The sequence below is a fragment of the Passer domesticus genome, chromosome 12 (genome assembly GCF_036417665.1).
Source record: "Passer domesticus isolate bPasDom1 chromosome 12, bPasDom1.hap1, whole genome shotgun sequence".
NCBI lineage: Eukaryota > Metazoa > Chordata > Aves > Passeriformes > Passeridae > Passer > Passer domesticus.
The window spans coordinates 1,396,482-1,530,621 of record NC_087485.1 but is presented as its reverse complement, the minus strand read 5'-3'; the positions used below and the strand labels follow the sequence as shown (position 1 = coordinate 1,530,621).

General features: G+C 58.9%; 7 protein-coding genes across 25 annotated transcripts in view; 2 read left to right on the top strand and 5 right to left on the bottom strand.

Moving 5' to 3' along the window:
• The window catches only part of PIEZO1 (piezo type mechanosensitive ion channel component 1 (Er blood group)), a 24,091-nt gene extending 3,422 nt beyond the window's left edge, over positions 1 to 20,669 (bottom strand). Inside the window, exons 1-39 of the mRNA XM_064386401.1 lie at positions 20,508 to 20,669; positions 14,818 to 14,913; positions 13,521 to 13,643; positions 13,237 to 13,279; positions 12,999 to 13,149; positions 11,473 to 11,611; positions 10,479 to 10,692; positions 10,174 to 10,339; positions 9,924 to 10,016; positions 9,772 to 9,844; positions 9,339 to 9,430; positions 8,530 to 8,790; positions 8,348 to 8,459; positions 8,071 to 8,249; positions 7,849 to 7,997; positions 7,472 to 7,651; positions 7,311 to 7,399; positions 6,665 to 6,822; positions 6,418 to 6,594; positions 6,200 to 6,325; positions 5,916 to 6,116; positions 5,638 to 5,842; positions 5,425 to 5,529; positions 4,720 to 4,873; positions 3,892 to 4,135; positions 3,708 to 3,804; positions 3,463 to 3,631; positions 3,299 to 3,388; positions 3,104 to 3,183; positions 2,842 to 2,913; positions 2,342 to 2,439; positions 2,165 to 2,261; positions 1,694 to 1,866; positions 1,494 to 1,622; positions 1,277 to 1,374; positions 938 to 1,196; positions 672 to 860; positions 227 to 497; positions 1 to 99 (exon numbers count right to left, since the gene is read on the bottom strand). The exon at positions 1 to 99 is cut by the window's left edge and continues 4 nt beyond it. Coding sequence (XP_064242471.1) covers positions 1 to 99; positions 227 to 497; positions 672 to 860; positions 938 to 1,196; positions 1,277 to 1,374; positions 1,494 to 1,622; positions 1,694 to 1,866; positions 2,165 to 2,261; positions 2,342 to 2,439; positions 2,842 to 2,913; positions 3,104 to 3,183; positions 3,299 to 3,388; positions 3,463 to 3,631; positions 3,708 to 3,804; positions 3,892 to 4,135; positions 4,720 to 4,873; positions 5,425 to 5,529; positions 5,638 to 5,842; positions 5,916 to 6,116; positions 6,200 to 6,325; positions 6,418 to 6,594; positions 6,665 to 6,822; positions 7,311 to 7,399; positions 7,472 to 7,651; positions 7,849 to 7,997; positions 8,071 to 8,249; positions 8,348 to 8,459; positions 8,530 to 8,790; positions 9,339 to 9,430; positions 9,772 to 9,844; positions 9,924 to 10,016; positions 10,174 to 10,339; positions 10,479 to 10,692; positions 11,473 to 11,611; positions 12,999 to 13,149; positions 13,237 to 13,279; positions 13,521 to 13,643; positions 14,818 to 14,913; positions 20,508 to 20,571 — 5,515 coding nt within the window. The 5' untranslated portion in view covers positions 20,572 to 20,669. The remainder of the gene's footprint in view (positions 100 to 226; positions 498 to 671; positions 861 to 937; positions 1,197 to 1,276; positions 1,375 to 1,493; positions 1,623 to 1,693; positions 1,867 to 2,164; positions 2,262 to 2,341; positions 2,440 to 2,841; positions 2,914 to 3,103; positions 3,184 to 3,298; positions 3,389 to 3,462; positions 3,632 to 3,707; positions 3,805 to 3,891; positions 4,136 to 4,719; positions 4,874 to 5,424; positions 5,530 to 5,637; positions 5,843 to 5,915; positions 6,117 to 6,199; positions 6,326 to 6,417; positions 6,595 to 6,664; positions 6,823 to 7,310; positions 7,400 to 7,471; positions 7,652 to 7,848; positions 7,998 to 8,070; positions 8,250 to 8,347; positions 8,460 to 8,529; positions 8,791 to 9,338; positions 9,431 to 9,771; positions 9,845 to 9,923; positions 10,017 to 10,173; positions 10,340 to 10,478; positions 10,693 to 11,472; positions 11,612 to 12,998; positions 13,150 to 13,236; positions 13,280 to 13,520; positions 13,644 to 14,817; positions 14,914 to 20,507) is intronic.
• Positions 20,670 to 22,868: 2,199 nt separating this feature from the next.
• On the top strand, positions 22,869 to 27,306 carry CDT1 (chromatin licensing and DNA replication factor 1). The gene is made up of 10 exons (XM_064387054.1): positions 22,869 to 23,328; positions 23,681 to 23,839; positions 23,921 to 24,120; positions 24,478 to 24,672; positions 24,763 to 24,911; positions 25,173 to 25,276; positions 25,464 to 25,652; positions 26,099 to 26,233; positions 26,329 to 26,530; positions 26,611 to 27,306. Exons 1-10 carry the CDS (start codon positions 22,978 to 22,980, stop codon positions 26,772 to 26,774), a joined length of 1,848 nt encoding a protein of 615 aa, XP_064243124.1. The 5' UTR covers positions 22,869 to 22,977; the 3' UTR covers positions 26,775 to 27,306.
• A 1,798-nt stretch (positions 27,307 to 29,104) lies between these two features.
• Positions 29,105 to 33,319, bottom strand: APRT (adenine phosphoribosyltransferase). Of its 2 annotated transcripts, XR_010346686.1 has the most exons (6): positions 32,999 to 33,319; positions 32,321 to 32,424; positions 31,216 to 31,349; positions 30,955 to 30,998; positions 30,358 to 30,436; positions 30,044 to 30,105 (listed from the first exon to the last, which is right to left on the bottom strand). XR_010346686.1 is itself a non-coding variant. In XM_064386858.1 (5 exons), exons 1-5 carry the CDS (start codon positions 33,076 to 33,078, stop codon positions 29,963 to 29,965), a joined length of 540 nt encoding a protein of 179 aa, XP_064242928.1. In that variant the 5' UTR covers positions 33,079 to 33,151; the 3' UTR covers positions 29,105 to 29,962. The 2 variants fall into 2 exon arrangements, 1 of the variants encoding a protein (XP_064242928.1); XM_064386858.1 differs by lacking the exon at positions 30,955 to 30,998 and having other exon boundaries at positions 29,105 to 30,105; positions 32,999 to 33,151.
• Positions 33,320 to 40,391: 7,072 nt separating this feature from the next.
• GALNS (galactosamine (N-acetyl)-6-sulfatase) lies at positions 40,392 to 81,847 on the bottom strand. Of its 10 annotated transcripts, none has more exons than XR_010346683.1 (16): positions 81,691 to 81,847; positions 79,012 to 79,135; positions 77,755 to 77,829; positions 76,673 to 76,775; positions 74,405 to 74,548; positions 73,449 to 73,515; positions 73,216 to 73,343; positions 72,371 to 72,510; positions 71,098 to 71,201; positions 65,118 to 65,254; positions 62,510 to 62,612; positions 54,415 to 54,536; positions 49,994 to 50,138; positions 49,065 to 49,333; positions 47,570 to 47,767; positions 45,606 to 45,692 (listed from the first exon to the last, which is right to left on the bottom strand). XR_010346683.1 is itself a non-coding variant. In XM_064386851.1 (14 exons), exons 1-14 carry the CDS (start codon positions 81,796 to 81,798, stop codon positions 42,285 to 42,287), a joined length of 1,560 nt encoding a protein of 519 aa, XP_064242921.1. In that variant the 5' UTR covers positions 81,799 to 81,847; the 3' UTR covers positions 40,392 to 42,284. The 10 variants fall into 10 exon arrangements, 6 of the variants coding, with proteins under 6 accessions (XP_064242921.1, XP_064242924.1, XP_064242925.1 ...); XR_010346682.1 differs by lacking the exon at positions 45,606 to 45,692 and adding an exon at positions 46,146 to 46,204; XR_010346684.1 differs by lacking the exons at positions 45,606 to 45,692; positions 49,065 to 49,333 and adding an exon at positions 46,173 to 46,204.
• Positions 81,762 to 84,861, top strand: TRAPPC2L (trafficking protein particle complex subunit 2L). Its single transcript, XM_064386861.1, has 5 exons — positions 81,762 to 81,908; positions 82,860 to 83,032; positions 83,705 to 83,792; positions 83,892 to 83,971; positions 84,694 to 84,861. The coding sequence occupies exons 1-5, from the start codon at positions 81,876 to 81,878 to the stop codon at positions 84,737 to 84,739; spliced, it is 420 nt and encodes a 139-aa protein (XP_064242931.1). The 5' UTR covers positions 81,762 to 81,875; the 3' UTR covers positions 84,740 to 84,861.
• A 614-nt stretch (positions 84,862 to 85,475) lies between these two features.
• On the bottom strand, positions 85,476 to 90,736 carry PABPN1L (PABPN1 like, cytoplasmic). Its single transcript, XM_064386859.1, has 8 exons — positions 90,654 to 90,736; positions 89,614 to 89,788; positions 89,381 to 89,489; positions 88,890 to 88,954; positions 87,985 to 88,091; positions 87,821 to 87,908; positions 87,573 to 87,715; positions 85,476 to 87,288 (listed from the first exon to the last, which is right to left on the bottom strand). Exons 1-8 carry the CDS (start codon positions 90,671 to 90,673, stop codon positions 87,249 to 87,251), a joined length of 747 nt encoding a protein of 248 aa, XP_064242929.1. The 5' UTR covers positions 90,674 to 90,736; the 3' UTR covers positions 85,476 to 87,248.
• Positions 90,737 to 91,196: 460 nt separating this feature from the next.
• On the bottom strand, positions 91,197 to 121,004 carry CBFA2T3 (CBFA2/RUNX1 partner transcriptional co-repressor 3). 9 transcript variants are annotated; one of them, XR_010346680.1, is made up of 13 exons: positions 112,666 to 113,088; positions 103,298 to 103,431; positions 101,692 to 101,769; positions 100,179 to 100,420; positions 99,751 to 99,840; positions 98,200 to 98,381; positions 97,838 to 98,094; positions 97,664 to 97,749; positions 97,089 to 97,287; positions 96,879 to 96,947; positions 96,534 to 96,724; positions 93,357 to 95,416; positions 91,197 to 93,317 (listed from the first exon to the last, which is right to left on the bottom strand). XR_010346680.1 is itself a non-coding variant. In XM_064386847.1 (12 exons), exons 2-12 carry the CDS (start codon positions 103,410 to 103,412, stop codon positions 95,141 to 95,143), a joined length of 1,785 nt encoding a protein of 594 aa, XP_064242917.1. In that variant the 5' UTR covers positions 103,413 to 103,431; positions 120,866 to 121,004; the 3' UTR covers positions 91,197 to 95,140. The 9 variants fall into 9 exon arrangements, 7 of the variants coding, with proteins under 7 accessions (XP_064242917.1, XP_064242918.1, XP_064242914.1 ...); XR_010346681.1 differs by having other exon boundaries at positions 91,197 to 93,484; positions 93,526 to 95,416; XM_064386847.1 differs by lacking the exon at positions 112,666 to 113,088 and adding an exon at positions 120,866 to 121,004 and having other exon boundaries at positions 91,197 to 95,416.
• Positions 121,005 to 134,140: the final 13,136 nt, after the last annotated feature.

Genomic DNA, 134,140 nt, shown 5'->3' with positions numbered 1-134,140 from the left:
TGAGGAAGAAGCCCTTGACCCGCAAGCCAAACGCCTTCAGCTTCCTGTGAGCGTGGCTCTCTTCAGACTCCTCCTCCTCCTCTTCCTCCTCCTCGCCCCCTTGAAGTGAGGCACAGCGTGGGTGACAGCCAGGGTCCTGCAGGGCCACGTCCTGCCCGGCCCCAGCACCCTGGGGGTGCCAGCCTTGCTCCTCAGCAGGGCACGAGGGCTGGGAGCTGGTGCTCACCTTCCACTGAAACCATCTCCGTTGTCTTCCTGCCCTGCTTCCTCCTGAAGCGGAGCTGCGTGGCCTCGGTCCCCTCGTCCTGCTCCACAGACTCGCCCTCCAGCTCCAGCCCTGAGGCTGCTTCTTCCAGTGCTCCTGGCTGGGCTGGAGCCTCCAGCCCTTCCTCAGCCACCTCTGGCGGTGGGGACACGGCTTCCTCCGGCTTCTCCTCCTCTTCCTTGCTCTCGTGCTTCTCATCCATCGTCTTCTCCCGGTCCCACAGCCCATAGGACTGCAGATGGACGTGGTTAGGGGCCCCCCAGCCCCACACACCTCACTCCCCACCCTGCAGCATCAACTCCCACCAGCACTGGTGGGGAACCACGGCAGAGCCACCCAGCACCTGCAGAGCCCCCAGGAGCAGCTCCAGCTCCCCCCAAAGGCCCACCCACGGCCCAGGGCTCACCAGCAGCAGGGAGCGATGGAAGAAGAGGGCCAGCAGCTGCAGGAGGTCATACTTGATGTAGTGGATGGACTTCTCAAAGCCCAGGATGCGTGGTGGGAAGAAGGGCTTGCCCTCGTTGCGCAGCAGGGTGATGTAGCCATTCCAGGGGAAGAAGCCAAACTGGAAGAGGTATTTCACCACCACCATCATCTGTGGGGACGCTGGGGTCAGCGGGTGCCAGCGGGGGCCAGGTGGCATCGTCCCTTCTCTGGCCACCCCCTGCCCACCTCGGTGAAGACGATGGCGGTCACCCAGAAGCGCTTGGTGGGCCGGGGGCTGCAAAGCATGGCCCAGAGGAAGACGAGGATGGGCAGGAAGAGGGAGATGAGGGAGCCGGTGACCATGTTGTTGAGGATGATGGTGAAGTAGCAGAGCAGCTCGGAGTGGCCGGTCCCGAAGCGGTACCCGGCCAGCAGCAGCTTCAGGAAGCGGTTGTGGGATCGGTGGAACTGTTCCGACTGCTCCAGCTCCGAGACACACAACCTCCTGCAGGATGCAGGGCTGGGGTGAGCCCCCCTGCCACCCGCCATCCTGCTGTCCCCATGTCCCCCCGTCCCTCTGTGCACCTGCTCTTGAGGAGCTCACTGGCAGTGCGCCTGCGCTGCTGGGGAACAGCCAGGAACTGCTGAGCATCAGCCACGTCCTCCACGTTTATCACCTGCTCCTGGCTGCTGGAAGGAGGGGCAGCTCTTAGGCACCTGCTGGGGGTGACAGAGGGACAGGGGCAAGCCCCCTGCCCCACCTGTGGCACTGCCAGCTGCCCCCTCGGGGCTGTCTATGCACCTGCCTGGAAGTGCTGCTTTGAGAGTCTGCAGCCAAGGAGCCGGGCGAGCTCAGCTGCTGCAGGAGCTCCACTGGTGGCAGCTCTCTCTCGTAGAGCTCATCTGGGAACTCCTGGTTTATCTGCTCTCCCTGTGGCAGGCAGGACGTCAGTGCCACCGTGTGCTGCCACCCCCCGCGCCCCGCTGTCCCCCCGGGCTCACCCTGGCCAGCCGCTCTGCCATGACAAATCTCTCGAGGCACAGGACCTGCGACATGTCCGTGTGCTCCCGGGTTTGGTTGTCCAGCCACTGGGTCAGCCCGTCCACCAGGGCCTGGCACAGCAGCCACAGGAACCTCAGCATGTTCAGCACCCGCTGCAAGACGTTGCGTCTCTCTGCCAGGGCAAGAAGGGGCCTGGAGGGTCACTCGTGCCCACCCAGGCCTCCCCAGCATCCCCCAAGGAAGGATGAACATCATTTTTGGGGCTCTATCATCCACCACCCCCTCCCCTGTCCCCCCACAACCACCTCAACAACCAGGGTGGGCACCAAAGAAGCTGCACAGCTTGTGCCAAACCCCACTGTAACCACCAGAGAGTCCTCACACACGCTGGGAGCGCCCTGCCAGGGCACAGGGTGGGCGCCAGGCAGGGCTGTGTCCCCCCCAGCCCCATTTTGGGGTGTCACACCCACCTGCAGCGCTGTCGGTGCTGGGGGGCCGCGGCTGCTCGGGCTGCTCCTGCTGCCGCAGCACCGTCCTGGTGTTGGTCACCCAGGCCTGGTAGGCCAGCTGGAGGGGGACAGGGGCCATCAGCACCCTGGGGACACTGCCAGCCCTCTGGCTGCTCTGCAGTCCCCAGCCCTGCTCACCTGGAAGGCGCTGGGCCTCCCCGGCCGTGGCTCCTCCTGCACCTCCTCCTCCTCCTCGCTGTCCGACTCGAAGAGGAAATATTCCCCGGAATGCAGCACTGCCAGGGGGGACACAGGGTGTCATGGCACAGCCGGGGCCACGGCAGGGGTGTCACACCCCAGGCTGTCCCCGCTGCCATCTCCCAGGGCGCTGCCTGGCACCGGGGACACCCATGGGGACATCAAAGCCAACGACTCAACTGCCACGTCCCCAAAGCGGCGCCAGCGTTCGGAGGTGACCGACGTCAGCGACCCCAAACCCAGCCTGGCACCCCCAGTCCAACACCCCGTTAGTGCTGGGGGGCAGAGAAGCCATGGTTAGTGCTCTGCGGCCGAGCCTGGGGACAGGGGACATGCAGGGTGTCACCCTGGCCAAGCAGTGCCACCAGTGTCCCTGTGGGTGTTAGCGGTGCCGGCGGAGGGACCTCCCCGAGGGGCTGAGCCCCGTGCCAGGGCTGTACCTGTGGCGTGGTCCAACCATGGCCTCCACCACCGCTGCCTCTGCCGGGATGGGTCTGTGGGGCCACCAGGAGCTGTGGGATGGCACACAGGGCTGAGCAGGGCCCTGCCCAGGGCACCCACCCCGCCTCGGGGGGCTGGGGGCACCAGGGGTCACCACAGTGCTCCACGGGGCTCCACCAGGATGGGTGTTGGCAAAAGGTCACAGTGACACCTGTGTGCGCCGAGGGGTTGGGGACACGGGAGGGACCCCCTGGCTCTCACCTGCTGTGGCTCCTTCCTGCCCCGTGCTGGTGGCCTGCTCCTGGTGGTACTTCTGCTGCTTGGCTCGGATCCGCTCCATCCTGGAGGCAGGGGATGCTGCAGAGCCCGCTCCCCCAGGCCCCCGGGGCACCCCGTACACAGGGGTGTCCCCAGCTGCAGGGAGAGGTGTCCCAGTGCCCCCCAAAACCCACTCACTGCCGCTTCAGCTGGTCCAGCGACTTCCTCTCGGCTTGCTGGTGCGAGCGCAGGCTCTTCAGGATGCTGGCCTTGAACAGGGCCACACCCCTGGGGCACAGGGACAGTGGAGGGTCAGGGGAGCCCCCGGCACCCACGGGGACCCTCCAGGACCCCAACCCCACCTGGAAGCCTGCAGGGCAGAGGCTCGGAGGTTCCACATGACGTGCAAGTAGTAGGAGCTGAGGAAGATGCGGCGCTGGAGCAGGAGGAAGAAGAAGCAGATGCTGTCCCAAATGATGCCGGCCTCCTCCACGGGCAGCGTGCAGTCGTGGTCCTTGGGCATCGCCTTGGCTGGCAGGCAGAGGTGCAGGCAGGTCAGGCAGCAGCCCAAACCTGCAGCCCCAAGCCCCCCAGCCCAGCAACTCACGGTTGTAGTAGCCCTTGACGGTGCAGACGAGGCTGAAGAGCTGGATCACCCAACAGAACCTGCTCTGCATCTGCTGCACGAACACGCAGGACAGGAGCTGCGGGCAGAGAGGGCACGCACGGCTCTGTCACACCCCGGGGACACCCACGGTGACCCGAGGAGAAGCCCGTGGGCCACAACGCACCGAGAGCATGTTTTTGGAGATGATGACGGCGATGTTGTAGAGGATGAGGCAGTCCCAGAGCACGAGGCGGGCGCGGGCCGGCTTGCGCAGCATGGCGGTGCCCGAGAGCAGCAGGTAGAAGCAGGCCAGCACGTAGCCCAGCCCAAAGAGGCTGATGCGGTTGGTGCCGGTGATGAAGACCACCACCAGGACGACCCAGAAGAAGTAGTGGAACACCACCACCTTCGCCATGTCCAGGTAGGACCTGCGGGTGGGGTGGTCACAGCAGGGCCTTGTCCCTCCCCAGCACGGTCCCAGTCCCCCCACCAGCCCTGTCATAGGGGACAAAGGGTTTTGTCCCAGTTTATGGCACAAAGCCTGTGAGGGTCCAGCACCATCACCAGGGGTGGCCTGGACCACCTCATGTCCTTCCAGAAGAGCCTCAGGGTGTCCCTGCTTCATCAGGGGAGTCATGTCCAAAGGGACCCTGGCCCAAAGGGGTTCCAGTCCCACTCTAGAGGATCCCAGCCCAGCAGCCCCCACTGCCTGAAGGTCCCATCCCACCCACACCTCACGGGGTCCCCTCCCAGCTTTGCCATCCAAAGGTGGGATCTCATCTTGTCTCTACCCCAAAGGGTTCCACCCCAGGGAGGGAGCCCATCCTGCCCACACCCCAAAGTTTGGCATCCCAAGGGTGGGATTCCATTGTGTCCACACCCCAAGGGGTCTCATCCCAGCTGGGTCCCACCCCGCCCATACCCCCAGGGATGCCATCCCAGAGGGGCGCCCCATTCTCTGCCCACAGGGAAGGCCCAGCCCCGGCGGGGGTGCTGTGCTGGGGGCACCCACTTGCAGTAGATGAAGTTTGGGGTGGGGTTGTGGTGCTCCTGCTCCAGGTCCAGCCGGTCGGAGTTGTCCCCGGCCGCCTGCAGCCACGGCTCCGAGCGCTCGGCCTCGAAGACGCGCCACTGCTGGGCCGCGCACAGCAGCAGCAGGAAATCGTCTGGGGGAACAGGGCTCAGCCCGGGCCACAGCCTTCCCCAAAACGCTGCTGCCCCCCAAACCCTGCCCCCAGGCTGGGGCACCCCCATGCTGCCCAGGATGGGGAGCTCACTGATTCCCTCCAGGCTTTCCCCGGCCCCTCCTCCTCTCTAACCCACTGTGGATCTCTCCAGGCCCCTCCTTTTCCCAAAAAGGGGTGGGACAACAATTAAATCTCCCCAAAACAAGGTGGGGTTTGCCATGACTCCTTCTCCAATGGGGTGTGTGTGGTTTAAGCTCTACCTCCAAAGGAGTGGGGCTCTTAAAGCTCCTCCACCCCTCCTGCCTGTCCTTCCCCCCTCCTGGAGGCAGGATGGACCCAAACGATGGCTGGGGAGGTCCCAGAGGTCAGGGGGGCTGGAGGAGGGTGACAGGGCACCCCATGGGCACAGAGGTGCCAGGGGCTGGAGTAGGGGGGCCAGGGGGTGTCATGGGCTGTGTCACCCCAAAAGCAGGGGATGCCAGGGGCTGGAGTAGGGGGACAGGACACCACATGGGCAGGGGGCTACTCACTGATGAGGTTGCTGGATTTGGGAGCCTCGAAGAAGTCGGGCAGGTAGAGCCACTTGACGAGGGCCGAGTTGAGGGGAATGGTGCTGCTCCAGCGCCACGGATAGTCTGGGGAGCAGGGGGCACCATCAGCGCCAGGCCTCCCCCCCAGCCCCTTCCCAGGGCAGGCCAGCGGCGCCCCACAGAAAGGCGGGGTGCCCCCCGTGCCCCCCTTACCCATGCAGAGGGCGGGCGGTATCCCCAGGCACAGCAGGTACTGGTAGAGGAAGAAGATGACGAGGAAGAGGCAGTACTTGGGCCAGAGGCGGGCGATGGCCGCGCGCCGCCGCCGCGTCAGCATCACCACGAGCCAGCAGCCGTGCAGGATCACCAGGAAGTTCATCCGCTGCCCGATCACGTTCACCATCATCAGGAAGCAGATCTGGGGGAGCAGGGGGGCTCAGCACCGGCATGCCGTGAGCGCTGGGCCCCCCCAACAACGCCCCCGCTCCCACCTCCAAGCCAAACTTGTAGTAGAAGTAGTTGACGAAGTATTTGGCGCAGCTGACGAGGCCGAGGTCCAGGTGCTCGCGGGAGATGTCCTCGAAGACGGTCTCGGTGACGGGGGCCACCAGCTGGTGCTGCTTGCGGTGGTACTGCTGGCGCCGGTACACCACGGCCTCGAACACCAGCAGCAGCAGCACCAGCAGGTGGTTCTGGGGGAGCAGGGCACGCTCAGCACCACGCCGTGGAGCCGGGAGCCCCCTCCGGGTGGTGCCCACGGCCTCCCCGTGCCCACCTTGACGTATCCCCAGTTGGGGAAGCCCTTGCGGATGCCGAACCAGTTGGCAGGGTCCACGGGCCCGCGGTACAGCGTGGAGTTGCCCAGCTCCTCAGGGGTCAGGTTGGTGCTGTTGGGTAGGGGCTGCAGAGGGGAGCACCGGGGGATGGGTCAGCGCCCCCCAGGCTCCCCCCCCAGCCAGGGAGCCCCCCAAAAACCAGCCCCGCTGGGCACACCTGGGTGCAGTTGCTGAAGTACTCGTGGGGGTCCACGACCTCGAGCTGGTAGAGCATCTTGCAGACGATGATGATGCAGGTCCAGACGGTGGAGAGGCACGAGGCCATGTGGCGGAAGCGGCAGTAGGGCACGGCCAAGGTCCACAGCAGCACCAGCAGGAAGTTCATCACCGAGACCTGGGGCAGAGGCCGTGTCAGCACCTGGGGGGGCCCAGCTGAGCCCCCCAGCCCCACGCCCCCGGGGTACCTCCTCCAGGGCCACCCAGACAGTGTAGAGAGCCACCATCTTGACGACGTGGAGCTCCAGCAGGCGCCTCATGAAGACCTCCCCGCGCGTCACCATGTCCGAGAAGGTGCGGCCCAGCACGACCAGGCGCTCCAGCACCAGCCCCCATTTGTTGGATGCTGTGGGACATGGACACCCCTGCAGCCTCGCTGGCTCTGAGGACACCCCAACCCATCCCCTGTGTCCTCCCCAGTCCATTCCCACAGCTCCCCAACACCTGGACAACAACCCAATCCAGCCCTGCAACCTCCAGCTTCTTCCTGGCTCAGAGGGCACCCCAATCCATCCCTGCATCCTTCCAGACTCGGAGGAGACCCCAATAAATCCCTGCACTACGCTGGTCCCACCCCGGCTTTCAGGACACCCCAGTCCACCCCCATCCCCTCCCAGCCCGTTCCTGGCTCAGAGAACATCCCAGTCCATCCCCACACCCTCCCAGACTTGAAGGACACCCCAATCCATCCCCTGAAAGTCTCTTCCAGGCTTGGAGGATGCCCCAATCCATCTCCACACCCTCCCACACTCAGATACCAACCCAAGCCCATCTCCCTACCCTCCCAGGCCCCTCCTGGCCTGCAGGACACCCCCTCCCAGCCCTGCCCTGTACCCAGGGACGCCGTGTCCGAGTCTCGGGACCGGGCGCTCTCGGCCGAGGCCACGTCCCGCAGCAGGCGGCTCCCGTGCAGCTCCTCACACCTGTGGGAAGGGGGCTCAGAGCAGGCACGGGGGGCTCGGGCTGCAGGGGGGTCACCCAGCACCCGCTCCCACCTGGGGATGTGGTCGGGGGCCGGAGAGGGGGGGCGGATGTGCTGCAGGTCAGTCATGAGCATGAAGGGCTCGTGGAAGTAGTGGAGCTGGAGGATGCAGGCCAGGAGGAAGAAACCCATCATGAGGATGCTGGAGAAGAGCTTGGAGACGCTGAACTGCTGCAGGCCCATGTCGCTCAGCCTGGATGGGGACAGGAGGGTCAGCACGGGGTCTCACCCATCCCACCCCAAGCAGGCACTGAGCCCCCACACCAGGGCTCAACCCCAACCTGCTCCGTGCCTCGGTTTCCCCAGGTGCAACCCAGCCCTTGGCCATGCCCGGGTGCCACCTCAGGGCTGGTGCCAGCAGGGACCCCACAGCGGGTAGGGGACACTCACTGGTCATTATTGAGGCCCGTAATGTTCCTCCAGTACATGGGGAAGTCCTCAAACTGGTAGGTGTAGGTGGCGATGAGCACCAGCATGGTGTAGGCCACCACCAGCCACCAAAAACCCTTGAGCACCTTGCGCCACAGGCTGTAGTACACCTGCGGGGACAGGGACATCAGCAGGGCCACCCTGGGGGTGGCGCAGGTCCCCGGGGGTCCCCAGCCCCTGCACCTGGAAGAGCATGAGGCAGAGGAGCAGGAGGAGCATGTAGACGATCTTGTAGAGCACGAGGCGGCCGGCGAAGGTCACCACGATGAACTTGGCGGCGCAGACACAGATCCAGAACTTGGGGAAGAAGTTCCTCACCACGTCCCCCAGCCTGTGCAGCACGTCCCGCATCTGGCTGGTTTCTGTGGGGCACGGAGGGGCTGCAGGAGCTGGGCGGGGACACCGGGGTGCCCCCCACAGCTGCGGGGTGCCCGGCGTGGGTGACACCAGGAGCCCTCACCTGTCTCTGTGACAGACACCTCCAGCAGCGGCATGGCCGGGGCCCTCCTCGTTAGCACCTTCTCGGTAACGAACCTCCGCAGCAGCATCCAGAAGGTGAGGGTGAGCAGGAGCTGCGGGGACAGGCGGTGAGCGGGGCCAGCGGGGTGCCATCCCACAGGGGTGTGACAGTGCCACGCTCACCTTCGCCCCCAGGGCCATGCAGGGGTAGCTGCGGTGCACCAGCCCCAGCGGCTGCAGCTGCATGAAGCTGATGTGGGTGGGCAGCTCAGCCACCACGTCCATGGCCCACACGTAGTGCAGGCAGCACAGGGCGATGGCGTAGAGCACCAGGAAGGGCGAGCACAGCATGGCGAAGTGCCGGCGGCTCCGCACCGTCCAGATCAGGCACGCCCAGAGCAGCAGCACGAAGGTCAGCCAGCTGTGGTACATGATGCTCCACACCTGCGGCCAGGGAGCGTGAGGGCTCGGCCCACGAGGTGTCCCCACCACGGCTGTGTCCCCTCCCCAGGGCCGTGTCCCCTGCCCAGGGCCCTGTCCCCTCTCCATGGCTGTGTGCCCTCCCCATGGCTGTGTGCCCTCCCCATGGCCGTGTGCCCTGCCCAGGTCTGTGTCCCCTGCCCAGGGTCCTGTCCCCTCTCCATGGCCGTGTGCCCTCCCCACGGCTGGGTCCCCTGCTCAGGGCTGTGTCCCCTCCCCACGGCCATGTGCCCTCCCATGGCTGTGTCCCCTCCCCATGGCCGTGTCCCCTGCCCATGGCCGTGTGCCCTCCCCATGGCCATGTGCCCTCCCATGGCTGTGTCCCCTCCCCATGGCCGTGTCCCCTGCCCATGGCCGTGTGCCCTCCCCATGGCCATGTGCCCTCCCATGGCTGTGTCCCCTGCCCAGGGCCGTGTGCCCCCTGCCCACTGCTGTGTCCCCTCCCCATGGCCGTGTCCCCTGCCCAGGGCCCTGTCCCCTGCCCAGGGCCCTGTCCCCCACCAGCTCTTTACCATCATGGCGATGAGGGCAGACACATAGCTCTGCTTCATGAGGATGTGGCCCAGGCTGCGCAGGGGCAGCCACGCCGACGGATGCCTCCTGCCTGGCAGGGGGAGAGGGAGTGTGAGGGACCCCAGGATCCAGGCAGGGTTCGGGGAGAGGGAGCACAAGGCACCCCCAGGATCCAGGCAGGGTTTGGGCAGCAGAAGGCACCCCCAGGAGCCGGGCAGGGTTTGGGGAGCACAGACACCCCCAGGAGTCAGGCAGGGTTTGGGGAGCAGAAGGCATCCCCAGGAGCCGGGCAGGGTTTGGGGAGCACAGACACCCCCAGGAGTCAGGCAGGGTTTGGGGAGCAGAAGGCACCCCCAGGATCCAGGCAGGGTTTGGGGAGCAGAAGGCACCCCCAGGAGCCGGGCAGGGTTTGGGGAGCGGGGCCAGCCTTACGTGTGTTCAGGTTGTGCACGGTGCAGTTCTCGGTGCTGACGCTCGGTTTCCCAGTGCTGGGGGACAGCATGGGCTGAGGGCAGAGAGGGCTCAGAGTCCATCCTGGCACCCCCATCCCGCACCCATTCCCCGCACAGCCCCCCCAAACCCACCTTGGTGTCCTCGGCCACGTGGTGGGTGTCCTGGGGCCAGCTCTCCAGCTCCACCAGGTCCCTGGGGCGCGGCCGTGCCGGTGCCACGGTTCTCTGCGAGGGGCAGGAGCCAGCTCAGGGCACCCACTGCCACCACAGGGGAGCAGGACCCTGCCCCAGCCCCCTGCCAAGGCACCCCACACCCCCGGCACATTGTCACCATGTCACCGCTGTCACCACGGGGGTCTGGCTCAGTGCTGCAGCCCCTCACCTTGGCATCCCGCCAGCGCAGCTTCACCAGCGTGGCCACGGTGTAGTAGAGCAGGAACAGGATGCCAGGGTTGGCGTAGACGGGCCAGGGGTGGCTCTTGTTGAGGTTCAGGGTGTTGGGCTGCGAGCAGTTGTAGTACAGGATGATGTCCTTGAAGCCAAACACCCTGCAGGGGACAGAGGAGCTGGCATCAACCCCAGCCAGGACCAGCAGCCAGGCTCCCCATCCCAGAGGGATGCTCTGGATGCCCTCCCCAGGCTGGGATGGGGCAGCTCAGCCGGGCACAGCCCCTCCCTGGGACTCACCGTGCCCAGATGGTGGGGGGTGGGAACACCCCCTGGACGAAGGGGGTCTGGTAGGCATAGAGGCACAGCAGGTGGCAGGCGCTGTAGATGCCAACCAGGACGCAGAGGACGCTGAAGGCCTGGTGGCTGAAGGGGAGGTGACAGGCCCACCACGTGCACAGCCCCATGAAGAGCAGGAAGTAGACGCTGGAGGAGGCGGAGGGCAGGGTGATCCCTGGGGAGCAGAGCCCCACGGGCGGTCAGTGCACAGCCTGGCATCCCCCTGGACCGAGCAGCACCCCCCTGGGCTGAGCAGCATCCCCCTGGGCTGAGCAGCATCCCCCTGGGCTGAGCAGCACCCCCCTGGGCAGAGCAGCACCCCCCTGGGCTGAGCAGCACCCCCCTGGGCAGAGCAGCACCCCCCTGGGCAGAGCAGCATCCCCCTGGGCTGAGCAGCACCCCCCTGGGCTGAGCAGCACCCCCCTGGGCAGAGCAGCATCCCCCTGGACCCAGCATTCCTCCTCAGAGCAAGCATCCCTTCCCCTTGGACCAAGTTTTCCACCTTGGATCAAGCATCTCCTTCCTCTTGGTCCAAGCTTTTCCCCTTTGGACTCTAAGTCCGTCCTCAGACCACACATCACTCCTGCCTGGAATGTGCTCATTCCCCTCCCTCCTTGGAGTGAGCATCCCCTCCCTCTCCAGGCCAGGCATCTCTTCCTCCACAGAGCAAGCATTTGGAGTGAGCAGCTCTCCCCTGGACTGAGATTTCTCTCCTGGATTGAACATTCTCCCCCCTTGGGCCAATCACCCCCTCTCCTTGCAGAGTTTTCCCCTCTGGACCGAGCATCCCTCCCTGCCCTGAGCTTTCCCCCTGGATGCAAACCCTCCCCTGGTGCACCAGCCACGCTTTCCCTCCGACCGAGCCCCACAGCCACCCCGCACCGAGCATCCCCGCTTTGCACCAAGCCCCCTCGCCAGCAGCTCGCCCCCCGCGTGCCCCCCGGGCCGTGCCCACCTGCCAGGGCCAGCAGCAGGATGGCCAGGCCCTTGCCAGCCTCCCAGAGCAGGGAGTGGGCCTTGCTGCGCAGCCGGCTCCGCAGCCGCGAGTCCCTGTGCGCCGCGCGCCGCTGCCTCGCCGCGTCCTTCTCTTCCCTCTGCCGGGGACAACCGCGGTGCCCTGAGCTCAGCACCCGGCCCCGGCAGCGCCCGGCCGTGCCTCAGTTTCCCCGCTCTGAGAGGGCAGGGCTGCCCGGCCGGGCGGGCTCAGTGCCCGGCACCTGGCCGTGTTTATCTGCTGTCCTTGGCTCCCGCGGCCGGCTTCCCAGCACTGAGCTTTATTCCAGGCTCACGGCAAAGGCAACCCTGCCAGCCGCTGCTCCGGGCTGCTGGGGGAGCCCCAGAGCGGGGCTGGGGCTGTGTCTGCCACCAGCAGTGTCCCCGTCACTGCTGGCACTGCCAGGTGGGGCTGGCACGGCACAGCACCCAGCCCTGCAGCAGCGAGCTCGAGCTGGGGCCTGCACCCCAAAAACACCCACCCCATAAACACCCACCCCATAACTGCCCACCCCACAAACACCCACCCCCCATAAACACCCACCCCATAAACACCCACCCCACAACTGCCCACCCCATAAACACCCACCCCACAAACAGTCACCCCATAACTGCCCACCCCATAAACACCCACCCCATAACTGCCCACCCCATAACTGCCCACCCCCCATAAACACCCACCCCATAACTGCCTACCCCCTATAAACACCCACCCCCCATAAACACCCACCCCAAAAACACCCACCCCACAACTGCCCACCCCACAAACACCCACCCCATAAACACGCACCCCACAACTGCCCACCCCATAACTGCCTACCCCCTATAAACACCCACCCCCCATAAACACCCACAGCATAACTGTCCACCCCACAACTGCCCACCCCATAAACACCCACCCCACAAACAGTCACCCCATAACTGCCCACCCCATAAACACCCACCCCATAACTGCCCACCCCATAACTGCCCACCCCCCATAAACACCCACCCCATAACTGCCTACCCCCTATAAACACCCACCCCCCATAAACACCCACCCCAAAAACACCCACCCCACAACTGCCCACCCCACAAACACCCACCCCATAAACACGCACCCCACAACTGCCCACCCCATAACTGCCTACCCCCTATAAACACCCACCCCCCATAAACACCCACAGCATAACTGTCCACCCCACAACTGCCCACCCCACAAACACCCACCCCACTGTCCCACTGTTTGTCACTCCCTGCAGCAATGCCAGCACAAACACAGGCACTCCTCCATGGCTGAGTCACCCTGAGCTCTGTGACAATGACCAACCCTCCAACCTGGCCAAAACTGCCCCCAGCTGGGTCTCCAACCACCGGGGATGCCCCCATGTCCAGCCCAGCCCCAGGCCGTGCCCAGGGAAGGGACAGGGGCCAGCCAAGGACAGGCTGGCGGGGACCCGGTGGCATGCGGGTGGTGGGATGTCCCCATGGCAGGGGGGTGGCTCTCACCCACTCCGAGGACTCCAGGGCCTCGGGGTTGCCTCTGGAGGTGGCAGGGCTGAGGCGGCGGCACAGGCACAAGGACAGGGACGAGACCAGCAGGATGCCAACGTCGGGTGCCACCAGCCGCACCGAGTTCAGGATGTCACTCAAGTCCAGCCTGGGGGGACAGCGGGGCAGGGGAGGGCTCAGGGGTGACCCCCCGGGCACTGCCAGCCCCCAGCCCCACAGGTGAGCGTGCCCTTACCTGGTGACCCCAATGTGCCGAGCCAGGACCTCCCAGGAGCTGCCTGTGGGGAGCAGGGGGGCACTGAGTGGGGGGCAGACCCCCGTGGGCAGGCACTGAGCACCCCCAGCACGGGAGAACACCCCCAGCCATGGCAGGGCAGCAGGGGCTCTGTGCCCAGTGCTACGGGCACCCTGGCATGGCACGGCGTGTCCCCAGAGGTGGCACGTGGCTGGGACCCTGCAGAGCACGGGGAGCAGGGCTGGGTGGGTGGGTGAGGGTGGGCACGGGCACCCCCTACTCACAGCTGGGCCCCAGCAGCTGGTCCAGGACGGGCAGAGTGTACAGGCATATCTGGAAAACCAGGTGGGCGAGGAGGAAGAGGAGGCTGATGCCCAGCAGAGCCTTGAGGATGCGGCTGCTGTGACCTGTGACACGGGCAAGGCTGTCACCCAGCAGCCAGGGACACAGCACCCCCAGCAGGGACCCTCGGGAGGAGCTGGGGAGGGAGCAGCGTGCCAGGGATTGCAGGGCTCTGCCCCGGGGTGGGGAAACCAGCAGGGCTCTGCCCTCACCCAGCCCAGGACCACCCTCCATGGCCCTGCTGGCCTGGGACCACCCCGGGGTGCAGTCAGCATCCCCATTCCTGCTGGAACACCCTGGGCAGGGGTCCCCAGCCCTGCTGGAACACCCTGGGAGGGCTCCAGGGGTCCCCAGCCCTGCTGGAACACCCTGGGAGGGCTCCAGGGGTCCCCAGCCCTGCTGGAACACCCTGGGCAGGGCTCCAGGGGTCCCCAGCCCTGCTGGAACACCCTGGGCAGGGCTCCAGGGATCCCCATCCCAGGGAGGGCTCCAGAGGTCCCCATTCCTGCTGAAACACCCTGGGCAGGGCTCCAGGGGTCCCCATTCCTGCTGGACATCCCAGGGAGGGCTCCAGAGGTCCCCATTCCTGCTGGACATCCCATGGGAAGGCTCCAGGGGTCCCTCCCACTCCAAACCTTGTCAGCCCTTCCACCAGCTGCAGCCGTGCCCCCATCCCAGCTGGCTCTCCCCCATCCCAGCCGGCTCTCCGGGCCCTGTGCCCGTTCTCCTGGCCAGGGGGTGGTGTTGGGCAGCGAGCCCACCGCAGCTGTGAGCTGCCCTGGGGGCGGCCCCGGGCCAGCAGCTCTCCCTCCTCTTGTTTTTTCCTGTAAATCCAGGCAAAGGCTCTCGGCGGTGCCGGGATGCGGGGCCGTGCGAGCCCATGAAATATTCAGAGGGTGAAGCTTTCAGCTGTGGCCGTGCCAGGCGCTGGGGGTGGGCTCAGAGCCGGGCACAGGGGGGCTGCGGGCACCTGCCCCAGGCTGGGTGACCCCCGAGGCCACCAGGGCGCCCTGGGCTGCTCGTGGTGTGCCCACACAGCCCAGCCCCGAGGTTTTTGGTTAACACGGCTCCAACCCGGCCCTGCTGGAGCAGCAGGGCTATTAATAGCCCCTCTGGGCTATAATTAACAGAGAGAGGCTCCACAGGAGCCACGCTGCCCAGCCGGGGTGAAACCGCAGCGAAGGTGCCCGCGGCAGGGGGGGCAGCTCCCGGTGCCCACCCCCCCGTGGCACCCCTTACCTGTGGTGAAGCGTGAGGAGGGCCCCGGGAACCAGGGCAGGAGCAGCAGGAAGAGCAGGTACACCAGGGACAGCACGTTGTAGCGGAAAAGGCAGGCTGGGGACAGAGGGACAGCGTTAGTGACACAGGCAGGGCTCACAGCTGCACCCCCCACACCGTGGGGACCCCCAAAAGAGGGGCAGCCCGAAATGCCAGGCGGTGCTGGGTGATGCCAGGTAGGACAAGGGGGTCAAGCCCCCCAAAAAAATGCCATCAGAGAGACACAGGCTGTGCCACTCCTGGGAGCCACATGGGTGACAAGGAGAGGGGACACCAGAGGTCCCACACACACAGGGGGACAGGGGAAGGAGCCATGAGACAAATCTGTTTTCACATCATTCCCACCAAAGCAGCCGAGCACTGCAGGGACCCCCAGCCGTGACCCCTGCAGGGTGGCACAGCACTGTCCCCTGCCCTGCTCTGGGTGTGCCACCAGCTCAGCACCTTCCCCCTCACCTATTTTTAGACCTAAATTACAGCTTGTCTGCAGGCACGAAACTGCCGGGGCAGCGGGGCCGAGGCAGCGCCCTGCGGGGACAGGGACGGGGATGGGGACAGGGATGGGGATGGGGACAGGGATGGGGATGGGGACAGGGATGGGGACAGGGACGTGGCAGGGCACCTGCCACCCCGGCTAGGCACTCAGCGTTCCTGTCACCACAGTGACAGACAGCAGCACATGCAGGGAATGGGAGCAGCCCCGAGGGCGCGGGGATGGGCAGGAGCAGGATGTCCCGGGACACCCACCGGGATCAGTGTCCAGCTGGGGAGGGGGACATGAGCTTTGTCACCGTGCCCTGCTCCGGGCAGCCCCAGGACAGCCCCCATCCCCTCTGCCGCCCACCAGGGACAGCGCAGGGAGGGGACAGCCACAGGGCAGTGTGCTGGTGACCCTGGCTGTGCACGGGCAGGGTGACACGGGGAGGTGACACAGGGGGGTGACACGGTGGGAGTGACACGGGGGGGCTCAGCCCTGACCCGTGGGACCGGGGGGGGTGAGGGGGGCCCGGCCGGGCGCCAGGGACACGCTCAGCCCCGCAGGCCGGCACAGCCCTTCCTGTGTTTACCGGGTTTCAATGCGACAACACATCCTGGGGAGAGGGACAGCGCGGCCGGGGGGACACGGCACGGCCCGGGGGACAGCGCGGCACCCTCGGCGACAGCCCCGTCCCACGCTGGGGTCAGAGCCAGCTGTCCCCGCGTGTCCCCAAGGCTGCGAAGCACAGCCTGGCCCCGAGCGGGGCCGGGGGACACCGGGACGGCCACCAGCCGCCACCTCCCCGCGGTGACCCCGGGGCGCGTCCCCTCCCGCCGCCGCTGCCGAGGGCTCCTGGCTGTTTCGGCAAACCATGACCTCATGGAGCAAATATTCCAGCCGAGAGGAGCCTTCCCGGCACGGGGGCGAGCCGTGCTCCGGCTTCCGTGGGAGCCGGGCAGGGCCCCCCGGCCGTGGCACCTTGGCCAGTGCCACCCAGCCAGTGCCACCCGGGGTGACACAGCCCCACCCTGAGCCCCCGGCCCGGCTGGTGGCACCGAGGGCACGTGGTGGCAGGGCTGGGATGCAGTGAGATCGCGGATTACCGCCGGGCACAGGGGGTACCCGCCTGCTGACCCCATTATTTGGTGCCAGCAGCACCCCCAGCACCCTCCGGCTGCTGGCTCGCCCTGCACCCCTCGGGCACCCCCGGGAAACCTCCCAGAAGCGCTCGGTGGCTCCGGCCAGGATGGAAAAGGAGGGGAAGGAGGTGGGGACAGGTGACAGCTGGCTCTGGGGGCACCCCCGGAGCCCGGGCTGGCACCCCCAGCTGCAGCGGGCGTGCCGTGCCCGGTGCGTGGGTGCCCCGTCCTGCACAGTCGGAGGGAACCGGTTCCCCGCAGTGCTGACAGCGGGGAAAGCTCAGCCACAGGGAGAAAAACCAGTTTGGCGTGTGGGGAGAGCGGAGCACACCCGCCCTCCCGCAGCCGGCTGGGGTGGGTGCAGCGCCGGGGCACCCGCGGCCCCCTCCCCACGCAGGCAGGGCCCACGACAGCCTGGCTGCCTCTCTGAGCACCTGTCCCCAGAGCCAGGCATCCCGGACTGGCACCCCAAACCCTGCCTGTGACCCCGAGCAGCCCCCAGGCCGCCGGGAGCTCCCCGGCACCGGCAGCACGTGAAATATTAACGACATTAATGAGCCGGGAGGAGGATAAATTACAGATAAATTACAGCACTGGCGAGCTGGGCGGGATGTGCCGGGGTTCCTCCACGCCAGCCTTAATTGAATTTTCCCCGTGGGAGGGGATTGGGGTCACTGGGCACCCCTGGCAATGGGGGGGCAGCCAGGAGGAGCGGGCAGCAGCCCTGGGAAGAGGGCTGGGCTCTGGCACAGCCCCAGCACCGCACACCCAGCCAGCCTCCAGCAGGGATCCATCCAGCTGCACGGGGAAAGGGGGCTCCCAGAGCCCCCCGAGCTGGGGGAGCCCCCCAGAGCAGCCCTGCAGCATCACTCTGCACCCACACCACGCTCAGCACTGCCGGCACCTGCGGCCGCTCAGGATTAATTAGCAGAGCTCCTTAATTCCCTGCCCTGCTCCCTCACACGGCCCGTTACCTGCTGCTGGGGCCGGGCAGCTCTGCCAGGTCACAGCCCCAGGGACCCCGACAGGGTCCCCAAGGTGTCACTTTGCTCCCAGGACTCGACTCTGCAGTGGCTGGCTGCAAAGCAGGGGCGGGGTGAGGAACCCAGAGGCCTCATCCCAAAATCCCAGCAGTGTCGTTATCCCTGTCCCAAAATCCCAGCAGTGTCGTTATCCCTGTCCCAAAATCCCAGCAGTGTCGTTATCCCTGTCCCAAAATCCTGTCACTGTGGCTCCCCCATCCCAAAATCCCAGCAGTGTCGTTATCCCTGTCCCAAAATCCCGTCGCTGTGGCTCCCCCTGTCCCAAAATCCCTCTCCCTGTCCCAAAACCCCAGCAGCCCCAAAGCAAGCAGCACGTTCCCAGCCTCAGCCCCTCTCTCCAGGAAGGAGCAGCCCCGCCGGCTCACCCACCATATCCTGTTTTTGTGGAAAGTCCATCCCGGCTGCCGACCCCGCTCCTGGGAATGCTGCAGGGATGCCCCAGGAGGGCTCCGGGCCAGGTGCCAGCCTGGCAAATCCCAGCGTCTGCCAGGGGCTCGTGCCAGGGGACAGGGAGCTCAGGGGACAAGTGTCAGGGACACCCCCGTGCCTGGCACACGCCAGGAGGGCACAGCCCGTGCCACAGGGCTCCCGGAGGACACATGAGGACACACATTCCCAGGGCCACCAACGTTCCCAGTGGGGCCGTGACCGTGGCTGCCATGTGGCAGTGCCAAGCGGTGCCCAAACCCTGCTGTCCTCACCCAAAGGGGACCCGCTGCACCCCTGGGGAGCCCCCACGGTGTCCCCCACCTCACTGGGCTGTGGGGGCTCAGTCCTGGGCACCCGGGCCCTGCATCTCCATCCCATCCTGTCCTGCCATCCCGTCCCATCCTGCCATCTCCTCCCCCCGTGCCCGGGAGGAAGCAGCAGTTATTGCTCTTGGAGACAGCGGTGGCTTGGCTTTTTTTTTTTTATTTTTTTAAAATAGGCTTTTTTTTTTCCTCCTCTGTTTTATTTCCCTGGGTTTTATAAAAAGCACCTGACCGCAGGAGGCAGCTGCTGCAGCCCACGCTGGCACACCCAGCTGGGCTCCAGCCCCGTGGCACCCGGGACCCCCAGGGACCCCCCAGCACCCTGGCCGGGCAGGGGGGGCTGTGTCCCCACACCAGGGGGGTCGGGGGGCTCCGGAGCCCCAGGGGAAGGGGGTGCCACCCTCACCCATCACCTCTGCCCACGGAGCCACGGATCAGCGTGGCCGTGACTGGCACCCGGGGTGCCCTGTCCCCCCTGGTGGGGGTGTGCTGTGCCCCCACAGCGGCTCCAGCACCCCGGAATCCCAGCAGGAAGGACGGAGCCGGGGTGGGGGCACAGCCCGGGCACGGCTGGGACCCCCAGAGCTGTGCCAGCCGGGGGAAGCCGGGGGGCTGCCCCGAGCCCCGGGCCCAGCCCTGCGCCTGCACTCGCCCCGAGCTGGCCGGGAGCCGCGAGCAAACATCCTCCGGACGTGCGGGGAGAGCCGCACTGCCAGGGAAGGAAGGGCCGCAGGCGGGTCGGGCTGCGGGGCAAACCCTCCCAACCCAGGTGCAGCGGGGCGAGCCACACCCCCCCACCCGTGCCTCAGTTTCCCCCGGCTGCTCCTGCGAGACCCCCGGGCGCTGCTGAGTCACCCCCTCTCGTCAATCAGCTGGAGCAGGACGGAGTCCCCGCCCAAGCGGGGCCCCAAATTTAAACAAGCCACCCTACAAGCTCAGATCAGAGGTGGGGCGGGGGGGGACAGCAAGGCCACCAGTGTCCCCAGCTGCGGGGGACCAGCGCTCCCCGTGCCGGAGCAGGGGGGCAGAGCCAAGCACGGCCGGCAGGATTTGGGGCCAAACCAGCGTTCTTTGGAGCAGAGGGGCCCCGCGGGAGGCTGGCCCCGAGGCCACGTGTCGCCCCGGGCACCCATGGGATGCACCCGGCAGCTCCCGCGCCCCGGCCCCGCGGCCAGCCCCGCTCGGGGCCGGGCTCCGGGAGCCTCCTGACATCCTGCGCGATGCTCTGACTCACTGCCCCAGCAAACCCCAGCAAAAGCAGCTTTTTTTTTTTTTTTTTTCTCAAGAGTCACCGACTTCCTCCGCCACAGCGAGGCTGTGCCAGCGCCCCGAAACCCAGCCCCGCTCCCCAAAGCGCAGCCGGGCACGGCGCTGCTCGCCTGGGCGCCCTTCCCTCGGCCGGCCGCGTGTCCCTCTCACTCCAAGTGACACTGTCCCAAAAGTCCTTCTAGGGCCACCCCAAAAGCCACGGCAGTGCTTCCCGGGGCTCAGCCCCCATCGGGACTGTGTCGGTGGCAAAGAGCCCCGGCACAAGGAGCCCCTTGAACAATCCTCGCTGTAAAGAGGTTTTTCCTCCGCGTCTACGCAAACGCGGCGTCCCCGAAGAGGCTCCGGAGCAGGCGGGCTTCAAAGAGCCGATTCTTGTCCTGCGCGTCCCGGGACACGGGGATTTTCCAGGCCGGTGGCCAGCCGGGTGCCTCGGTGGGTGGCACATCTGCCATCAAAGGCCGACAGTGCTGCGAACGGGCTGGGGGCAGCCTGGGGACCGCAGAGCCGCAGGGGCTGGGCTGGGCACTCCGCCTGCCGGGACCCCCCCGGGCACCGGGACAGGGTGGGCACCGCAGCCCCCCGGGCATCGCCCGCCCCGCCGGAACGAGCCCCGCACCCAGCGTGCCACCCCGCGCGGCCACCGCGGCGACACGGCTGGGTCACCTGCGCCCCGGACAGCCCCGGGGACGGGGACACGCACACAGCGCCCGCCCCGAGCGGGCTCGGTCACGGCGGGAGCGCGGCTCCCCGCGGGGGACGGCACCGACCGCCCGAGGCACCGGCGGCTCCGGGATCCCCGCTCCGGGATCCCAGCCCCGCTTCCTGCGCGCAGGGATTCGCTCGCCCCCGGCTTCCCGGAGCTCCCGCACCCCTCGCCCCACGTGCCGGGAGAGCCCCGGTTCGCCCCCCGAGCCCCCTCCCCAGGGCGGGGGTCGCAGCGCGGCCAGCTCCGGGCGATGCCCGCACTCACCGGCGAGCAGGGCGAGCGGCAGCAGCAGCCAGTAGAGCCCCTGGCAGAGCCCCCGCCGGTTCATGCCGCCCGCGGCGGGGGGGGCCCGGCCCGAGCCGCTCCGAGCCGTTCCGCCCCGCCGGGGCTGGGCTGGGCTGGGCAGGCCCCGGTGCCGACGCCGCTGCCCGGTCCCGCGGCGCTCCGAGCGCTGCCCCCGCCCCGCGCCCGCCGCTTTATAAAGCGGCACCGCCCGCCCCCCGCCCGGGGGCCGGCGCGGCCCCAGCGCCGCCCGCCGGCACCGAGACCGGCTCCAGCACCGCCACCGGCACCGACAGCGACACCGGCACCGGCCCCGACACCGGCACCGGCTGTCCCGGCTCGGCACCGGCCCCGCAGCCCCCCGGGTTCCGCTTTTTGCGGCTGGGGGAAAAAAAATAGCGACGGGAAAAAAAAAAGGGGGGAAAAAAAGAAAAGAAAGATAAGCAGATGTGTTTCTTGTTTATTAAGCTGGAAAAGAAAGAAGTCGGAACTTGTTCTTGTTGAGTGTTTGTTGTTGATACCAGGGTTGAGCTGTGCATGGAGCGGGGAGCTCGGGAGGGCTCCCCCGGGAGCTGATGTGCAGTCCTGGAGCTGGGGAATTGTCCTGTGTCCCTGGAGCTGGCTCCATGATCCCTGGCATTGGGGAATTGTCCTGTGTCCCTGGCACTGGGGAATCATCCCATGTTCCTGGAGCTGGCTCCATGATTCCTGGCACCAAGGAATCATCCCGTGTTCCTGGAGCTGGGTGCTGTGACCCTGGCACCAAGGAATCATTCCGTGTCCCTGGAGCTGGCTCCATGATCCCTGGACCCACAGTCCCACATTCCCAGAGCTCGGTGCCCACGGCAGAGCCAGATGCAGACCCACACCCCCCAGAACTGGCAGCCCAGGTGTGGGGAGCTGGGGTCACATCTGGAGCTGGGCTGGCTCAGTCCCGAATCCCAAATCCCGGTGGGAAGGTGCCAGGCACAGCTGGTGGCACGGCAGCGTGGCCGGTGCCACCTGGCAGTGCTGGTCACCACCAGCCTCCATCCAGCAGGAACCACCGGCCCGTGGAATTCTCCACATTCCTTGGCTTCCCCGCGCTTGCTTTCCCAACACGGCTCACCAACTGGCATCCAGCTGGCACGCTGCTCCCCACTCTCCTCTGGGCTCCCCCCAGAGCTCCAGGGCCTCCTCCTCCTCACCCCAAATGTGCCCCAGCCACGCAGGCCCCCCTGCCCACCCGTAACCCCCAGAGCAGGAGGGGCCTGGTGGCTCCCCAAAGTGTGGATCCAGGGGGTCAGTGGGCACAGCCCCCCCGGGAGCATCCTTGTCATGGGGACTCAGCCCTGGGATCCGGAGGGAGCTGCTCTTGTTTACAAGACACTCGTCACCACAATGAGAAGTTCAGCACTAACACCATGTCTGGATGTGGGAATTGCCCCTGCCCACACCCCCAGGCCAGCAGGGATCCAGGAAAGGGCGGTGCAGGCGGGGAATGGAGGCTGTGGAGGCGAACGGGCACCGGGAATGGCAGCCCAGAGCCCTGCCCTGCCCGGCTGGATGCGGCCCTGCTGCTCTGCCAGGGATGGGGCAGAGCCGTGAGGCTCCGTGAAGTGCTGCGGGCACGGCCTGGTGCCTGGTCTGGCAGCGATGGGCCAGAGGCTTCTCCCAGCTCCGGGCACTGCCAGCAGCACAGCGGCAGGGAATGGAGGGCAGGGAATGGAATGGTGGGCAGGGGATGGAATGGTGGGCAGGGAATGGAGGGCAGGGAATGGCATGGCGGGCAAGGAATGGAGGGCAGGGAATGGAGGGCAGGGAATGGAGGGCAGGGAATGGCGGGCAGGGGATGGAGGGCAGGGAATGGAGGGCAGGGAATGGCATGGCGGGCAGGGGATGGAATGGTGGGCAGGGGATGGAGGGCAGGGAATGGAATGGCGGGCAGGGGATGGAATGGCGGGCAGGGAATGGCATGGCGGGCAGGGGCACAATGCCCCCGCAGCCCCTCGTCCCCACGCCACCACGGAGCTCCCGGTGCAAGCCAGTCAGGGCACCGGGAGGAGCAGCTGAGGGATCACCTCCAGCACCATTCCAATGGAAATTCCCGGCTTTTGCCCCACCAGCCCCAGCCAGAGTGGGCAACCTCCATCCCTGCCCACGGCGCATCACTGCTCCCTGACCCGGCAGGACCTCACCCCCCGTGCCCCGGAGCTGTCCCGGTCCCCTCGGAGCCATCCCGGCCCCCCCGGGCCCCCACGTGCAGCACCGCTCCGGGGGGGTGCGGCCCCTTTAAGAGCCCGGTGGCGCCAAACCCGCCTCACGTGACCGCTGCCCGCCCCCCGGTGGGCGGGGCCTCGGCGCGCGGGCTCCCGCCAAGCGAGAAGCGCGCGGGACCGGCCGCACGTGCTCCCGGGAGCGGGACCGGCACCGGCACCGGGAACCGAACCGGGACCGGCACCGGGCCGCGGCCATGGCCCAGCTCCGCCTCACCGACTTCTTCAGCCAGACAAAAGCGACCCCCGGAGCCCCGGCCAAGCGCGGCGGCGGCCGCCCGCTCAAGGCCGCCCTCGCCGCCCGCCCGGTGCACCGGGAGGGGCAGGATGGTGTCCCGGCGGCGCTCGGCCCCTCGCTGCCCGCCTCGCCGCGCACCCCGGCCCGCGGGGGCTCGCCGGCGCTGCGGGGCCTGGCGGGCAGGAAGCGGAGCCGCCGGGAGATGGAAGCGGGGTCGCCGCTCGGGGCCCGGCTCGGGGAACCCAGCGGGAAGTCGGCGCGGAAGAGGCTGGAGCTGCCCCGGGATGCGGAGCCGGGGTCTCCGGCAGCGGTAGGGGGATGGTGGCGTGGGGGATGCGGCCCTGAGACGGGCTGGGGGAGGATGAGGGCGCGGGGAGTGAATGGGAACCGCAAAACAACAGCCCCGCAAGCGTTCGACCCCTTTTCCCCGTGCAGGACCCCCCGATCTCGCCTCCCCTTCTCCTGATTCACAATCCCCCCCTCTCCCGGACTTATCCCTGCCCTAAATGCACGAGCCCCAAAACTCGCCCCCTTCAGCCCCCCTGCCCCTATTGCAGACCCTCCGTGGCTCCCTCTGCCCGTGCAGACTTTGGGGGGCACAGGGGCAGGGACGCGGGCAGGTGGGCTCCCCGGACAGCCCCTAACTCTCCTCTCTCTTGCAGACCACCAGCTCCTCGCCTCTGGCCGCTCCTCGATCCCCGACACCGCTCTCACGGGACCCGGCCGTGTCCCCCCCGGGCAGCACCGGCTCGGGCCGTGGGCAGGACACGGGCACAGAGCCCGGCCCGGCAGCCCCGGGGCCGGCCCGGCGCCTGCAGCGGGTACGGGCTGACCCGGCTCCGCTCCCGGGCGGGTTTGGTGCCGCGCGTCCCGCCCTGACCCCGCGTCCCCTCCCTGCCCAGGAGGACGTGGCCGAGCTGCAGGGCCGCCTGCAGAGGATGAAGGTGCTGGGCCAGGTGCCCCGTGTGCCCAGCGGGACTGGCACTGAGCTGCGGAGCCGCCTGGAGCGCGTGCGGCAGCTGGAGCAGCGCGCCCGGCAGAGGAGAGCGGACACCGGGGACAAAGGGGACACCGGGGAGGCAGCTCCTGGGGCAGAGACCGGGTGAGGAGCAGCTGCAGCGGGATCTGAGGGGGCTGCCACAGCCCTGAAGTGGTTTTGTGGGGGTCTGAGGGCTGTGGGGGCAGCAGGAGCAGCGCGCCCGGCAGAGAAGAGCGGCCACTGGGGACAGCAGGGACACTGGGGTGGCAGCTCCTGGGGCAGAGACCGGGTGAGGAGCAGCTGCAGGGGGATTTGAGGGGGCTGCCACAGCCCTGAACTGGCTTTGTGAGGGCTGTGGGGGCTCTGAGCGTTGTGACACCGATGTCCCCAGGTGATGTGACCCCAATACCTGCCCCAAGAAGGGGTTTGGGGCAGGCACTGTGCCAGCAGCAGCGCCCTGACCCCGTCCTGCCCTCACAGCCAGAAGCCCCCGGCGTACCAGCGGTTCCACACCCTGGCCCAGGAGCTGCCCCCGGGGCTGACGCTGCCCTACAAGTTCCGGGTGCTGGCAGAGATGTTCCGCAGCGTGGACACCATCACCGGCATGCTCTTCAACCGCGCCGAGACCGTCACCTTCGCCAAGGTCAAGCAGGGCGTGCAGGACATGATGCGCAGGTCAGTTGGCCCCTTTCGGGGTCCCAGCAGCCCCTCTTGGGGTCCCAGCTGAAGCTCTGGGCGTCCCCAACCTCCGTGGTGCTGTCACAGGCAGTTTGAAGAGCAGCACCTGGGGCAGATCAAGGCTGTGTATCCCAGCTCGTACCAGCTGCGCCAGGAGAAGAACGTCCCCACCTTTGGCAGCAATGGGAAGAAGAAGTCTGAGTATCAGCTCACGCTGGAGCCAGTCCTGGGGGAAGGTATGGATGGTTTGGGGTGCCTGAGAGCTGGGGTATGCTCAGTCCTGGCTGATCCCTGGATCCATAGGGATGCTCTCTGCTTGGTCCATTAATCGGAGCCTCTGAGTGTGTTGGAAATGAGAAACAGGTTTGGGACAGGAGGGAGAATGTCCAGGCAGCGACTCAGCTGCATGGCAGGGCTCTGGTGCTGTCCTTCCCAAGGCTGCCGTGGTTTGTGCCCCGCTGGGGTGCTGTGGGTGACACTCGTGTCCCTCCTGGCAGAGGAGAAGGTGGATGGGCGCCCGCACCTGTCGGCGTCGCGGCTGCTGGAGCGCCGGAGGGAATTCCACCGCAACCTGGTGAACATCGTCAGGGAGCACCACAAGGTGAGGGGCACCTGGCACCCCCTGCCCTGGGGCTATCACTGGTGCCATCCCGGCTGAAGGACACCGAGGTTCCTCTCAGAACTGGGCTCTGAATTCGCTCCCTGTGTCACCGAGCTGTGCTGGGAGCGCAGAGCAGCGGCTGCCTCTCCCTTCCTGGTGCCATGACACAGCTCTCGCCCTTCTCCAGGCGTTCCTGGCTGCCCTCAGCCCCCCCATGGTGGTGCCAGAGGAGAAGCTGACCCGGTGGCATCCCCGCTTCAACGTGGATGAGGTGCCAGACATCAGCCCCGCGGAGCTGCCGCGGCCGCCGCAGGAGGACAGGCTGAGCACGGCCCAGGAGGTGCTGAGCACGGCCCGGGGGATGCTGAGCCCCAAGGTGAGGCAGGGCATGGGGCTGGCTCTGTCTGTGCCACCTCTGGGAAGGTGTGAGTGGCTCCCCACTGCCAGAGAGCAGGGTTGGATGGGATACTGGGACAGAATTCCTCCCTGGGAGGGTGCTCAGAGAAGCTGTGGCTGCCCCTGCATCCTTGGAAGCACTCAAGGGTAGGCTGGACAGGGCTGGGAGCAACCTGGGCTAGTGGAAGGTGTCCCTGCCATGGCAGGGGGCTGCAAATGAGAAGAGCTTCCAGGTCCTTTCCCACCCAGACCATCCCATGATTCCATGAAGCAGCCCACACTCCTCTGTGCAGGCAGGATGGCTCAGGATCACTGGGCTGGGATCTCTGGGCTGCCGGGTGACGGCGGGGGCGGCAGAGGGGAAAACTTCTCCTTCCTCCAGCCTGAACTGTAACCCAACTCCTCCTCCCTCTTCCACATGAGCAGATGGAAAAAGCTCTTGCCAACCTGGCCCTCAGAACGGCCGAAGCCAGTGCGGGGGAAGCGGCGCCTTCCCCAGCCCCGGCCCCTGCCAGCGTCCCCAGCGCGCTCAGAGGGGTGTCCCAGGGGCTGCTGGAGCGGGTGAGTCACCCCGTGCCGTGCCACGCGCGGGGCTGGGGGCTCTCCCTGTGCCCCCCCTGGGTGCTGGGTGCCCGTGCTCAGCCTGGTTCCCGCAGGTGCGGGCGAAGGAGGCGCGGCGGCTGGCGGCGCTGCTGACGCGGGACGCGCGGCAGGAGCAGCGGGCGGCGCGGCTGGCGCGGCTGCCGGCCATGGCGCGCCTCCTGCGCGGCGTCTTCGTGGCCGAGAAGAAGCCGGCGCTCGGCATGGAGCTGCTCTGCGCCCGCCTGGCCGACAGCTGCCCCGAGCTGGTGGCGCCAGGTAGGAATTGCAGGGGGGTTTCTGCCCTGAGGAGGGGGCTGCGGGGAGCCCCGCGCTGACCCCGCTGCTCCCGGCCGCAGGCGAGATGGAGAAACACGTGCGGCTCTTCGCGGAGCTGCTGCCCGACTGGGTGGGCATCCACGCCCTCAAGACGGACACCTACGTCAAGCTGGACAAAGAGAAGGACCTGGGCCTCGTCACCGAGAGGCTCAACAGGGCGGCCAAGGAGGCCGGAGCCCTCTGAGCCCCCTCAGGGTTGGGTTTTTCCTGTGCAATCTCCTCGAAATGTAGCAAATCCCGACAGCGCTCTGGGTTCTGGGGTGGGCTGGAGGGAGGCTCGTCCTCGGGTGGCTGAGGAAGGGCAAAATGCCTTAATTTAACTAATTCCTGTGGTGGGAGCCGTGAGGGTTGTAGGTCCCCTAGTCCTGGAGTGATCCTGTGTCCTGGGGTGGTGATGAAAGCGACCACAACCTGAGGAACCTTTTCTTCTCCCTTTCCTGTTTCTCCTGAAGGTTCAATGCATGAGGGGTCTCCTGAAGGTCCAATTTCAGAGGTTTCTTCCATTAACTGGGTCCTGGTGGGCTAGAACAGGCTGAGAGGGTGGCAGGCAGGGAGGGGTGAGAGAAAAAGTCACAAATTGATGTTTCTGGAGCTTCGGGCCTCGTTCTGTTTTTAAGGGAGGGAAAACTCATCTTCCAGTCCTTGCTGGAAACAACTGCAGGACTTGTCAAAACACATTTGTATTAAATGTTTTAAATATAGTTGACTTGTGTTAACCCAGTGCTCTTCCTCGCTGCCTGTCTCGTGGTTCTCCATGGCAATTGGCGCCGGGAAGGGCTGGGTCCTCATCCAGCTCCTGGAGAAAAACTCACTGGAAAAAGTGAGCGTGGGTTTGCAGGGAGCTGAATGCAGCTTTTGTAAATGGGGCTGGGGGAGCAGCTGCTGCAGGGACCGGGGCACGCAGGGCTGAGAGGGATCCAGGTTTTTTTTTTTCCCCAGGGGAAATCCCAGGCCACTCGGCTGAAGTGGCTTGGGAAGAGGGACAAAGAGGGTGAGGATGGCTGCAGAGGTGCAGGCTGGCACTGTGCCCAGCTCAGGGCAGTGTGGGCGCAGGGAGGGGTGGGAGCTGCCCAGGGCCACGTCACACACACCCCACACTGCTCCCTGGAGCTGGGGACAGCAGGGACCTGCTGGGGACACACACCCCACACTGCTCCCTGGAGCTGGGGACACCAAGGACCTGTTGGGGACACACACCCCACACTGCTCCCTGGAGCTGGGGACACCAGGGACCTGCTGGGGACACACACCCCACACTGCTCCCTGGAGCTGGGGACACCAAGGACCTGTTGGGGACACACACCCCACACTGCTCCCTGGAGCTGGGGACACCAGGGACCTGCTGGGGACACACACCCCACACTGCTCCCTGGAGCTGGGGACACCAAGGACCTGTTGGGGACACACACCCCACACTGCTCCCTGGAGCTGGGGACACCAGGGACCTGCTGGGGACACACACCCCACACTGCTCCCTGAGCCAGGGACCTGCAGGAAAAGGGGACTCCCTCATCCTTTCATCCCACGCTGCTCCTGGGCACATTCCCCACCTTTAAGTGCTGGGCTGGAGTCTGGCAGCGTCTGAGATCCCACAGCACTTCCTGAGGGAGCAAAGGCCTTCCTCCTCCTCCTCCTCCTCCAGGCCCGTGCAGCCCAGCTGGCCGGCACTGCTGGCAGGAGTGTGCCCAGTTTCCAGGGAGGAGAAGAAGGGATTAAACCCCCCCAAGGGCTGGGTGTGAGGCTGGGGGCTCCTGGGGCAGGCTGGGCTCTCAGCCATGCTCAGGGACCCCACCGTGGTGGGAAGGAGCAGGACTGAAAGGAGCTGGAATGAGTCTGGCAGCCACGCTCGCATCCCAGGAGAGCTCCAGCAAGCTCCTGTTCTGCTCCTCGGGATAAAACCCTTCTCCCACCTGGAAGCTGCTCCTGCCCGGCCTGGTCTCTCCAAGCAATGACATCAGGGGCTGCTGGCAGCCCAGGCAGGGCCCAGGCACCGTCCCCACGTTCCCTGATGTCACCTGCTGGCACTGGCAGGGCTGACGCCGCTTCCCCGGCACGCAGCTGCTTTCCACGGCTCTCTGGGGTGGAATTGATTTTCCTTCTCCTCTGGAGCAGGGACCCTCTCCTGCTGCCAAGCCCGTGAGGTGCTGCCTGCCCCGGGCCCGATCCCCAGGGAATTGTGCTCCTCAGTGTGAACTGAGCAGCACTGAAGGGGCTTTGCAGGAAATGGGGATGGGAATAGCTGGAATGGTCCTTCCGAGTGGGAGGGCTGGCTGGGAGCTGGCCCCAGGTGCTGGATGGGGAAGGGGAGCTGAGCTGACCAAGCCTCTCCAGCCAGAGGTTGGTGCAAAGTGAAGAAAAGGTACCTGAATGCTCCCTGGAAAACAATTCCAAGCGTTTGGGGATAAGGGAGAGCTCACACCACAGCCCCGCCCCACTGACCACCTGGGGCTGCAGGGAGACCCTGCCAAGGGTCATTCACAGCTTCAGCCACTGCAAGAACAGCTCTGAGACACCTTAGGAAATATAAAAATACATCAACATTTATTTTACCTGTGAGTCCAGTCCCTGCTGGGCCAGGGACACAGTCCCTGATGGTTTCAGGCTTGTGGAAGTTTTGGCACACGGGGATTTAGCTGTGCTGGAGGAAGCACCTGAGACCACTGCAACATCCCTCCCGTGGCACCAAGCTCCCACCAGGGGCAGGCTCTGAGCTGGCAGCAGCCTGGGGGCCCAGAGCAGCCCAACAGGAGGGATGTGGTGCAGGAGATGGGGAATTCCTGCTGAACAAAAGGTGCCTGTGGTCTCCAGGGAAGGGAAACCCTGGCTGGGCTCATCCCACAGCACCACCATCCTGATTTAAGGATACAGCCATTCTCCTGAACAAGCACAGCCCTGGTGTAAGAGCAATTTGTTCTGATGTGAGTGACAGCACAGAGCAGCCAGCCCCTCCTGAGGTCAGATACAGCAGGATTTGTCCCTTAGAGAAAGAATTGCTTTTTGCCCCATCCCCTGTGTTTCTTTGGGAATTTTTTAGCAGGTTCCTTGGAGGCTGACAGCCCAACCCAGGGAATACTGGTGCCCTGTCAGAGCTCTCCTGCCTCAGCAGCAATATTGTCACTTTGGTCTCCTAAAACCACAGATTCAGAGAAGCTGCATCTTGGTCTCCATCCCCCCCAGTCAATCCGTTCCTTCTTCCTAAAAGGATGAACTCCAAAAGGGATCATTACACTCAACACAGTGAAATTTAGGATTGAAGAGCATCTGGCCATGCTCAAAACCTGTGTTTAACCCCCTTCCCCACCCCCCTGTGACATCCAGTCACTACCCAAAGCCCCAGATTTGTTCCCAGTGCTCCCTCCTCCCTGCTGCTCCTCAGTCATACTGCAGCAGGGAGTGGAAAGGGATGGAATTCAGCTTTTCCGACCCTTTCAGGCCTTTTAACTCTATGATCACCAGGCACTCCAGGATTTCAGCCTTCAGCCTCTTCAGCAGCTCGCAGGCAGCACCCATGGTACCTGTGGAGGGGAGCAGAAACATCCTCACTCCAGGGGCAGCTCCAGCCCACAGCCACCCCTGCTGCTGCCAGCTGAGGTACCACAGAGGTGTGGGTACCCCTGGCAGTGCCCAAGGCCAGGCTGGATGGGCTTGGAGCAACCTGGGCTAGTGGGAGGTGTCCCTGCCATGGCAGGGGTGGGACTGGAAGGGATTTATCCAACCCAGCCACTCCATGATTCCATGCACACAGGACCACAACGTGCTTCCCTCACCTCCAGTTGCCAGCAGGTCATCCACAATCACCACTTTCTGCCCTGGTTCCAGAGCATCGCTCTGGATTTCCAGCTCAGCCTGCAGGGAGCAAAGAGCAGCTTTGTTTTAGTCTGGCCTTGGAGAGAAGCCCCTCACGAGCTGCTGGTTCATGCTGGAACACAGACAAGTCCTCAGCGACATCAGCCTAAACACGCAGCACCTAAAATCCCAAAAACCCCACAAACTCCAGCTACAGGGGAGCGCCACAGAAACACAGAGCAGGGAGGGGATTGCTGGGCCAGCCCTCTGGCACACCAAGATCCTGAAAATTTCATGGTGTGAGTTATGGTGGAATCTTATCCCAGAGCAGCTCTGCAGTGAGGAAAATCTGTCACGCACTGGGGGGCTCTGCCTAGAGCCAGATCCAAACTGGCACCTGTTTGGATGTGCCACGTGAGCTCGGCTGGCCCAAACAACCCCCATGGCTTAGGCCTGGCTTAGGGGGTTCTGCTGCTGTTAGTTGCTGGTGGGAGCAGCACAGGCAGAGGCCCAGCCCCGGAGCAGCCGCGGGGGACGGGGCGGGACGGGGGAAGCCATGCGGGACAGCTCTGACTTACAGCACTTACTGCCAGAGTGGGGGACACTCTCCGTGGTCATGCCCCTGAATTCAAGCCAAAGAAAGCAGTTTAGCACCGGGTCTGAGCACCAACCCCCCGAGAAGAACCAGGGCACAGCACCAAACATCACCCGCGGGCACGAACGGAGCGACCGCGGCTCGGGGCCGCTCCCGGGGCTTGTGCCGGATTATCCACACACCAGAACCCACCCCGGGACCCCCTCCCCATGGGTTTACCCCCCCTGGGTCCCCCAGGCCTTGCCTTGCCGTATTCCAGGCTGTAGGAGATGGACTGGGTGGCTCCGGGCAGTTTTCCCTTCTTCCTCACGGGCACGAAGCCGATGCCCAGCCGCTGCGCCAGCGGGGTCCCGATCAGGAACCCCCGCGAGTCCAGCCCTGGGGCACAGCAGAACCAGGCACTCAGGGAATCATTCACCTTGGACAAGGCCTCCAGACCATCAAGTCCAACCATCTGCAGCACTGAGCCATGTCCCCAAGTGCCACATCCACACAATTTTTGGAATGGTGACTCCACTACTGCCCTGTCCCAACAGCTGATCGCCCTCTCAGTGAATTGATTTTCCCTCATATCCAACCTAAACCCCCCCAGGTGCAACTTGAGGCCTTTTCCTCTTGTCCCATCACTCAGATCGGAGCCATTTCACTGGGGGAGGGTCTTGGCACAACGCCCCTGTTTTATCCTCCCATTCTAAAAGCAATTTGCTCTTCAAGTCACTTCTGAGGGTTGAAAGCAGAGCCCCCACTGCTGTTCTCACCCCCATGTGCTGCTGCTGGCCCCAAGAGCCCACTCCCCTCCCCTCTGACCCTTTTCCTTGGAGATAAAGCCAGCAGGGCCCTGGTATCAGTCCAGCCACAGAGCAGAACTCTGCACCTCTGGGCAGCCTTCACTGATCTCACCTGGGCCAGGTTTGGTCTGTGCCCCCCTGGCTGTGGCCCAGCCCAAGCTCTGCCCTCCTCACACTTTGCCAGGTGAGCTGAGGTGCCCTGGCCACCAAGGCCGTTTGTGCTGGCCTGGCAAGGCTCCCTGAGGAAAACCAGCTGGGGCAGGGTCTGCCTGCCCTGGGGACAGCGTGGGGACACTGCGGGCACAGCAGGTTTTGTGTGCCCCCTCCTTTTTAACACAGAATTATGCAACTGGCACGGAAGTGTTAGAGGGCACCTGCCACATCCCACAGCAGCATTTCAGGAAATCACAGCAGGAGGCAAAGGGTGGAATCTGTCCTGGTGTTACCATGTCACAGAGGCCAATGTTCAGGTGATTTTTGTGTCCAAGGGCCACCCCACACTTCCCACCCGGGACACACTGCTCTGCCCTGGCCTCTGGGGTTTGTCCAACCAACACTCACCCACAATGAAGTCGATTTTCGGGAAAGACGCCCTCACATGATCCTCCAGAAGATCGATCAAAGTCCTGAAGGCCACAGGATCCTTCAGCAAGGGGCTGATATCGCTGCAGTGAGGGAGGGCAGGGGGTGAGGGGCTGCTCTGGAAACGCTGAGCTCCTGAGCCTTGGAAGGCTCCTGAGCCTGGGAAAGGCTCCTGGGCCCAGGGAAGGCTCTTGAACCTTGGAAGGTTCCTGGGCCCAGGGAAAGCTCCTGAGCCTTGGAAGGTTCCTGGGCCCAGGGAAAGCTCCTGAGCCTTGGAAAGGCTCCCTAGCCCGGGAAATGCTCCTGAGCCCAGGGAAGGCTCCTGAGCCTTGGAAGGTTCCTGGGCCCAGGGAAGGCTCCAGGGCCCAGGGAAGGCTCCAGGGCCCGGGGAAGGCTCCTGCCCGGTGCTGCCAGGGCCAGGGATGGGCAGTAGGGAAAGGAGCTGGCAGGGAGTCCCCGGCCCGGCTCTAGCCCTGGTCCCCTCCCCAGTTCCAGCCCTGCTCCATCCCGGCCCCATTCCCATCCCCTGTCCCGGTTCCAACCCCTGTTTCGGCTCCAAGCTCGGCCCTGGTTCCCTCCCCGACCCCCATCCCCGTCCCCACCTCCATCCCGCTCCCGCCCATGCCCGTTCCCGCCCATGCCCGTGCCCGTGCCCACCGGAACAGCACGCCGGGCTCCGGGAAGTCCGGGAAGGGCCGCACGCGGTCGCGCACCGTCCGCAGCCGCTCGTCGCTCATGGCGGCCCCGCCGCGCAGCCGCCGCAGCTCCGGGCGGGACGGGCGGGACGGGCCGGGGGCGGCTCCGCCCGCCCGGGGCGGCACCGGGGCACGGGGCGTGGGGTACCGCGGGGCGCGGAGCATCCGGCCGCCCCGGTTTGGGGCTCCGGTACCCCGGGGCACTGAGCCCCAGGCCCCCCGGTATTTGGAGCTCGGGTATCCCGGAACATTGAGCTTCCATCCCCCCGGTATTTGGAATTCCGGTATCCCGGGACATTGAGCTTCCATCCCCCCGGTATTTGGAGTTCCGGTATCCCGGGACATTGAGCTTCCATCCCCCCGGTATTTGGAGTTCCAGTATCCCAGGGCATTGAAGCCCCAGTCCCCCCCCGGTATTTGGAGTTCTGGTACTCCGGAGTGTGGAGCTCTGCTATCCTGGAGCATTGAGTATCCATCCCCCCCGGTATTTGGGGCTCTGGTACCCCCGGGGTGTGGAGCTCCAATATCCCGGGAAACTGAGCCCCAGGCCCCCCAGTATTTGGAGTTCCAGTACTCCGGAGTGTGGAGCTCTGCTACCCTGGAGCATTGAGTATCCATCCCCCTGGTATTTGGGGTCTGGTACCCCAGGGCACCGAGCCCCAGTCCCCCCGGTATTCAGAGCTCTGGTATGCTGGAGCATGGAGCATCAACCCCCAGGCACACAGAGCTCTGGTATCCCTGTGCACAGAGCCCCAAATTCCCAGTGCATGGAAGTCTGATACTCCAGACATGGAGCCATCCCAGAGCCCCCAGCCCCCCAGGAAGGTCTGATACCCCAGGACACAAGGCAGCGATACCCCCGGTGTGTGGAGCTCTGACACTCCCTGCACAGAGCCCAAATCCCCCCGTGCATGGAGCCCTGGCTCCTTGGCACATGGAGCTGCAATTCCAGGGACATGGAGCTCTGATAACCCTGGTGCATGGAGCTGCAATTCCCAGGGACATGGAGCCCTGGCTCCTTGGCACATGGAGCTGCAATTCCCAGGGGCATGGAGCCCTGGCACATGGAGCTGCAGTTCCCAGGGGCATGGAGCCCTGGCACAGCAGTGGATGGAGCCCCAGGCTCCCCTCTGAAGAGCTCCCAGGTACCTGCTCCATGTGGAGCTGGATTTCCCTGTCTGGCCCCAGCCTCAGAACGGAGCTCCCTGCCTGGGGGCTCCATTTGCACCCCCTCGCCCTGCCCAGCCTTCCACAGACAGCAAACTCCTCAGGACTTCACTGTTTCCTGCTTTTCCATCCCTCATCACCTCGTGTGAACTCCTGGAGTCGTTCTGTGTTTGTTAAACCTGTTGGTTGGGATGAGGGACAGTAACACAGCCCCAGGTCCTGGCCCAACAGCTCCTGGTGTCACTGAGCCCTGGGCAGGGAGCTCCCACAGCTCCCATCTCCCATCTCCTGGTGGTGAATGTTGTTTGGCCATGCAAAATCCACCAAATGGGTTCAGATCTCCTCTTCCATTAGCAAATACACCTTGGATCTGCTCCAGAGCTGTCCGGGCACGGCTCGCTGTGGAAAGCAGAAGCAGTTGGAGCCTGTAACACCCCTGGCTGAGCTCAGTGTTTGCTGCCCAGAGCTGTGACTGGGAAAACTTCACCCACACCCTCTGGAGAGCCCCTGCCATGGCAGGGACACCTTCCACTAGCCCAGGCTGCACCTGGCCTTGGACACTGCCAGGGATCCAGGGCCTGACCACCCTTACAGGGTGGAATTTCTCCCTAATATCCCATGTAACCCTGCCCTCTGGAAAAGCCATTCCCCCTTACCCTGGCCCTTGTCCCCAGTCCCTCTCCAGCTCTCTGAGAACCCCTCCAGGCACTGGAAAGAGCCCTCGGGTCCCCCTGGATCCTGCTCTTCCCCAGGCTGCACAATCCCAACTCCTGTTAAGGTTAACTCCCTCTGCTGCCAGAGACAGCCCGTGCTCCCTTCACAACCATTCCCCCACAAACTAAGATTTTCCCTGAGCTCAGATTATCTCTTTGGCACCAGAAGAATCCCCCCTGGCAGCTGTTGCAGGGCAGCAGAGGGGGGAAGGCCAGGGTCTGCCAGGGGAACCAGGGCTCGCAGGGCTCACACTCCCTGCCAGGAGCTGGACGGGTTCCTCTGGTGACCTTACAAGCACAGCACTGGACAATGAGCTGTTCCAGCAACTCCTCTTCTTCCTGGCAGATGGAATTGCTGATGGAATTTATCTGCCTACTCGTGGAAATAAATAAGCAGGAGCTTATTTCCTGGGAAAAGGGATCTTTTCAGCCTGCCAGGCAGCTCTGGCTAACGGAGGGGCCAGAACGAGGGGTCTGTGTCACCCCTGTCCTGTTTGTGACCCCCCACGATCCCACCCTCACTGCAGGAGACTCCACCACATTTTCCTGGAGGCTGAGTGAGGTTCCCAGGCCCCTCAATCCAACCAAACCCTGGCAAAGATTCAGCAGGATGGGCTGCTGCGTGCCCCCACTGCTCCACCCCACAGCCAGGGATCTCTGCTCCTCCTCCTCCTCCTCCTCGGGTGTGGGATCAGTCTGTCCCCATCAGTTCTGCCGGGAAGGGCACAAAGGTTGCACCAAACTGGACTTGCAGTGACTCAGCTGCCAGAAATCATGGTTAAAAGACAACATTCCTGAGATTCCTGCCTGAACTCCTCGTTTATCCCCCTTCTCCAAGGATTCCAACTGCACCCACCAGCACAGACTGGACTGGAACACCCCAAGGAAATCAGTTTTCCCTGTGATCGTTCCACCTTTCAAACAACACCGCTGCCTCCTACTGCAATTTCCATCTGCAAAGAACTTTCCTAGGACCCCTTTCCAAATGTGATGTCAAAGGGCTCTGGAATATCAGCCGGGAGGTGACTCCACATCCGCCCGTGGCTCAGGGCTGCCTGGCAGAGGAATCACCACCTGGAATCTGCATTCCCCCACGGAACTCTGGGTTTGCTCTTTTCTGGACACCGAGGCCATCAGTGATTTAAAAGTGCTTTGAGGTCCTGATGGGAGAGGTGTTATTAGCCAGGGAGCACAGGAACTGGGAATACAAAAGCTTGGGAACTAACTTTAATCAGCTTAACCAGGCAATTAAAGAGCTGCGCTGAGCCTGGAAGTTCCTGTTCTGTTCAGGATTTTAACACTTCAGTGTGAAGTGGAACAAAATGCCCCAAATTTCAACATCCCCCTTCCACGAGGGAAAACGAGCAGAAAAATTTCCCTGCAAATCCACTGGAATGTTTCAATCTCAGCTGAGGAAACTCATGCACTTTAAACCCCTTAAAAAAAAAAAAAAAAAACAAAAAAAAAACCAACACAAATTTAAAATATCTTATTTCAACACCAGAAGAATGCAGCTCCCCAGCCAGATCCCTGGGCTCGGGATGGAAGCCTCAGACCTGGTTTTGTCCCCCTAAAAGAGGGAAAAACGTGGTGATCCAGCTCTGGCTCCCCGGGAGCCCAAGGCAGCACTCCTGCCTGCTGCAGCAGGTTGGATCAGGCCCTTGGAGAAGACACAAAACTCCTCTCTCTGCCCTGGCCAGCCTGGGTTTTGTGTCTGATCCAGAACTAATGGATTTGGCTCGCATTCCTCGCTGCTGGCTTTTATCTGCTCTCCCTTTCAGCTGGGAATTGTGCTACCAACCTCCTGTCACCCAGAGGATGTTAAGTGACTCCAAGAGGGACAAAGGCCTGCAGAGCTGCCAGACTGCCTCTCTGCAGAAGCTGGAAGGCAGAGGTTTTTTCTCCCTCCTAAAAGACCGCAAGCTTCTGGCTACGGATCCACCTTTATTTAGGATTTATATAATCCCAACTAGGCTTCAAGCAACAACAAAACTTTAAACGGTGGAAGAGGATATAAAGGAGACAGGCAAATGGAGCCTTGGTGTTTAAAATAGCCATTTTCCACAGGAGAAAAGAACCCAAAATGGGATTTCAGTTCTTCCCTTACAGCTGTTCTTAATACCTGACAGTTTAATTCAAGGGGCACCACAGTGTCGCCTCCTGATAACACAGAAAAACATCCAGTGCTACCAGAAAACAAAAGGAAAAGTCGATTTCCAAGTATTCTCACTGCTAGGAGAGATGGAAAACAGGCCATTCAAACTGCAGAACAGTTATTTGGAAGCTGAACAAGCAAAGGAACTCTTAGGAGAATAAAAGTGTGTTTAGTTTGTAAAGTTTCCCAGTGCTGAGGAGCAGGGCAGGATCCCCGGGGAGGGATTTCTCTGCTGGCTGTGCTCCAGAGGCTGCTGGGGACTCTGCAGCCAAAAATCACCTCCCAGCACCCCACACCTTCCTCCCTTCAATTCTCACCTTCCATGGGTCCTGCCTCAGCTGCTGGAATTCTTTCCTGGGGTTATTTCAAAGCTGTTGTCACTGGGCAAAATAAGAGTGTCCAACCTTGAGGAGATCCCTGATGTGAAACAGGTATTTTGGGACGCTGTCCATGATGTCTGGGAAGGGCTGGAGGTGACAGGGATGGGAGCTGCCACTGCCACCACTGTCCCAGGTCCCACAGCCTCCTTCTTGGAGACATCAGTTCCACTTCTTTTAGTCAAATCCCACTGTGGCTGCCCCAGAACAGCCCCCAGGTTTTACCAGCAAATCCATGGATCTCACTTCCCTTGCTCCAGAGTTCTCCATCTTCCCTTGGCCACGTTCCTGAGGCCCCCTTGGCCAGGCAGGGCCCTGTTCTGCTCACTGCTGCACTCAGGGCAGTTTGCAGGGCATTAACCTTGCCTCTAAGTGTTGGGAATTGATCTGCTGCTTCCCAGTTCCAGCATTCAGCTCCCCAAATTGCTGGTCCCCAGGGACTAATTTGCCACAGAAATAATCCATTTGTCGCTGCAGGATTTGAAATCAAGGCTCCAGTGCTGCAGCCCGAGGCTGGAAGTGCAGCCCCAGCTCCTCCACGATTATTAGTTCCATCCATTTCAGAAGCTTCTCTGCACCGAGGGTGGGATGATAACACAGCCTCAGGGGCAGAGCTGGGAGGCTTGAGAGGCTCAGCTAATTGGAAATTAAAGGCAAGAAAGAAATTCTTTGGACTCTTAGGGCAGGAAGAGATTGAGCTTTTAGCGTTCAGCATAATAAACATAAAGAAAGGAACATGTCAGCCCCAAACTGCAGCACTCCTCTGGCATTTCTGTCTCATAGCTCCAGAGCAGGAGCCACCACCAGAGCAGTTGGGCTGCTGCAGGTGCCTGAGTGGGCAGCAAATCCCTCCTGCCCCAGTTCCAAACTGGGAAGGTTCAGGGCAGCAGCTCAGGGTGGTTTTTAGGGGCAGATGTGGCCACTTTGTGCCCCAGCTGGGCAGTGAGGGCTGCAGGCACCATCCCCACCCTGTGCTGGCCCTGGGTCCCCCCAGCCTCTGAACTGCACTGTCTGGGCTGGGAGATTGATCTGGGTAAAAATAATCCCAGGAAAACAAACCAAGTTATTTTTTTCTCCCCAGTCAGTCCCATGATCCAGGAGGTGAATGTGGGAGAGTGCCCCAAAGCAAGGTGTTACTGCCTTGGCTCACAGGTGAAATCACAGACTGCATTGCTGATAAATTAGTTTATTTTTCCTCATGAGTTCTTCACCTCACAACTTTTAAATCTGTGCAATTTTAGGAAAGGCATTCAATTAAAATTCCTCCTATTATCCAGCTGTAAAACAACTATTCCTATTTAAATTTAAAGCAGAAGCTTTGTCACATTAAACCCTGATAATTTATTATCTGCTTCGTGTCCTTTTACTCTAAACAGACACGTCATGGCTTCACTTACTTGCTTTCAAGTGCAACATTTCCCTCCAGGATCTGTGTCCTGAGATTACTCCAGGAATGAGGGATTGCTGTGCTGGGAGGGGGACAAACCCCGTGGCTGCTCAGAGCAACTTCCAGGGGCAAAGCAGGATCTTCCAAAGTGCAGCTGGGAAAGAGCAAAGGAAAAAGCAGCAGGCAGGGCACAGGGAGGAGGTGCCCAGAGCAAACTCTGGGCACTGAGGAGCGTGGCCAGGCCAGGGCCCAGCTCTGATCCTGGGGAGCTCTTCCTGAGCAGCACAAAACCCCAGCAGGTGCTGTTGCCTCCCCGGGATCTGAGGGCTGGCAGGATGGCCAGGGAGCTGCAGCCATGGACTCCCTCCTCTGGTGGAGATTCACAGGGAATGCAGGGCTCTGGCAGTGCCAGGGACAGAACTGTGCAAGCAAAGCCACCGGGGCTGGAAAAGACCCCGGAGATCACCGAGCCCTCAGCCCAGCACCACGGCCACCCCAGTGCCACAGCCACGTGGCTTTCAGCACTTCAGGGCTGGGGGTGTCACCACTGCCCTGTGCCAATGCTCGTCACCCTTTCCAGGAAAAATCCCTGATATTCAACCTGACTGTCCCCTGGCACAACTCTGCTCCTGTCCCTGTTTTCTGGGACCTGTCCCCTCCTGGCAGGAGCTGTGCAGAGCCACAAGGGCTCCCCTGAGCTCCTTTTCTCCAGGCTGAGCCCCTTCCCAGCTCCCTCAGGATTCCCCAGCCCCATTCCCAGCTCCCTCAGGACTCTCCAGCCCCATTTCCAGCTCCCTCAGGACTCTCCAGCCCCATTTCCAGCTCCCTCAGGATTCCCCAGCCCCTTCCCAGCTCCCTCAGGATCCTCCATCCCCTTCCCAGCTCCCTCAGGATTCCCCAGCCCCTTCCCAGCTCCCTCAGGATTCCCCAGCCCCATTCCCAGCCCCCTCAGGATTCCCCAGCCCCTTCCCAGCTCCCTCAGGATTCCCCAGCCCCTTCCCAGCTCCCTCAGGATTCCCCAGCCCCTTCCCAGCTCCCTCAGGATTCCCCAGCCCCTTCCCAGCTCCCTCAGGATTCCCCAGCCCCTTCCCAGCTCCCTCAGGATTCCCCAGCTCCTTCAGGACTCTCCATTCCCTTCCCAGCTCCCTCAGGATTCCCCAGCCCCATTCCCAGCCCCCTCAGGATTCCCCAGCCCCATTCCCAGCTCCATTCCCTTCTCTGGACATGGAGAAGCCCTAAGGCAGAGGTGGAGCAGCCCCAGCACATGGGGAGCTCCTGGTTTTTGCTGGTCTCCTGTGCTGACAGACCCACAACCACTCCCAGCCCTGGGCTCCCCTCCGAGGGAGCTGCTGGCCACATCTCCCAAGCCTTGAGCTGTGTCTAAACAAGGAGGAATGTTATGGATGAGCTGGAATGCTGTGATACACTTGAAGGACAATTAGGAACATCCTAAGAAATGTGGGCTATAAACAAATGCCACTTGCAGATGTGCAGGGATCCCTGAAATGCTGGCTGGGATTTCTGAGAGGTGCAACAGCAAGAGCTGACCCAAGGGCTGTTCTCATTCCAGTTTAATGGGATTTTCCAGCTTCAGGAGACACACAGCAGGAGTTACTGTGGAGGGGATCACAGGTACATAAAGCATGGGAGGGGGGAATGGGAATATTTGGGATTACAGGAGGGTAGGAACCAGCAGCTGGGAGCCTGGAGCTGGTGGGAGCACCACAGCTGGCACAGGAGCAGAGCTCTCAAGCAGCTCCAAGCTTAGCTGGGGAGGAATTTGAGCTGTTTCCAGGCACAGAGCACCTGGATTTTCCTAAGGCAGCACAACATCACACAGACAGGGCACCTGTGCTTGGAAAACACTGGAGGGGTGGAAGGAGAGCTGTGGGTGGGACAAATGGAGAATCATGGAATGGTTTGGGTGGGAAGGGATCTAAAAGCTCACCCTGCTCCACCCCACACCTTCCACTAGCCCAGGCTGCTCCAAGCTTCTCTGGGCACCCTGTGCCAGGGCCTCCCCACCCTCACAGGGAGCAATCCCTTCCTTGTATCCAACCCAAACTTCCCCTGTTTCAGTCTGAACCCAGACATGCTCAGGCTCCCTCCAGCTGCTGCCCTGGAGGCCAGAGCAGGCTGGTTTTGCTCCAGACAGGTTTATTGCAGACAGGCAAGGGTGTGGAACGGGCTCCAAGGCAGAGCAGGGATCTGCCCTGCAGGATTGAGCAAAGGCTCCAGCTCCCCAGGAACTCTGGCTAAAGGAGAGCTGCAGCCAGGCTGGGCAAGGTTTGCACAAGGAGAATTCCTGGGACAGCATGTGCTGGAAACAGGGTCAGGAGTCAAGGGCTGGTGCCAAAGGGCATTTCTGAGGCCAGAGCTCGAGATGGGAAGCGTGGCTTGGACCAGCTCTAGACCCAGATTTTTGGAAATGAAGGGAAGCCCCAAAATGCACACCTGAGCCCCAGCTCCCCACAAATGTCCTGCACCAAAAACTGGCAACAGAATCCTGGAATGGTCTGGGTTGGAAAAGACCTGAAAGCTCACCCAGTGCAACCCCACTTCCACTGTCCCAGGCTGCTCCAAGCCCTGTCCAGCCTGGCCTTGGGCACTGCCAGGGATCCAGGGGCAGCCACAGCTGCTCTGGGCACCTGTGCCAGGGCCTCACCACTCTTAAAAGGAAGAATTCCTAATTCCCAATCTCCCATCCATCCCTGCCCTCTGGCAGTGGGAGCCATTCCCTGTGTCCTGTCCCCCCAGACCCTTTCCCAAAGTCCCTCTCCAGCTCTCCTGGAGCCCCTTCAGGCTGGCAGGGGCTGGAACCCCAATGCAACACTCACCTGAACACAGTCCCACCTTTCCTAAACCACGGCCTAGGGAATGTTTGCAGCTATACATGGAAGGAACTGAGGGCATTCTCCCTGGATCCAAACCCCTCAGTGAGCAGGAGGGATCCCTGGTTTGCACCCAGAACTCACAAATTTGGGGAGAAAGGAAAAACAAGTTGATGTCCAGAGTTCACAATGGAAAGCAAATGTTAAAACAACAAGCCACAGGCAAACAAAACATGGGCAGTTTGGGCAGGGCTCTCTGGCAGATCCGAGTTTCCTGACCTGCCCTGTGGCTCCTGTTGGGGCAGCCCAGTGAGCAAGGCTGGGTGGAAGGAGCAGGAGTGATCCATGGGGCTGATGGCAGGGTTGTGGCTGTCCAGAGAGCTTTTACAGCTGACCCAATCCTCACTGGAGTTACCATTTAGGGAAAGAACTGGGGGAAGAGAGGAGTAGAGGCTAAACCCTGAGCACGAGGAATATAAACACTGGCCCTTTTGGAAGAGCAAGTGATGATATCATGCACACATCACACCCTTCCTGTGTAAACAGGAGTGCCAGCAGGAGCAGGCATTGGAAACTGGATGTCCAGTGCCTCTGGGTAGCTCTGGAGGGCTGCAGCCATCAGTGAGGCCAAGAGCATTTCTTAGGATCAGACTCTGGTGCTTTCAGGCACTTCCCAAGCTTCTCACAGCCTGGAGGAGCCCAATTCTGTTAAAAACAAACAGAAATAGACAGAAAGATGATTCACACCAAGTATCTGCTAAGCTCTCGCCCCAGCCAGCTCTTTATAATCCTCACAAAGACACTTTTATGTGCTGCTTGAAAAATGGAACTCCTCTTGCAGCCCAAGCCTCTGGGCTCATAAACTTCCCCGCTCCAAACAGCGCTCAAATAAAAGCTGGGAAAGGCTAAAATGCTGTGCAGCAGATGATTCCCTGTCCTGGGCCCTGCCTGGCCTCTCCCAGCCCAGCCTGCTGGGATCTGCTGACCCTCCTGTGGCAGCACAGAGCAAGCAGAGCGGGAGGTTTTGGTGACACCCCCAGTTTTCCTGGAGTTCCCATTCTCAGCACTGCAATATCCACTGTCCTGAGGAAGCAAAAGGCAGCAGAAGGCCAAGGGTGTGAGAGAGATAAGAATGCTGGTATTTTAATGAGAGTTTTGATGGATGAATCCATGGGCAGAGGGGGCAGGAAGCATTCCTGAGACACCTCTTCCAGTGCACACCAAAACTGTTTGTTTTCCTTGTTTCCACGTTTCTTGAGCTACCTGAATGTGTAGAACAGAAAAAGGAGATCCACTGCCAACCTCAGCTTCCAGAGGCATTAATGGAGGAAGGAATTTGGATAGATGAACATTTTTAATTTAATGAGGTTTTGCCATTTAAAATGTGGGACTGTGGTCATGGGAAGGGCAGATAACACTTCCCATTCTGCCTTCAGGAATCTTTTGTGCCTCCCTCTCTCAGGTCTGTCCATCCACGGGACATTCCTGCTGTTCCCTATTAAAGGCCACTTCAAACTGACCTCTTGCCTTTCATTTTCCTGATTTTCACCCTGCAAGTATTTCTGTTTTCTTGGAATTAAATTCCTACAGAAAAGAAATGCTCAACCCCAGGAAAAAAACCACTGGAGCAGGTTTTTGTTCCATGGAGCTGACAACAGATGGCAGTGAGACACCAGCTATTCCTGCAGAGGAGCAGACACAGAGGGAGCTGTGCTGGAGACACCTCTGCACCGAGGGCTTTCTGAACAATTCATGTCGTTTTCTAAATCTGTTCCTCCGGTTTAAGATGTGCAGCCACTGCTGGAAAACTCAGAGCACTCTGCAGAAGGAACCGAGAGCCAAAGGAACACATGAACTGAAATGTTTGTTCTTTTGAAAAAGCAGAACAAGAAACGGTCTGTGCTGCCCTCCCTCAGCCCCAGGGCTGGCCTGGGAGCCCTGGGGACACCACGTGTGCCAGAGCCAGGCCAGCCCCGAGCTGCAGGAGCAGCTTCTCCCACACTTGCAGAGCAGGAAATCCCAGCAGAGCTGGCTCGGGGGGAGCTCCCTGCACGCTGCTGCTGGCAGCCAGCACGGATGGGCTGCACACACCTCCCTGCTCCTGCTCCCAGCACTGCTCTGGGAGGATCCACCTGCTGGAATCCTGCAGGGCCTGGGTGGGAAGGGACCTCAAAGCCCACCCAGTGCCACCCCTGCCATGGCAGGGACACCTTCCACCATCCCAGGTGCTCCCAGCCCTGTCCAGCCTGGCCTTGGGCACTGCCAGGGATCCAGGGGCAGCCACAGCTGCTCTGGGCACCTGTGCCAGGGCCTGCCCACCCTCACAGGGAACAATTCCTGCCCAAAATCCCATCCAGCCCTGTCCTCTGGCAGGGGGAGCCATTCCCTGTGTCCTGTCCCTCCGTGGCCTTGGACACTGCCTTGAACACTTCACACACTTTGTTTATGTGTAAGCAAAGACAATTCTTCTCCTCTCTCCAGACACATCAAACAGACACCCTTACCATTAAACAGGTGACAGGGGATAGTGTCAGTAAATTATCTTTATCTCCCAGCATCCCCCAAACCACATTTAGCCCTGAGTCCAGCCCAGCACACAATCACTCCCTGCAGGTTTGCTTCTCTTCATTTCTGCCTCCTGATATTTTGGTGCAGTGACCATGGGGTTATCCTGTGAGGAGTGTACACAGAGTGGGAAACTCACTGTGTTTCCTGCTGGGATTGAAGCATTTCTGCTGGGATTAGGATCCCCCAGCCCACTGATGGCCTTCCATTTGGGAACAGTTGTGGAAGAAATGCCTTTGCAGTGCAGGGCTCTGGCAGCAGCCAGGCCCTGGGGACAGTGCCTGAATCCAAAAGGTCCCAGAGGAGCAGAGAACAGTGTTTATTAAGGGAAAAGTTGAATAAGGAAAGAAAACAACACAGAAACAATGGGCCCTCAAATCTTTTTCCTATTTAACATCCAAAAATAAAGAGATGGGACAGAGCTAAGGGAGATATTTGCCTTGTTACTGAGGGGACACAGCTCCACGTTTTGTTCTTTGCTGGTGACAGACCAGTGGCAGCAGGTTCTGACTGATTCAGGAGATTATTTATTTATTATCAGGAAGATTTTGCCTGTTACTATTTTGTAACAGCCTGTTACAAGATTTTATCTGTAAGAAGATTTTGCCTGTTACTATTTTGTCTGTCAGCCCACAGACACATTCCCTCGGATACACAACCTCCTGTCAAGTGACAACCTCCCCCAGATTATCCTGTTTCTCTCCCAGGTTCTCAACAAACCAAGCAGTGTTTGACAGGGAAGCCAAACTGTAACTTTCCAACAGGAGACTTGAAAGAGAAAACAGAACTGAAAAAGTTCAATTTCAATAAAGACTTTGCAAAATTCAGGCATGGGGGGAATTGGAGGAGACAGAGCAAGATCAGAGGTACAGCACTGAAAATGAACTGTCCCATAGAGGACTCAAAATAAAGAGGGCAGGGATAGATGGGATATTGGAGGAAAATTCTACCCTGGCAGGGTGGGCAGGCCCTGGCACAGGTGCCCAGAGCAGCTGTGGCTGCCCCTGGATCCCTGGCAGTGCCCAAGGCCAGGCTGGATGAGGCTTGGAGCAGCCTGGGATAGTGGGAGGTGTCCCTGCCATGGCAGGGGTGGCACTGCATGAGCTCTAAGATCCCTTCCCACCCAAATCACTGCAGGATTCCATGATTCCAGGATTTTGAGAATTGTAGAAGGGGATTAGAAAGGAGAAGAAGGATCTGCCCTGTCTCCAAGCAAGGAAGCCACCAGCAGGTAACTGTGCATCTCTCCTCCATCCCCTCCCAACACTGACAGCTCATGAAACCTTTACAAAATGTATTTCACCCCAAGGATTCCCCAGAGCATTTGTGCTTCAGGCACTCACCATGACAGCCTGGTCACACACGTTCAGCTGGGGCTGGCCTGGCACCAGGGTGGCCTTGTGCTGCTGCACCAGCCCCGAGATGTGCTCCACAGCCCGCTGGTACTCCTCACTGGCAAAACTGCAGGGGAAAAGCACAGGGGTTACTGCTGGGCCTTCCTCTGTGTCCACACCACAGGCTGGGCCACAAGGAGGACGAGATGTGGAAACAGCCTGCCAGCTGCCCACGGCTCTGTAGGGGATGAAATCCAGGCTGGCAGGGGGCAGGTGCTCTGCTTGGGGCAACGAGGATGGCAGTGCCTGGTTCTCCCCAGAAATCACCTGGCTTCAGAGCAGCTCAGCTGCCCACACTGCTGGACCAGGGGCCCCAAATGCTTCCTCCTCGTGCAGATCTGCTAGGAATAAATGTGGCTTCCCAAGGGAATTGTCTCAGCAAATAAAAGGGCATTTCTGGGTTGTCCTCGAGCTGTCCCTTCAATGATTATCCAGGGACACTTCCCAGACACAGGACAAACACTTTCCCAGATAGCTTAGGACAGAAATTTCCCAAGGCAGCCTTTCCAGCGTGTCCCACCTGAGGTCAGCAGCTCTCCACACTCAGCCCCCACTCTTCCAAGAGCTCTCCTGGAACACCTGCCCCGGCGGAGGCGTTTGTTGGAGGGAAGCAAAGGGAATGTCAATATTTTGTTTTACAAGAGTGTTCTCAGGAAGGGTTTCAAACACAACCCCGGGCCAGTTAAACTCCACAACCACCAAGGAAATGAACTAAAATTATGCAAACAGAGAGGAGAAGAATAGAAGGGCCTCGTCCAATACCTCCCCCATTCCACAAAACGCCGAGGTTCTGCCCCATCCACATTCCTCCACTCCAGTTTGATTATTCCAAGCTGGGAGCCATCTGCCATGCCCCAAACGTGGCTCTCAATGACCAGATCCTGACCCACCCGACTCCTCCAGCAGGTATTTGCTGGAGTGGCTCAGGGGGCACTTCACTAATATCTCAAGGATTTCTAAAAAGCACAATTTGTCCATCACCTTAAGAGTCACTTAAAAAACCACCAAAAACCCCACAGAGAGCGGCAAATTCCTTCTGAAGATAAAAGAAACAATGCAGCTGGGTCCTGACCTCGGGCTCCCCCTGCTCCCAGGCCAAGCTGGCCAGCAGCCCCACACTCCAGCTAATTTCCTTCTTTGCAAAACAATCACATTTGGAAGGCCAGCGATGTGCCAAGCGCTTCCAGTAAACCCTATAAATATCCCAGCTGGGCAGGCAGCCAGGGAGAGGCTGATTGTGGGGCTGGGCTGAGCTGTGCTGATAGAGAGCAGGAAGGGAACGTGGGATGAGGAGCTGGAGCTGCTGCTCTCACACCCAGCTGCCTGGTCCTGGTGGAGAGAGCTGCAGGACCACCCTGAAATCCAGAGGATCTGGAGACGCTCCTGAATTTCATAGAATCTGACAAGTCTGGATTGGTTTGGGTGGGAGGAGATTTAAAGTCCATCTCATCCCACCCCCTGCCATGGCAGGGACACCTTCCACCATCCCAGGGTGCTCCCAGCCCTGTCCAGCCTGGCCTTGGGCACTGCCAGGGATCCAGGGGCAGCCACAGCTGCTCTGGGCACCTGTGCCAGGGCCTCACCACCCTCACGGGGAAGGATTCCTTCCCAAAATCCCATCCATCCCTGCTCCATGGAGGTTGGTTTTCTTTTCTTGACCCCATGGAAATCCCCATTCCATGGGGGTTGGTTTTCCTGCCTTGGCTCCATGGCTCAGTTTTAACTCAGACATTCCTCTGCAGCTCCACAACATGCCCCAAAATCCCACATCCATGGATTCGTGAAGTATTTACTGACTGCACAGGAGTTAAAACTGCCTCCAGCCCTACCAAGTACATTTTGAGACAAAATCTGCAAGAGTGCCTGGAATTTGCATGTAAAATGGGGATAATTACCTCATGGTAATCAGTCTGAGCTGTTAAGGGAGCTGGGAACCTCTCCTACCTGGAGTCCCATCCTTTCCTGGAGTGCATATGCAGGCCTGGGCTGCAAGGCCAGGTTTGCTGCATTCCCTGCTCCAAAAGGAGGTGGAATTGTCTGTACAGGTGTCTGGGCACCATTGTCTGGGAGCAGCAGCCTCCGGGCTGAGCTGCATTTCGTATTCCAGTTCAGCAATCCCGGGAAGGAGAGCTGGGAATAGCACTGCAAGAATGAGAGGGTGAGCAGGTGGTGTTGTGAGGAGTCTGCTAAAAGAGATCCCCCAGCGTCCATGAAATTATTCCAGGCTCAGAAGGAGGGAGCAGAGTGGACAAAGTCCAGGGTCATTACACTAATTGACACTTTACCTCCGGGAAGTCCCTGGAGATGCAATCAGGGCTGGATTGGAGCTCGGGGTCCCAGGCACAGGTGTGGGCTGTGCTTCCTTCATTTACTGTAATTGTGCCTTGGCAATCTGCTCCAGCCTCCCCCCACAGCTCCTGGAACCTGCTCTGCTGCTTAACCCCAGCCTGCCCTCCCAGCAAAGCCAGCTCTGCACCAGGAGGGTTTGTCTCACCCTGCTCTAATCCTGGGCTCCTTGGGCTTCCACCTGAGGGGATGGTTCTCTGCCATCATTAAATGCACCCTCAAACAGATCAGCACCCAAATAAACCCAGGAGCACCTCCAGCAGGATTTCAGGATGTTTGTTTTGCACCTGGTCCTGCTGATTCACACTGTCTGTCCTGGGAGTGATGGGGCTGTGGGGAAACTGAGAGGACTGGGACAAAATGGGAATAATATAAAAACTCCCATAATGGGGGTCACAGAAAGCTGACAGAGGGCTCTAGACCAGGCTGGACAGGGCTTGGAGCAGCCTGGTTTAGTTTAAACAGGATGAGCTTTAAAGGCCCCTTCCAATCCAAACCATTCCAGGATTCCAAGGTTCTAGGAACAGCAGCTCTCAGATTGATATGAAGTTATGGGAAGAGCATAAAACGTGGCTAATGATACTTCACTTCCTTCTCCCCTGGAATTATTTTAATTAAAACCATTATTTTTAATTCTGAAATACACCCAGATTCTGATAATTTGATTTTATCTGTTATCAGTGCTTTGAGGCTTCGCAGCACCGTGGTATCCAAGTCTTGATCTTGTCTTATTACTCAGTCTTCCTCAGTTCCTCTCTCCTATTATCAAGTTTATTTGCAATTTAAGGTCTGCACAATGCAGGAGGCAGAGACACGTTTGGGGCTCTGCTGCTGGAATTACTGGAGAGACTCAGAGGAGCCAAAGGAAAACAAATGAGGAACCAAAGGCTGAAGGTGGCCCTTAGCCTGAGTCACCTCTGGTCCAGCAGCATCTTGGGGACAGATGCTTCCCTGGAGGTGTGAGGCCACTGAGCCACGGGAAACCTTGGAATTCCAGAATCATCCAGGCTGGAAAAGGCCTCCAGGGTGGGAGAGTCCAAGCTGTGATGATCAGATAAGGAGATGTGGTGGTGCTGATCCTCCACCTGCTCACCTATTTTCATGGAAGTTTTCTCTCCCCAGCTCCCAGAACCCTGGATTTCACTGCCAGGAACCCCAGCACTGAAGTGGCAAAGGGGATAAAGGTGGAGTGAGGAGTAAAGCCTTCATCTGGGGGTGAACAGGTGACAGGAAATAACAGCTGTCCACTGATCCTCCTGCTGGCTGCTCCTGTGCTATTCCCGAAGTTTCATTTTCTCAGTCACAATTTATGTCCTGTGTCCTTCAGGCCACTTTCCTGGCTGCACCACTGCCTGGACCTGTCTGTGGAGATGATGATGAAGATGATGGCAAACTGCATTTTGCATTTTTCCAGCTGGTTTGTGCAGCTTTTTTCTCCCAATACTCCTTTTCATGCAGCATGACTCCACCCAGAACACCCGAGGGCTGTGGGCTGGTGAAGCACGAGCTCCAGGCTGTCCCAGACCCTGGGAAAGGGCAGCCAGAGGTGTTTGTGCCCATTCCCAGGCTCCAGGCTGATGATTCTCCTCCACAGGTGGGTTTTACCTCCCCCTCTTCCCTCCAGCTGGCTCCCCTGCTTCTCCCACCTTGCTGCAGCCAGTCCCAGCGTGGCTGGTGCTCCATGGTTTTTATTGTCACCTCGGAGGCTCCTCAGCCACCATTTCCACACTTTTAGTGTCACCTCTCCTGTGGCAGCTGCTAATTCACCCCTGCAATGCAGCTGGTACCACTTCCCTCTTTTCCAAGATGAGGAGTCAGCACCTCCCCCAGGCACAATCCTTGCTCTTTGTTGTTATTCACATTTTCCCCCTGTTTTGCACCTTCTCTCTCTTCCCCACAGCCAGGTTTGTGCCCTGAGCACTAAGGTGAGACTGGCAACTTTTCTGTCAGATCCTTTCCCCTTTAGCTTCCCTTCAGGAGCTCCTTCCCTTTTTTTTCTGGCTCCATAACCACTGCAATTACCTCTCTGATGATTTCCTGAATTTTCCATCTGCTCGAAATAGGCACTTGTGAGCTCTCTTCTTAATTAATGTGTTCTAAAATCATTATGTTCATCAACCAAGCCTTATCACTTCCATTTTCTTCCATAATAGTAAAATCCATTGCCCTAAGTAAAACACAGGAATTTTGATGTTCATAATTCAATAAACTCGTTGCTCAGAGCAGAAGCTGCTACAAACCTGAAGTAACAACAAGGTGTGAGCAGGCTGTACTCACCCTGTCCTCACTTGTTATTAAGCTTTGCACCTCTGGCTCAAACTGGCAGCATTTCAGAGATTTCTGTTATCAATTCTTTGGCTTCAAAACACTTTTCCTACTTCAGGCTGCATTAGGTATTTTACTAACTGTATTTTAAGCCGTGCCAGCTTTGCTTTTTCAATATATACATAAATATATATATCTAAATAGATAAATATAAATATTTTATCTCTATAAATATATAAATATAAATATATATTTATATTATTTATAATATAAATTATATTATAATAATATAATATATATTTATTTATAAATATAATTATTAATTTATTTATAAATATAATTATTTGTGTTCTTCTCCACTGATAATGCAGTATTTTAGTAAATGTCTGTACAAACAATAATCTGACTCAGATAATAAAACTGACAACTGCTTGTGAAGATGGTACCAACAGATAATTTTACTGAATTTGCTACACTGGAGAAACAAGTTCCCTCTGTGGTACTTAGCACACACACCACAGCCCAAAGATAACAGAATCTGGCCAAGGAAAAAAACCTATCAGATCTTTTAGTTCTGCATTTGGATAAATTTGGTAACAAGGGCAGTTATTGCATCCAGGAAGGAAGCAAAGCCCTGCTCAGACTCGGGGAAATGCTTCTGCTTTCTGTGCTGCCCCACACACATTCCTGGTCACAGTACGAAGTTGAGAGCTATAAAAAAAAGAGATTTTCTGTCCCCAGCCTGCACTGGTCTAGGTGACAAAAAAGCACAAAGGGTTCACGTCTCAGTACCGAGGATGAGGTGACACAAGGGTCTAAAGGAAGGGATTCCTCCCTGGCAGGGTGGGCAGGCCCTGGCACAGTGCCCAGAGCAGCTGTGGGTGCCCTGGATCCCTGGCAGTGCCAAGGCCAGGCTGGACAGGGCTGGGAGCAGCCTGGGACAGTGGGAGGTGTCCCTGCCATGGCAGGGTGGCACTGGGTGAGCTTTCAGGTTCCTCCAAGCCAACCCTCTCCAGTTTTCCAGGATATTTCAAGGCAAAGGAGCAAACACAACCGTGTTCCCTGGCAGAAGATGGGGGGCAGGGGGGTCCAGCCAAACCAGAGGGGCAGCAGCAGGAAGAGAAGTCCCAGCCGTGGTGGGGGCTGTTGCCAGGGCAGCTGAGGGCAGGGAGCAATGACAGGGTGCTCAGCAGTGCCAGACGTGTCCCCACACGCTGACAGGACCTGCCTGGGACTGCCTGAGCCATTCTTCACTGCATGTGGAGCTCTCTTGCTGGGACTGTTTGCAGGCAGGCTCCAGGAAATGCAGGGAACTGTGTGAGGAAGAGGAAGGACTTGTCCTGCCTCACCAAGAACCCCAGGGAGCTGAACATGTTACTGCTGCCTCTGGGACTTGCAGGACTTGCATTTTGAGGGATTCTTTTAGCAGCCACTTCAACAAAGACTGAAAAGCTTTGTTTGATTTTTGGAAAAATAAGTTATTTCTATCCACTCATCTTCCCAGTATAGAGTAACAATCATGGAATGGTTTGTGTGGGAAGAGATCTCAAAACTCCTCTAGTTCCAACCCCCATGAGATGACTCAAATAGTGGTGGGCTTGGCAGGGCCAGGTTAGTGGCACTTGATGGTCCTAAGGGTGCAATCTTAAATATTCCCTGAATCTGTAAAGCTGCAGCCTTGTAGAACTGTCCCTGTGTGTCCTGCACGTGTCCCGACCCTGCAAGTCAGGGGTGCTGCTGCAGGTGGCTGAGCTGCTGATTCCTGGGATTCCCTGGCTCTGAGATCCCAAATACAGAAGCAGTGAATCCCTCTGGAGGTGCATGTGATGCCAGGCCCCCCTGAGCAGCAGTGGCACCCACTGCTGCTGGCTCTGCACGTGACCCCACTCCAAACTCGTGTAAATCAAGAGAGATGACAGATTATTAAAATCATTTCTAGGGAGAAGAAAAGGCTGCACTAAATAAGGAATAAATGCAATAAAAAGTGAGCAAAAGCAGGCAGGGAGAGCAGAGCCAGCACGCAGGGACAGACAGATGCAGGCTGGGAGCAGGATGCTGGATTCCCTTTGGAGAAACATTAGTGTCGGGACTCCCAGCAGGCTCCCTGCCAAGGGGGATAATTAAGCTAAATAAAAATACACACCAGGAACAGCTCCACAAATGAGGATAATTTAATTACCACATTCGATAGAGCAGACCCACTTCCCAAGAGTTTTCCATTGTGACCAGAGAGGAGACAATAGCAGCAGAATGTGCTGGAGAAAGGAAGAGTGGAGTGCTAAAGCCAGGGTTTCTATTAGGGGCTGCATAATAAACACCAGCCCAGCTCTCATAATCGGGTCATAATCTTGCCATAAAATTCAATCAGAGCAACAGCTTGTGAATATCCAAAAAATCAATGCAACCATATGAGAAATGATTGCAGTTGGAAGCCTGGAATGTATTTCAATGCTCGCTCCACGGTGCTGGGAAGGAGCAGTGGAATCACAGGGAAGCAGGTGCTGCAAACACCTCTGAGGGAAGAGCTCCTCTGCCTCAAATCCAGAGGAAACACAAACAGTACCACAGAAGCCCAAAATCACAGAGTGTTTAGGGCTGAGAGTTCTAGAGCTCATCCAGTGCAATCCCCTGGCAGGGCAGGGTCACCTGGAGCAGGTGACAAAGGTGACACACACAGCAGGCAAGCTACAGCTCAGTTCCTGCTACCCTTTTTTATTTTTGGAAAAAGAGATTATTTCTATACACTTATTTCCTAAAACAGAATCACAGAATCCTGGAATGCTTTGGGTTGGAAGGACCCTAAAGCCCATCCCATCCCACTCTGCCATGGCAGGGACACCTCCCACTGTCCCAGGCTGCTCCAAACCCCATCCAGCCTGGCCTTGGGCACTGCCAGGGATCCAGGGGCAGCCACAGCTGCTCTGGGCACCAGAACCTCACCACCCTCACAGCCAGGAATTTCCCCCCATCTCCCATCCATCCCTGCCCTCTGGCAGTGGGAGCCATTCCCTGTGTCCTGTCCCTCCATCCCTCGGGAAATGAGCCCAAGTTGTTGAACTGCCCAGGTCTGCCCTGGAATCCCAGCCCGGTTTAGTTTCACCGAGCTGTATTTACAGCCCTGGGGCTGCAGCTGTGCTCTGTTCATTAGTGCTGGAATGCAGCGGGAGCAGAGCCCCCAAAGAGCTTTACCCACTGCTGATGCACCTCTAAAGTGCTCTGTTAAGTCAGAGAAAATGGAATTTTTCCCTCCCCTCCTCTCTCCAGTGGAAACACTCCGTGGACAGCACAGGCTCAGCTCCTCTGGAAGGAACGGGGTGAGTGTGTCCACTCAATTATTCAAACCAGCTGAGTAATTGCAGCCCTGTCAGCTCAGGAAACATCTCTGCCTCTCCAGGCTGCTGCACAAAGCCAGCTCTGGGCAGGCAGTCCCAGCAGCTCCTGCTCCTTGATTTATTTCCACACTCTCCCTGTCAGAGCCCCTGGAAGGGACGAGGCTGCGTGTCCCTGGATCTGCTGCAGGGAGGGAGGCAAGGAGGGAGCTGGGGACACCTTGGGAGCGTTTTTGGAGGTGGCAGGGCTCTTTGTGGGCTCTGCTGGCTGCTGACTGCATAAATCCTTGTGGGAATCTCTCAGGGCATGGTGTGTGCCAGAGATAAATATTACAATAGCAGGCTTAGAGGAAAATGGATTCAGACAGCCAGGAGAGCCCCAGGAAGGAGCAGGATTGGGCACAAAATCCTCCTGCTAAACACCTCTGGAGAAGCTCCCTGAGCTGGGGCAGGAGACTGGAAGGTGAGCAGTCTGCCCTCCAGAGATCTCAGCAGCACACAGCACTGGCTGCTTCTCCCCTGGCCCCAAGGCACAGCTCCCCAGCAGCTCTGCCTGAACGTGCTGCACTCAGCCCTGTCCTGTCCAAAAACTGGTGTTTTCCTCCTCCCCGAGGGGCTGCAGGACACACAACAGGAACAGCCAGGCTGACAAGTCCATGTGCACACCCATCTCACCCGACCTCCTGAAAACAAGGCTTCTGTTCCATCTCCAGAGAAAAAGCCAGCAGGAAAGCCATTATTTCCAGCGTGGCTTTCTGGGACACTTTTTAAGCAGATTTCAAGAACCAGCAAATAAATTCTGAACAGTGACACTGCTGAGTGCTCAGGACAGCCCGTGAAGTGGCTCACCTTAAGGGGTACTTCTCACCAGGGTCCCTGCCCAGGTGGAAGAGCAGGGGCAGGTGGGTGTGCTCCTCCTGGGTGTGTGTGGTCACCCCAGCCACGCTCTGGCCAGGACAGAAATCGATGCCCTGCAGGAAAAAGGACAGAGGTCATCAAAGGTGGTGCAGGACAGGCAGCAAAACTTGAGTTGATGCCATTTTCTCCAGCAAAACACCAACAAACCTCAGGATTGTTTTAAACCAAGAGTCCACTTCAATCTCCAAAACACATCCTGAGCTGGTGGGGTAAAATAAGGTGAGCAAGTGGTGTTGCACTGACATAAGAGCTGAAGCAAGGCCGTGCATTCTTGTCTTATAAAAATATAATCCCAATAAAATATTCATTCAAATGAAATGGCAGAACAAAAGACAAAGAGGGGGAAGCATTTAATCATAAAAATTCTGCACGTGGAAAGGATTTTCTGGCTGGTTTTTCTGGCTTTGGAAGGCCCCAGGAAAGATGGGATTGCTTGACACTTCTGATCAAAACCAAAAGCCCAGGAGAGACATCCAGACACCCTGAGAGGCAGCAGGCATCTGAAAACTCCCCTGGCAGCACCTGAGGGATCAATTTCTCTGAGAAATTAAGCAAATCTGGTTAATTTTATAAAAACTGGTGTGTTTTCAATTTGATTCCTGGCAAGCTGGTACTGAGGGACTCACCTGGGCATGACAGCGGGGATGGGAGAGCTGCAGGAAGGGGAGACATTCCCACATTCCTGTCTCTGACCATCTGGGGGGGCATAAGGTGGGATTTTCCTGCAGCAGCAGTGCATTTGAAGGGCACAGCTCCTGGGAATGTGTTGGGGAAGCAGCTGGGAGCAGCAAGGGGTTAAATGCTCGCTGGGCACCAGAGCTGCCAGCCCTGCCAGCCCCCTCCCTCCCTCCCCAGCCCTGATTTGCCAGCTGGGAGCTCCCTAATCCCTGACCTGCAGCCTCCAGGGCCACCAGAGCCCATTTAAACCCTGGCAAGAGCCAAAAATGCAAAAGCACTCATTTCCCTGGGCAGGCAATAAAGCAGGGCCCCCAGCCCAGCCCAGCCCAGCCAGGCCCGGCCCCAAATGGACTTGTTAAAGCTGGGTTTTACAATTCCAGCTCCCACGCTGTTCCTCACAATCCCAAAGAGCCCCGAGGCACGGACAGAGACATGGAGAGCAGGAAAATGGGAGTGCTGCAATGGAAGGGGGAAAGCAGCTGTAGCATTTGCTTATAAAACAAACTGAAAAGGCTCTCTACAGATGTTGGTAGGATTTGATTGGCAAACAATTTTCTAAAAATATCCCGTGTTTCTAATGGACAGCTGGTCAGTGGAGCAGTTAATATTCTGCTTTTCAATAAAGCAAGAAGTTTAGAAGCCCATGAAATCCCATTTATCTGCACAGGGCTATAGATTCCTGAGTCACTGACTGGAAAAATAAGGGAGTTGCTTGATAGGTTGGAGTGGCCCTACCAATAATGGACTTTAAATGGATACAAAACTGATTGACCTTCCCACCCCGTGATGCCACAGGCCTTGAAACACACAGGGAAAAGAGATTTTTGTGGGTTTTTTTCCCCACAAAAGGACCAGTTAATGAAAAGGTATCAAAGCCTCCATAACATCCAAATTATAATTTGGATGCAAATCAAACAAGCAATTTAATTAAGAGCCTGCTAATTGGTACAATGCTCCTCGGCTGCAAATGCTTCAGTGTGAAAGATTTCCGTCTCTTGGGTGTTTGTTTAGACATTGCTCTGTTTCTATTTTATCTGGTGTTTCCCAGGAAATCCTTGTAGCCCAAACTCCAAAACAAAATCCCAAAGATTCCCAGGAAAGAAAATGCTGGGACAATTTGCCTGATGCCACCAGCCCAAAGCCACCTGTCATTCCAATTTAAGCACTCAGTGTCCTCTTGAAAAGCAGCCTAGTGGAGAAAAGTCAAATAAATAAATAGGTAAGTAAATAAGACTCCAAGAATACAATTTTAGGACATTTCTAAGCCATTCCAATTTTATCCCTGCAAATAAAATGCAATATTGCTATTTTTATGTAGTCCGTGAGTCAATATTCAACCTGCAGAGAGAGCTTCAAAGATTTTCTATCTATTCATCAACAAATTAGTTTAAAAAAATAAATATATATACATATAAAATTCAATATTATTTATTTTGTATAGGTAGGTTTGGTGATGTTTGGAGCTGGAGAAGAGCCAGGATCTGCCTAAGCCTGTCCTGCCCAGCAGGATAACACCACCCAGTTCCACTCTCCTGCAATCCCTAAAGCTGTTTATTGTCACTGTTCATAGCAATATGCAGGGATCAGTAATTGGGGCACATTCCTAATTTTTGTCCCTGCTCCCTACCCAAGGGTGGAGTCCCCATCCCTGCAGGTGCTCAGGGCAGGACTGGATGTGGCTCAGGGCTCACCCTGGGGACGGGTCCCTCATGACCCTGTTGGCTTTTCCACCTCCAGGGCTCTGGGACTTGCAGGGCTCACGGATCAAACACAGCACAAAGCTCACTCTCTGTGTTTCAGCAAACTCCTGGAGCTTTTCTCCTCCATCACAAAAGCCTGAAAGCCAAACCAGAAGCTCCTGTCTGGAGCATCTGCTGCCTTCTAAGGGAGCCTAAACAGAGCATCAAGAGCAGCTGAGCTCCTGCCCAGCTCTTACAGTGTTTTGCACCACCACAGAAACCTGTTTGCTGCAGGAGAGAGCCCAACAATCCTTTCCTTCAGTGATTCTGATGAAAACATGACACTCCCTGCCCACCAGGTGAGCCTTCCAGCCATCACCATGCCTGTCCTTCTCAGCAATCTCACAGCCCGCCTTGTTTTTCCATCCCTGGGATGCAGCAGCCTTTGGTTGCACAGCTTTAATTTCCAGAGCAAATGGCCCACAGATGCTGTGTCAATATAGACATGAGACAAACACAGCCGGTTGCCAGTTTGGGCTCCCTGCCAAGAGATGGAATCACCACTTGTGTTAACGGGAGCCCTCTGGCAATTCCTCAGCCTGGCTCCAGCCCAGCCGGGCTGGCAGGGGCAGGAGCCACCCCAGCCCAGCTCTGCCTCCTGCTCTGCTCACCCCACCCCACCAGCACCACCCAGGGCACCAAGAGCAGGTGAACACTGCAAGGAGAAAAGCGCAGCTGTCAATTAAAACCTGGGATTTTTTGTTTCTTGCTGTTTGCCACGGCACAGCTAAACGGTGCCCTTGCCCTCCCGGGGAAATCCTCCTTGGGATGAGCAGTCAGCTCCACGTGGGGGTGCCAGGCTCCAACCCCGTGCTCCCAAAATTGCTTCTGATGTGTGAAGAGGCTGGAAGAGCTCCTGGAGATGGGCAGACCCTGGAGATGGGCAGCCCCTGTGGATGGGCAGATCCTGTGGATGGGCAGATCCTGGAGATGATGGGCAGCCCCTGGAGATGATGGGCAGCCCCTGTGGACGGGCAGCCCCTGGGGATGATGGGCAGCCCCAGGGATGATGGGCAGATCCTGGGGATGATGGGCAGCCCCAGGGATGATGGGCAGATCCTGGAGATGATGGGCAGCCCCTGGGGATGATGGGCAGCCCCTGGGGATGATGGGCAGCCCCTGGGGATGATGGGCAGCCCCTGGGGATGATGGGCAGCCCCTGGAGATGATGGGCAGCCCCTGTGGACGGGCAGCCCCTGGGGATGATGGGCAGCCCCAGGGATGATGGGCAGATCCTGGGGATGATGGGCAGCCCCAGGGATGATGGGCAGATCCTGGGGATGATGGGCAGCCCCAGGGATGATGGGCAGCCCCTGGGGATGATGGGCAGCCCCAGGGATGATGGGCAGATCCTGGAGATGATGGGCAGCCCCTGGGGATGATGGGCAGATCCTGGAGATGATGGGCAGCCCCTGGGGATGATGGGCAGCCCCTGGGGACGGGCAGCGCAGCGAGCTCCGATCGATGCCTGGTTCATATGCTCAGAGGACCAAAATCAAATGTCATTATTTGTGAGGTTCTACTTGACTTCACATCCCCGTTGCAGAAAAGGCTTTATCGATCCCTTCACGTGCAGGAGAAGGGCAATCGCAGAGCCTGACTGCAATAAGCCCTTTGGCATTTCGCATTAAAACAATAGCGGCAGCCTTTAAAGCCGCAGCAGCGCTCCAGGAATCCCAGGGAAGGCTCCCAACAAGCTGAAGCACAAAGGTTGTTATCAGCCCCTCTCCCACAACCAAAGGGCATTTTCCACCTTTTTTCCTTTATTATTTTTTCCCCTTCTTGCATCTCTTGGGAGGTACAAGGGCTGTTCTGTGCTGGATGCTTTTGGTGGGAGGCAGAGAAAAGGAAATTTCCTTTCTCCTGCTACCTCCCGTTCCTGCCTCCTCTATCCAGCACGACATTAGGAAATTCCTGAGGACTTGCTGCCTACTCTGGTAAATTTATAGAAAACACCCATTTTTTACCCTTCAGACCCCTAACTTTCAAAAAACCCCAGCATTTGACAGGTGGCTGCCAGTGAAAGTCCTGAGTGTTTTCACTGTCCAAGAGGGATCTCTCCAGGTTTATCCTCAGTTCTCCCTTTGCTCCTGCACACGTGGCTATTTTCATCCCTGCTGATTTTTGCTACCAGGAAAAAAAAGGTGAACAAGAATGGAAGAGCTTTGATATCCACCAGTCCTGGAGCAGCAGCACTCAGCCCACGTGCAGGAGGGAGATTTGTCTGCCTCTATCAAACTGCTTAAAAATACAAACACATTTTTCAAGTCAGGCTTCCTTTCATCTCCCTCTGTCCCATTTATCACCTCTTGAATGTCAGAGATGTCAAATTATGTAAACATGAGCCACCTATATAGATGGAAGGCAGGTGAACAGCTCCAAATAAGCATCCTGTGCAATCCTCAGGGGAAATGTCCCACAAAATGCTTACTCCCACTTGATTCTGAGGAGTGAGCCTTCCCTTTATGCCTTCAAGAGACCACCCCCTCAAGAATCAAGAAATCCAGTTAATCCAGCAGAAAAGGCAGCATCAAGGTATCCTCCAGCACTGAGAGAGACTACAAGACTTCCTGACAGGAGTCAGACTAGGAAAAAAAAATTGCTTGGGGGTTAAAAAATAAACAAACAAAACCTGGGAAGAACAGAACAGCACAATTCATCTGTGTGTCAGATGACAAACCCTAATCCCAGGCCATAAGGCAGAGGATGCAGACCAGTAAGGGCATGCTGCTGTCATGGGACTGGAGGATGACAGCAAACCTGTGTGCTGTTACTCTGGATGTTTCCAGAGTAAATATTCCGAGTGCCAGATGGAGAGGAGCCCTCAGAGCCCTGCTCTGCTTTGCTAGGCTGTGCTTTCTGCAGGCTGTGTCTCCCTGCTAGGTTTTTATTTGTGTGTACATCCTTTATTACTGCACCAACTCACACCCCAGTCAAACACAGCTTTCCAGGTGAGGGGCCACATCCTCCCTCCCCATCCTGGTAGCCCAAACAGGCCCAGGACAGGCACCAGCTCCCCAGTTTCCAGTATCAGCATGAAAATGGGGTTCTGGCTGCTTTAATGAGATAATCCCATCTGAAAGTCAAACAAAAACGTGGATTAAACCCAGGGCAAGTTTGCTGTATCAGTGATTTTCCACACAGTCAATTAGCAAGGGAATTCTGAAAGTGAAAGGAGGGCTGGCTAAAGCCTGTCTGTCAAAACCATGAAATATTCCCCTACCCATAAAACAAACCTCTCCAAAATCTGCAGGCAGCTGTTTTGCCACATCTGGCCACCTTCAGCTCTCTTCCCAATGCATGACAGTAAAACCACATATTCCAGGTGTGAGTGGGGACCTTCACACAGAGAGTTTTGTATCTGGAAGTCTCACTGGATTCACAATGAGGAAAGACCTCTAAAGATCACACAATTAACAAATCCTCATTAGCTGGAGTTCTACTGGGATGGCAAGTCAACCTTAGTGAACAAACAGCCAACAGTCAGAATTCCAAATGCCACAGATGTGCATGGATTTATAGTTGTTTTTCAAATGGAATTAGCAAACAAAGTGGCCTTTTTGATTCCAGAGTCCAATATCAACACAGCTGGGGAGCCCAGCCACTGAAAGAGGGAACTGTGCTGTAAGGTGAGCTTAGAAACTCCTCCAGCAGTGCTGGGAGCTGTGGAGCTGCTCTGCATTCTGATTTATTTCTATTTTTAAACTTGCGAGGTTTGTAATTAATGGCTCGAAGACATGAGGAGAATTGGAACAAATCTCAGCCTCAGCTTCCTCTGCGTGTTGTTAATGGCTGCTCTGGCCACTAATGTGCTCCAATTTTCCCCACATCAAGCTCATGTGATCCAAGCTGCAGGAAAGAGAGTGGATTTGTAATCGTCTCTCTGATGTACAGGATAATTGCTGACTTTTATCAGACAGCAGTTAAACAAAGGCTTGGAAAGAAATAAATATTCCTTAATTGCAGCACTGCCACTGCTCGCAGTGGGAGAGGCTCTGGAAGGAGTAGCTGGTCCCCATTATCACTGTTCCACACTCAGACATGTAGGAATGACTTGAGTTCCATGCAGGGGTTTATTTATTTCCCAACTGGAATGTGGCTATGTGCTTTTATCACCACGGAGAGCAAGGATTCCTGTGGGAATCTGCCACCCCTACACCCAAACACACAGACAGAGGAGCTCCCAGTTCCTCCCACCCAGGGAAAACCCTCCACGCGTGATAAACAGGTTTTACTCACACACAAGACAAATAAATGATCTCATTTTATCTGTGTGGAATTAGCACCGAGACAGAGCATAAAAAACATTTCTAGAGCCAACTTTCCTTTCCTGCCTGCTCCCTGTAAAACCAGCTTTGACTCCTGAAGCACTGCAGTCTGAAAAAAGACAAACACACATTTACAGCCCTGAATGGAAATGACTCCCTTGGAGCTGACACTTCCTTCTACCCCCAGGACATCCCAGTGAAAGAATCCCTGCACTTTTATATCCACAAATGTCACCAGCACTTAGTTCTGCACCTGTGATGCCTTGAGGACCTTCCATAAGTTAAAGAAGAAAAAAAAAAAGGCATTAAAAAAATAAATCATACAAACAATCCTTCCCCAAGCCCAGGCTGCTGTCAGGATTGCTGAGAGCTGGGCCTTAATGCTCTGGGTTTCTGTCTGAAGGGATCTGCAGCAAGGCACACATGTGAAGCTGCCACTCAGCAAATGCCCTAGAGTTTAGAGCCAAGAAAGACACAAAAAGAAAAGGAAATAATAGTGCTTAACATCTAACTGTGAGGAGATTAGCCAGGAAATAAAGAAAATAAATAAAATGTGTACACAGTGTGATGTGGGCTCACAAGAGTGCTGATAACAGATTAAACACTTTTATTTCACTGTTTTCAACCACTGCTGTTTTTCCACTGTGCCTTTCCTACAGCCTTCCTTTTAAACTATCACAAACCCAACAAACTCATCCCAGTTCCATTTCAATAGTTCAAAATAGGTGTCTTGTGCCAGGAATTGTGAGACTCGTGGTCAGTGTGGCACCAGGCTCCAGACATTCCCAGAATCACAGAATATCCTCAGTTGGAAGGGACCCACAAGGGTCAGGGAGGCCAACCACAGGTGAACATCTAAAAGCTCAGGATTCAGCAGGAAATGTTTAATATTAAGGGGGATTAAGTGCTGATTAAAGGGAGCATCCCTCAGAACAACTTGGAATTTGCTCATTTTCCTCCCTTTGTGCCTGATTTCAAGAGATGGAGATCCAGTCCCCTCAGGTATTTTTAGGATCACAGAATTATTTAGGTTGGAATATCCTCTAAGATCATTAAGCCCAACTGTTCTCCCAGCACTGCCAAGGCCACCACTGACCCATGTCCCCAGGTGCCACATCCACATGGCTGTTAAAGAGGGAACTGGGACTCCACCACCTCCCTGGGCAGCTGTGCCAGGGCTGGACAGCCCTTCTGGGGCAGAAATATTCCTGATACCCAACAGAAACCTGCACAGCAGCTCTGGCAGCTCTGAGGAGACTGAAGCATGGTGACATCCCCCAGTTTAAAGAGTGCCTGTCCCCAGGATCCCAGTGACTCCAGGCCAGCTCCCTGTGCCTTTACCTTGCCATGCTCCTCCCAGGAGTTGCTCCAGGTCCAGTAGTGAGCTTTGTACAGCCCAGCTCTCACTGCCATCAGCTCGTTGCCACGATAATAGAAAATGGGCCTGGAAGGAGAGCAGAGCTGCATGAGAAACACCAAGAGCCCGGGCCCAGCCTCCTGATAAGGGCCACAAACCCTTAATGGCATCCCACTTCCCATGTGGATATCAGGCAGGAACAGGCTGCCTCCTAATAGTCTCCTCTGCAAGGTTTTCAATTAACATTTCTTAAAGTGTGTTCATCAAGTTGAGAGCTCACAGGGTGCAAGAATGAAACATTATCCAGCTTGGCTGCCAGTGATTGTTAATCCTTGAACTCTCAGCCCCTGGGATTTCCTCTGGAGCGTGGCGGTTCCAGTGTCAAACAGCTCTCAAGTGCCTGCCTGGCAGGGAAAAGGGGATTCACGGGCTCTGGGATGCTCAGGCTCCTCTGCCCAGCTCCACAGCTCTGCCACGGAGCTGGCAGTGCCACCTGGGCAGGGTGGAGCTGGCAGTGCCACACGGGCAGGGTGGCCAGGAGGACACCAGATGCCGGCGTGTTCTGGATGACATCTCTGAGAAACTCCACATGGAAAAACCTGGCAGCCAGACATGCTGTGGTTTTAATTCCTCTCCATTTTTTCCCCCCAAACCTCACTTTGCAGCATGTAAACACGCTGCTAAAGCTGCACTTGTTCCCAGAGGTTTCCCTAATTAATAATTCATCCAGGAAATGCATCTCACTCGCTGCATCTGTGCTGTTCCCTGGGCATCCCAGCAACGTTCCTGTTGGTTTTCCCAACAAAACACTCCTGGTTTTTTTTGAGGGAACAGCACAAAATTTTACTGGAAGGGACTATCTGCAGGAGAGGGGGTTGATTTCTTGGTGCAGCTCCCCTCTCCAGCTCTTTTGGGCTGCTGACAGGACATGAGGGTGAAGCTGTTTGTCACTGTCAGGGGGAACCTCTATTTTTCCTTCTCAGATGCCACTCCAAAAACGACTCACTGTGGTGATGTCATCTAGAAAAACCTGTCCCTAAATGCGAGGTGAAATTTAAATATCCCTGTGTGAATGACAGGAGTGGCCTCAGAGCTCTTGCAGCCTCACAGTAACAATAATAAGCCTCCCTCCTTTGTCACCAAGAGCTGCCACCAGGAACAAAGGGGAAACAACTTTGTCACCAGGAACAAAGGGGAAACAACTTGGTCCCCAGGAAGAAGGGGAAGCTGCTCTCAGAAAAGCCCATTCCTGCATCCTTAATGCACCTGGAAATGAAATAAAGGCAGCAAGAGAGACCTGCCAAAGTGCAGCACCTGATCTAAACCAGTGCCAACAACAAAACCTCCCAAAAATATTCCACACAGCACTCCAGTCTCCTTTTCCTTGCCATCAACAGCCAGTATTTGATCAGTTATTATGTGCCCTCCTGACTGAAGGTTTTAGGTTTTTCCTTGTAAAAAAAAATACATTTTCTATTCTGAAGGAGGATTCCAGCTTGTATTCAATATTCTGATATAAATTATTTCTTTCCCCCCGCTTCACTTTTTCCTTTTTAAGCTTAAAATAGCACAATAACTGCATCTCCTGGAAAGTTTTTTGGGGGCTGTGAAAACTTTGTCCTGGTCATGTCTAGGGGAAAAAAAAGCAAAAAAAAAAGCAAAAAAAAAAGCCACATTGTCCTTTGAGTGACTGTTATTGTAACACAAGGAAGGGGTTGGTGACTGCACTGAAATTCCCTTTCAAAAGAACAAAGAAACTTTCCAAACTTTCAGAAGATGGGCCAGGCTGTGTTTGAGGAACCTGCAAGGCTCCTGTCAGGTAACACTCAGGTGTGCTCCTTGCTTTAGAGGCACAAAAGGAATTTCACAGCACAAAGGCTGTCATACAACAAGGAAAAGAGCTCCAAAAATGTTTTCCATTTATAAGTTTCCTTGCTATCTCCCAAAGAATATGGCTGTAGTCAGATTTCCCAGGCTGCCAAATTTTTCACCAAAATCCCAACTCCAAGACCTCTCCTGACCTCTGACACTTCCAATAAAATATTTCTTGGCAGGATTTGCTGTCAGATCTCGGTGCCTGTGCCCAAGAGCTGACAGCACATAAAGATTCCAGGTCTTTCACCCAAATCTATCCCTGCAGAAGCATTCCCAGATCCAGGACCTTGGGAAGAGGATTTTCGTGGTGTTTCCAGGTCCTGTGCAGCAGCACAGCCTTCACCTCCCAGCTCTGCAGCAGGACAAGGACCCAGCACACTCTGGGCAGCTTTTGCAGTGATAAATAATGGATTCTCCCCCAGCCAGCCTCCAGTTCTCAGGCTTTTATCTCCCCTCCTGCCATATGTTGTCCCAGGGATCCCTGCTAACCCCGTGACATTTTCATCTGTCCCCAGACTCCACTGTATGGCAACATGCCACATGTCAGGAATTCCCAGCTCAGCTTGTTCCAGCGGAGCAGGAGCGCAGGGGGAAGCTCTGCTGCTGCCTGCATTCAGCTTCCACCAAATACTCGTGAGCTGGTGATAAAAAACCAGCCCCAAATCTGGCATCCCTTCAGGCAGGAGCAGGGCTGGCAGCTCGGGGATAATCACTGACCTGTCAATTAGCTTGCCCTGCAGGATGACAGGTAAAAGGTCGATGCCATCAATCTGTCTGTCACTGGGAGGCTGCAGACCCGCCAGGGAGAGGCTGGTGCTGAACAGATCCATCACACTGCCCAGCTGATGGCTGACCTGCAACCAAAAAACCAACAGAAACACGTTTGCAAAGAGCCCTTCTGGAAAATCTGTATGGAAACAGGTTCCCTCCAAGCACCCTGAAAACCTCTCCCTTTACACTGCTGCAGTCACCAGTAAATTCCTCTGAAAACAATAAAGCAAAGGAAACAATCCCCATTTCTCCACTTCCAGGGAGAATTTGCATTTTGATTCTTTTTTTTTCCATTTTTCTCTCCCTCTCCTCACTCCTGTGTATCCCTTTTCCAGGAGTGTGCTGTTGCAGGGCTCAACTTAATTTAGCAAATTCCAGCTCATTTGTGGATTGAAAAATCAGCACTTACACCAAGGGGAAAAAAAAGTCCTTGATTTGTTCCCTTCTCCAGGTCATCTCTGGAGTCCAGAATACCCTGGGAGATTTCTCAGAAAGCACAGGGATAGATGGATAATAACAAAAAGAGCCTGATGACTTCATCTGCAAACCATTTCCAACAATTCAAGAACTGTAAAGTTGTGGTATTTTTAGTCCATATTTTAATAAGGGAGAAAAACATCTGGGTTTGGCTTCAATGGAGATGTGCAATGGTTTTTTTCCCCCTTTTTCCTTACTTGGAAGCCACACTCATCTCTATGCTCTTAATTATTTATATTTTAAAACCCTACAAAGTCTGTTCTGCCTGATTCTTTGTGAGTCTTTGCTCCCTCCCCGGGTGTGGGAGTTGTTGCAGGGTGTTTAATTAGTCAGTGACACACTCAGTTAAAGCAGATGCTGCCAGATCAGGAGCACCAGGATGCAGCAGCACAAGATGTGACAGGAAAAGAGCATTTGCAGCCACAGCACTTGTAGGGAAACGAGAAACCATTGGATACAACCCCACAGCTGTGAGCACCAAAGCACTTCCTGACTAAAATCCAAGTCCAATCCCAACAGAACAATGTTGGGACTATCAAAGACCTTTTACCTCTGGTTCCTTCTACTCACAAACAGACCCCCAGCCTCTGAGCTGACACAAATTATTTAAATGCAACAAATGATGACACGATAAATGAATTTTTATGAGATGCTGGCTCAAAAATAAAGGGGAAAAAAAGGGATACTAAACCTTGTATTAAGAGTCTGGGCTGAACAAAGTGAACACAAAGGAAGAATTAAGAAATTAAAAAGAAAAAGAACTGGAGAAAGCAACATGCAGGGGCCTAATTACAAGTTTAACATTACAATATCACATTACTTGATTACAGTCATTTCAATTTTTAATGGCTTTCATTCATCAGGAGGTGTTGGCAGGAACACATCTTATTAAAGCTGCATGCAAGAATCCTGCCACAATTCCTTGGGAGGAAACAAAGTGCAAAGCTTGAAGCACAAGGGGGAACCTGGCTGTGGAAATCCTTGGGAAAGCAGCTGGATCAGCTGACCATGACCAACATGGGCCCTGGAGTTCAGGATTTATCCATGGCCACAGCTGGGAAAGGTCCTGCTCAGCCTGGCTGGGGGGCAGCCACCAAGGGAGATGCTTCCCAGACAGGCTGTGGTTGCCCCAGCTCTGGAAGTGCCCAAGGCCAGCTTGGATGGGGTTTGGAGAACATTTATTAATTTAGTGCAGCCTTTTCCTCTCCTTAAAATGATTTTAATCATCCAGTCCCACCTCCCAGCTCCAGCAGGGCCATCCCAGAGCACAGGGCACAGGATGGTGTCCCTGCAGCTCTGGGATGTCCCCTGAGGGAACTCCACACCCCTCTGGGCACAGAGGGAAGCTTTGCCTCATGTCCAGGTGGAACTCCCTGGGATCAGCTCCTGCCCATCCCTCCTGTGCCATGGCTGGGCCCTGGGAGCTGTCCTGTCCCCTCCCTGCACAAGGACATGGCTGAGGTCCCTCTGAGCTCTGTCCCTGCACAGGGACATGGCTGAGGTCCCTGTCCCTGCACAGGGACATGGCTGAGGTCCCCCTGAGCCCTGCTCTGTCCCCTCCCTGCACAAGGACATGGCTGAGGTCCCTGTCCCTGCACAGGGACATGGCCGAGGTCCCCCTGAGCCCTGTCCCCAGGGCTGAAGCTGGCCCATGAGCAGCTCCCAGCCTCAGGAGCTCCTCCCCAGGGCCATTCCCACCTGCAGAGCTGCAGAAGGAGCAGCTCCAACCCCTCCTGCTGCCCCCACCCAGCCCAGGAGGCAGCCCCTGGCTGAGCCCTTTTGTAATCAGAGCTCTCACAATTTCTCCATCTAATCCAAAAATCACTTTTCCTGTTGTGGCTCCGTCCCAGCGCCTCAATCTTTTGATAAGAGGCAATTGCTGACCCCGGGCTCGTGCCTTTAATGTCACCTCATTTATCCAGAGCGTGGGGACAATCCTGGGGGGCCGGCACGCTCCCCTTGTCCTGGCCCTTATTAACCAGCACCAGATGTAGATGACTCTCTTTAATCATCCAATTACGTTTCTGGTCTCAGACAACATTTTTGCCGTGAAGCAGAGAAAACTTCTTAAGGAAATTAAATGCCCATGCCACAGCCACTTGGATTTATCTGTGCTCTGCAGCACCACATTGAAGAAGGAAAAAGGGGGGGAAAAAAAAAAAGGTTAATGTTTATATAAAACTTTGAAGTATTTTCAGAGAAAAAATAAAAAAATTACCATTTTTCTCCTGTCAACAGGGCTCTTTCATTCTAGTTGCCTTTCCCTTTTATTTATTTCATTTTTTTTTTCAAGAAAAGAAAAAGAAAAATCCAGAGAGGGCAACAGCCCAGAGAAAATAAATAATATATAAACGGAGGGAGATCAGATATTGCTGTATCAGTGAGGAACAGCTGGTATTACGCACGTAAGGACGGATTTTTTTCCCCCTCCTTCCCCCCCTTCTTTTTAATAAACTCTCAGTATCCACACAACGTCTTTAAGAAAATGAAATCCTTTTGCTGTGGGCCACGGCGCTGGAAGAAATAGTCCCCAGTGCTGTTATCAGTGCTTTCAAGCTTTAACTCTGAATCAAAGGCGACAATTAATAAAGTCGCCCCCGCCAGGAATGGAAAGGAGGAAAGCTAAATATTTGAAACTGGGTGAACAAATGTCAGGGTGTTTTTAAATAAAATCCTTTTACAGTTATCACAGCGAGCAGACCTGATATCCCTGTCTAATTCAATTTCAATTTGCGCCCCATGGGAGATAGGGAAGAAAAGGTTGCAATGCTGTCTTTGGGTTGATATGTTCTTTTCTCCTTCAGGAAGCAGGCACGAGAGAGGAAGGGGAGGAGGGTGAGGGGAGAGAGGAGGAGGATTCAAATACCAATAGAATATGATTTTTTTTTTCCAGCTGGATCCTTCCAGAAGGCAGATGTGATGTGGGGAATGTTGAAACGCTGATTTGTTGTGAATTCACCTGGAAAACGGAGCCGAGGAGGGAAGTGCAGCCAGGCTGTTTGTGTGGGAATAAATATTCCTGGTGGGGAGCAGAACTCACTGAGTGTTGATGCCAAGAGCAACACACACTCCTGAGGCATCTTTCCCCTCCAAAAACCTGCAAACCAGCCAACTGCACCAATTATCCCCAGCTCCACGGAGAGCCTGGCAGGTGCTCCCACCCTGTCCCTCACTCCTTGTGTTTGAGCTGCTCCTGTATTCCAGCACAGCAATGTTCTCTTTAATAAAAACAAAACCTCCGGAGCCTTATGGATCAATAAAATTATTAACAAACTGCCAGGTGGAATCATGGAATGGTTTGGGTTGGAAGGGACCTCAAAGCTCATCCAGTGCCACCCCTTCCATGGCAGGGACCTCCCACTGTCCCAGGTGCTCCCAGCCCTGTCCCGCCTGGCCTTGGGCACTGCCAGGGATCCAGGGGCAGCCACAGCTGCTCTGGGCACTGTGCCAGGGCCTGCCCACCCTCACAGCCAGGAATTCCTTCCCAATACCCCATTCATTCCTGCCCTCTGGCAGTGGGAGGCCATTCCCCCTTGTCCTGGCATTATCTGCCCATACAAAAAGTCCCTTTCCCTCCTTTTCCCAAGGCACTGCAAGGCTGCAGTGAGGTCTCCCTGGAGCATTCCCATCAGCAGACAGAGCTTTCCACACAATAACTGGATTTCACTGGCCAGAGACACAAACTCTCCTTTCCTGGCTGCAGCTGTTCCACCTGAAACAGCTCCTGGCCCTTCTCCTGCTCCTCCTCAAATGGAAAGGAACAACCTCTGCCCTGGGAGCAGACCCAGCACAGGAAGGACCTCACCCTTCAGCTCTGTGCTGAAGTTCAGATCTCCCAAGCCTCTGCTTCCTTCAACTCTTGACAAGTAGGAGCAATGAGAGACTTTGAAGCAGCTTTCCCACATTTCACAGCTACTTGGAGTGCACAGGACTGGGGCTGAGCAGTTAAAACTCCTCCAGAGGATGGTGAAGCTACAGCAAGGTACAGAAAAAGAAGCCAAAAACGTAGTGGTGGACACAAGTCTCTCACCTGTGGTCAGGGCTGCTGAGGGAGCAGTGCTGGAGCCTCGAAGGCAAGAACACAAGCAGAAAACACAGGTGAGTTTCTATCACAGCAGATAAGGAGGGTTTGAAGGTGAGCACGTGCTTAAGGCTGACACTGGCATGGTGGAGGAGGGATTTTGGGTGCATCCCAAAACCTGGGAGCTCCAGGCACAGCTCAGCTGCCCTGCCCACCCTGCACACACAGCTCTGCGCAGCAATGCCTCTTCCCAGGAATTCAAGCAGCAGCTCCCAAAATCTACCTGGGAGAGGGGTCCCAGCCAGGCAGAAAAGAAGCAGGCACAAGGATTTCTCTCTCCTCCTGTTCTTAATTATCCTCAGAGTTACTACAATGGAAAGAATTTTTAAATTTGGGCATTTTCTCGTCCCCATTTATAATGCATGTTTACTTTTAGCACATTATTTAGTTTGGACCCAGCAAACAAAACACTCAGCTGCAGTTTCATGTTCTCCTTTGCTAGCCCAGGGCTGTTGTACTTGGCTTGCAAAGGCTTTATGGAAATGTTTAAATTTAAACAAAACGACTGTTTTCATTTCAAATTAGAAAAATAATAAACCATCCTTGGTAGGTTTGGTGAACTCTCGAAAAATAATGAAACCAAACCACCCTCCTGCCCTCAGCTGCAGATCTGAGCTGCCTCATGCTCCCTCCTAAATGTAAATGATAAATTATCATTAGCCTGCCTCAATTAAACCACCCCGACGGAATGCAACTTCCACAAATGTTTTATTTATGACCAGTTTGCAGGCTGGAGCACGGTGGCCAGCTAATGAAGGATCACTTTCTGCAGGGCTCAGAGATGCTCACCAGGGGGAGGGGGCTGTGCTGTCCCTGGGATGCTGCAGCAGGACTGATTGCATCCTTCTGTAATGAGAGCTGGGACAAGGGGGGCTGGCAGTGCCACTGGGGGGTTATTCTGAAGTGATCATATCTGCATTTGTGTACAGGCAGCACAGAGCAATCGTGTGGTGTCTGAACCTCCCTGAGTGGAACTTTCATCAAGCACCAAAGTGAGAGATGTGAGGGTCAAACCACTCGGTACCTCAGGGCATGGAGAGCGTGGGGGACAAATTCCTGCTCTTTGAGCTCCAGTTTGTTCAAACACACGAGAAATATCGAGGTCCAAGAGAGTAAATGGTTTAAAAAGAGCAGGAAGACAAGAGCAGAGCCTGGGTGCTCACAGCACAGCTGAGCACAGACCCTCTAAATGGAAATTTGCATTAAAATGGCACAGTTGGCTGGGGCAGCAGCAGCTCCTTACTCACACAAACACCGGACTTGGGGCACGGTAAAAGTGTGGAGCAGAGCCCCCTGAGCCCAGCAAGGAGCTCTCCACGCCCTGCAGCCCCCCCAGGCTGCTGGGAGCTGCCCAAGGCAGAGACTCACCCCTCCTGCAGGGATGTGGCCGGGCCACCAGGCGATGGCCGGCTCCCTCATGCCACCCTCGAAGGTGGTTTGTTTGCCACACAGGAAAGGCCCATTGCTTCCTCCTGGGGACAGAAAAGAAGCCTTAAACCCCACAAAACACCAGCATTTCCAAAGGACACTCTCACCCAGGCTGCTTGGAAATGAATTCTCATTTCTGCATGGATGCTTCTTCAAATGACACGGCCAGAGTTGGGTTTTTGTCATTATTTCCTTGTTTGTGGGTTTTTTTTTCAATATCCATCTGTGATGAAATTTTAGGAGTGTCTTTTCAGCACGGGGAGAAAGTGACAGTTAAACACACCTTGCTATCAACAACCAAATTAAAAACAAACCCCAAACAAGCAGGAAATAACCTCACTGGTGCTCTCCTTTCCTCTAAGGGTGTTAACTGCTGTCTGTAACCAAAGAAAATCTGACACTTTCAGGCAGAAATAGCATTTTTTCATAATTATTTAAAATTTTGTAGTACCAGAACAATATCAGATGCAGATATAAGAGAGAGAAAAACAATCCTGCATTCCCTGAGTGGTCACTCAGAGATGGCCAGGGCTTTGCAGGAATATCTGGAGTTTTAACCCAACCCTGGAGCTCAGCTGGCCAAGGAACAATCAGGGAGCTCTCATAACTGATTCCAGGTCACACAAAGTCAAAGCCAGTGGCTGAGCTGAAATCAGAACTCAGGTTACTCTCTGCTCTGTGGTTCAATAACCACAAGCCAAGCCTGGCTCCAAAGAGAAGAGAGCAGGTTCTAAAATCAATTTGCAGTGATTTGTTTCAGAGAAACCATCACTTAAATAAAAGAAAATTTGTTAGCTAATAAAAATCGTTTCTCTTCTTGATATTTTTCATGAGAGCTAAAGAATGAGGGACTCTTGAAGTCTCTCTAATTGCTCAGAAGGCTGAAATATGCATTTGGCAGATGGAGAGTAAACACCCTGCTAAGTTACTGAGCCTGGTTCTCAATAAATTACAGAATATTCCCTTCCTGACAGTGCAAATACACACAGGTAACAGCAACACTGGGGCAGGAAAAATTCCATTTGGCCAAGGACACCTCCTCCAACAGTGACCAGAAGCACTGAACATAAATTATTCCAAACATAAATACTCTGTCTTTGGAGGCTTCTCCTACCTCATAACACAGACCCCACACACAGGGCTTTTTTTCTCCTCAGAGAGAGAGATTTAAGCCTTGATTTCCCAAGGCCAGGTTTGTTCAGCTGAGCCTCACCTTGCTTGGGAGCTGAAATGAGAGCAGCCCCGTTATCAGAGGTGAAAAACACAAAGGTGTTCTCACTGATGCCCAGCTGCTGGAGGTGCTTCAGGATTTTCCCAACGCTGTCGTCGATCTCCCGCACAGCATCCCCATACCTGAGGCAAAAGGAGGTTCAAAACACTCAAAACAGCAAAAAAAGGGTCAGCACAACGTGTTCAGTGGATTTAATTTGTACCTGTGCTGCAGAAATCCTTCTCATGCATCAGGTTTTCTGCTGCCACTGCAAACTTTTGTGTCTCTGGCCTGCAGAGAGCAGCCCCCCGTGGGTATTGAGGGTCAGGGTTTGCTCAGGTGTGAGCCACTCTTGGACACAGGAATTCAGCCATAAAATTCACAAACAGAGGCAAACCCACCTTGTCACAGACTGGGAGGTAATAATATGGCTTGCCTTATGGTTAGAAACTCTTTGAAGCAACACTCCCAGTGTCTACAGAGCTCTTTGCCCCCTCCAAACTGCATTTTTAGGAGTGCTTTTCTATTTGCTGGTCCAATTTATAGGCTTTTAAAACAGGCACTGATCATACAAAAGCCTTCTAAAAAATCATCTGTGCCACAGACAGCATTTCACTCCTCACATAACTGGCAAAGAGGCTTAGAGCCCCCCTCCTCCCCCTGGGGTCACGTGAGCTTCACTTCTCATTAAAGCCAAATTATGAAAGAACAATCCAAGCAAATAATGCATTTCAGCACACACACACTTGAGGAGTGATCCATGCCTTGGATCTACCAGCCAGTGCTCAGGCTGGCTGTTCCAGCTGCAGGAGGAATTCATTAAAACAACCCCAAAAAGCAGAACTCACAGCCCTCTCTGACTCGTGCCCAGGAACTGTTTGGAGGCATAGACAGGAGCGTGGGTAGCATCAATTGCCCAGTATAAAAAGAAAGGCTGCTGGCTGGCCTGCTGCTTGCTAATAAAATCCAGAGCTTCCTGTAAACAGCAATAAAAATTAATTTATCCTCTGCCGTCAAAATTTCCCCCCCAAAAAAAAAGCAGAAAGTCACCTTGGCTTAGAAGCCAGCACTAAAATAGTACCTGCAGGTAGAGCTGAGTCAAGTTGGCTTCACCTGTCTTCAGATCAATTTTGAAGTCTTCATAGTATCTTAAGATAAAAGGAATCAGAGAGGGGAAAAATCAATCCTAAGGAATAAACATCAGAAAAAGGATTTTTCCCCCTTTTGTGGATATTTTCCCCTGTGTAAGGAGGTGACAAACACATCACAGTTAACACCCAGCAAACTCTCTTCAGACATTAAAAATATGTCCCCATAATTGTTCTTATGGGACAAAGTGGTGACACAGCTTGATGCAAATTAATGACTTCGAGTTTTGGACAAACCTGAGGGACTGGCCTTTGCTGTAGGGGGCAAAATGCTTTAAAATCTCATAGTGATTCATAAAGAACTGGTTGAAATGTGAATAAAATCTCAGAAGTACACAACAACTTCCAGTGAGACAGAGAAATGCTGGAAGCAGAACCTGGAAACATTATTTTAGAGCTTTGGAAAGCTTTAATGCTTTGGAAACATTATTTTAGAGGGATCTTCAGCCAGCAGTAAAGCAGAGAAGGGCCTGGGGAAGTGCTCAGCAGTGAAATGGGACAACACCAGAGTGAAAAATGAATGGACAAGAAGGGCCCAGACTGCAGACTGGGAGCAGGGAATGGAGCTATGCAAACACACAAAATGTTACTGCAAACAGGAAGAGAAGGAACAAAGAGGTCTTTCAGTACAGAATGGGAGCAGCTTCCAAGAGGGGAAGCCTTTAGGGTGCCAGGGATGAGCAAACAGCCCTGGGAGGGCAGCTCCACATCCCTGCACCATGCACATGACACTTGCAGGCTGCTCATGGTGTGTTGCACCTTTATTAACCACAGAACCAGGGGATCCCAGAATGGCCTGGCTTGGAAGGAGCCCTAAAGCCCACCCAGGTGTGCCAAGGCAGCAGGGAGAGCCCAGAGAAGCCCAGAGCCAGGCCAGGAGCTGGGTTACCTGCCAACCATCTCCCAGTCCCTGTAGATGGGGATGTTGGGGCGCTCTGTGCTGTTGTAGGGCCCAAAGTGGCAGTTTGGGGACCCAAACCACTCATCAAAGCCGTGCTTCAGGGGGTGGAACTGGGGCCGGTGCCCCAAGTGCCTGCCAACAGAAACAGCAGCTCAGAGTTAAAACCACTGCAGAAAGACACACCTCAGCTCATCAGAACAGCATGCAAGAACACAGTCTCTGCCTGAGAAATCAAAACTCAAAGCATTTCAATCACAGAAATGACTCCAGAGCAGTGTCTTGAGCTCTCTCACACTTGTTGCAAGCACAGCCATGCAGACTCACCCCAGTGCTCACTTATATTCCACTTTATTTACTCTCCAATCACTGTATTCCATTTTTTCCTTCCACTGGTGTCTTCTCCCATGCTGTCTGATGATCAGCACTGATGGACTACACTGCCCCAAACCACTGCAGAGATGTACATAATGTTTCACTTAAGGATTCTGATCTATGACAAGTCCCTTTTATCCCACTGAGCTGTAAAAACACAAGGCAGAGCTCATGAAATGCACCATTCCATCCTCATCCCCTTTATGGAGCATTCACGCTGCCAAAATGGTACAAAGAGACCTGAATGGAAATGAAATGAGGTTTTTGTGTGCACATGTGGACATAAAACACATTTAGCTACTCCTGATGACAGCTCCTCTCTACTGTGCAGCTTGAAAATCCTCCATCCTTAAGCTCCAGATGAAGCTCCTCTCTATCTCCAGGTTTTGTACTGCAAATTCCACATTTCCTGCATTTATGGCACCTTGAAGACAGAGAATTCCCATGCTGTCTGTCTCTAAAGGGGATCTTGGCAGGTCAATGTTTATTTAACCATTCCATCTTCCCCTCACGAGCCTGGATCTGCCCCCTGTCCACTTTGTACCATCCCCTTCTGCACTTTCTGAGCATAAAGGACATAAAATGCATCCCCTGGAGCAAAATGATCCTTGGAGTTACTCTGAGCTGTTCCAAAGTGAGTTATTACAGGAATAATCCTCATTTCAGCTGTGGTTACAGCTTGGTGATGGAACTGCCACTGCAGGTCTGACCTGCAGGATTCCATCCTTTCCCCTTCTGTAGATGTGGGAACACAAAGTTACAACAGGGGAGATGGAAAAAATCTTACTCTACAAAAGCCCTACAAGAACTTACAGAGACATTAAACAGTGACTGAGATCCAGAGCAGTCTCTGCATCTCACAGCACAAAAAAAAAGAGATTTAATGAAACACAACAAATTCCACACTGGTCATGGAAAATACTTGACTTGCAAACTTATAATCAAACCATGGAATTTACTGTCACAGGACACCCTGAAGAGATTTTAGAAGGGATGATGAAACAATAAGACAATTTTCTGCTGGCAAACCTCTGTGAGGCCAGGATGACACTCCAGTTTTACCCTGCATTTCTTCCCACCTTTCCAGGGAGCAGGTATCACTCCCAGCCCTGTCCAGGAGAGGTTTTTGGATGCACAGTAATGCCCTGCACATTCCTCCTTAGCCCTATTCCTGCTAATAGCTGCAGGTCCTTCCAGATTTGCCTTTTTTCCCAAGGAACTGGCACCAATCTGCATTTGCCTTGTTTATTCCTTTTCCCTGGGTGTATGAATTTCCATTTATTAGCACTGAACTGCAGCTGATTGCACCCAGCCCACTGAGCTGATCCCTCAGGGCCACTCTCCTGCCTGGATTTGTGCTGATAAATAATTCACTATCTTAGGGTGCTTTGCTTTCTTCCCATTTCCAGCAGGTGAATCCAACCACGATTCAAACTCACCCTTCTCCAACTTATTAATGAAACTGATAAAGAAATTCCTGTTACTTTCTACAGGAATTCAGTTCATTAATAAAATCCCAACATATAGCAAGAGTCAAAGATAAAAACCACGTAAGTGCTCAAGGCAAATTCCAACAGAACATCCTGGTGTTTTCTGATTAAATAAGTGGTGTGAGGTGTGGATAAAAGGCCAGAGTTGAGGAGTTTATAAATACAAATACACACATAAAACCTCATCAACTCTTTGTATGAAGACATATGTAAGTATTTGTAATGGCAACACTCAGGAATTGATCCCAGCAGAGGGAAGATCCATCACACTTTCCAAAGCTGGACATTTGGGCTTCAAATCAGGGTTTTTCCCTGTAATTCTGTTTTTATTGCTGCTCCTTCCCAACACACACACAGTGACATCTCAAAGCAAGAGACCTCCAAATAAATTTACCATTTGCCAATGATCTTATTGGTGTAACCAGCTTTCTTCAGGAGCTCTGGAAGCAGTAATTCAGAATCTGGGATTCCTCCTACTATGTCCTGTGGTGTGTATGCTGTGGAAAACAAATCAAAAACACCTTTCTGACTCTCCAAAACATTACAGCAAACAGCTCATGTACTGGATCAGAAAGAGACTCATTTGGAGCCCCAGCAATGCCCTTCCTTGGAGCCCTCCCATGGGATGGAGAGAATAATCTGATCCAGGGAGACCCAAAGGGAGATTTCCACCCACTTGTGCATGAGGGCAAATAATAAAAGGGAGCTGCCACCCCCAGAGGGGAGGTGAGACCCTTGAAAGGGAGATGTCATAGAAAATCAGGTGCTTCAGGGGAGGTCTTTATGCTGCAAATTTGCTTTGTGTTTTCTAAAATGAAGGCAGCCTTTTCCTAACTCAAATAACCAACAAAGGTGCTCAGACTGCAAGGGCTGATCTGATTTATTACAGGTTGGACTTGATGATCCCACAGGTCTTTTCCAACCTAATTCATTCTGTGATGCTGAAAGAAATGAAGAGTATCTCTCAGCCCCTGAGGCTGCCAGGTGTGACTGTGCTCAGGGAATCAACCCCAGGCTGCTGCTTCCTGCCCAGCCATGTCCCAGCACATGGCATTTGTCACTCTGGGACCCACAGCAACCCAGGGATCTTCCCTGGGAGCACCAGAGGGATGGAAACCTGCTCTAAAGCTGGGTGGAAATCTGCCTGCTGAATAAACCCGTGAGCAGCCAGCTCTCCCCTGTGGGTTTTACACCCCCACCTGATTTTCCTTCACCAGACCCCGATTCCCCTGCCCAGAGGAAACATTTCTCAGCCAGCAGAAACAAGTGGATCAAGCAGCCTGGTTTATCCTCTTAATTTGAGGAGGTTTTCTGCTTGATGAGGAGGAAGCAATAAAGTTCACACTTATTACCAGGGTTTGGTGGCACTCTGGAACATCCATGGGGAAGATCCCCTTTGTCCAAAGAGAAACTTGCTACAAGGCACAGAGGGAAATCAGGAGGGGAAGGGAGGGAGGGAGGGAATGAGGCTCCTACCATTCCTGGCATGTCCATTGGTGGTGTAAAAGCCATTCCTGACCGGGAGCCGGCCTGTCAGCAGTGCTGCCCTTGCTGCAAACAACACAAACATTTCTTTATAGCCATTCTCTGCTTAACATTCAGATTATTGTAGGAGGATGAGGGCTGCACACTGACTGCAGTGTGTCAGTGTCCCCTTGTCACAGCCAGCCACTAAATCACTCACACTCTCCCATGAGCCACGGGGAGAATCAGTTCTGATGCATCATTTGAGTTATTCCAGCTGAAATTTGGCCCCTTTATTAAATTAGCCACACTGAAGAGTCATTCCTTTGAATAGTCAATGGAGCAACCCTTACAGCTCAGCTGTATATATATTTATTATGTATTTAAGAGGAAATCCTAGTGCAAACTGATTAGATGCTCAAGGCTAAGCTTTCGAGCTTGACTGAACAAAAATGATGAAATACAAAGGAAGAGCTGTCCAGCTTTGACAATAAAAGTCAAGTCCTGACTGCAGGGAATATTTAAACAGATGTTAAACTTCAAGCATATGCAGTGCCACCACTGGCTTAGCAGGATTTCAGCATATTTTAAATGCCTTTTCTGAGCAAGGACATCATCAACACACTGGCAAGTGCTATCCTAAATGAGAGCCCAAATAAAAAGCCCCCGTTCTTCATTTTTGCTTCAGTTCTTGGCAGCTAATCAGGTTTGAGGAGAAAAAGAAAGCAAAAAAAAAAAAAAAAGAAACCACCTCACAGAAAAAACAACAAGGAGAAAAATATCTGCCTCTCCCAGACCCAAACGTTCTTTTTATCTCTTGTCCCTGTCCCAGGAGTCTTGTAAGACACCAGGACCAAAAGCAGGACACAAACTGCTGCCTTTCCTTGCGTGAACGTCCCACCAGAGCCAACAGAATCAGACCAAATATGTCCAGCAACAGATCAGATCCTGCTTTGTTTAACCCAAAATGAGAAAGATGAAAAAAATGCAGTGACTGGGGCTGGAATACTGAACTGAAATGGCACAAAAATCCTTTAGCTGCACTGATCACCGAAGCAGTGCTTTGTACAAACTGAGAACTGTCGGGTTTCCAATCCAAACAGAAATAAAAAGGGAGCAAAATGCAAGATCAAAGCAGCAAATCCAATCTCTGGCCCGAGGGCAGGCGCTGGTTTGGTTGTTAGCCATGTCAGAGGCTGGCAAACACCCCAAACTGCTCAGAGGGAGATGCTTCTCATGCTTCCGTGGTTCCAACTGCAGTGTACTTACAGGGAGAGCAGAGGGGGCTGGCAGTGTAAAAATCCAGGAAAAGCATCCCTTCTGCAGCCATCTGGTCTAGGTTAGGGGTTTCCTTAGAAGGCTCTCCGAAAGCTCCCAAATCCCCCCAGCCCATCTGCAAAAGGAACACACCAGGAGATGTCAGAGTCCCTTTCCACAACCACATTTTTGGGCCCACATAACACTTTCACTGTACCCCTTAATTGATAAAGTTTTACAGTGCTCAGCACCTCATAAACGTGACAGAAATGATCTCTGCCAGCCCTGGGAGCAGGGAACTCACACTTTTCCCTGGTGGGTGGGAAACTGAGGCACACACAGGATTAAATGATTTACTAACAGGGATTAAAGCACTTGCAAGAAGCCCAGTGCTTTCCCTGTTACTCAGAGGCCTGAGGCACACCCAGAGCAAGGAGGAAGAGGAAGTTACACGTGGTTTACTCGGGGTTGTGCAGCTGCCACGTCTGAGCCCTCAGCCCCTGCTGTCTATGCTGCAGGATTCCACCTCAGCCTCTGCATCTGTCCCTCTGCAGGCCTGCAAACACAAGGAGAAGGCCTGAACTCCAAAGCAGCACTGCAGGAAAAGCAAGGAAGGGTTATAAAAGCCAGAGGAATCTGCACCACCAGTCCCTGTGCTGATCTGCAGGACTGTGGCTGCACCCTGCTCTCCCTCCTGATCCCAGGGGCCACACGCCAGGAGAACCACAACATTCCCATCAGGCTGTCTGTGCCCACTGCTGAAAACCACTCCTGGGAAAAGCTCAGCTGCAGGCAGAAGGTTCTGGAAGGGAGCACTCAATGAGCCATAGGCAGCACAGGTGCTGGGATCCTGTGTGCTTTGGGAAAGGCAAGGTGTGTGTCAGCTGAGCCATGCGTGCATCCAGATCCTCAGGGAACCATCTGCTGCCATCAGCTTGGACTGAAAACCCTTGCAGGGATGGTTCCTGAACTAAGGGGCAATTAAAGGTTCCCCTGGCACTGGCATGAGGGATTAAAATGGATTCACCCCCAAGTTCCTGATTGTTCTTTATCATTGAGGAAGAAAGACAAAAGGAATCTCACGTTGCTCTAATTCCAGAGTCCCTGAGGACCAAGGGAAAAAGCCCAGGGAGAGGTGTTTGTAATGAACATATTCAATAAATTAATAGCTCACAGAAGCTGCAGACAGGCGCCTTGTGCTGTACCAACATTTCCAGAGTGGGAGAATCCCTGTACCAGAGAGCCTTCCTCTGGAAAATTACAAATGCCAGCCAGGGAGGGGGAAAAATTCCTGAATGGAAAACTGAGGTCACAGGATCGCTGAGCTTGGGAAACACTCTGAGTCCCAGCTGTCCCCACCTTGTCCCCAGCCCAGGCACTGAGAGCCACCCCCAGGGCTGGGGACTCCAAACCTCCCTGGGCAGCCCCTGCCAGGGACTGCCAGAGGCTCAGCTGGCTGGAAAAGCAGGGGGTTCTCCTGCTCAGGAATGTGGGAACACCATGGGAGCAACGGGCAGGACAAACTGGCAAAAAGGGAAGGGTCTGCCCACCCTTGTGAGCCCCTTGAGTAGCTTCAAACAGCAACAAACACATTTCCACCACAGCGGAAGGTGACAGGAAATTACTGTGAGAGAAGCAAACTGGGTAGATGGCAGCGACCTGAATGTGCTGGAAATTAATGTAATTCCTCATCCACGTGACCAAGGGTGCAAAATCAAAAAGATTTTGAGTTAGACATAAATCCGTGATAATTTCTGCTCTTTAATCATTTACTGCAATTTTTGCTCTTCCCAGTTCAGAGGGCCATAATGAGCAGAATTACTTTTCCTCTTGTTTAGTTTTTCAGGAGGCCACCAAGCCCCTCCTTGTGACCAACAATCGTTAGGGTTGGGAGGGAGCTCTGGCAGGGACACCTGGGGCGGGTGGCACAGGGACACCAGGGGCGGGTGGCACAGGGACACCTGGGGCGGGTGGCACAGGGACATGTCCCGCTGGGTTTGGGACGGCTCCAGAGGAGACCCCGCAGCCCCGGGCAGCCGTGCCAGGGCTCTGCCACCCTCCCCGGGCACAGGCTGTCCCTCGTGCTCACGGGGAGCCTCTCGTGGTTCGGTGCGCGGCCACCGCTGCTCCTCCTGCGGCTGGGCACGGCTGGGAGCGGTCTGGCACCGTCCTGTGACACCATGGGAACACTGCGGGGATTGAGGGATCGCTGTCAGCCTGCCCTGACCCAGCCGGGGCTGCCGGGCTCCCGGTGCCCCTCAGCCGGACATGCCCGGCTCCCGGTGCCCCCTCAGCCGGGGCTGCCCGGTTCCCGGTGCCCCTCAGCCGGACCTGCCCGGCTCCCGGTGCCCCCTCAGCCGGACCTGCCCGGCTCCCGCTCCCGGTGCCCCTCAGCCGGACCTGCCCGGCTCCCGGTGCCCCTCAGCCGGGGCTGCCCGGTTCCCGGTGCCCCTCAGCCGGGGCTGCCCGGCTCCCGGTGCCCCTCAGCCGGGGCTGCCCGGCTCCCGGTGCCCCTCAGCCGGGGCTGCCCGGCTCCCGGTGCCCCTCAGCCGGGGCTGCCCGGCTCCCGCTCCCTGCCCGGCTCCCGGTGCCCCCTCAGCCGCGCAGCGCTCCGGGCTCCGCACACCCCGCCCCTCCATGTCACCCCCCCGCGGCGCGGCAGCACCGCCGCCCCCGCGGCGCCCCACTCACGTCGTCCATGAGCAGCAGGACGATGTTGGTGGCGGCGGCGGGGCCCAGGGCCCAGCAGAGCCCCAGCGGGCCCAGGGCCCAGCGCAGGCCCCGCGCCGCGCTCGCCATGGCAACCGCGCCGCGCGCCCTGCACGTGACCGCGGGCCGGCCGCGCGCCGCACGTGACCCGGCGGGGCGGGGCCAAGATGGCGGTGTGCATCGCCGTGATCGCCAAGGAGGTGAGGGGACAGCGGGGACAGCGGGACACGGGGTGCGGGGACAGCGGGCCCAGCTGGCGTCATGCGGCCTGAGTGGGGCCGGGTGGAGCAGCGGGGTCTGAACAGGGAGCGGAGGCCTCAGGTTGTGGGGTTGAGGGGAACAGGGGATCAGTGCGGTCTGGGGAAGGGTGAGGGGAGAGGGGCTGGACCTCAGGCTGTGGGTTTGTGGGGAATGGGTGTCAGTGGAAGGGTGAGGGGAGAGGGGCTGGGCCTCAGGTTGTGGGGAACAAGAGATCAATGGGGCCTGGGGAAGGGTGAGGGGAAAGAGGCCGGGGCTGTGGGGCCGGGTGAGGTTGTGGGGTACGGGAAAAGGGAATGGCAGGATTCAGGTTGTGGGGCTGAGGAGAACAAGAGATCAGCGGGGTCTGGGAAAGGGTGAGGGGAGAGGGGCTCTGGTTTTAGGGTCTGAGCAGGACTGGGGCTCTGGGAAAAGGGAACGGTAGGATTTCATGTTGAGGAGAACAGGGGATCAGTGGGGTCTGGGGAAGGGTGAGGGGAAGGAGGCCAGAGCTCTGGTTTTGGGGTCTGAGCAGGGCTGGGGCTGTGGGCGAGGGGAATGGGCAGGATCTGGGGTTGTGGGGTCAGGGAAGCAGAGCAGAGCAGAGCCAGGGGCAGTGGGGCAGCCACTGGGGGGAAATGGGCTGGGCAGCCAGCACAGGCACGGTGTGAGGGTGCTCCAGGCTGCCATGTTGCTGGGACAGAAGGGTTTTCCTGGGGACAGACAGACACAGGCTCTGCTGGGACTGGCAAGCAGAGACCCGAGCCTCGTGCACTGCAAATGCTTCTCCTGCCATGGGGACAGCTGTGCCCCAGAGGTGCTGCAGCGTGGGGAGGGGCCGTGCTGGGAACACGAAGGGTTAACCAGCCGTGGCAGCAGCAGCTCCCAGGCAGTGTGCCCTGCTCTGCTCCCAGAATTACCCCCTGTACATCCGGAGTGTCCCCACGGAGAACGAGCTCAAGTTCCACTACACGGTGCACACCTCCCTGGACGTGGTGGACGAGAAGATCTCGGCCATGGGCAAGGCCCTGGTGGACCAGAGGGAGCTCTACCTGGGGCTGCTCTACCCCACTGAAGACTACAAGGTGTATCCTTGGCAAGCCTTGGGCCAGGCTGTTGTGGGTTTAGTTCAATCACAGAATATCCTGAGCTGGAAGGGATCACCCACCCAACCCCACCCTGGGCATCCCTGGCAGCATTGTCCAACCTCTCCTGGAGCTCTGCATGCCTTGGGGCCGTGCCCATTCCCTGGGGAGCCTGGGCAGTGCCAGCACCCTCTGGGGGAAGAACCTTTCCCTGATATCCACCCCAAACCTCCCCTGGCACAGCTCCAGCCCTTCCCTGGGTGCTGTCCCTGTCACAGAGAGAACAGCTCTGTGTCTGCCCCTCATGAGGAGGTTCCTGTCACTTTGTCCCTCTGGACATGTTCCAGGCTGGTTTATGGCTGTGCCAGCCCTGCCATGAGGGAGGCAGGTCCTTAACCCCTGGTTGTGGCTGTGCCAGGCAGGTCCTTAACCCCCCTGGTTGTGGCTGTGCCAGCCCTGCTGTGCCAGGCAGGCCCTTAACCCCTGGTTATGGCTGTGCCAGCCCTACTGTGAGGGAGGAAGGCCCTTAACCCCTGGTTTGTGGCTGTGCCAGGCAGGCCCTTAACCCCTGGTTGTGGCTGTGCCAGCCCTGCTGTGCCAGGCAGGCCCTTAACCCCCCTGGTTGTGGCTGTGCCAGCCCTGCTGTGCCAGGCAGGCCCTTAACCCCTGCCCAGGTACGGCTACGTGACCAACTCCAAGGTGAAGTTTGTCATGGTGGTGGATTCCTCCAACACAGCCCTGAGGGACAACGAGATCCGCAGTGTGAGTGCCCCGCAGCAGAGCCTCCTGAGCTGCTCCTTGCAGCTCCCCAGGACGTGCTGAGGAGCAAACAATTGATAACTCACCTCCCCTGCCTTGCAGATGTTCCGAAAGCTGCACAATTCCTACACAGACATCATGTGTAACCCCTTCTACAACCCTGGGGACAGGATCCATTCCAGGTGAGTCCATCTTTGACACCCTTCTGGCATCTTCAGGGCACCTCTGATGCAACAGGACCAACCTGTGCTGGGCCAGCTCAGGGGTGTGTGCTCCAAGAGCCTGGATGAGAACAGTGATGTTGGTTTGGGGTTTCATTCCTACTCCTGGAAAACTGATGGTGTCATAAAAAGTTCTGCTGAACTCTCACTGCTGCCTCAGAACTGGGCTTACAAACATTAAGTCAAGAATTTTTTGGGAGAAAAAATTACCTGAAAATAGAGGTAACAATAGTTGGACTTGATGGTCCTTGAGGTCTTTTGCAAATTTAATAATTGTGATTATTAAAATGTAATAAGTAGAACAGGTTAGAGTGAACAAGTGCCCTTGTCCAGGGTTTATCCTTGTAGGGACAAACATTCAGCACATGGAATTCCTCACCTGTGAGGGTCAGTGTCCCCCATTCCCACTGTAACCTCACAGGGAATTTTAATAAATTGGGAGTTTCTATGGCCTAGGCAAGAATAACTTTGCAGACCCAGAGCAGCAGCCAGGATAAGACCTGTCCTTACCTCAGCTTAATTAAAAGTCATTAATCCCTCAACAGCCTGAGCTGTGAAGAGGAAAACCTCATCTCCAGCTTAGGGAAAGGCAGGCAGAGGCAGGGTGAGAAAGTGGTTTTGTTACAAGAGCTGTGCAGAATGAGCTGCTCCCTTTAATAATCTGTGCTTATTTCCCTCTCCAGGGCTTTTGATACTATGGTGAACTCCATGATGATGCAGGTGTGCTGAACCCCTTCCCACCCCCTGGGAAACATTCCCTGTGTGCAGGAGCACGCCTGCAGTGCTGTAAATATTCCATTCTGTGTAATAACTTAAATTTGTTCTGTGTAAAATAAACCTGCTGCCTGCAAGGTTTGCCTGGATTTGTACTGGAGCAAACACAAACCACTGCTCACAGAATCATGGTGTGATCTGGGTGGGAGGGGACATCTTCCAGTGTCCCAGGTTGCTCCAAGCCCCCTGGATCAAGAGGAGCTCCAAGGGCCCTTCCAACCCAAACCTTTCCAGGAGCTTTCCCTGCCTGGGCTGATCTCTGGGTGACTCAGGCTGCTGCTACCACCCTGCACCTCATCCAGCCACACTGCACAGAGACTCCCAGCCCAGGTAGAGCAGCTGGAATAAACCCACCCCATCCATGAAGCCAGCAGGATTGCACAGCTGCCTGCCTCATCCCAAATTCATCTCCATGAGCATCTCCTCCCCTGCAGCTCCCTGCTGCTCTAATTACAGACTCCCAAATCAGTAGCAGGTATTTATCTGGAATAAAGCACAAATTGCACTGAAAAGCATCCCAGCTCCATCACTCCTGGTTCAGCAGAGGAGATGCAGGCAGGAGCAGGCACACACAGCTCTACTGCAAGCACCTCATCACAGTTAAAAACCACAGAAAGCAGCTAAAAATAACAGATCTGCCCAGCCCCAGGGGAGCCCAGGGGCCTGGAGAAAGCCAGAACTGCACTTGAACTTCACACAGCAGGATCATTTATTTTAAAAATAAGTAACAGCTACAAATACTTTCTCAAACAGAACTTAAGTACATTTTATCAGCAACCACCTGGAATATCATGGGAGGTTCAAGCCTCTCCCACCATCTCCACAAGGCACAGCTGTGCACTGTTATCCACAAACATTTTCATCTAAAAAATTAGGCTGTTTTCACTCACAGAGATGGCAGCTCAGTGTTGCCTCTTCCACTAGAGAGTCCAAACACCCCAAAGTAGTTTTTTATTTAAAAATAAGCCTCAAAAATTTATAATCCTATCAAACAGAAGCCCTAGAAAAAAAGCTGGTTTATAGTCTAAGCCTAAGGGTAGCTCAAATCAAGGTCAGCCTCAGCAGCTCTGAGGACAATATCAACACAACATGAAGAGTTAAGGCCCCAAGCTTTTAAAAAAATCTAGAGATCTTAAAGGGGAAAAAAAAAATCAGTGGGATTTTTAGCCTGGCAATGCCCCTGAGCTGTGAAAAGCTGCTTTAGGAGTCAGTTGCATCTGCTGCATCTGGGTTAGAGGAATCCTAACCAAGGATCCCGAAAGATTAGTGGGAGAATTACATAATAAAACCCATTTCCATGCAGAACTTCTCCCAGGAATGCTGTCTAACGGGGTTCCCAGCCTGCCCATTCTAACACAAAGCTTTTCCTTTAAAAACACAGGGCTGCCCAAACACAAATTCAGCAGGAAAGGGAAGAGCCAGGAGCCTTCGTCCCTGCTAGCCAGCTCCTGTGGTGCTCTTTGGTCCTGAGCCTCCTGCAGGGCCCACACCATCCCCAGATGTGACTCCAGAGCAGGAATGGTGATGGGAATAAAGAGGGAGAGACCAAATCTGCACCAGTGAAGGTGGTTTTGTAATGCTGCTACTGCAAGAAATAAAGTCAAGTGAGGAGTTGCCAGCACCCTTTGACCCCTGGAGACTGGAATAACAGCAGGAGGGAGGGAAGAGGGGTTTGCTGACAGCCAAAATAAAAAAGAGGAAGGGTTTTGTGGCACCCAGGTCTTGCTTAACTACCACAGAGACACAGAGGCTCCCAGAGAAACAAGAGATGCTTTTCCCCTATCCTGGATGTACAAAGTGAGGTAAAAACCAGACCCAAACCACATCAGGCTTCCCAAGAGGAAGGTCACATCCATAGGGCTGATGAAGGGAAAGCTCCCCAGGTCACATCCATAGGGCTGATGAAGGAAAAGCTCCCCAGGTCACATCCATAGGGCTGATGAAGGAAAAGCTCCCAGCTGCAACCCAAAACTTTCTTCATTGATTTGTGAAAGGAAACAGTCTGTAGGATCTTAGAAGAAGAGAAGGCTGAGCATCCAGCTGCTGTAGGAAGAGCTGAGGAGGTTCATGGCCAAGCAGTGGCATGGAGGGCACACAGCCAGGCAGGAGCCAAACCAAATCCTCCAGGACAGCCCTTTTCCATGGGATAAGGAGACTTGATGGTCTGGGAGAGCTCTTCCATTCCCAGGACAGCGTTCTCTGGAATGAGCCTGTTCTCTGTGCAAGCACAGCCCCCCGGGCAGAGCTGAGGTGGGATGAGCTCTCCTGGGTGCTGGCAGGGTGGTGCAGATCCCATCTTCCCTCCTGCAGCCCAGCACAGGGCTCACCAGTAATCCTCACGGCCAGGCAGATGGCATTTTTAAAATTAATCTGTTTTTTGGCTTGGGCAGGCATATTTTTAAATCTCTCCAATCCCATCTCCTTGTTTCAGTCCCATTGGCATCACCAGGCAGTCCAACCTCTTCTAGTATGGAAAATACCAAGGCAGCAGCCTCGCCCGACCCCTACACAGAACAAAACCAACATCCTGAAGCACAGGGGCACAGCTCCCTGCTCCTTCCCCCTTGGAGCCCTACAATCAGGCTGGGAGTGCAATGCCCACCCACCCCTCCCCAAATTCCTGCAGGGATGAGGTGACAACTCCAACTTTGCAGCGAGTTGGAGTTGTCACCTCCAGAGCCCTGCTCCCTGCTCACAGCCATGCCGGGCGGGACGGGCACAGCCCAGGCAGGGCAGCAGGGACCCCCACCCTGCTGCACACCCGGGGACCCCCCAAGGGCAGACTCACCTGTAGGCCCTCCCTCGCAGCCGGGGCTGCTGCCCGTAGGGGCCCCCCCAGCGGCCCAGCCCGCCCCGGCCGTGGCAGCAGCCCCGGTAGCCCCCGCGGTCCGTGCTGCTGATGCCGGGCATGTTGGTCCTCTTGGGCAGCACCTGCGGGGTGGGGAGAGGCTGCTGGAGCTGGGGTTTGGCCCAGCCCCAGGCAGGCAGGGCTGGGAAAGGGGGGAGCAGCCCCCCAGGGGCTCCCCCAGCTCTCACCTTGATGACACGGCCCCTGAAGACGCTCTCGTCCAGCTCCACCGCGGCCTTCACGGAGCTCTGCTCCTCGAACTCGATGTAGGCATAGCTGTGGGGAACGGTGTGAGCAGAGCCCCAGACACACCCCACAGACCCCCCCAGCCCTCCCTGCACACAGCACTGACCCTTTGGGGTGGCCCGAGAACTTGTCACAGAGGATGGTGACGCGGTTGATCTGCCCACAGCTGTTGAAGTGAGACTCCAGCTCTTCTGCTGTGCCCCCGTAATCCACCTGCAATGACAGGCCCATCCTCAGCTCCTGGCTCTGGCATCTGGTGCCTTGGGGTTTAGCCTTTATATTTTTCAGGTTCTCTGCTGCCTAGCTGTAACTCTGAAACTTTCTATGATGTTCTCTTCACATGGTAGTTGGACAAAACAACCCCTTCCCAGCTGGACAGTCAAGGACAACCTTACCCAAAAAGCACAAATAACAGTGAAGGGAAGGGGGCAAGCCAGGGGGCTGAGACTTCATGACCTGGAGCTGTAATTGGACAATTGAACCCAATATGTAAATAAACCAAACTTATAAAAGTGTAAAATTGTGATTGGGATCTATTTTGGATTCAACCTGGCTGTAGCCCTGGCCAGGCTCCTGTGCTGCCCGAGGTGTGTCCTTTTAAGGCCTTTCAGTAAATACCTGTCATGTCCATTTAGCTCTGTCTGGTCTCTGTTCCAGACCAGCCTCCCAAGGCAGCAGAGCCACACCCCAGCAGGGGAGGCAAAGCTGGCCCCACTCACCCCCCCAGCACAGCTCAGCCCCTGTGAGGGTCAGGGCACCCTCCCAGCTGAGGGCTCCCACCTGAACACAAATCCAACAGACAACCCGCCCTGTTTTGGAGGAACAAACACCACCACGCAACCCACAGCTTCCAGGGGGGGTTTGGGGGCTGACACCTGCAAGTGGCAGATAATGAGGACATTCCCCAGCTAGGATGGGCAGAGCCAGGCTTTGGTGGGGGGCAGATGCACAGCAGGGATTTGGGGGGCACACACCCAGCTGGGCAGGGGGCAATGGGAGGCTCCCACTTACATTGCCCACGTAGATGGAACGCTGGTCAGCCTCCATCTTCTCCTTGGTTGTCAGTGGGAAGAGAGCTGTGGAGAGGAGGGGTTTGTCATGGACAGAGGGACATCAGTCTGCTCCCAGCACAGCCACCCCGAGCTCCCTGGTCACACCCAGGTGACCCCAAACCCTCACACTGCTGCCTCCTCCTCCACCCCCTTGCCAATTTTCTTTTCACAGTGACTCCTCTACTGGGGCTCTTGGTACCAAGCTCAATTATTTGATTGAATCAAATGCAATTAAATTAATTGACTACATCTGGGCCCACACAGGTAGGAGGTTAGAGCTGATGGAAGGTGCATTAGCACCACACCAGGCCTGGAACCCCCCTCACCCACCTTATGTGCCCAGACCCAGGTGCCCAGAGAGGCAGAGCCAAACACTCTGGCTCCAGTTGTCACCCTGTGCCCCACAGGTGTCCCTGGGGAGGGACAAAAGCACCCAGGGACAGCCCATACCTGCTTCTGAGTTCATGAACAAGTGGTTCTCAGCTTCCAGCTGCAACTCCTTCAGCCTCTCATCCTCCTTCTCTATTTCCCGCAGTTTGGCTTTGATGGCCTCCAGCTCCTGAAGCCCAAACCAAGAATTGCACGAGCAGCACTCGGAGCAGGGACACCCCAGCTGTAAAAAGGTCCCCATTTCCCTTGGGCACCAGGGAAAACTGGCTCCCATCATCCAGACAGGCACTCACCGGGTCCTGAACATCCTGCTGCTCGGCGCCGTGCCCCTCCTGGGGGCTGGGATCGGAGCCCTCATCGGCTGCCTTGCACACGGCTGCCACCTCTGTCACGTCCCAGGGCTCTTCCTCCGCTTGCAGGGACGGGGGGTCCTGCCACCAGATCTCCGAAGTGTCCAGGAAGAGAGGACTGGGCGGGACAAGGGGCACAAGGGCATTGAACCAACAGCCATTTAACGTGCCAGCCAAAGCACAGCCTCCGCCAGGCAGACTGGCAGGGCGCTCCCAGCGGGACAAAGAGGTGACATTAACGCAGCTGCCGCTCTGCAGCAAAGCCCCAGGACTGCCGAGTGCAGCCAGAAGCCCTCCAGCTCACACCGAGCCCAGTCCCAGCTCACGAGAGCCGCACCCTCCCAACCCCCGAGGGGCACACGGAGGGGCACGCCCGCCCACCCAGGGGAGCGAGCGAGCCCACCGGGCAGCGGAGAGCCGCCCCGGCTGCAGCCCGGGGAGCCGCGGCACCGTGCCGGGCGGGGTCCGGGCGGTGCCCAGCGGTGCCCAACCGTGCCGGGCGCTGCCTGACATTGCTCAGGCGGTGCCTGGGCGTTGGCCAACCGTGCCGGCCGGTGTCCGGGCAGTGCCCAGCCGATGTCCGGTGGTGGCCAACCGTGTTCGGGCGGTGCCCAGCCGGTGTCCAGGCAGTGCCCAACATTGCTCGGGCGGTGCCCAGCCGGTGCCGGGCGTTGGCCAACCGTGCCGGCCGGTGTCCGGGCAGTACCCAGCCATACCCAGCCGGTGTCCGGCGGTGCCCGGCCGTGCCGGGCAGTGTCCGGCGGTGGCCAACCGTGCTCGGGCAGTGCCCGGCGGTGGCCAACATTGCCCGGGCGGTGCCCAGCCGTGCCGGGTGGTGCCCGGGCGTTAGCCAACCGTGCCGGCCGGTGCCCGGGCAGTGCCTAAGCAGTGCCCAGCCGGTGCCCGGGCAGTGCCCAAGCAGTGCCCAGCGGTGCCCGGCCGTGTCCGTGCCGAGGCCCCGCGGCCCCGAGCCCCGCACGCACCTGGCCCGGCCCCCGAACATGCTGCGCGCGGCCCGCGCGAGAGCGGCGACCACGTGCGGCTCTCCCGCCACCACGAGCGGGGCTCGCGCCCGCGCGCCACTTTTCACGCGTCAGCGGCCAATCAGGGCGGGGCGCGCGCTGGGCCCCGCCCCCGCCGGCGGGACGCGGAAGAGCTGGGGGGGAGCGGCGGAGGCGGTCCGGGGATCACGGGTTCGAGACCCGGCGGCGCCGTTCAGCTGGGGCCGATAGGTGTGGGCAGGGCTCCCCGCCCCTCCCGGCGCAAGGAGCCCGCTGATGGGGCCAGCTGGCAGCGCAGGGGCGGTAAGGGGGCACCCCAAGGTGCGGCAACAGGTGGGATACATCCCTCTGAGTGCCCCTCGGACACACCTGAGTTACCCCGCCATGGTCACCCCTCCTTTGCAGTGCGCGGCCCCAGGGCTGTAATGAGCCCCCCGAGCCAGGAGTGGGGGCACAGGGTGCACAGCACTGCCAGGAGTGGGGGATGAGGGCACCCAGCACAAGCCCAGGCCACGGAGCCTCTGGTTGATATTAAATTGTCTTTATTACACAGATACAGAGTTAAGAACAGACATAACCTGAATCATAAAGTTTACATCTTTCACAGGTCAAACATACAGTACACTTAGAGAAAGCGGGGAACAGCAAGGGGGGACAGCATGCCGAAGGAAAGTCCTACCACATCATCTCTCTGGGCTGGCCCCTCGCCCCACCCCGGCCTGGCGGGGGGCTCTGCCCTGCAGCCCCCCGGAGCCCCCCGTGCCCGTGGCAGGGCTGGCAGGGCAGGGCTCAGTCCCGCAGGGGGGGACACCGGCACCGCCTCCCTCCCGGGGCCGCTCGGTGACACCGGAGGAGCCCCCGGGGCTGCCACCGCAGCGGGGACACCCCGTCACAGTGCCTGGGAACGCGCGGCAGCTTGTCCCCAGCCTCGGAGCCACTGGGATGCACAGGGGGACCCCAGCAGCCCCCGGAGGAGGAGGAGGAAGAGGAGGAGGAGGAGATGCTGCAGGGGAGTTCGGGGGGCTCTGGCAGTGATGGAGCAAAAGCCAGGCGGGTGTGGGACCCCCGCTCCAGCCTCGCCGGGACGTGGAACTTTGGTTTCAGCCGGCATTTTGGGTTGGGAACGTGAGGAAGGGGCTGGAGAGGGGACCCCGGTGAGAGCCACGTCCCTCCTGCCACCTCCCCGGGCTGGTGCCACACCACCCAGCGCCCGGGCTCTGCCTCCCCGCGGGCACTGCGACACGCTGTCCCCGTGTCCCCAACCCCGTCCCCCTGCCCCCGGCCGGGCTGTGCCAGCACCGCGCTGCCCACCCGCTGCCACCCCCAAGGTGCCACCAGAGGGGCACACGCGTGGCACACGTCCCCTGCCCCCCAGCGCCACCATTGGGGGGCAAACCCCCTGGGAACCCCCCCAGCATCACCGCGGCCCCGCGGCCGCTCCGTCCTCCCTGCAGCACAATTTTTATTTTTTATTATTTTTTGGGAAATCTGACATTTAAAGCTGTCGTTCTGGTTTGGCCGCCCGTCACCGCCGTCCCCTCCCTCGGCTTTTGGTTTCAATGCAAGGTTCTGTAGGGTAGCTTTATTCTTAATTAAAAATTAAAATTAAAAAAAAATCATAATTATTAAAAAAAAAAAATCGAACCAGCAGGGAGCGGAGTGGAAAGGAGAGCAGGCCCCGGGGAAGGGCTCTGGCCCCGGTTTCCCGGCGAGGTGGAGGTAGAGAGGCAGAGCCCCGGCAGGAGGGGACAGGAGGGGACAGGCAGGGACAGGCCGGGCAGCCGGGCGAGCAGGGGCACCTGCAATACTCTTATATATTACCTCTTCTCAGGAAACGTAAGAAAAATAGACAATATTACATATGTCACACCATAAATAAAGTGAACGGTCACGGGAGGGGCGCCCGGCGGTGCTCCCAGGGTTGGGGGGGCACAGAAACCACCCAGGGGGTGCACCGAGGTCTTGGGGGGCACAGAAACATCCCCGGGGTCGGGCCAAGACCTTGGGGTGCACAGGAACCCCTGGGGGGATGCACTGAGACCTTGGGGTGCACTGAACCTTCCCAGGAGGATGCCCCAAGGTCTTGGGGTGCACAGAACCCCTGGGAGGATGCACCAAGGCCTTGGGGTGCACAGAACCTTCCCAGGAGGATGCCCCAAGGTCTTGGGGTGCACAGGAACCCCTGGGGGGATGCACTGAGACCTTGGGGTGCACAGGACCCCCTGGGGGGATGCACCAAGGTCTCGGGGTGCAGAGAAACCTCAGAAGAGGAACCCTGGGAGGATTCAGTGAGATCTCGGGGTGCACAGGAACCCCTCAGGGTCTTAGGGCATGCAGAACTCACCCAAGGTGATGCACCAAGATTTTGGGGGGCACAGAGCCCTCCCAGGGGATGCACCAAGGCCTTGGGGTGCACAGGAACCCCTGGGAGGATGCACAAGGACTTGGGGTGCACAGAACCTTCCCAGGAGGATGCCCCAAGGTCTTGGGGTGCACAGGAACCTCAGAAGAGGAACCCTGGGAGGATTCAGCGAGGTCTCGGGGTGCACAGGAACCCCCCAGGGTCTTAGGGCATGCAGACCTCACCCAAGGTGATGCACCAAAGTTTTGGGGTGCACAGGAACCCCTGGGAGGATAAACCAAGGCCTTGGGGTGCACAGAACCCCTGGGAAGATGCACCAAGGCCTTGGGGTGCACGGAACCCCCAGCAGGGCCGGGTGACAGTGGCACAGGGCCGGGTGACAATGGCACCAAGGCCTTGGGGTGCACAGAACCCCTGGGGGGATGGACTGAGACCTTGGGGTGCACAGAACCTTCCCAGGGGGATGCACCGAGGCCTTGGGGTGCACAGAACCCCCAGCAGGGCTGGCTGACAGTGGCACAGGGCCGGGTGACAGTGGCACAGGGCCGGGTGACAGTGGCACAGTGCCATCACCCTTGGCGTGTCCCAAGCTCTGCTGTGGCCCAGCCCAGCCCCGTGCCCGGCAGCACAACCCGAGCCCTTCCCTCCTCTTCCTCCCCTACGGAAAACACACGGGATGCGTTTTGCGGATGCGGAAAACCTACAGCTCCTCTCGATGGCAGGCCTCGCTCCGGGCAGCGCCACGGCCCCACGCTTCCTCCTCGTCCTTTATTTGGCAAACGTCTCTTATTATTATCACTAGCATGATGATGATGACGACGATGATTGATTTTTGGACCTCTGCAGACACTATTTACATTCACATTAGCGCACAGCACTGCTGCCTCCGCTCGGAGCTCGGACTTCCCGTATTGCACTTCCGTCCTCCGTGCCGCTCCGGCGAGGCAAGAATCCCAAAGAATCCACATTGTCCTTGGCCAGGAAGGCGGCGGCGTTCCTTTTCCTTTCCTTTTCCTTTTCCTCTTTAAAAATCCTTGTGAAACAAATCCAGCGCGGGGTGTGGGAGCAGCCTGGCAGTGAAGGGATGGGGGGTCCCCCGACGGCTTCGGGGAGGGAGGAACCCAAAATCTGTCTTTTCATTTCCTTTTTTTTTAAATTTTTTTTATTATTATTCACTTTTTTTGTTTTAAATCTCCTTTTTGTTCTCCTTTTCCAGGGTGGTGGCGGGCAGAGGTAGAGATGTGCCAGCTCCGGCTGCGGTTCTCAGCCCCATCTCCCCCTCCCACGCCTTGGGGGTTGGGGTTTTAGTAAAAAAACACCTTTTTTTTTTTTGTTTTTCTTTATTTTAATAGAAATTCTTTAAAGCCCCAGGGGCATGTCCATCCATCCTTGTGGGGAGGGGAAGGAAGCGACAACAGAACGAAACGAACTTTGGCAGTGGAGAGACGTTTGGATCTTCCTTGGTTTTGGATTTCCTTTGGAGCAGAGGTGAGTCTGGTCTGTTCTTGGCTAGCTAGCAAGGTAGTTACAGGTGAGCGTCCGTCACGCGTCGTCTGGTTTTTGGATTTTTCCTTTTTTTTTTCTTTTTTTTTTTTCTTTTTTACAATTTCTTACTTAAAGCCAAAGAGTTCGACGTTTTCTTTTTTATTTTCTTTATTTTTTTTACAAAAAAAAAAAAGATAAAAAGAAAAAAAAATAGGAAGAGAGAGATGAAGAAAGGAAGGTTCTTTCCTCCTCCAAGTGAGCCCCTCGGCAGTGCTGATGGGGGATGGGATCGGGCTGGTCTCTCCCCACAGCACTGCTTGGTGATGCCGGAGCCAAATCCCTCATCCAAAGAGCAAAAAAGAAAAATAAAAACAGCCAAAAAACCCAAAAAATCCCAAACCGCAATCCCCCAACCGACAGAAAACCAACCGAAAAAAGCCAAAACAAAGACTGAAGAAAGAACAGAGACCGGTATTTGCCTTAACTCCACTTAAAGCCCAGCTTGAGGATCCGTGAGGATTAGTTGTGAGAGCTAGAGAGGTCGTTTCGGAGGTCACACGAGTCAGGTAGCTGAGGAAATGGCACGGGGTGCAGTCCGTGGCGCTGGCAGCCCCGCGGCGGCTCAGCGGGACGCGCTGTCCAGCGGCGCCGGCGTGGCCGGAGTGCCGGCACGGGACGCGGCCACCGAGCCCGCCTCGCTGGGGCTGCTGGCCATGGCGGGCACCCCGTCGGGCTGGCCGGGGCCGGGCGCGGCGGGGCCCGGCAGCCCCTGCAGAGTCTGCCCGCAGACGTGGTGGTGCTTCTCCCAATCCTTGTGCTGGCAGAAGGAGCCGCAGTAGCGCGCCGTGTTGCAGCCGCTGCACGTCTCGCTCGCCTTGCGCCCGCAGTTCCAGCAGCTCTGTGGGAATGGGAACACGGCCTCAGCGCTGGAGCGTGCACCCCAGCACGGGCTGTGCACCCTCACCTGGGACTGGACTCCATCATCCCAGAGTGGGCACATCGTCCCAGAGTGTGCACATCCATCCCAGAGTGTGCACATCCATCCCAGAGTGGGCACATCCATCCCAGACTGGGTACATCCTTCTCACAGTGTGCACATCCATCCCAGAGTGGGCACATCCATCCCAGAGTGGGCACATCCATCCCAGAGTGGGCACATCCATCCCAGAGTGTGCACAACCATCCCAGAGTGTGCACATCCATCCCAAAGTGGGCACATCGTCCCAGAGTGTGCACATCCATCCCAGAGTGGGCACATCCATCCCAGACTGGGTACATCCTTCCTACAGTGTGCACATCCATCCCAGAATGTGTACATCCATCCTAGAGTGTGTACATCCATCCCAGACTGGGTACATCCATCCCAGAGTGTGCACATCCATCCCAGAATGGGCACATCCATCCCAGAGTGGGCACATCCATCCCAGAATGGGCACATCCATCCCAGAGTGTGCACATCCATCCCAGAATGGGCACATCCATCCCAGAGTGTGCACATCCATCCCAGAGTGTGCACATCCATCCCAGAATGTGCACATCCATCCCAGAGTGGGCATAACCTTCCCAGAGTGGGCACATCTATCCCAGAGTGTGCACATCCATCCCAGAATGTGCACACCCCTTCCCAGAGCGTGTACATCCTTCCCAGAATGGGCACATCCATCCCAGAGAGTGTACATCCATGCCAGACTGTGTATTTCCATGTCAAACCAAGCACACCCATTCTGGACCATGCTCCCCTATCCTGAACCAGGTCCCCCTAATCCCAGACCATACAACCCTACCCTGGACCACGCACAACATCCCAGACCACGCACACCATCCTGGACTGCATCCAGGCCCATGCACCCTATCGCTGCCCACACCCTGCATCCCCATCTCAGTGCAGGAATTCCCCTCTCCTCCCACCCCTCGCTCCCATTCCCACCCTCGCACGCAGACGCTGCGACCTCCGTGGCAAGAGGAGCAGGTCCCACACAGCAGCACTGCCACCAAGCTGTCCCCAGGGTCCCCACCTCGCTCGAGTCCTCCTGCTGATTGATGACGGTGAGGGCATCCTCGGACGCCTGGCGCTTGGCCTCGGCCAGGGCCCGCTCCATCTTGGCGCGCTCCGTGGTGATCAGCTCGTGGGCTTTGCGCTCGGCGTCCGACACGGCCTTCTGCAGCTCGGACATGGCCTGGCGCTTCACCTCGTTCACGGCTTCTTCTGGAAGGCAGCAGCCGAGCGTGGCCGCGCTGTGCCGCTGCCCCAGCATCCCCCCTTCCCGCAAAACCACCCCAAATTCCTCTTGCAGGCATCCCAACGAGGAGAGCTGGGGCAGAGCTGTGCCCTGCCGGGGCTGTGCCCACCCCGCACTCACCAGCCTTCCTCCAGATCTCCTCGGGCATGTACCCGGAGAGCGGCCGCGGCGCGAAGTCCCGGTGAGCGTCTGCCAAGGAGAGAGATACCCTCAGGAGATGCCATCCCCTTGGAACGCCCCACCAGCAGTGCCAGACCCCCGGGAGAACGGCGCGGGCACCCGGAGCGGGCGCAGCCCCCGCACGCAGCCCGCGGCCCCGGGGGTCAGTACCTAACTGGGGAGCCTCGGCGGCGGCGGAGGAGGAGTTGTGGGGGCGTGCGGAGGGCGGGCTGCCTTTCTTCATGTCCTCGGCGTCGCTGTAGCGCCGGATCCAGTGGTTGAGCTCCTCGCGATCGGCCTCCTGGCACCGCCGCAGCACCGTCAGCGACCGCCGCGTCTTCTCCACCATGTCCATGATGCAGTTCAGCAGCTGCGGGGGCGACAGCAGGCATGGGCAGGGGGCTCTGCTGCAGGCAGCTGGGGTCTGTGGTGCCCGGTGCTGGGCAGGGGGATTTGGGCTATGCCCGGCTGTGCCAGCTCTGGGGTGCTGTGCTGGCTGGGGAAGAAGAGGATGCTTGGGGATCGAGGGACTGAGGGCAGAGTGGAAGGACACACAGATGCGTGAGGCATTGAGGGCAGAGTGGAAGGACACACACACAGAAGGGGCAGGGACTGAGGGCAGAGTGGAAGGACACACACACAGAAGGGGCAGGGACTGAGGGCAGAGTGGAAGGACACACACACAGAAGGGGCAGAGACTGAGGGCAGAGCAGAAGGACACACACACGGGACAGGGACACACGTACGTTGTTGAGGTGTTTCCACTCCTCCGCCCACTCGCGGTCCGTGAGCCGGTGGTCGATCACCTCCTCCTGCCGCGTCCCGTGCACGGCTGCAAGGCAAGAGCGGAGCAGGGTCAGCCCTGTCCCTCTGGGGGCTCCCAGCCCCGTTCCCCCCTGCGTGGGGACAGCAGGGCTCACCGGCGGGCCGCTGGCGCTCGCGGAGCTCCCGGGGGTCGGGGTGCCGGTAGCTGTCGCGGTAGTGGTGTGCCATGGCCATGTCCTCCAGGCGGTAGTGCTGGGGCAGGGGGGGGCCGGCCGGGGGGTGCCCCAGCCCGTTCGGGGGGTGGCTCAGCCCGTTGCTGGGGCTGTAGCGCTGCGCTGGGCTCATGGTGCACGGCCGCTTGCTGAGGTGCTCGGGGTGCAGGGGGTCTCGGTCCAAACCGTTCTCTTTGGTCCTGGCCGGAGCAGAGGAGGTTGGTCCCCACTGAACCCCCCGAACAACCTCCCCTTTCCAGGGCTGTGCCCCCAAAGAATCCCACACATCCCTCCCTGGCTGGCACCTGTCTGGCGTCCTCCTCTTGCCGCTCTCGCCCACCTCCAGGAGCAGCTCGGAGGAGTCGATGGGAGAGGAGGCGTTGGCGTCCAGCAGCAGCTGCTCGTGCTGGGCCAGGTACTGGGCCGGGGTCTGCTTGGCCATGCGGGCGCAGTGCAGCAGCTCCCGCTGCAGCAGCGGCAGGTTGGCCTGCGGGGAGGGGGGTGACAGTCCAGTCCAGAGCCCCACAGCCCCCCGGAGCAGCCTGGCTGTGCCCCCAGCTCGCCACGGGCAGGGGGTGCGAGGGGGTGCCTTCCCTTTGGGGTCCTGCTCCCTTTCCCCGGGGTACAGCCTTGGGATGCCAGCAGTGTTCCCAGGGGGCAGGTGGGCTTTTGGGGGATGTGTGTGACACCCCATGGGTTCAGACACAGCTTCAACAGAGCCCTCCTGCATCCAGCAGGGGCTGCAGAGCATCATCCCTGGGCCAGGTCGGCCACCTCGGCCACCCTGTCTCTAGGACTCCCTGGGGACTGCACCTGTGGGACCCCAGCCCTGTGGCACCCACAGCTGTAAGGATCAGCTGTGAGCTCCCCTCTCACCCACCCACTGTGTCCCCACGGCGCTGCAGCCCCAGGAGCAGCAGGAATGAAGCAGCAGAACCCCCTTTTGCCCGGCGCTCTGGCTGCCAGCCCTGGATTTTGCCTCAGGCAGCTGAGCCGCAGCCAAATCCCATCTGTGGGACACGTTAGAGCCCGAGCTGCAGTTGTGGTGAGCAGGGCCAGACCCTCCCTCCCCTTCCCTTCCCTGGCCGGGGGGAGCAATCCCACAAACACAGCGAGTCCCCAGTCTGGGAAGCACGCCGAGGCCGGCTGGTTGCAGTTAGGATAATTGGAAACATCTGGGCCGGGTGGTGGGAACAGCTGGGAGTGGGGTGCCAGGGCGGCCGCTGCGCTCCTGGCACCGGGACAGCGGGGATGGATCCCAGCCTGCCTGGAGCCACGGGGCCGCCAGTGCCTGCCGGGCCTGCCCTGCACCTTTCCCTGCTCCCACGGAGCCCAAAATCCCTGCCAACTGGACAGGAGGGGAGGGGGCTCTGCTGTCCCCCTCCAGCTCAGCCTGGAGCAAACCACTCCAGCAGATTCCTGGGATGAGCACGGACCTCCACGCACAGACCCTGCTCCGGGGGTGCCATGCAGAGGTGGAAAAGGGGCTATTTTTGCACTTTTTAATTATCCCTTTGCTAACAATGGGCAGGGGACACCGGGCTCAAACATCTGCTGGCAGTGCTGGTGCTGCCAGGCGTGCCAGCACCGGGCAAACCCCTCCAGAGCAGGGTGACACTGCAGAGTCAGCATGAAATTAAAAGGCAAAAAAAAGGGGGAATTTTTAATGAATCGCAAATGGCAACCAGCTGGGCTGACCCCTCGCTTTATTGCAACCAGCCCTGGCCCTGCATGACTCCACACGTGTGGGGGCACACGGGCAGACCCACAGGCAGCTGCCAGCCCCAAAGCCACCCCCAAACCCCCTGTGCTGACGTGCTGCCAGGAATCCCACCCTGCCCAGGCTGGAGACCCACCTTGAGGAAGGGGATGACGAAGGGTCGCAGCGGGAAGTTGGTGGCCTCTTGGAGCTTGGCGTGGAACTCCTCAATGGTGAGGGTGGAGTTCTGTGGGGACAGCCTAGCCTCAGCACCCCTGGTACAGCCCCCCGCACCCCCGGGGGACACCTGGCTGCTCCTCCCCCATTCCTGCTCCTCTGCCAGCCCCACAGGGAAACCACACTCAGGGGAAAACCACCCTCAAGGCTTCACTGGCGACGCCAGCAGCCAGGACCAACCCTGCACTGGCCACGCAGATCCCAGGAGGTGCTGGGAAAACAACCCCCTTTCCTCCAGGATTTACGTCAATCTAGGCCACTCTTTCCCTTTCAGCAGCACCTCCATCCCCACAAGGAAGCACAGGAGCCTCAGAAGCGGGGTCCCCGTGGCCGCGCCCACGGACGTACCACGAGCCCCAGGACGAGGGTGCGCACCCGCTCCCCGATCTCGGGGGAGATGTCGTTCCCAAACTGCTGCAGGGTGGTGAGGAAGCGCTTCAGCTTGGAGAGCTGGCGGGCACCGCAGGCCGGAGGGAGCTGGTGGGTGGACAGGGAGGCGCTGGAGGAGGTGGCTGGCCCGTTGCTGAACCCGTTGGGGGTGGACGGAGCCCCATTGATGGCGGTTGGCGAGTGGCTGCTCCCGTTCATCACTGGGCAGACAGAGAACGGGAGGTCAGAGCGGGTGGCTGTGCCCTGGCACCGTGGGGACGGGGCTGGGATGGTAGGACCAGAGTGTCCTGGTGGGTAATGGGGGGCTGACACCCCCTGGAAGGCTTCAGGATGCTGGTGAACCCCTGGGGCTGCATCCTGGACTGGTCCCGGTGCAGTGGGGGCTGTGGGGCAGGAAGGGATGCACAGCATCTCCCAGCACAGCGAGGGCCTGATCCAGCTCCTCCACAGCCAAGGGAAGGGCTCCATGCTGCCCTTGGGGGGCTGCTCAGCACTCCCAGAGAGCCCAGGAGCCATTTCCCATGGAGCCAGCCTGGCCTGCAGGACACTGCCACCTCTGTCCCCACTGCCTGCTCAGCAGGGACAGGAGCTGCCTGAACACCGCACACCAGCACACCCGGGGGGATGTTCTGGGGTACCAACCACCAGAGCAGCAGGCACCAGCCCCATGCGAGCACAGGGACCTTTCCTGGCTAGCACAGGTGACAACACGTGTCACCCCTGTCCTGATGGCGCGGATGACAACACACATCACCCACGTCCCGACATCATGGGTGACAACATGGCTCACCTGTGTCCCAATGTCACAGGTCACAACAAGTGTCACCCGTGTCCCAGTGGCGCAGGTGACAACAAGTGTCACCTGTGTCCCAGTGGCACAGGTGACAACAAGTGTCACCCATGTCCCAATGGTGCGGGTGACAACACGAGTCACCCATTCCCCAATGGCACGGGTGACAGCATGCATCACCCATGTCCCAGCCAGCACGGGTGACAAGACATCACTCATGTCCCGGTGGCACGAGTGACAACACGCATCACCCATGTCCCAGTGGTGCAAGTCACAACACACATCACCCGTGTCCCAGCCAGCACGGGTGACAACACGCGTCACCCGTGTCCCGACGGCGCGTGGCCCGTGTCCCCAGCGCGCCCACGCCTGTCCCCTGGGGCCGCACTGACCTGGGGGTGCCGCGCTCCCTGCCAGCCCTGCCTGCTCGGGGGGTCCCGCTCGCTCTCCGACCGGGCAGCGCCGCCCGCTGAAGAGGTGCCAAAAATAACCCGGCGGCCACAAGCGCCTTTATTCCCGCGACAGGTGCGCTCCTAAGTTGGACACCACACGTGTCCCCGGCCGGGATGGGGCTGGGGTCCCCGTGAGCCGGCGGGGCAGGGCGAGGGGCTGGCGGCGGGGGGCACGCGGGGTGCGCTGCGCTCGGGTCTCTCATGAGAGCGGGTGTTTCATTTTACTTACAAAGACAGACCATCGACCATTTCAAGCAACCATGAAAACGGCCGCGAGGCAGAAACGTCGGAGGGCCAGCGTCTCGATCTGCAAGCAAAATAAAACACGCTATGATGAGAGAGCAGAGGGGGCAGCTCTCGGCCCGGGGCCCTGCAGGGGATGCTCCTCACCACGGGCACGTGGGCCACGGGCAAAGCCACCAGACCCACCAGGGAGCCGGGTCCCTGTGTCCCACCGCAGCCACACAGAGGGTTCAGGGGATGGATGCTCACTGCTTGATAAAGTCCTGACAGTTTAGGGACCAAATGAGGTCCCCCAAGGCCAAGAACAACCAAAATGCTGTGATGTCCATGCCAAGCTGCCCCATGCCCCCAGCCGTGTGTCCCAAACCCTGCTCTGTGCTGAGCTGGGATGGAGAGGCTGCCTGCACCCCTGGCCCTGTATCCCAAACCCTGCTCCGTGCTGAGCTGTGGCAGAAAGGCTGCCTGCCCCCCTGGCCCTGCATCCCAAATCCTGCTCTGTGCTGAGCTGGGATGGAGAGGCTGCCTGCACCCCTGGCCCTGCATCCCAAACCCTGCTCCCTGCTGAGCTGTGGCAGAAAGGCTGCCTGCACTCCCAGCCCCGTGTCCTGAACCCCTCTCTGTGCTGAGCAGTGCTGCAGAGGCCACCTGCACCCCGGTCCCTCATGCCAGGCCCAGCCACACCTGGGCTGCCACATCAGCACAGGGCTGGGATCGACACCCAAACCCCCTCCAAGCACGGCCGAGCACGAGCTGATTTCTAGAGTCTGTCCAGAAGCGCTGCTGGGGGGCTGCAGGTGGCAGGGGATGGATCTTGGGGGTTGTTTTGGGTTTTTTTCTTCTCCACTGGGGTTTTTCTGAGCAAGAAACAGCTATGAGCAGAACCTTGCACACGTGTGTGCCCAGGAAAAGTCTCAGCAGAACTGGAGCAGCTGCTGGCAGTGGCCACTGCCACTCCTGCCAGGGGCCAGCCTTGTCCCCTGCCTGTCTGGATCCTGCACTGCATGTGCCTTGTCCATCCATGGACAGTGACACCAGCACAGTGGCAGGTCCCTGGTGCCAACCCTGCAGGTGTGCAGTGAGCCCACATGCCTCTGGTGCCACCAGAGTGCTGGGTGGCTGTCCCCAGTCCAACTAGAGACTGAAACTCCCACGTGGAGTCCCCTGATGCCACCACGCCACAGCCTGGGCAGGACAAGGAGGTCCCAGCCACTGTGGCTGGCCACGACACTGCCGTGCCACCACTGGGTGCCACATGCAGAGGGACAAGGTGTCCCCACATGGCACCCTCCGCGGGGCCATCTCCGATCCACAGGAACTCCCCCAATGCCCACCACCCTCTGCCAGCACTTGGTGACTTGGCAGGATGTCCCTGTCCCCAGAGACCTCACAGGGCACTGCTGGCCACGGGCAGTGCCACCGCAGGAACATGGCAACGTGCACCCAAGCAGAGCCTGCAGCCTGAGGCCAGGCGCTGTCACCCGTGTCACCGCCAGCACCGCGCTGCGCTCCGAGGACGCCGCTGGCCCCGAGTGCCACGCGTGAGGTGGAGCTGGGGGCAGCCCCGGGCTGGCAGCCCGTGCCCGGGTACTCACTGGTGCTGGGTGTGAAGGAGGGGTGGCGCGGGGCTCCCTGCGCGGCGGGCGGCGGGGGCATGCCGGGCGGCGTGGAGCGGGCCTGCGTCTTCACGTCGGCCGGCGAGTCGGGCATGGCGGCGGCTCCGCGTTATCTGCGGGAAGAGGGCACGGCGTGGTGAGCGGGCTGTGCCAGGCAGGGCCGCGATTCCCTGGCACACGGGGGCCAGGGGAAGAGGGGGCGCTTGGGGAGGTCGGGCTGGGCTGGGCATCGCCGGTGCTGCTGTGGAACTCGGGTGACGGGGCAGTGCCCGGTGTCCTGTGTGCCACAGGGCGGTGGGGAGGGTGATGGCCCTGCTGTTCATCTGCACAGCGGTGGGGACAGTGCCCTGTGTGGGGACACAGTGCTGGCACCGCGCTGCCCCTGCAGTGCCAGCCTGTGTCACGTCACTGCGGTCACAGCGCAGCACCCTCCTGACACATCCTGGGAACTCCAGCACCACCCAGGGCTGGCACGGCCCCTGGCAGAGCCTGTGGGATCATTACAGCCAGCGTGGAGTGGCAGTGACAAGAGCAGACCCACACAGCAGTGACTGTCCTGCCAGACCTGGTGGCCCTGCAGGGCAGGTCCTGCAGTCCAGGGACCGTGGAGCTCCGGCCACCACCATCACCCCAGCACCGCCACCTCCCCCCTGTGCTGCCACCCCCAAAAAACTGCCAGCAGTGCATTCCTGCACCATCCCCTGCAGACCCGGCCCCACGGCTGCCACGCTGGCCCTGACGGGTGGCCACAAGTGCTGGCAGCTGTGGGGATCTGTCACCGTGCCCGCGCTGCCGCCGGCTCCGGTCAGAGATGGCAGTGCCACCACGGCCATGGGGTGCCCCCGTGCCCAGCACGGTCCCCACCCGGCCTGGCTGATAATCACTAATCCAATATTCATCCTTAATCCGGGGCAGCTGTGGGGACGTTAATTGAACCTGGCCAGGCACATTGGCAGGGCTGAGTAAGAGCAGGGCCTGATCCCCACGGAGATGCCATCGGGGTTGTGCCACAGCTGGTGGCACACGGAGCACCAGGAGATGGTGGCAGGGGCCAAAATCTCAGCTGGGCACCCACAGCATCCTTCTGGAAGGTTCCAGCACCGTGGCTGTCCCTCTCTGTCCACAGCCCACTGGAATGCTGCAGTACCTGGATGTGCATGCTGCAGTTCCCTGTTCCCCACTCCCTTCTCCCTGCCCAGCCACAGGAGAAACCCCAAGAACACACAGCTTCCCTCCCCCCAAAACCTCAGCTTCCTTACAGGGCCTGCCAGAAGAAATGGTTTGTTTTGAAAAACTTTTCCTTTTCATGGAAATGTCCATCTCTGGGCAAAACTTCTCCAGCCTTCCCGGCTTCCCCCGTCACTCAGGGGAGCAGGATCCTGCTCTGAGCAGAGGATGAGCCCTGAGTGTGCACAGGGTGTGACCCTGTGAGGGGTCACAGCAGCAGCACCTGCATCCCACACAACCCTTGCCTGTATTCCTGTCCCTGTCACACCCCTGGCACCACCCCTGTCACATCCCTGGCACCATCCCTGTCACACCCCTGGCACCATCCCTGTCACACCCCTGGCACCACCCCTGTCCCTGTCACACCCCTGGCACCACCCCTGTCCCTGTCACACCCCTGGCACCATCCTTGCCTGCCTCCCTGGAGTGGTCCCTGCCTGCATCCCCACCCCAGCCCCGGTCCCCCTCGCTGCCCTGACGCCGTGCACATTCCCACACCAAGGAGAAAACATGGATACGTTCATCCTGGCACTGACATGGCTTTTCCACAGCTTCCCAGCAGCAGGAAAGTTTCCATCAAGCTGAGCAAGCACTCAGGGAAATGGGGCCTGGTTCTGGTTTTTCTTGTGTTTTCTTTTTTGCCTTTAAGTTTTACATTTTCCCCGAGGTGTTTGCAGCCCAAACACAGCCAGGCAGGCACAGGAATGGTCCCAAATCCAAAGGGAAACAGAGCTTGGAATGCCCAGAGAACCCAACCAGAGCTGTGCCACCAACCCAGGTCCTCTGCAGGGTGGGATGAGCTCCAGGAGAGCAAAGGAGGTTTTGGGGAGCAGAGAGCAGCCTCCCCTCAGCACCTTCAAACAGCAACTCCCCAGCACAACTCCAACTCCACTGGAATTATTTTTCCCTCTATTTTTTTCTCTCTTTGGGGTAATTTGTCCCAGCCGCTCGGGGCCGTGTCTGTTTTCCTCCATCTGGTTTCCATTAGGTCTGTGCAGCCCAGATGAATAAGTAATAATATAAAAATAAAAGGATTAGTATTTTCTCCTGGGCTGGCGGGAGCGGCTGCTCCCCACCCTGCCCCCCGGGGCCAGCCGGACCCCCGCACACCCCTGTGTGACCCCGACCCCCCATTTGTCACACGGCAGGGTTTAACCCCCCGGGCAGGGTCCCTGCTGGGTGGCACTGCCACACGGCCAAGCGTCCCAGCGGGCACACACATCCTGGAGCCGGAGGGGCAGCAGCAGTGCCCGAGGGATGGGGCTGGCAGCCCCCCCAGCCTGGCTTTGCTGCTTCCCACAGCCCCAGGGAGCCCCTCCAGCCCCACGAGCCCGGGTTCTGCCTCCTCCCCGGGAACCAGCGGGATGTGCCAGCTCCGGGATGAGTGCAGCGCCCGGGCCGGCTGCCCTGCTCTCCTTTCCCCAGGGATGGGATGGAGCAGGCTCGGAGCTGCCCTGGATGTGGCCACTGCAAAGCTCCGGCTCCCTGCAGGCAAAGCTTCCCGGGAGAAGAAGGGGTTAAAGGGAATTCAGCGCCCAGCATCCTTCATGCTCTCCAAATGGCCACAAATGAAATCCAGATGCTGGAGGCGACGTCTCCCCAAGCCAGGCTGCCTCCGAAACAAAGGCAGGGAAGCATTCCTGCTCCTCAGCTGCCGCAGCCAGCGGGGCCAAGAACAACTCCCCGATAAGATGGCAGGGCCGGAGCTGTCCCAGCTGGAGCAGGTTTGGGAGCGTGCAGTGCCTGAGGCCGGGCAGCAGCGCCAGCCACGTGCACCAGCCCGGCAGAGCTGGTGGGACCTCATGGCACCATCAGCTCCCTCCTCCCTGAGCCCATCCTGGTCCTCTCTTTGGGATCAGCTCCCTCCTCCCTGCACCTATCCTGATCTCTCTTTGGGATCAGCTCCCTCCTCCCTGAGCCCATCCTGGCCCCTCTTTGGGATCAGTTCCTTCCTCCCCTGCACCCATCCTGATCCCTCTTTGGGATCAGCTCCCTCCTCCTGTACCCATCCTGACCCCTCTTTGGGATCAGATCCCTCCTCCCTTCACCAATCCTGATCCCCTCTTTGGGATCAGCTCCTTCCTCCCCTGAACCCATCCTGATCCCTCTTTGGGATCAGCTCCCTCCTCCCTGCACCTATCCTGATCTCTCTTTGGGATCAGCTCCCTCCTCCCCTGAACCCATCCTGGCCCCTCTTTGGGATCAGCTCCCTCCTCCCTGCACCCCCTCCCTGGGGCCATGGTGACACAGGTGACACAGGTGACCGAGGTGACACAGGTGACACAGGTGACACTGGCAGCTTGCAGTTCATCCCCGTTGCACTTGGAGCAGGACAAGGCAGGAGTGCAGCTGAGGGATGCTGACACAAGGTGGGTTTAGGTTGGATATTGGGAAGGAATTGCACCCTGTGAGGGCGGGCAGGCCCTGCACCCCTGGCAGTGCCAAGGCCGGGCTGGACAGGGCTTGGAGCAGCCTGGGACAGCAGAAGGTGTCCCTGCCATGGCAGGGCAGTGAGGTGACCTCTAAGGCCCCTCTCAATCCAAACCACTCCATGCTGATGCTGGAGGGATGCTGCCCACCCATCATTGGGGTGTCCCAGGTGCTCATTTTGGGGACCCAGCCCAGCAGGCAGCAATCCACACCCAGCACAAATGAAGCCCTTCAAAAGTAAATCCAATTAGTCAAACTCTGCACAATCTGCACAGGAACCCAGATCCAGCCAGCTCCAGGCCTGCAGGTCACCCCCACGGCATCCTGAGACAGCTCCTGTGCCACTGGCCCAGCTGGGACACCTCCCACCGGCACAATTCCCGGGAAAAGCAGATTTCCCCAGCTCAGTACATCCCAACCGGCTTTGCTTTCCGAGCACCCACTCCCGCAGTGCCAGCAGATGCCCCACGGGCAATGCTCTCACTCAGCTCCATCACCTCCCAGCAGGTCCCAAGTCCCAGCACAGCTCCACACGGGACAGCAGCACCCGCAGCCAGGCTCTCCCCGCACCCCAAGCCCCAAAATCCCAGTTTTCAAGCCCAAACCAGCTGGCTCAGTGCCACCAAGGCAGTGCCAGCAGCTCCCGCTCGCCCCGAGCTGGCGTGGCCAGGGGTGGGGGATGGGGATGGGTTTGATTTTTCCTCGAAACAACAACAAAAAAAGCAAAAAAAAAAAAAAAAGGTGCCCTCTCTGTTTTACAAGCCTTCATTTGCTATTGTTTATGTAAACAGGTAAATTGTTTCGTATCTCAATTAAAAACATCTGCCACATAAATGAATACCAATTAACTCATCCTGTTTTTAATTACTCTGTTAATTACACACAGGCAGCAAAAAGGATGGCAGGGGAATAGGGAAAGCATGCTTACACCCCCCCTTCCCACCTTGCTCTTGGCAAGGATCCGAAATGTGCCCAGATAATGATGGATTAAGGTGAAAAGCGTGGCTCGTGGCCAGCTCCGGCGTGGCGGCTCCCTGCCGGGGCTCCTCGCACGGGGCTTTCCCGGGACCCTCTGCAGAGGTTTTGGAAAGCCCAAGCCCCACGGGATGCCCCAAGGCCGGGTGGCACAGCCCCGCTGGCACTCCCGGTGCCAGCCCCGCGCTCCTCCTCCAAACGGGAGACAGCGAAACTTTGGGATGGAGAGAGGAGCGAGGACGCAGCGTCCCCACGGACCCAGCGCATCCCAGTGCTGCCCCCGGGAGCCCTCCTGGCACCCAGGGGTGGCACGGGGTGGGTGCCATCCCCGGCGAGGGACCCCGGGCGCCGCCGGCCCCCCCGGCTGCGGGAAGCTTTCCAAGCGAGCAGATGGGGCAGGGAGCGGCGGCGGCAGGAGGAGGAGAGCAGAAAAGGCTATTTTCTCACGCTACATATTTTACAAGTCGAACATTTTGTGCATTTCAGCCCTGCCTGTAAAAGCATCTCGGCCTCAGCCCCGGGACTCGACGGCGGAGCCTGTGAGTCAACAGCGGCTGGCGACGACGTGGCTGCTGGCGGGGGGACGGGCTGGAGGAGGGGTCCCCCACACACAGGGGCAGTTTGGGGGGTCCCCCTGAGCAGCAGGCCAGCAGCACCCAGCCCCAGGGCACAGTACCCGCTGCAGTGTGGTGCCCGCTGCCACCGTGGGATCCATCCCACCGGGGTGGCACGGCGAGGTGGGCACACACACACACACACACACACACACACCCTGCTGCTCCCCAGCTGCCTTACACTCCTGGAAATTAAATATCCTGGCTAAACACCAGGAGCAAACAGTGCCGCGGGCAGCCCGGAACACCTGGAGAGGAGCGGGGCTGCGGCTGACCCTGCCGGGGCTGCCCCAGCCGGGCTGCAGCATCCCCCGGGTGGCAGGGGAACAGGGAAAGCGCCCCAAAGGTCGCCCCAAACCCGGCCCCGTGCCCCGGGCAGGGGATGCTCATGCCCAAAGGCGGCCCCCAGGGCTGCAGCGGGGACATGCAGGGGGTTCCTGGAGGCGGAGAGTGGCCGGAGAAGGGACAGCTCCCCCTCCGGCCCGCGGGGAGCTGCCGGCGGGGTCTGCGCGGCGTGGGAACGCCGAGGCGCCGGCGGCTCCCCCGGGAGCCCGGGGCAGAGCAGCCCCGGTACCGGGCTGGCACCGCGCTGCTCCCGGGGTGCCGGCTCCGGCCGCGCTCTCCCGCAGCCTCCCGGCGGCTGCCTCGCCGACTCTTTGTCTATTTTTGAACCACGGACTCCATTTCAAGGCGATTTTGCCCGTGTGAAATCGAATCAAAGAACACGGGGGGGGAAAAAAATATTAATGAGAGTTTTGCAAAATAAACAGGAAATCCCTTGGATGTTTTCTGGAACCATCGGTCGGCATCTTGCGAAGGAAAGCTGGGGGTTTGTCAAGGTGGGGTTCCCCCTGGGGAGCCTGAGCACAGTGGGAGGGACGGCAGAAAACAGCTTCAGGAAATCTAAAAATAACCCCAAACAGGGCAATGGCACTGAGGCCAGGGCACCCGGGCACGGGGTGCCCTCTGTGCCAGCAGCCTGTTGTTGCCTCTGGCGGGCGAGAATTGATCCCAGCTCGGGGACTGCCCGTCCTGCTGGGCAGCTCAATCCATCTCCCAGCTTGGAAAGCACGGGGCAGGCTGCAGCACCCGACCTGCAGCACGGACCGCATCCCGGCCCTGGCATCCCGGCCCCAGAGTGGCGATTAAACCCAGCTTAACCCCTGGGCTGCCCCTGGTCCCTCCCAGCCCCGTTCACAGCCCTGATCTGCCCCAAACCTGGTGCTCACTGTGCCCCTGCTGGTCTGGCTGGGGGCTGAAAGGGGTCAGTGCTGGTGTGGGGGGGGTCTGTGTGTCCCCCCCCAGAGGGACCCAGCTCCTGCCCCACTGCCAGCACTCCCTGACAGCCCTGCACTTCCTGGCTGACCCGCTGCCAGCCCCCTGACTCGGGCTGAGAGGTAAAATAACAGATATTTCTGGGGTGCCTCCCTCCCCGGGGGTCCCACAGCACGCAGACACCTTCCCGAGGTGGCTGCAGGACAGGGGACCGTGCACAGCCACGGGCAGAGCCGAAATGCCCCCAGACTTGAGCAGGGATTTAGGGCAGCGAGCGGAGCCAGAGCCCATCTCCAGGGCACCCCAGGAGCCCCAACGCCGGGGCTTTCCAGGCATGCCAACATCCATCCATGGCTCCAAAGCAGAATTCCAGGAAGGTGGGCAGAGAGCTGCCAGCCCCAGGTACCCCGTGGGACCTGCCAGAGCCCCCTCCTGCCCGCAGCAGCCCAGCCCTGAAGGGGGGCTGAGCACCAGAATATTTTTCCATCCTGCAGCCTGGAAGTTCCCGATGTAAGAGACAAATCCTGTACCCACATGAGGCCTCCCCACTGCCCAAACCCGGCACCCACCCCACGGCAGCACCCAGAGCCACGGGAGAACAGCCTCACCCCTGCTGCGTCCTGGCTTTCCCCCCCTGCAAACCAACATCTGCACTCACGTTTGCCGAACAAAACACACCCAGCATCTGCCTGCTCCCGGGTAACACCTTACCTGCCAGCACGGGAGGCAGCCGGCAGGGAAAACCCCCTTGGCACAGCCAAGTCCACCTCCACTCGCCTCCCCAAGCACGGAATCTCTCCCTGGGTGGAAACTCTCGGCACGGGGACCTGCCTCACAAACCTCCGCGGATCCAAGAGCCCACCCCAGGCGGCGGCGCAGCTCCATGGGCTCCTCACCCGAGGACCGAGGCTGTCAGCATCCTCCCCGGCTGCTGCTCCGTGTTTGCCGCGGGATTTCGGGCTGCTTCCCCCATTCCTCCATGCCCTGTGCCACGGCAGAGCTCACCCCGCCGCGGCGCCGAGCAGACGGATGTTTGCCGAGTGTCTTCAAGTCGCTCGACAAAGGAGCAGGGAATTAATATTCCTTTTAATTAAAGGCAGAAAAAATCTCTTTGTTCCTGAACACAGAGAAAACAACAGAGGGAAGAGCTCAAAAGCTCTTCCTAAGCTGGAGACGAGACCATCGCTTGGAATCAAAGGCACTGTCAATGCACACGTGACCTCGAATTAAAAAAACAAAATGAAACGCAGCAGCGGCAGCGGCTCCTCTCCGACAGCGAAGGAAAGTTGCAAAGTTTTTCTTGGCTAATAGAGGGAAAAAAAAGAATTCCAAGAAAAGGTGTGTTTAACTAGAGAAACGCTCTGCGGTATCCGAAGGCACCATCCAGCGGCGAGGGAATGACGGGAAGAGCTGGTTGTGCTCGGCTCGGTATCGCGGAGGAGCCGCGGAGGAGCGCGGGGCCAGCCTCGCTCCATCGCTCCGCCGGCAGCATTCCCTCGGCACAGCCGGGCTGCCCGGCTCAGAGCGATTCCAAAGGGAAGGCGACAGCAGGCGGTGATGAATGGCAGCGCTGGAGACTCCCGAGCCAGCCTTCCTTCCCAAATCCGCATCCAAACAAACATCCCCTGGCGCACGCCAGCATCCTGCGAGCGTTCCCAGCACAGCCCCGTGTCCCCAGCACGGACCGTGTCCCCAGCACAGCCCCGTGTCCCCAGCACAGCCCCGTGTCCCCAGCACAGCCCCGTGTCCTCGCACCAAAACACAGAACGGAGGGGCTGCAACTTCCCAGAGCAGCCCCGGGATTCCTCCCGCAAACTCTCCCGAGCGGGTCCGCTCCTCCTCGCCCCCAGCACGGCTCCAGCTCCAAGCCACAGCCGCTGGAGAGCGATGGGAGCAGGCGGGCAGAGCGGAGGGACGCGGGGATGACAAAGAGCTGGGACTGCTGGGCACGAGTCGGGAGCCGCAGCCGGGGTGGGGGGTCTGCTGGGGGGTGGGCACAAACTCGCGTGGGTTCCCGGGGACGCTGTGCCGCCCCACGCCGCCCCGGCGCTCGGGAAACACGGAGGGGAGAGCAGGGAGCGCCCCGGCAGCGCAGGGAAGAGGGGTCCGCACCCCGCCGCCCCCGCGGTGCGCGGCTCCGGGGCTGCCTCCGCCGCGGAGCCGCTCCGAGCGCTGCGCCCTGGCCCCGGCTGTGCCCCCGCTCGCCCGGCTGTGCCCCCGCTCGCCCGGCTGTGCCCCCGCTCGCCCCGCTGTGCCCCCGCTCGCCCGGCTGTGCCCCCACTCGCCCCGCTGTGCCCCCGCTCCGCCGCCGTGGCGGGCACCGCGCTGGCTCGGGCACACGGAGCATCCCCGTCCCCTGCGCACCGGCAGCTGCCCCGGCACCGGGAGCGTCCCCCGGACACCGGGAGCGTTCCCCGGGCACCAGGAGCCTCTCACCGCCCTGCGCACCGGCAGCTGCCCCGGCACCGGGAGCCTCCCCCGGGTACCGACCGAGAGCACCTCGGGCTCCCGCACACCAGGAGCCTCCCCCGCTCCTCCGTGCCGGGAGCACCCCCCGAGCATCAGGAGCATTCCTTTTCCACGGGAGCCTCCCCGGGCACCGGGAGCTCTGATTCCCCGACGCACCGGGAGCATCCTCCGAACACCGGTAGCACCCACAGCCCCTCTGCCCGTCCAGCCTCCCCGGACACCGGGAGCCTCCGTTTTCCCCGTGCACCGCCAGCATCCCCCGAACACCGGGAGAATTCCAAGTCCCGCTTTTCACGGGAGCCTCCGCGGGCACCGGCAGCCTCCCCGTCCCCGTCCCGGTTGGCGGACGGCACTTACCGTCCTGAGGTGTGGCGGAGGCGTGAGGTAAGTCCCAAGGCAGGGGCCGGCGGGGCCGGCAGGAGCGGGCAGAGCCGGCAGCGGCCCCCGGCGGCGGCGGCCCCGGTCCGCTTAAGGCCGGCGCCGGCGGAGCGCGGCCCCGCGGCGGCGGCTGCCCCCGGCACCTGCCCGCCGCCGCTCGCCGCGCCCGGGGCCGCCGCTCGCCGCCAGCTCCGGGGCTCGGGGCGCTTCCCCTCCCCCCGGAGGGGGGGCACCGGAGAAGCGGGGGAGGGCGGAGAAGCCGCGGTAAATCCGCGGGGCCGCTTCACCCCCTGCGCGCTGCCCGGCGGCGCATCCTCCCGGCGCCGCGCCGCGGCCGTGGGGCGCCCGCGGCCGCGCTCCGTGCCCGGCCGGGCCCCGCCGCGCCGCCGCTGCCGCCGCGCCGCCCGCCCGGCCCGGAGTGAGCGGGGCCCGCCCGCAACGGCGCCTTAGAGCCGGGCCGCCGCGCCCGCCAGGGGGCGCCCCGCCGCCGCCGCCGCCGGAGCGGGACCGGGGTGGGAGAGAGGGAACGGGGCGGGATGGACCGGGAATGGGAACGGGATGGGATGGGGATGGGAACGGGCTGGGAGAGAGGGAACGGGGCGGGATGGACCGGGAATGGGAACGGGATGGTATGGGGATGGGAACGGGATGGGAGAGAGGGAACGGGGCGGGATGGACCGGGAATGGGAACGGGATGGGATGGACCGGGAATGGGAACGGGATGGGATGGGGATGGGAACGGGGTGGGATGGACCGGGAATGGGAACGGGGCGGGATGGACCGGGAATGGGAACGGGATGGGAGAGAGGGGGGAACGGGGCGGGATGGACCGGGAATGGGAACGGGATGAGAGAGAGGGAACGGGGCGGGATGGACCGGGAATGGGAACGGGATGGGATGGACCGGGAATGGGAAGGGGGATGGGATGGGAACGGGGTGGGAGAGAGGGGGGAACGGGGTGGGATGGACCGGGAATGGGAACGGGATGGGAGAGAGGGAACGGGGACGGGATGGACCAGGAATGGGAACGGAATGGGATGGACCGGGGATGGGGAAGGGGATGGGGATGGGGATGGGAACGGGAACAGGGATGGGGTTGGGAATGGGAACAGGAGTGGGAATAGGGACAGGATGGGATGGATGGGAATGGGAGTGGGAGTGGGAATGGGAGCAGGAACGGGAATGGAAATGGGAATGGGAGTGGGAATGGGAATGGGAATGGGAACAGGGACGGGAAGGGGAATGGGAATGGGTGGCATCGTGATGGGAACGGGATGGGATAGTTGGGGACAGGGACAAGGAATGGGCAGCATCGGCATGGGAACGGGATGGGATGGAAGGGGATATGGGGCTGGGCGGCACCAGGGATTCTGCACGGAACCGAGGGGCTGCTCGGCACCGGGGGACAGTGTGGGACACAGGGCTGTGTGACACCGGCGGTGTGGGAGGCACATGGGGCTGCCCAGGCCTGCAGGGGACCCCATGGGTGACACTGTGGGGACTGGAAGGCCGTGCATGGCCATGTACGGGGCTTGGAGGCTGCAGGGATTTGGGGTTGGAAACCGTCAGAGTTGGGGATGCTAAAGATCGGGGGTGGCAAAGCTGGAGTGGGGCAGTAACACCTTTTGGGGAGCTGCAAGGAGCTGGGAGTTGTTTTGGGGGAGGCAGAGGGACTGCAAGGGAACAGGCCAGGACTTGTCAGGGGCCATGGGCAGAGCCGAGGGGGTGGAGCAGGGTGGGGGTGTCTGCAGGGGGCTGGGGGGCTGCGGGGGATGGAGCTGTGCTTGCTCAGCTTTCCTCTCCAGGGGCCCAAGGGCTGGGGTTGCACTGGAGCAGCCACAAGACCACGGGCACAGCCCTCAGAGTCCCACATGCCCATGCCACCCTGCTGGGCCTCGGTGGGGCTCCAGGGGCAGCTGCGAGCTGGGAATGCCGGTGGGACCCTCCCCGACAGCGGTGCGGGGCACATCTGGCTGCCTGGCACACCCTGCCCGCGTGCCCCGTGCCAGCTGGGGGACAGCATTCAAATTTTCCCTCCCCAAGTTCTACTACAGCGTGCACCGGCAGCACAATCGCTGTGAATTTCCCTGCGAATTTCCCTGCGAGCCCAGCCCTGCCTCGGTGTGTAATTACCGAGCCTGGCAGCTGCTTCCCGCTGCGGCTGCCCTGTGCCGGTGCATTACTCATCCTCACCGCCTCGCAGGGACTGGGAGAGAGGCAGCTCTGCCGGGAGGAGTCACCCGGCGCTGCTGCACAGCCGGCTCGGGTGGCACACAACAGCTGCGTGGCCACTGCACAGCCAGAGAGTGGCCCCGAGGCACAGACACTGTGTGGGCACCGGGAGGGCACTGCACAAGCGCTGCATGGCCAGGAAATGGTCTTTGCATGGCCAGGAAATGGTCTTTGCATGGCCTCTGTGTGACCACTGCATGGCCAGTAAATGGTCACTGGATGGCCACTAAATGGTCATTGCATGGCCAGTAAATGGTCATGGCATGGCAAATAAATGGCCATTGCATGGCCAATAAATGGTCATTGGATGGCCAGTAAATGGTCATTGGATGGCCAGTAAAGGGTCATGGCATGGCCTCTGTGTGGCCACTTCATGGCCAGTAAATGCCAACCACGTGGCCACTGAGTGACCTTTCTGTAGGTAGTACAAGATCATCACAAGGCCACTGAATGACCATTCTATGGCCACTAAATGGCCACCACTTGGCCACTCTGGGGCCACCACGGGGTCCCCAAATGACCACTGGTGGGGTCACAGCAGGAGGTGCTGCAGAGCCCCGACCCAGCCCTTGCAGCCTCAGCTCCAGTTTGTCATCCCTTGCTCCAAGGGGGCTCCCCCGGGGTCTGTGGTTCTCCAGGCTGTGCTGTCCCCATGCCAAGGCCTCCCTGGCACAGGGGCACGCAGGGAATCCCTGGAACACAGCACAAACCCCTCCTGTGAGTGCCCAGCTGGTGCCATGCCATGAGCCCACCCGTGACCTAACGTGTCCCCTGACCTGCCAGCCCCCTGCCACCAGCACATCGCAGGGACCTGCTGGGAACTGCCACCAGCTCTCCTTAACTTGGGGTGCAGCTGGAGGATGCCATCAAACACCCCCTGCCCTGGCACCTGGTGCCCCAGGAGCCACCCCAGCCCTGTGGGGACGGGCAGGTGGCACTGTCACCCCGCAGGACAGCAGGGGGACAGAGCCACCACACCCCCCCCCGAGTGGCGTTTGGGTGGCAGGGGCTGCTGCGTTTTATTCCACGCACGCAGCCTGTAATTTTGGTCTATTGAAGTCATAATTCACCACTGTGAAAATAAACATTTGTGTTAGCTGGCGTTATTCGGCGGGTTCGGCTGAATGTTAAATTCCCCGCCGGCGGCTCTGCTCGTGGCCCGGGCTGGGACAAAGCCGGGCCACCCGTGGCCATGGCCGTGCCACCTCCTGGCAGGCTTGGGGCTCACCCTCCTTTGTGCCCTGTCCCTGGGATGCCCTGGATCCTGAAGGAAACGGGAAAGGAGAGCTGCTTTGTGCTAATCCAGGCATAATGAGGACGATAAAGGTAATTTTTAGACAAGATTTGGAGTCCAGCACCTCCTCCGACCCTTCCCTACCCATCCTTGTCGCTGTTTTGTGGATGCTCCCACCACACCAAGGACACCCCATGGCCCACCCCGAGCCATCGCAGTCCAGGAGGGCCCTGGGCCCTCGCGGCTGTCCCCAGGGCTGTCCCCAGGGCTGTCCCCGCTGGGTGCCAGGGGCTGGTGCTTCCCTCGGCATTTGCATCTTCCCAGCCTTTATCTTCCTCCCGGTCTCTGTATTGCTGCAATTACAGACACTTTAAAACACAATGATCTGGCTGTTAGCGTGATGGATGACAGAACCTTTCTGTCTGGTTTAAATCATTGCTGAGAGTGAGCAAACTTCCCCCCGGTTAACCCTTTCCTGCCCCAAACCCTCTCCCTGCCCGGAGCTGCTGTGAGCTCCGTGGGCACCCATCCAGCACACGCCTGGGTCCCATGGGTGGGATAAAGCGGGTCTGGCATTCCTGGGGGAAACATTCCCGCATCCCTCATCTCCCCGTGCTGTCGGGGCTCCCGGGGACAGGCGATGGGAGCGGCCCCGCGGGGCAGGGCCGGTGGCGCGGTGGGAAAGGAGCGGCTGGAGCGGAGATAAGCGCCCGCCGGAGCCCGGCAGCCGGCGGGACCCACCCCAGCCCCGGGCTGGCAATCCTGCCCCCGGCAAATCTGCAGCCGGGGCAGGATGGGGCCCCAGAGCGTTCCCACCCGTGGGAGAACTGGAAACTCCCGTCGTGGCTCGGTGCTGGTCACGCTGCCGTGATTGATGGCGCGGGGAGCCCGGGGGATGAGCCACACGCGTTGGGGTGATCCGTGCTCCCTGCGCTGTGGGGAGGTGGCATCTGCCCCTGCCCAGTGCCCCATCCATGCCTGCCCACCCTCAGGTGTCCCAGCCCCACGGGAGGGTGTCCCCATCACCCCTCAGCTGTGCTGGGTCACGTCCTCCACCCTGCTGGGTGTGCACATGGAGAGGCCTGGAGGGTGCCAAGGACCTGCCCCAGGGCAAGGGGCACCCCAAGGCACAGCCGGGGGGGAAGGGGAGCACTGAGGCCTTGGCGTGGTGTGTGCCAGGAGATAAAGTGCTGGCTGAGGGCAGATGAAGGCGACTGGTACCAAAACCTCCCAGGAAATGGTCACCACCATGTGCCATCCCTATCTGCCCCTGCACAGGACCCCTGCCCGCTATCGGGGCCGTGCACGTGCTGGGCCCACGGTGCCACCAGGGCACCCTGAGATGCCCCCTCTTGCCTGTGCAGCCACTGCGGTGACGGGGACACTTTTCACACCTCGTGGGTGCCCTGCCATCGGTGGTGACCCAGTGCTGATTGCCATCCCGGCTGCATCCCCTCCTCACAAGCCTCAGGCCTTTTAAAACAGCCCACGGTGCTGGTTTGTCACACCTTGGTGGCCCAGCCCTGTCCCTCCCCGTGCAGTGCCGTGCCGTGCCGTGCCGTGCCGTGCCGGGTGCTGTCCCCGCCCGCCCCCGCGGGGCTGCCGCTGTCTGCAGGCCCCGAGGGCACCGAGCCGTGCCCTGCTCAGCCCTGCCGTGCCACAGGCTTCCTGTGTCACCCGCAGCGGCTGTCTGTCCGTCTGGGTCTCTCAATCTCAATCTGTTCCCTCTCGGGGAGCAGAGCACCGCTGGGTACCCCTCTGAGTCCCCCCAATGTGGCACTGCCAGCGGTGCCCTCCAAGCAGAGCTGGGTGACAGCGTGTGGCCATGCCCACAAGCTGCAGTGGTGCCAAGCCCTGCATGGCTGTGGGGTCTGCAATCCCCATTTGCTTGGAGCATCCCTGCAGGGACAGGCAGCTGCTGGGAAGGGTCAGTGTGACCATGGATGGTCCCATCGCCCTGGCTGAGAGCGTGGATGTGGTGGCTCAAATCTCAGTGCCCAAATCCCAGTGCCCAAATCCCAATGCCCAAATCCCCGTGCCCAAATCCCAGTGCCCAAATCTCAGTGCCCAAATCCCAGTGCCCAAATCCCAGTGCCCAAATCTCAGTGCCCAAATCCCAGTGCCCAAATCCCAGTGCCCAAATCTCAGTGCCCAAATCCCAGTGCCCAAATCTCAGTGCCCAAATCCCAGTGCCCAAATCCCAGTGCCCAAATCCCAGTGCCCAAACCCATCCCTGTGCCAGCACCGAGCACCCGGAGCCAGGCTGCAGCCCCTGGTGCTCTTCCCTTGGCATTCGGCTTGCAGCAGGAGCCCTGGCGCTGGATTTTCCTGCACGTTAATCCATCGGGGAATGCAGCAGGGAGATAAGGGGCTGGTGAGGAGCCAGCGGCCGGGGAAGACGCTCTCCTGCCCGCGGCTATCGCCCTCTGCAGCTGCATCCGCCCGGGGACATCTGCTCGGCAGGAAGCGCCGAGCGCCAGCCTTTCCCGGGAAAGGGGCTTCGTTTGTGCCTGGCTTCCCTCCTGGCCACTCCTGGGGTCCCCAGGCTTGGGCTCACCCAGCCTGGAAGGAGCAGCCCCACTGGCTGCTGAAGCAGATCCAGTGGCTTTGTGGCTTTCCCACAACTTCCACATAGAAAAGGAAAAAAGTGCATCTTCCATTAAAAGAAAAAAAAAATTAAAATCCTGTTTTCTTGCTAAACAGATTCGTTCCTGCTTCGTGGCATGCAAAGGGAAACCACCCCCTACTGCTTATCATCCCCCTCACCCTGCGCTGCTGGCTCCGGAAAATCATCATCCTGCCTTAAAAAATGGGAGACTTTAGGATACAGCACCTCTCCTCTGGGTGCTTCCAGGTTTTGGGGCTGCAGGGGCCAAGTTTCCAGCTTTTCTCTGCCATGGAGAGCCTGGGAAGTGTTTTAATCTCAAGCAAAGATGACCACGTGCTGTCCCAACCCCAGGAGCACCTGGTGTTTTGGGGTGCATGCAGATGCTGCTGGCACCTCCATGGGAGCAGCACCCAGTGGCAAATCCCGCCAGCCTCATCCTTGGCCAGCAGGAATTCACTGGGAGATGCTGAACAAAATCCCCTGAGCTGCCCTTGGGTTCACAACAGATTCACAGTCCCCTTCTCCCACCCTAACCTTGGGGAGCAGCTCCTTCCTGGCCCTCCCCAGCCCACAGGCTGCACTGCCTGCATCGTTCCCGGTAACGATGGGAGTTTAATTAGCAGGCATTGCACTTCCAGCACCTCGCATCCCTGCAAAAATCAATGGGAGCTAGCAGGAGACGGTGTGAACCTGCCTTCACCCCAGCATGCAGCTCGGATGGACATCCCAGCCCTGGGGCTGCTTTCAGAACCTTCCCAGGGCCAAAATCCTCCAGCCTGGGGCTCTGGCTGTGTGGAGGCCAGTGCTGATCTGTGCTGTGCCAGGCCGTGCCACGGGGAGCCAAGGGATCACGCTGGGTGAAGTCTGGGATTTGTCACGAGGTGCAGATGCGCCGCGGCAGCAGAGGACGTTGCGGCTGTCTCTGGCCACCTGCATCGTTTCCAAGTTCCCAGGCTAAAAGCAGGGCTTGTTATCAAGAGCAAAAAATGTGCCACCTCTGTTGTATTTCATTTCCCTTTCTCCACCTCTTCCCTGCTCGCTGTGCATCAGAGATAACAGCTCTCGGTGCCGAGGCTGGAGAGCGGGGCCGGCAACGGCCTCGCCAGCCCTATCGCCGCCTCGCCGGCCGCAAGGAAATCAGGAAGTTTGCAGAGATATTTGGCCAACAAAATAAACATTTCTCCTGCCAAAAGCCTAACGGGCAGCCCGGGGAGCCCGCAGCAATCTGCACGGCTCCCTGGCTGCAGCCTTCCGGAGCGCCGTGCCCGCCGAGCCCCGGCCTCAGCCCGGCGCCTTATCGGAGCCTGCCCCGCCTGCCAGTGCCAGCTCTGGGCACAGGGACCCCAGCACGGCTCCCCCAGCCTTGCTGGGCCGGCACAACAGGTGCAGCGCCCAGATTGCACCCAAACCCTGCCCTTGTGCTGTCCCAGCTGTGTCCCCGAGGCACGGGCAGGTGCCGGGGTGGGCAGGGGGCTGCGGTGCCGGGGCAGGGGTGGGGAGTGAGGGGAAGCGAGGCACGGGGCCAGCATTGTTCACACCGGTGACTCAGCCAGCTCCGCTTTCCTGCCCGTGCTGGGCACAGGCCCAGCAGAGCCCCCGAGCCCCCCAGAGGTGCCACAGCCCCCTGGCCTCGGTGCCCGGGGATGCTGCAGCACGGGGATGGGGGATGCTCCGTCCCCACGGAGCCTCCGCCCTGCAAACCATCAGCAGCAGCACCTGGAGAGCCCATGGGGTGGGATGTGAGCTGCTGATCCCAGAGTGAGCCCAGACACTCAGCAAACACAGCGCTGAAATGCTGGAAATAAAAATCCTCGGGGCTGGGTACTCGTTATGGAAAGGTTTAATCACAGAGCAGGCTCTGAAGGGTCCCGTGACAGCGAGCCCGTGGAGCCCCACGGTGCCTTTACCACGGGCTCGGCCACGTCCCGGCTCCCCAGTCCCACTGGCTGCTCCCCAAGAAGATGCACCGACTGCTGCCAGCCACGTGCCACCCTCGGGGAGCACCTGCCCGCCCCAGGCTGCATTGGCACTGGGGTGAGTCACCCGTGCCACGCCACATGGCACTGCCACGGCCACCGCCACCTTCCCCCGCCGCCGCCTCTCACCTCGGCTGGTCCCGCGTGGTGCCCTGGCCCACGAGGGGTCTGTGTCTGCTCCGGGGGTCCCGAGGTGACGGTGGCAGCGCCCCGAGCCTGCGAGCCCCGCCGAGGCTGGTGCTGCCAGCCCTGCCCCGCGCGTGGGGCTGGGCACGCCGGGTGTCCTGCCCGCTCGGCGCCTGCCCGGCCGCCAGGGCCGCTCATGTGACGGCCGGGGCCGCGGTGGCAGCGGAGCCGTGTCCCATGGCGAGGGGAAGGTGAACAGCTGCCGGGCAGTGATAATGCGGCGGGTGGGGGTGGCCGGGCAGCTGCGCCCGTGTCCTTCCCCAACAGGAACCATCTGTGACCAAGCCCAGCTCTGCCTTCCCTATCAGCCATTCCGGTCTGACTTTCCAACAACTTCCCCTTCGCGCCGGCCTCACTTCCTCACTGCAAGGGGCTGGATGAGCGTGGCACGGCAGGGCTGGCACGGCAGGACTGGCACACAGGATGGGCACGGTGGGACTGACACAGCAGGACCAGCATGGCAGGACCGGCATGGCACAGCACAGCACGGCACGGCTCTCCTGGTGCACCTTGGCACAGGCAGCACCATTTACAGGGGCACAGCACAACCAGCATGGCACAGCATGGCACGGCTGTCCTGGTGCACCTTGGCACAGGCAGCACCATTTACAGGGGCACGGCACAACCAGCATGGCACAGCATGGCACGGCTGTCCTGGTGCACCTTGGCACAGGCAGCACCATTTACAGGGGCACAGCACAACCAGCATGGCACAGCATGGCACGGCTGTCCCGGTGCACCTTGGCACAGGCAGCCCCGTGCACAGGGGCACAGCATGGCATGGCACGGCACAGTTGTCCATTTGCAGCCTGACATAAACATGGGGTTTGCCCCCCTTGCTGCAGCCCCTCTGCCTGGGTCATCCGTGGGATGAGGTTTTCCCACGGCTGCTGCTGCCCTGATCTGCAGCTGCAGCATCACCCCGACCTTCTCAGCCCTTGGGGTGCCCCCCCTGTGCAGCCCAGCCCTGCACCCCAGCCAGGCCCCTCAGCGCCGGCGTTTGGGCTCCCCAAGAGCTGTCAGCCAGAGAGAAACAACTTGTTAGAAACCCGAAAGGCGGCTCTGGGCTGCAGGTGGGAGGGAGGAAACGTGTCCTAAAAATACAGCAGCGCCTGCACGGTCCCCGAAGGTGGCTGAGCAGATGGCGTGTCTCGGCGGCCACCTGGGCTCCTGCAGATGGTACCCGGGGCTCCCCGCCTTGTGCCCCCCGCCCAGAGCTCGGGGGGGCCAGGAAGGGACAGGTGGAAGTGGGGAGGAAGGTGTGGGGGTGCTGGGCTGGGCTGTGGGGGCAAAGCGGGGTGTCACCACAGGGTCTCTGCCCTCTGGGTGCAGCCCCGAGCCCCAGGGGACATCGAGCACAGTCTGAGTGCTGCAGGGACATGAGGCGAAGCCCCAGCACGGGGCTGATGTGCTGGGGACAGGGCCGCAAGCTACAGAGCACAACCTGACCCTTCCAGGACTGTGTGTTTGGGGGGAGATGTCACAGCTGTCCCCAGCACAGTTCCACCCCAGCCCCACATCCTGCATCCCAGCAATGCTGGGACACCCCAGCTCCATTCTGCCCACCCTGGAGGTGCCCGTGCCCTACCAGCACAGGCACAGCAGCCTGAGTGTGGGCTGGGGGCTGGCAGAGGTTTTGGCAGGGTTTCCAGCTGTGTTTTAGGCTCTGGCTTCTTCCCCTTTTCTTTCTGGTGGCCCAGGTGGGCGCTGTGTCACCACTCAGGGTTTTGCCAAGCTGCCCCTCGGCCAGGGCCAGGCTCACCATGGCACATGAGAGCGGCAGCTTCTGGGGAGTGTCCCAGAGCAGCAAGTCAAAACAAGAGGGTTTCAGGGCCGGCCAGGAAAATCCCTCCCAGCTGCGGCCCCGTGTCCCCGTGTCACCCGCCAGGGAAGGTTTTCTCCGCCAGGAAACACAGAGCACCTGCCCGGGCAGCTGCAGGCACCGGGAATGCCCCAGCAGGGGAGACCCCCGAGCTCTGCCCCAGCGTGCAGGGGACCCCCGGGGTCGCGGGGCCTGGCTCGGTGGAGGGGGAACCCCTGGGATCCGGAGTTCTGACTCACCGAGGGAGGGGAAGTCCCGGGGTCTGGCTCGGTCAGGGGAAGCATCTGAGCCCTCCTGACACGGAGAGGAACCGCCGGGGTGGAGGGCCCGCCCTGGCAGGGGGAACCCCGGGGGCCGGGGTCTGCCCCGTCACAGGTGACCCCTCCCGCCCGCGCTCCGGCGCTCCCGGCCGCTTTCTGTCTGAGTCAGAGCGGCTCTTGCGGCCAGGCAGGAACTTCCCCCGGCTCAAGGAGGAGCAGGACGGGCTCCCACCGCCCCCGCAGGCACAGCGAGCTGGGGAAGGAGGGCAGGAAGCCCCGGGGGCGGCCGAGGTGCTGCCACCTTCACAGGTAGCGGGGCTGTGCCAGCCCTGTGCTCTGCGGAACTCACCATGGCATGGCACAGGAGGGCACAGGATGGCATGGCACCCTCCCCCAGTGCTGGAAATGCCCCGTGCTGATGTGCCCCACTGCCTGCAGGGCCCCACTGCCTTCCCCTCTCCATTTGAAAGCGACGGGTGGGGGAACAAGGGGGAAAAGGAAGCGGCAGCAGCAACCGGTGAGCAGAACATCAGCGGCAGCTGCTGGGGCCAAACCGAGAGCGTCGCCTCCCAAAGGGGCTGGGACGGGGCACGGCCCACCTGGGCTTGGGATGGGGCTTCAATCTGCCTCCTCCAGCCCGGGAAACGGGGATGCAGCAGCTGGGAATGGGAAGGAGAGCGATGGCTGAGCCGGGGAGATGGGAGCTGCCGAGAGTTCACAGGGAACACAAAGACAAATTCTTTAGGGGAAAAAAAAAAAAGGGAAAAAAAAAAGAAATCAAAGGGATGTGGAGAGGGAGATAAGAGGGAAGACAGAGCAGGGAGACGGAGGGAGCGGAGAGGACGCGGGCAGAGGGAGGCGGGCGGGAGCCGGGGGAGCTGTCTGGCGCGTCCCTATCGCCTCTCTCCATCGCGGGAGCCCAACCTCAAGTAGTTTTTCACTGAGATTGGAGTGATCAGGTAGGGCTGCCCTCGGCGGCAGCTGCGGGGCTGTGAATAAGCACCTGCTTATCTCTGCCCAGCGGCTGTGCGCGGCTGCAGATTGCGGGGGGACGGGAGCTGGCTGCCGGCTGCGATTTCCATATCAGCGCCCTGCAGCCGCCTGCGCCAAATAAACACAACAGCCCCACGGACAAAAGGTTAATTATCAATTTTCAGAAAGGGAGAGAGAGGGGAGGGGGAGAGGGGAGAGCAGCGGCCGCGGGGACGAGCAGCCGGGCCCTGACGGGGGCTGGGCTCTGCGCCCGGGGCACAGCGACCCGGAACGGCCGGGCTGCGGGAGGGGCGGGATCCATGGGGTGGGAGGGGATGGGATAATGGGATGGGATGGGATGGGATGGGATGGGATGGGATGGGATAATGGGATGGGATGGGATGGGATGGGATGGGATGGGATGGGATGGGATGGGATGGGACGGGACGGGACGGGACGGGATGGGATGGGGTGGGATGGGATGGGATGGGATGGGATAATGGGATGGGATCCATGGGATGGGATGGGAGGGGATCCATGGGATGGGATCCATGGGATGGGATGGGATCCATGGGATGGGATCCATGGGATGGGATGGGAGGGGATCCATGGGATGGGATCCATGGGATGGGACGGGACAGAGAGGAGAATGAGGACAGATATCGGGATGTGGGCAGTGACAGGGACAGAGATGGGAATGGGGATGAGGACAGGGATAGGGAGGGAGGCAGGGATGGGGACAGACACCGAGATGAGGAAGGGGACAGGGATGGGGCTGTCCATGCACAGCAGCAGTGGGACTGGGGAGAAAACATGGGGGAAAGAAAAAAACCCCTCCCAATACTCTGCTTCAGCCCTGGCTGGGAAGAGGACTGGAAGAAGGCACATCCTCCTCCTCCTCCTCCTCCCCTGGGCCTGCAAGGCCCTGCTGCCTCCACTTCCCACAGCCACATTTCTGCATTCAACAGCTTTCTGCTCTTATCAAGGTGACCGTGAGCTCCCAGCTCGGCTGGGCCACGGGGCCCAGGGAGGGACAGGGAGGAAGAGGTGCCCTGATAGCCCCGGGGAGGAAGGCTGGGTGGTGGCATCACCCTGCTTGTAGCTCAGACCCCGTGAAGCCACCAGGGATTCTCACAGGCTGTTGATCACCGTGCCTGGGGCCAGGGCTTGTCCCTCTCTCCTGACACTCAGGAGCTGTTAATGTGCCAGGGGTGCTGGTGCTTCCCTGGTGTCACCCGCCCTGTTCCCCACGTTCACTCGGAGCTGCAGAACTGCTCTCCTCTTGCAGCCATCCCTGCTTTGGGGTGGTTTTCCCATCCTGCACGTGCCCCTCTCAGCCCACCCTGGCCAGGAGCACTGCCCTGAGCGTGCCCGGGATGCTCCCAGCTCCCACCAGGACACAGAACCCAAAAGAGCCTCACAGGGCCACGGGGCCGGGAAGCCTCGGGCACCAGATTTAGCCACAGACATGCTCCTAAAAATAGCCAGGAGCTGGGAGGCTGCAGAGCTGCCTCTGCTGCCACGGGGAGCAGCCCAGAGCTGCAGCCCTCATCCCCCGGGCTGGGAGGGATGAGCTGGGAGGGATGGAGCTGGGAGGGATGGAACTGGGGTGAACAGAGCTGGGAGGGATGGAACTGGGGTGAACAGGGCTGGGATGGATGGAGCTGGGCTGCACAGGGCTGGCCCCAGCACAATTTGGCTTGAGGAGAGTTCAGAGCCACCAGCCTGGAAGCATCCAGCCACCCCTGTGCCAGCCTGGTGCCAGGGACAGGAGGGCAGCAGGATGGAGATGAGATGCTCTTGGTGCTGGGATGGTCCTAATCCACTGGGGAGTCAGATGTGCAGCTGTGGATGAGAATAGTGAGAGCTGATAATATTTAATACAACCTTTGGGGCAGGCAGGGCTCTGCAGCTCCCACCTGATGGGTGTCCCTGGGGGGTTTGGGGGGGAAGCTGGGGGCAGAACCAGGACTCAGAAAGCTGTGCTGCCTGGCTGGGAGCTGCAGTGTGGCCCCAACCTGCCCCTGATCCCAAGAGGGGCCTGACCTCCAGCTGATAAAACACTAAAAATACCAGGATAAATATGAGGGAATGCAGGCGGGGTGTGAGCATCCCGGGCTGCAGCAGCCAGCCCCCCCTCCCGCCTTGCCCAACCCCCCCGAATAACCTCAGCCCAAAATACTCACCCAGGGCCCATCTGGTGTCCAACTGATGAGCACAGATGTGTTTGGGATTTCCGAGCCGGCTGGCAGCCGTTCAGACCTGTCGCAAGCTGCACCTGCTGCAGGATATTTTCCCTTCTGGATTTAATCCCCGCCCCCCCAGCAGCCCCAGGCACCCCCCAGGGCTGGGTGGGCAGAAGGAGACCCCCCCCAAGTGGTGACCTTCCTGACCCGTGCCCATCCCTGCCATAAATATGGATGTGGGAGCAGGAGAAGGGGGAATGAAACGCCCAAGAGGAGCCTGCTCTGCCCAAATCTCAGCCCCTCACCGAGGAAACGCCTGGGGGAGGGCTTGGTGCCACAGCCACCCTCCCCCAGCATGGATCCCACCGCCTCTGGGTGTTTTGGGGCGGTCAGAGGATTTCTGGGAGCATCCCCAGGCACAGAGCCCCGAGCCTTTCACTGCTGAGCCCAAGGGATGCTGAGGGGTTTGGAAACCATCCAGGGCCTTTCCCAGCCCATCACCACCGCCCCCAATTAACACACCACTCTCACGTTTTAACAAGGCTCTCCCAGCTCAGATGTTGACCCCTGTGATGATCGTGGAGCCCGCGGAGGGAATAAACAGCAAATCCCCTTTTAAATGAAGGGCTCCGAGGGATTAGGAGCGAAGGGGTGGCCTGTCCCCCCCCCGTGTCCCCCCCGGGGCTGCCTGTGCAGATATTCCGGGCAGGAGAGGCCTCGTCTGTCCGTCTGGCCCGTCTGAAGTGGTCCCGGGCGAGAGGGAGTGATTAGGATTAGACACATGCAGGATGAGGGTTTTTTCACCAGAGAGGGATGATAATGGGACCCGCGGGGAGGATTAGGGTCCCATCTGTGTGTCCGTCTCCCGCCGCCTCTGCTGGCCCAGCGTGTCCAGCCGGGCTCTGCGATGGCAGCACTGACCCCGGCACCCTCCAGCTGCACCTCCCACCCCATCCCCACCCGGAGCACGGGGCAGCAGGGGCTCGTGGCCATCCGGGGTGGCCAAAGTGCAGTCCTGCAAAGGGCACAGCACCCGGCATCCCTGGTACCATCCCCGGGAACTCAGCACCCCTGCATCCCTGGGCACCCAGCATCTCTGGTACCACCCCTGGGCACCCAGCATCTCTGGTACCACCCCTGGGCACCCAGAATCCCTGTATCCCTGGAACCAGCATCTCTGCACATCCCTGGGCACCCAGCATCCCTGGTACCATCCCTGGGCACCCAGAATCCTTGTATCCCTGGTACCAGCATCTCTGCACATCCCTGGGCACCCAGCATCCCTGGTACCATCCCTGGGTGCCCAGCATCCCTGGTACCATCCCTGGGTACCCAGCATCCCTGCATCCCTGGGATATTCAGCATCTCTGCATCCCTGGGGAATTCAAGCATCCCCCGCCATGTCCTGGCTTGGGGCCACCTCCACACTCCCGGGATGCTGCCGAGGGGACGGGGACACCCCTGAGAGCACGACTGGAGCCTTTGCCGTGCCCTGCCCTGCCATCCCTGGCGAGAGGAGCGCTGCCGGCCCGGCCCCGCAGGGAGCAGAGCGGGGAGAGCCGGCAGCGCGCTCCTCCCGGCGGGGATGGGCAGGGATGGGCAGGGATGGGCAGGGAAGGGCAGGGAAGGGCAGGGATTCCTCCCTGCAGAGCTCACAGCCCCCAGCAGAGCCCCGGCTGCTGCCAGCGCAAACATTTCCTATTTGGGATGTTTGTCCCGGCGTGAGCACCGCCAGAGGGTCCCAGAAAAGCCTGGAGGATCCCAGGGCAGGCTGAAGGATCCTGGGGGAGGCTGGAGGATCCCAGGGAAGGCTGCAGGATCCAAGGAAGGTTGGAGGATCCCAGGGAAAGTTGAAGGATCCCAGGGAAGCCTGGAGGATCCCAGGAAAGCCTGGAGGATCCCAGGGAAGTCTGAAGGATCAAGAGAAGGCTGGAGGATCCCAGGGAAGGTTGGAGGATTCCAGGGAAGGTTGGAGGATCCCAGGGAAGGCTGGAGGATCCCAGGGAAGGCTGCAGGATCCCAAGGAAGGTTGGAGGATCCCAGGGAAGGCTGGAGGATCCCAGGGAAGCCTGGAGGATCCCAGGGAAGGCTGGAGGATCCCAGGGAAGGCTGCAGGATCCCAAGGAAGGTTGGAGGATCCCAGGGAAGGCTGGAGGATCCCAGGGAAGGCTGGAGGATGGAGAGAATGCCCGAGGATCCCAGGGAAGGCTGAAGCTGCTGTGCCCACCATAATTATGGCAGGGGAGAGAGAGAGAGAAAGAGAGAGTGGCATTTTGAAGTTTGGATAAAACCTTAATTGAAGTCTTGGCTGGTGTTAATTATATTAAAGGCAGAGTGAGCGATGGGCTTTTTATTAGTTAATGAGGATTTTCATTTTCTGGCAGAGAAGCCCTTTGATGTTTCCAGGACTAATGGCTGTTAAATTCAACTTATTCGCTTTGCCAGTGCTGGAGGGTGATGGGGAGCAGGGGCTGCTGCAGTCAGGGTGCCCACAGCCCTGGGAGCCACTGCAGAGGGAGGACAGGGATTCTCCCAGCACATCCCCACCAGGATCAGGTGGGAACAGGGATTTGTGGCCATCGGGGTGGGAGAGGGGCTGCCCTGCACATGAGCATGGCCCCAGCAGCCCTGTGTGTCCCTGTGCTGTTCAGGCACCCCACGGATACTCAGCATCCCTGGACGCCCCTGGGGCACCCAGCATCCCCAGACTATCCATGCCCCTGCAGCCTGTCCTGCTCTCCACACGGATTTTTCCAGGCTCTCTCCAAGCCCCGTGCCAGTCCGCCTCCCTCCTGCCGCAATTAGCATTTATTACGATTATTCTGCATTCATTACCCGCCGAGCCAGCGCTCTACCCCGTCTGAAATCATGTGCAAATTCCCCGAGCATCACTTTCCCCACCCTCGCCGGGGAAGGGCTGCACGGTTTGAGTTTTCCAGGCTGGGCAGCCGGTCCCTCGTGGCCAGGGGCTGCTCCCCAGCTGGAGCCTTGGGAGCCTTAATCAAGACCCGGAGTATTTTGCATTTCAAATGCTGGCAGGGAAGAGCCAGGCAGGAATCTGGGCTGTGGGGAATATTCAGGAAGAAAGCGGGTTTGGGTTTGTCCTCAGCCCGGCCGGGGCCCACAGTGGGTTCTGGGTGGGCACTCGTGGGCTCTCCCTGCAGTGGGTTCTCCCAGGGAACCCAGCAGCTGTTTAAGGAGTTTTGGGGGTGCCCAGCAGGGCAGGATGGGGTGGGATGAGGGGCTGGTGGCAGTGGGACAGGAGCCTCTGCAGCAGCACTGGCAGCAGTGAGAGGGGCTGGGGGGCAGAGGGGTCCCCAAGGCTGGGTCAGGAGGGGCTGCTCCCCCCAGACCCCCCAAATGGCAGCTCAGCCCCTCCTGGGGGCCACTCTGCGTGTGGCTGCCGTGGGGCAGGAGGGGAGGGCAGGGGGGCTCTTTGCTGGTAATTACCCCTCGTCCTTCCCAGCCAGGCTCACCGAGGGAGCCGGGGGGGGCACAGCTTAAGCTATCAATGGTCCTGCCTTGATGGGAATAAAATATGCACTGAAAGACATGAAAATGGAGTAAATAAAAGAGATAAAAATGGAACGATCAAGCCAGCAACTTCTCCTCCTCTGATTAAAAAGAGGGAGTGGGGGGGGAGAGGGGATGCGCTGAGCCCTTGAAGAGGCAGCTGCTGCTGCAGCCGCAGCCCTGATAAAGGGGCTGAGCAGCCTGTTTGGGAGAGATAAAGTGAAGTCCCAGCGTTTCCTGTCCTCAATCCAAGCCTTACCATCAATATTAATACAGCCTGACAAACTGGCGTTTAAGATAGAATAAATATAGACTGGTGCTGCTATTACCTAGACCTTATTAATCTGCTTGGAGGCATTTAAATGCCGTTAAAAATATGGAGTTTACTCGCTGGCACTTCAATAGCTTTACAATCCATCAGCGTTTTGTTTTCCACCCTCCTCCTCCCCTTCAGAGGTGGTGGCTCCGGGTGCCACTGACCTGGGCTGCTCCGGGCTGGGAGAGAGGAGCCAAGGGGGGACTGAGGTGGGAGCTGGGCTGGAGGAGGAAGATGATGATGATGGGTGGGAGCTCAGCCCGGGCATGGAGCACAAACCCCTTGGTGATGGTGAGTGCAGCATCCCAGCACTGGAGGGCCAGAACCCTCCTGTCCAGGTGATGGAAAGTTCTCCTGTGTGCTCCTCACTAGGAGAGACTCGGGGTTCCCAGGAGCAGCAGCCAGAGAGCCCCAGGGGGGAGCAGCCCCCTGCAGCCCCAGCAGCCTGCGGGAGGCACAGAATCCAGCTTGGGAAGCTGCTCCCCATGCCCACTCCCCTGCTCCTGGCAGCGTGCACTGGGCTGCCATGTGCTGTGGCACCCACATGCTCCTCCCCTGCCAGCCCCGGGCCACAGCCACTGCTGGTCCCCGGCAATGCCCGGGCCCTGCTCGTGCCTCAGCACCCGCAGCGGCAGGAGCAGCTCTGGATGCAGGAGTGCCACCTGCACGGCAGGGCCTCCCCGGAGTGGGCATGAATCCGTGTGTGCCAGGGGCATGGCAGGGGCCCTGGTGTGCGGCAGGACCCCAGGGTGCCAGGGACACAGCAGGGTGTGGGGCAGAGTTAATGGGTGCCAGGGGCACAGCAAGGTGTGGGGCAGAGTTAATGGGTGCCAGGCACCCAGCAGGGTGTGGGGCAGGGTTAATGGGTGCCAGGCACCCAGCAGGGTGCGGGCAGGACCCCGGGGTGCGGGCACACGGCAGGGCCAGCACCCCGGCGCTGCGGGGCGCAGATGGGGCGTGCGGGGCAGGGCGGCCCCGGCGCTCATTAGCCGTGTATTATTCATCGGCAGCTTCTGTCGCCTGCCATCTGCTCCGGCTGCGCGCCGGGCGGGCGGCAGCAGCCCAACGGGGCTGCGGGCCCCGCTGGGCACGGGATGCGTGCCCGGGGGGCAAAGGGAAAAGAGATGGCACGGCCTGGGTCGTGCCCTGGGTGCCCCGGGCTGTGGCACAGCCGGCGCTCAGCCCCGGGCAGGGTCGGGCCCTTCCCAAGCAGAGGCAGCTCTGAGCTGAAGCCCTGGTCTGAGCTCAGCTCTAAACTGCTGCCCAGGTCTGAGCTCGGCTCTCAGCTGCTGCCCAGGTCTGAGCTCAGGCTCAGCTCATCTCTGAGCTGCTGCCCGGGTCTGAGCTCAGCTCAGCTCTGTGCTGCTGCCCAGGACTGAGCTCAGGCTCAGCCCAGCTCTAAACTGCTGCCCAGGTCTGAGCTCGGCTCTCAGCTGCTGCCCAGGTCTGAGCTCAGGCTCAGCTCATCTCTGAGCTGCTGCCCGGGTCTGAGCTCAGCTCAGCTCTGTGCTGCTGCCCAGGACTGAGCTCAGGCTCAGCCCAGCTCTAAACTGCTGCCCAGGTCTGAGCTCGGCTCTCAGCTGCTGCCCAGGTCTGAGCTCAGACTCAGCTCATCTCTGAGCTGCTGCCCGGGTCTGAGCTCAGCTCAGCTCTGTGCTGCTGCCCAGGACTGAGCTCAGGCTCAGCCCAGCTCTAAACTGCTGCCCAGGTCTGGGGCTGGGCTGGGAATCCACGCCCAGAGCAGGACGTTCCTCCTCGGAGCACAGCAGCCAAGCTCATCCTGTATCCAAGCAACACCTTCATCCCCTCACCTTTTAATTAAAACCCTTGATGAACTTTCTAATGAGAGCGTGGCAGCCCCGTGGGCTCTCTGGCGGTGCTGCCTGTGCTGGAGGTGAGGCCCCAGCTCAGGGCTGGGCACTGTCCCACTGCCCCATTTCTGTCCTCCCCTGGGCACCCCCAGCCAGAAGCTCGCTGCTCTGCTCTGATAATTGCCAGGTTTAATTACTTGGCAGCCAAATGACCTTTTGCATCTTCCAGCGAGGCCGTGAAAGGTCTCCCTGAGCGGGAGCAGCCGTGCAGTGGGGCTGTGACAGGGCTGACACGCCACCAGCACCACCCCAGCAGGTGCCAAGGTGTCCCCAACAGGGGACAGGGCCAAGGTGACAACAGGACCAAGGTGACAACAGGACCAAGGTGGGCAGGGCAGGACCTTCAGTGCCCCTGGGGAGAGCTGGGAGCTGCTCCCCATGGCCTGGGAGGGAGCATCCCGGGGCAGAGCTGTCCTGGGAGCCCCATCCTGGCACAGGAGCAGCTCCCTGGACACGGAGGGTCCCTGCAGCCCCTCTGGAGCAGCCTCACCCCTTCTCCTTCCCTTTCCTCCTGCAAACGAGACCCCATGGCTCGGCAGAGGCTGATGCCAGCCCACGGGCCGGGCACAGCCCCTGGCTGCCCCTCCCTGCACGCCCTGCCAGCCTGGGCCTCCCCCTGCCAGGAAAGGAGCCCTTCTCCTGGTGATGATTACGGAAAAGTTCAGGGCAGGGGGAGCCGGGGGGGATGGATTAAAATGCACGCGCACAGCTTGGGCCTCGCAGCAGATGTTGGCATAATTAGAGAGGAAAAAATTATGAAATTAATTTGTGGTTCAATGTAAATTTTGGCGTTGGGGGGAACGCCGGCGCGTGCTCCCTGGCTGCCAGGGGGAGCTGCCGGGGGTCTGGGGGGGCAGCCAGGGGCACGGGGAGGGGAAATGCCTGCCCTCAGTGAGGAGGGGGCTGCAGGGCTGCAGCCACAGTGCAGGGGTGGGGAACAGCCCAAGGAGGTGGGGAGCAGCCCGGGGAGGTGGGGAGAAACCTGGGGAGGTGGGGAGCAGTCTGGGGAGAAGGGGAGAAATCTGGGGAGGTGGGGAGCACCCCAGGAGGTGGGGAGCAGCCCAAGGAGGAGGGGAGCAGCCTGGGGAGGTGGGGAGCATCCCAGGGAGGAGGGTAGCAGCCCAGGAGGTGGGGAGCAGCCCCAGGAGGTGGGGAGCATCCCGGGGAGGTGGGGAGCAGCCTGGGGAGGTGGGGAGCATCCCAGGGAGGTGGGGAGCACCCCAGGAGGTGGGGAGCATCCCGGGGAGGTGGGGAGCAGCCTGGGGAGGTGGGGAGCATCCCAGGGAGGAGGGTAGCAGCCCAGGAGGTGGGGAGCAGCTCCGGGAGGTGGGGAGCAGCCTGGGAAGAGGGATCACGCCCAAGGAGATGGATCAGGGAGAGGGACCACCACCCCGGGGAGATGAACTGCCCTTCCCTCCAAATGAGTGTGCAAACAGACAAGGGCTGGGGAGGAAAAACAAAAAGCAGGCTCAGCAGTGGCCATGGTTTGGAGTTTCTGTTGACCCCACAAATATATTTTGTTAATACACTCAGTGTCACAAACAGCCTGGGGGGGACACGGTTGGGATTGTCCTTTAGGGGGACACACCTTGAGGGGTGTGAGGACCGTCCCTGTACACAGTGCTGACATTCCCAGGCCACGCTGGAGCCAGACAAAGCTTTGCTTTCCCTACTTGGCTTTTCCCATCCCCTTTTCCTTCAGGAGATGAAGAGGAATTAATTCCTGTCACCTGCCCCTGTCCCCCAGCCCCCCTGGCTGGGGAGGAGGTGCAGGCTCAGCTTTCAGCCCCACTGAGGGGCACATCCCCAGGCATGGCTCTGCACCGCTGGTTTGCCATTCCTGGTGGGTGATGGGTGCCCCGTGCCAGGTGGGCACAGCCTGCCACCACCCCCTGGGAAAGCAGGGTCACCCCAGGGCCCACGCCTGTGCTTGGCCAGGCAGAGTGGGGAGAGGGGGCTTTGTGCTGGCCCTGCATCCCCACCTCTTGCAGGAGGTGTTTATTGGGGGGACCCTGGATTTGTGCTGCTGAGGAGGCAGGTGGGGATGGGTCAAGGAAGATGTGCCCAACTCAGAACCTCCAAAACTCAGCCTACAAAACATGCCCCCAAACCACGGCATGGCCCTGGGCACCCCTAGGAGTTCTGGGGCTTGCAACCCCTGCTCTCCCCAGCTCCCTGGTGCCAGCTCCCCAGGGGGGGGCAGGACAGCCCCCCACGGGTGCCAGGCCCTGGCTATCCCTTCCCCTCCTCCCAGCAGCTTGGCCAGGAGTCATTCTCA

Coding starts and splice junctions, on each gene's coding strand:
- CDT1 (XM_064387054.1), top strand. CDS start 22,978: ATGGCCCAGCTCCGCCTCACCGACTTCTTCAGCCAGACAAAAGCGACC. Junction 23,329..23,680: donor AGCCGGGGTCTCCGGCAGCG/GTAGGGGGATGG, acceptor TCTCTCTTGCAG/ACCACCAGCTCCTCGCCTCT. Junction 25,277..25,463: donor TCGTCAGGGAGCACCACAAG/GTGAGGGGCACC, acceptor GCCCTTCTCCAG/GCGTTCCTGGCTGCCCTCAG.
- APRT (XM_064386858.1), bottom strand. CDS start 33,078: ATGAGCGACGAGCGGCTGCGGACGGTGCGCGACCGCGTGCGGCCCTTC. Junction 32,425..32,998: donor GAGCCCGGCGTGCTGTTCCG/GTGGGCACGGGC, acceptor CCCTCACTGCAG/CGATATCAGCCCCTTGCTGA. Junction 31,350..32,320: donor GAAAATCGACTTCATTGTGG/GTGAGTGTTGGT, acceptor GCTGTGCCCCAG/GGCTGGACTCGCGGGGGTTC.
- GALNS (XM_064386851.1), bottom strand. CDS start 81,798: ATGGCGAGCGCGGCGCGGGGCCTGCGCTGGGCCCTGGGCCCGCTGGGG. Junction 77,830..79,011: donor CAGCCCCCTCTGCTCTCCCT/GTAAGTACACTG, acceptor TGTTGTTTGCAG/CAAGGGCAGCACTGCTGACA. Junction 74,549..76,672: donor AATAAGATCATTGGCAAATG/GTAAATTTATTT, acceptor TTCTGTTGGCAG/GCACTTGGGGCACCGGCCCC.
- TRAPPC2L (XM_064386861.1), top strand. CDS start 81,876: ATGGCGGTGTGCATCGCCGTGATCGCCAAGGAG. Junction 81,909..82,859: donor TCGCCGTGATCGCCAAGGAG/GTGAGGGGACAG, acceptor CTCTGCTCCCAG/AATTACCCCCTGTACATCCG. Junction 83,793..83,891: donor GGGACAACGAGATCCGCAGT/GTGAGTGCCCCG, acceptor CCTGCCTTGCAG/ATGTTCCGAAAGCTGCACAA.
- PABPN1L (XM_064386859.1), bottom strand. CDS start 90,673: ATGTTCGGGGGCCGGGCCAG. Junction 89,789..90,653: donor ATGTTCGGGGGCCGGGCCAG/GTGCGTGCGGGG, acceptor TGTCCCGCCCAG/TCCTCTCTTCCTGGACACTT. Junction 89,490..89,613: donor AGCAGGATGTTCAGGACCCG/GTGAGTGCCTGT, acceptor TTTGGGCTTCAG/GAGCTGGAGGCCATCAAAGC.
- CBFA2T3 (XM_064386847.1), bottom strand. CDS start 103,412: ATGCCCGACTCGCCGGCCGACGTGAAGACGCAGGCCCGCTCCACGCCG. Junction 98,095..98,199: donor AAGAGGAGGACGCCAGACAG/GTGCCAGCCAGG, acceptor TGCTCCGGCCAG/GACCAAAGAGAACGGTTTGG. Junction 96,948..97,088: donor CGCCGAGGCTCCCCAGTTAG/GTACTGACCCCC, acceptor TCTCCTTGGCAG/ACGCTCACCGGGACTTCGCG.